This window comes from Sminthopsis crassicaudata, chromosome X (assembly GCF_048593235.1).
Source record: "Sminthopsis crassicaudata isolate SCR6 chromosome X, ASM4859323v1, whole genome shotgun sequence".
NCBI lineage: Eukaryota > Metazoa > Chordata > Mammalia > Dasyuromorphia > Dasyuridae > Sminthopsis > Sminthopsis crassicaudata.
The window spans coordinates 11,959,009-12,103,187 of record NC_133623.1 but is presented as its reverse complement, the minus strand read 5'-3'; the positions used below and the strand labels follow the sequence as shown (position 1 = coordinate 12,103,187).

Here is a 144,179-nt window from a genome sequence, read left to right as displayed (position 1 = left end):
CCTGATGTGGACCTCCCTGGATGTAGACCTTAGATGCAGACATCTAGATGTCAATCGCTACAAATGTGAAAATCTCCATATATATACCTCCCCAGATGTAGATTGCTATAGATAGAGACTTCCCCATATGTAGACCTCCTCAGATGCAGATATCCCCAAATGTGGATTGCACCAGATGTGAAACTCCTCATATATAGACCTCCCCAGATGTAGATTGCTCCAGATACAGCCCTCCCCATATGTAGACCTCCCTGGATGTAGACCTCCCCAGATGTAGATTGATCCAGATATAGATAAATCCAGATGTGGACCTCCCTAGATGTAGCCCTCCCCATACGTAGAACACTCCAGATGTGGACCTCCCTGGATGCAGACCTTAGATGCAGACATCTGCAGATGTAGATCGCTCCAAATGTGAAAATCCCTATAGACCTCCCCAGATGTAGATTGCTGCAGATACAGACTTCCCCATATGTAGACCTCCCCAGATGTAGACCTCCCCAGATGTGGACCTCCCCATATGTAGACCTCCTCAGATGCAGACATCCCCAGATGTGGATTGCACCAGATGTGAAACTCCTCATATGTAGACCTCCCCAGATGTAGATTGCTCCAGATACAGCACTCCCCATATGTAGACCTCTCTGGATGTAGACCTACCCAGATGTAGATTGTTCTAGATATAGATTTCCCCATATGTAGATCACTCCAGATGTGGACCTTCTCATATGTGGACCTCCGGACCTCCTCAGGTGCAAACATCCCCAGATGTGGATCGTGCCAGATGTGAAACTCCCCAGATGTAGATTGCTCCATATACAGACTTCCCCATATATAGATCTCTCCAGATGTGGACCTCCCTGGATGTAGATATCTCCATATGTAGATCGCACCAGATGTGAAAATCCCCATATGTAGATCACCCCAGGTTTAGATCGCCCCAGATATAGACCTCCCCATATGGAGACCTTTCCAGAAGTGGATCTCCCTAGATGTAGATCGCCCCATATGTAGACTTTCCCAGGTGTGGACCTCCCCATATGTAAATCACTTCAGATATAGACCTCCCCAGATGTAGATTGCTCCAGATACAGCCTTCCCAAAACCCACTGCAGCTGGGAATGGGCTGCCTTAGCATCTGCAGCCTGCTACTATGGGCAACTGGGCTTGGTACAAAACCTCGTTTCTGTCCTCTGATGTATATAAGGTGTCCAAGGCCACAGTGGTGTGTGCAGTGAAGCAAGAACAAGGCCACTCTCACCCCGAGTTGGGTGTTAGTATTTGGGATGGATAGCCTTGGCTGGTGGCAGAGGTCCTAGAAGTGCCCTCTGCTGCACCTTTGTGTTGGGAAAGCCCCCATAGTACACATGAGCTGGGGTGGCTTTGTGAGACCACATGTCATCAGGTAATCACGATTACCTTCCTGACTACTTGGACAAACACCATGGTCACCATACTGCCCTGTGGGCCCTGTGGGCACAAGGGGTGCACTTACCTGGTGGGACCCTGGAGAAGACGATGCACATGGGGATACCCTTATCTGCCTGGCCGTATACTGTTTTTGTGGGGTGCATGCAATGTATTGGGCACTGGTCATACAATGTAACTGAGTTGAGTGTGGATTCTTGAACAGGTGGAGAGTATAAGCCTCAAGGATCCTGGATACAGACCTCCCTGGATATATATTCTGAGTAATATAATCATAACTATAACGCTTATATAAGTATCTCCTTCCTGCTCAAGCACATAAAACTTATATAAGTGACCTTGCTTCTCCTGAGCAATGCTTTGGCAGGTGGCCACCCTTGACTATGCTCAATAAAGGTAGCCCACCTGGGGCGAGGGAGGGGACAACTGCAGTTAAGTAGAGCTGACTGGGCTGAAGCTGCCACAGCACTGCTGAAGCTGTTCTCGGTTCCTCAGTGCTGGCCACTGGTACGGAGTGGTTTTCCTCACCTCACTTTTTCTTGTGCCTTCCAGGATCAAAGGACAGTGACCAGAGGAGTTCCAGGTCTGGCACCCATATGTCAAAAATGGCAGCTGAAAGAGTGAACATTGTATTAATCACATGACTTCGAATATGTCAGTTGGTTTCTGCTGATGGCTTTCAACTTTGCATTGAAAACTAATGCATACATAATTTTAGAATTCCATCAATTACCACTTAAAACTATTTTGAGATGTTCTGAAGACTACATAAGAGAAATATTCCTTCAACTCTGGCTACAGATAAAAGTCTACATAATGGACCTTATTTTTTCCTTGACTCTTCTATCTCCCTATAAATTTAAGCAACCATTCTTCCAAAAAGAACTGATCCCATGATATAATAAAATCCTACTCAGAAACATAAAAAAGTATTTGTAACATTCATATCTAAGTAAAGGATCATTTATAATAAAATTCTGCCACAATTCTTGACATTAATTTATGATAAAAATCGATGACAATCCAGTTCTGAGGAGTAAGTAAAAAATATCCCAGCCCTGGGCATTTTAGTTGATTGTTCTTTCTGCTCCCAACTTCCTTCCTTCCTGCTTCTCATTTTACATGAAAAGTGATTTAGATATTCTTTTTTTTGGCACTTCACTTATCACTTGTTTGCCTAGATGTCTTCACATCCAAGAATAAACAAAATTACAAGGATAAGAAAAAAGGTAGAATTGTCCAGAGCACTAACTAGGAATTCAGTTGCAAACAAAAGGGAGTCTAACCATGGGTACAGCTGGGCCAGGAGTTTGGCTCCGAAGCCTTGGGCTAGCACTAACAGCTACAAAATGGCAGAGGAGATGGGTCCTTTTGTGGTGGCTCTAAGAATCAGGAAAGGCTGGCAGTCATAGGGGAAAAGCCAGAGTAAAGTGGTACCAATTCACTGACTACTTTGCCCATCATGGAGGCTCTGAGAAGTGATGTGGATGCTGAAGCTCCATTTCAGCCCTCTGAGCAATGCTCCTCCTTCGCTGTGGAGGAGAGATGGGTAGATAATGCAAGAGGATGGGGTACTCCTCTTATCTAACCTGGAGTCCCACAGTTCCAGAGACTGAAAGAGGTGGAGACCTTAAAGGTCATCTAGCTCAAACCTCTCATTTTATATATAAGGAAACTAAGGTCAAAGGGATGAAGTGACTTACTAAGGAAATCAAGGTAAGACCCAGGAGCCAGAATCAAGTTTGCTGATTCCCAATCCAACACTAGTTCATGGCATTACCACAGTACATTTGACAATTAAGAAAACATCATTAACTCTGGAGAGATGAGTTTCTACTGGAATTATGACAGTGGAAGCCAGATTGTAGAGAGTTTAGAAGAAATGAAGCAGAGGCTTGTTATCTAGAAAGCTGCTTCAAGGAGTTTGTTTACTTGAGAATATATAGGTATCCTGGAGAATACTGAGATATAGGACAAGTGCCATCAGATCTAGTAAATGAGGAATACAGGAAATAAGCATTTATTAAGCACCTACTAGGTGCCAGCTGCTGGGCTCAATGCTTTACAAATATTATTTCATTTAATCTTCATAACAACTGTGAGAGAGAGAGCTGTATCGTCATTTTAGTCACATCTTCTGTATCCCTATATTACAGTGGAGGAAAATGAGGCAGGATAAAGTTAAATGATTTGACCAGGATTTGAATAAATTTGAATGAATAAAAAGATTTGAACTCAAGTCCTCTTTAACTACAAACCTGGCACTATATCCATCACACCACCTAGATGACTCTAATGAGGGGTTTCCTTGTGTTTGGGGGAGAGTCTGACAAGTTTGTGGACATTGGGGAAGGAAATGGGATACGAAGATACTGAAGATGACAGGAGGGGGGATGCTAAAAAACGAAGGAAGGGAATGGGGTCAAAGCTATATGTGGTCCTTACCAAGTATGAGATGCCTCTCCTCATCAGGATCTGTACTGAAGGAAAAGGTTGAAATGGGAAGAAGGAACTTCGATTTTTTAGTACAATATGAGAAATCCTCAGCTGAGGTTCTAGAGAATTTGAACACAATGGGTGGGGGGGGGGACGGAGAGAGTTGAGGAAGGAAGTTTGAAAGAGCTGCAAATGGTTTAAGGAAGGGTACTAGGATTGCCTTGCTATAATGAAGGCCCAAATGAGGTTAAGTAGTAGAAATGTGTAGTTGACTCAGAAAGTGCTGGGTTTGGAATGAAGACAACTTAGGTCCAAATTTGACATTTATTCAGTGATCTCTGGACAAATCACTTTTCCAAGTGCCTTAGTTAATTTTTAAATTTGTCTACCAAGTCATAGATGGGCTACCATCTGCCTTGGTGAAGGCAGCTTCCTACCCTGGAAGTTTCCTGAAAAAAGAAAAACCACAGATCCTTGGAGAACTGACAGAAAAAATCACATCCCTAGCCATGTTACACAAAGACCAAACAAAGGAAAAATTAGTCACTACGTAAATGTAACATTTTAATACAAACAATAAGTGTTTCTAAAACGTGTATAAACTTTCACCAAATGCCCACTTCTACATAGTGCTTTCTATGGGGGGGTGTCCTTTGTTTCTAGATGGATAGGTACTAGAAATTCAAAATGGATATAAAATGTACCAATGAAAACAGGACAAAATTGTGACAATGATTCTATGCTAAGGGCTTGTGGGGGTGCTAAGATACACTATATCAATTATCGACTCTCATAGAATCTGTATATGTTGCCTGCACTGGGTACTTCAGAGATATAGTTGAAGAAAAACATTATAAATTTTTTTTAAAAAGTTTCTTCCATCTTTCTTTAGCTCATTACTCATGTTATTAATTGAGGTGTTATCATTATTTTTATGTGGTTTTTATGAACAAGCTATGCATTTCTTCTACACTATCCTAGCACTCCACAAACAGAGGGACTGTGTGCTCTTAACCTTAGCAAGTCACATTCGGAAAGATATTAAACATATGCATGTTGTCAACACAAAGAGTAGCTAGCAGCAATGGAGAAATAAGAAGCACCGAAATCAAAGAGAGACAATCCTAATTATCTTGAGCTCCTAAATCATTCCTTGGCCTAGAAATGCAATAGCTCAAACAAATCAGAGTAATTCAGAAAGGCTTGCCAGTTTACAATCAGTAATTTGGGGTTCTTTAGACTATTTTTCTACATCCCCAAACTAGCAATCTTATGCATTTCATCTCATTAGAATTCACTGAAGCCCATCTAAGGGTTTCATTATTCTTTAAGAGTACATTAGTGACCCCACCATATATACTTACATTTAAGACTTTGTAAATTAATTATTCTGTATGCTGCAAAGCCAACATATCAATCATATAATTAAAACCAGAAGAGCACAAATTAATATGTTTCAACAGTTGAACATGTATTAAACAACGTATGTTCCACTTAGAAAGTGTCACTGAACTCTCCTACTATAAGAAATGAGAGTGGCTATGGCATGGGGCTCATACAAGCATCTAATATGAACGTCCCAGTGGAAAGGATGGGTGTTTGCATGCTGAGAACTGTTATCGCTCCACTGTTCTCTCCACTAATATTCAGTCCAACAAAAACCCTCAGCTGGGTGGCTTCCATTTAAGAAAAGTAAGTCCGGTATGAGATCACAACTCAAGACTACCAGAATAATAGCAGCAATCTCTGTGACATTCGTTTTCCCCTTTCTGGATAACGAGCCACAGAAAATAATATGTGCAGACAAAGCATGTTGCTAACTTATTACTCTATGAAGTAACGTGCCAACCAGATTGCATCAGTTCCACATCCCTCCTCAGCTGAGCCTTCCCTGGTGGCTCAGATGGCCCTGGAGACATTATCCTCTATCTCTTCCATTTATATGGAGAAAGAGAAATGGTTTTGCCCTTAATAAATGTAGAGGACTAGATAAAAGAGCCCAAGACAACCTGCTTTTTACTCCCTTAAGCACCAAGACCTTTTTTAACCCTCCTCCTTTCCTCCCTCCTCTAATTTTGCAGAAACTATGCCATTAGCCAAATAAGATGATGAATTTTTGAGAGAGTCCAGTAAGGCTGAGATCGTGAGAGGACTATCATTAAATAGAGGCACTGTAGCCAAAAGGCAAGATCTAAACTTCTGAGGTGCCTGAAGCTACCATATTTTTTTAGTTTATTTCATTTTATTTTTTATTCATGGCAGCTTTGTCCCTCTGCTTCCTGTCAGTATATAGAGTTTGAAACCTACACTAAGACAATGAAATCACTTAATCAGTTGATAATTATCACCGATTGTCTTTTTTCCTACAAATTTATATCCATCACTGTGTTTATAGGTACCATTAAGAAGTTAATTAAAATTGGGGGATAACAATTTTGATATATTATTCCACAATAAAAGGTTATGTGAACTTAATATTAAAGATCATAATATAAAAGTAAGAAGAGAGACAAATAATAGATCTTTCAAAGCTATGGGTGTATACAAGACATATTCTTAACCAAACAAGGGATACAGTCAATTACAAAATATAAGGCATAATTTTGATTACATGAAACTGAAAAGCTTCTGCAAAAAAAAAAATCACTAAGGAGAAGGGCTGGAAGCAGTGGAATAGGAAAAAATCCTTTATTAAAAATTTCTCTGTGTGAACCACCACATAGCATTTCCAATTCCTCTGTTTTTGTCCTTTTGCATTTTTTATTTCCTTCTCAGGTTAATTTTACATTATTTCAAAGTCTGATTCTTCTTGTGCGGCAAAATAACTGTATGGATATGTATACATATATTGTATTTAACATATACTTCAACATATTTAACATGTATTGGTCTACCTGCCATGTGGGGGAGGGATTGGGGGGGAAAGAGGGGAAAAGTTGGAACAGAAGGTTTTGCAAGGGTCAATGCTGAAAAATTACCCATGCATATATCTTGTAAATAAAAAGCTATAATAAAAAAAATGTCTCTGATAAAGGCTTAGTAATGGCTTTTTTATGTGTGTTTATTTGTATATTTACACAAACGTATGTATGTATATACATATACTTATATACACACACATTTGTGTAAACACATACACATACATATGTGTGCATGTATATACACAACACTCTATGTATGTGTGTTTATAAAGTGTATAAAGATATGCATATGCATGTACATACACAGATACACAAAAGCCAGTAGGTCAAAGGATATAAAAAAATGTTTCTAAAAAGAAAATGGGTAAACTATGATCAATCATATGAAAGAAAGCTCCAATCACTAATAAGAAGAAAAATGCAAATCAAAACAGCCCTGAGATTTCACCTCAACATCCTGCAAATTGGCAAAGATGACAAAGGTTGGAAATAGTCCATGTTGGAGGGGGTTGTTGGGAAGATAAACATACTGTGAGAATGCACACTAATGCATTGTTGGTAGAGTTGTTAATGAGTACAATTTTGGAAAACCAATGGAATTATACAAATAAAGTGACTGATATATCTTTACCTTTTGACCCAGATTCTATTATTAAGTTTATATTCCTAGGAAACCAATAATAAAAAGCCAGACTCCATATATACTAAAATATTAATAGCAACATTTTCTTCAATATCAAAGAATAAGAAGAAAAATAAATGTCATTAACTAGGGAATTGCTAAATAAAATCATCGTACATGAATGTAATAGAATATTTGTCCAATTGTGCTTAAAGCTGAATTGGCCAAATGTAAAAGGAGAAATAATTCCTGAAAAATCAGAATGGGCCAAGTGGAAGATAATGATTCCATGAGACATCAAGAAACAATAAAAATAAAACCAAAAGAAGTAAAACCTGGAGGAAAATATAAACTCTGTCATAGGAAAAACAAATAACTTAGAGAATAGATCAAGGAGAAACTGCCCTGCTATCTTAGATCCAGAGGGTAAAGTGGAAGCTGAAAGAATCCACCAATCACCTCCTGAAGGAGATCGCAAAATGGAAATCTCACAGGAATATTAATAGCCAAATTCCAGAGCTCCAGGTCAAAGAGAAAATATCTCAAAAAGACAAAAAGAAATGATTCAAATAATGTGGAATCACAGTCAATATCACAAAAGATATAATAGCTTCCATGTTAAAGGAGCACAGGGCTTGAAATAAGATATTCCAGAAAGTCTCTAATATTACAACCAAGAATAACCCATCCAGTAAAACTGAGTGTAATCCTTCAGGGAAAAATGGATAGAAGACTTTCAAGCATACCAGATGAAAAGCCTAGAACCAAATGGAAATTTTGACATTCAAACAGACGAATGAAGAGAAGCAAAAAACAGTAAACATGAAATGGAACTCATTAAGGGTCTCAATAAAAGTTAAACTATTCACATTCTTTCCTGGAAAGATAATATAACTCCTAAGAACTTTATCATTTTTAAGACAGTTTAAAGAAGTTTCTATAGACAGAGGGCATAGGTATCAGTCAATTATGTTGGAATGATCTCCAGGAAAAAATTAAAAGGTGAGAAAGCAGATACACTTGGAGAAACAGGAACGACAAGTACAATGGGGATATTTTTTTTCCAGTGTAAAAGAGATGTGCAAAACTTTTACAACAGAAAGGAAAATGGAGTAGGAGGTATAGTGAGAAATGCTTGAACTTCATTTTCACCAGAATAGACTCAAAGAGGAAATAACATATACACATTCACACATACATAGATAGATACACATTCCATTGTATATAGAATTAACTTATCAAAAAGGGAAAGGGCTGGGGGGAAAGGGTATAAGAGAAAGGTGGAGGATGATAAAATGGAGGACAGAATAAGAGAGACAATGGTTAGATTTAAAATAGGCAAATTTTGTGGAACAGAGAAAGAGAGACAGAGACAGAGAAACTAGTTATAGAAGGGAAGGAAATAGGATGTATGTAACTGAAGGAGAATGGGATCAGCTCACCCACAAATTAGAAGAGGACAGTAGACAGTAGGATGGATTAGAAACTAAAATTCAACAATATAATACACTTGAAAAAGAAACACACACACAATTAAATTAAAAGGTTGGAACATAATCTAATATGGTTCAACTGAAGTTTAAAAAAGGCAAGGATAGCACAAACCATCTCAGAAAAGCCAAAGGAAATAGACCTAATTAAAAAATAATCAGGCAAACCATATTATTCTAAAAGGTACAATAGACCAGGATTATTAAACTTTTTCCACTTATGACTCCTTTTTATTTGAGAAATTTTATCTGAGCCTAGGTATATGGGTATATAAAATAGGTATGCAAATCAAATATTTACCAGGAATAAATCATAATTTCATAACCAACATATTCGGTTATGAATTTCAATATGGGACTAAGAACCATAGTTTAAGAGGCTGGGCCATAGACAGTGAAGTAACATTAAAATTTTTTTACAACAAGGTTCTCTGATGAAGGCCTCATTTCTCAAATAAATAGAACGGAGTCAAAATTAGACTAAATAAGTGAATTAATGAATAAATAAGAGCCATACCTCAAATGATAAATGGTCAATGGATATAAGCATGCAATCTAATAAATCAAAACTATTTAGTCACATGAAAATTAAAACAACTTTGATAAAAACACCTCATACCTATCAGAAACAACATATGCTGAAGGGGATGAGGAAAAAAATAGGTACATTAACCCTGTTGGTGGAGTAGCAAACAGGTCTAACCATTCCAGAAACAATTTAGAACTAGACCCAAAGGGCTATAAAACTATGCATACCTTTTAAACCAGTAATACCATCCAAAGAGATTTTTAAAAATGAAAATGATCTTTATGTACAAAAATACTCACAGCAATTTTTTTTGGTGGCAAAAAAATTAGAAATTGAGAAAATGCCCATCAACTAGAGAATAGCTCAAGAACTTGTGGTATATAATTATGATGGAGTACCACTGTATAAGAAATGATGAGGGGAATGGTTTTAGAAAAACATGGCAAGAACTACATGAACTAATGTAAAGGGAATTGAGAAAAACTGGGAGCAATATTGTTATCATGATCAACTGTGAAAGATTTGGTTACTGTGATCAATACAATGATCCAAGACAATTCCAAAGGACTCATAATGAAAAAAAAAATGTTCCACACCTCCAGAGAGAGAACTGATGAACTCTGAGTACAAACTGAAGCACATTTTTCTTACTTTCTTTATTTTTCTTATTTTGAGATATGGCTAATATGGAAATGTTTTGCATGGTTTCACATGTATAATTGATATCATAGTGCTTGTCTTCTCAGTGAATGTGGGAAAGATGGAGAAAACTTGGAATTCAAAATTTAAAAAGAAAAGAATGTTAAAAAATAAATGGAAATGCTTTTTTATAAAAGAGTGTCAAGAACTATAGGTGAAGTTTTTAAAATGTACTGTTTAAATAAGATCTTTAAATAAGATCTACAGGAGATAACGAGGGTGAGAGATACTGGGGCAAATTATGGCAATATATATTCTAAAAGACATTAATAAAATATATTTGAAAATATTTGAAAATAATAGTAAAAGTCAATTCTTGGGTTTCAAGATTTCTTCCTGTTTTTAAAAGATTATTGGTATTTGTTTTTATATCATCCTCATTTCTTTTATGCAAGTCAGACAACAAGCATTTATTAATTCCTGGCTGTATATCAATGTCATCCCTGTATTTTATGATAGGGAAACAAAGAAAGGCAAAAAACATGGTCTGATTCTGAGACAGCACACAAATAACCATGCAGATACAAAATATATGGAGAATAAATGGAAGGTAGTCATTGGAGGAAGGAACTACCACCAAGGAAACCAAGAAAAGTCTCTTGAAGAAAGTGGGATTTGAGTTGAAATTCGAATAAAGCCAGGAGAGTCAGGAAATAGAGGTCAAGAGGGAGATCATTTCCTTATAATCAAAATATGTGTATGTATCAAAAATGATAATCCAATCGACCATATTCACTGTATATATCATAGCCTAAGCAGTGGAACAAAAACATAGTTCCTGCCTTCAAAAGGTCACCTATCTCCTACTCTTATGGTGATACAAGTATCCTACACACGTTCTGCTACTCAACTGGTCAGAATTTGTTGGCACCCCTGGACCCCTGCTATCTTCTTCTTTGGTCTCTCAGATACTTAGAAATATATCAACTATTTTTGACCTAAACACATCATCCCAGAATGCTTTTGGAGTACTAAAAAAAAAAAAAGGTCAGCTGATAAGTATTCTCCTTGCTTTGCTTCCTAAATTTCTAACTTCCTTTTCTTTCCCATGCTATTCTGCATGGCTACTGAATCAATTGTTAACACAGTTAGTTTGTTCACTTTGGCCAAATTAATGGCTGATTTCTTTTAAATTGATTGTATTGATTGGGCAACAATTGAAATCAGTCATGGGGTGCTAAAAATTGGCTTTTAAGGTTGCTAAAATAACGGAAATCCTATGCCATAGCTGGATGATTTAGGTCACTCAGACATAGGTTATGGCTACTGAGTGTAAAAGGTTGCTGAGATTTGACTATTATTAATACTAAAAGGTAAAGTAGTTCATCAGGGATTAGAATCAGGAAACCTGAATTATCCAAATACTGTCTACACTAAGAAAATTGCTAAGTCCAAAATTTCACTTACTAAGCAATTTATATATGCATCATCTTACTTAAACCATACCACAACTCTGTGAGAGAGGTATTATAGATATTATTTCCATTTTCAGGTAAGGAAATTGAGATTCTGAGAATTCAGCTGATTTGCCCGTGACTATAAAGCTGCAAAGTTTCAAAAGTGAAATTGAAGTTCAGATCATGCTGTTTCCAAAGATTCAGAGTCCAGAATGATGGTCACTGGGCCATGCTGCCTAGAGTTGGGCTGATTGGTACTATTATTATAGAGTCCAATGGCTAGCAGCAAATATGGATATTGTTGATAGTAGATCAAGAAACAAAGAGAGACAAAGGGAACACTATATAGAAATTGACAAAATTATTCAGATGCATAGACTAGGAGAGCATCTTGCAATCCCAAAATGAGTAATCTGGAAACTGAGTGAGTATTCTAGTCTCCCTACTGGCACAAGAGTCGTGTCTATACATAGTTGCTGAGGTGGACTGTGGGAACACTTATGAAATGCTTCTGATAATCTTTACAATAGATACTAATGCCCACAGTAAAAATCATCTGCAGGCAGTTATAAACTGTTGAGTGATAGCAAAAAAAAAAAAAAATTACTGCATTCCAGAATCTGTTATTTTACCTGTGATGGCTACTACCTAACACCAAATTAATTGATATATAAATTTGCTATCTTTAAACTACTGAAATCAGTTACATCATGAGTAATGTTCAATTTCAATCAAAATGACTATGTATATCATCATCCAGACAAGTCATACCTTCAAACAAACAAAAAACCCCAGAAAAACCGGCAGCTTTGATTGAACTAGAAAACAGTCATCATTAATTCAGAACAAGATAGTCTCAGAAGGGAAAAACAACCATTTCAAGGGACAGAAAAGCTCTGTGTAGATATATACAGAACAACTTTGCATTGCTTAAGAAAAAAAATTGAGTAGATTCACATGGTGTTCAACTTAGCAATTTGGTTTCACACCTCACAAATGAGCTAATGTCGAAGCATTAAGAGACTTTTAGCTCCCTGAAAGAAAGAAACTGTGTGAATTCAAGGTATTACGACTAATTTAAAAATCAAGATGAAGTTAGTATGCACCATTATATTGAATTGGATACCAGAGAAGTAACCAAATTACCAGAGCACTTGCCTCTTAAATTTGCCTTTCCCCTCTCCCCAATGGGAGCTTAGCAATTATAACCTGTATCACTGTAGTACTTGCTAAAACTGAGAGGGCTTATTTTCAAATATTGCTGCATTTCATCTGGAATCACATTTTGGAATTTCTTTGAGGTTTGTTTCAGTAGCACCATCAAGCATAGTACTATGGGCCCTTCTGGATATTAAAAAATGTCATGGTCACTACTGCTCCTTACAGTGACAATACTGTTTTTTTAAAAGAATAGTAAACCTTAATTTCGAATGTACAGATGATTTTAGGGTCAATTTCATAGTATTTGTTAAGTGGTATGCCAATAGCTAATATACTAGGAGAAATAAAAATAGAGCTACTCATTAACATGGATTGATTTTCTTTTTTTTCTGTAAACAGAAAGTGTCACTAGCAAACCTGTTGAAAACTAAGCCTATACTTGAATAACTGAACCAAGAATTTTTTTTTCCACTGAACTTTGTCTCTGTCTCAGATGTGATGCACAGTACCTTGCAAAATAATCTATCTAATGCGATAAAAAGCACTTTCTTCTTAGAACCAATCATTATAAAAGTTATCTCCTGAGGTCTTTGATTTATGTGTATAGAGCTTCCATTTGTATCTAAAATATGAACAAAGAACAGCAAGATTAGTGTTTTTAAGAAAATAGATTTTTAAGGTGAGGTGAAGCCAAGATGTATAAGTAAAGACAGGAGCTCACCTGAGAATATGCAAACTCCCCACCAAACAATTATAAATTAATGCCCCTGTAGTGGCAGAACAAAGAAAAAAAGGACAGAGTGAAATAATTTTCCGTCTTAAAACAACTTCAAAAGTTAGCAGGAAAGGTTTTTTTCACGGGGATGAGAATGGAGCACAGTACAGCACATGTCACACTTCAGCAAGCCAGCAACAGGCCTTGGAGGCAGATGAATCTTTAGTCATGATCTCTGGAGCTCTCAGCCCACAAATGTGAAAAAGGTAGGACAACTGCTCAGAAAGAGATTACAAAGGATTCATTGATGATCCTGCATTGTTCTTTTGCATTGTTCATACTTACTCCCAGGATGTAGTCCAGGATAAGGACTGGAGCTTGTGACTGCAATGGAGCAGAGACTTGGATCACAGCTCCAGGGTAGAAAAGAATGTTTGTGGTTGCTTATGGAAAAGAGGATAGACCTGCAGAACAATGACCACACCACATCTTAAATCACAGCACTTTGGAAGAACCAAAACTTTAAAGATCTCCAGAACTAGTGCTGAAAACAGTATCATGAGAAACCTGAAGTTTCTAACAGGACCCCTCTACCTTTGGAGCAAAGCCAAATCAGTCAAAACACAGGCTTGAAAAATTAGCAAACAACAACCAAAAAAAAAAAAAACCCCAAATCTGACCATAGAAAGTTATTACAGGAAAAAGGAAGATTAAGACAAAATTGAGAATAAGAAAATGGCGTCAAAACAGATAAATGAAATGCCTCAGAGAAAATGTGAAATGGTCTCAGACTCCCAAAAAAATCCTAAAAGAGTTCAAAGAGAACTGTAAAATGAAATGAAGAAAGAGAAAAATTTGGAAAAGAAATGTTATATACAAAATAATTAAAAATAGAGTCAACAGTTGGTAAAGATGGCACAAAAATCCACTAAAGAAAACACCCTAAAAAGCAGAATTTCCCAAATGAAAAAGGTGGCACAAAAACTCAGAAAAAAATAAGAATTGGCTGAATAGAAGCTGATGACTCCATGAGATACCAAGAAACAGCAAAACAAAGTCAAAAGAATAAAAACATAGAAGAGGATATGAACTATCTCATTGGAAAAACAACTGAGCTGGAAAAAAGATCCAGGAAAGATAATTTTAAAAGTACTGGGTTAACTGAAAGCCATGATAAGAAAAAAAGAAATTATCAAGAAAAATTGCCCTGATATCTTAGAACCAGAGGATAAAACAGAAGTTGAAAACAATCCATCAATTACCTCCTAAAAAGGAAAGTCCCAAGAAAAGTAGAGCCAAATTCCAAAGCACCCAGGTCAAGGAGAAAATGCTTCAAGCAGCCAGAAAGAACCAATTCCAATATCATGGAGCCAGTCTGTATAACACAAGATTTAGCAGCTTCTATATTACAGAATAGGAAGGCTTCAAATTTGATATTCTGGAGGGCAAAGGACTTTAGTAGTTTAGGGTTACAACCAAGAATCACAAACCCAACAAAACCGAATTTAATCCTTCTGTGGGAAAATGGATATTTAATGAAATAGAAGACTTTCAATATTCCTAATGAAAATTCAAGAGCTGGATAGAAAATTTGACTTTCAAATACACAACTCAAGAGAAGTATAAAAACTATGAAAATGAAAGATTGTGTAAAATCAATTGTGTACATTCAGGAAAAGGACTTATATGTCTGAAAAATATTTACAGTAGCTTTTTTTCTGGGAGTAAAGAATTGGAAATTGAGGGATGCCCATTATTTTGGGGGGGATGGCTAAATAAATTATGGTATGTGATTATGATGGAATACTATTGAGCTATTAAAAGTGATGGACAGGATGCTCATCATTAGCTTAACTTCTATGAGCTAAGGCAAAGTGAAATGTATTATGTACAAAGTTAAAGAAATATTGTAATATAATCAGCTATAAATGACATAACTTCTCAGCAATACAATAATCCAAGACAAATTAGAGGAACTTTTGATGAAATATGTTTCCCAAACACAGAGAAAGAACTGATGGTGTCTGAATACAGAATGAAGCAGAATTTTTAAAAATTTCTTTATTTTTCTTGAGGGGTTTTTTAGTCTATGTTTTCTTATGTAACATGACTATTATGGAAATGTTTTGCATGACTACACATTTATAATCTGTATCATACTGCTTGCATTTTCAATGTAAGAGTGAGGTGTGGGGAAGGAAAGGAGAGACTCTGGAACTTAAACTTTTTTAAATGGATGCTGGAATTGTTTTTAAATATAACTGTAGAAAAAAATAATAAAATTTTCAAATATAAACTGTCCAGATTACCAGAAGAATAAATAGAATCCTTAAATAGCCCTCTCTTAGAAAAAGAAATTGAACAAATCATCAATGAGCTCCGTAAGAAAAGAAAAACACACCAAAATCATATAGATTTGCAAGTGAATTCTAACAAACATTTAAAGAACAATGAATTCCAGAATGATGTAATTTGAAAAAACGAAGAACTCCTATCAAATTCCTTTTACAACATGATACCTAAACCATGAAGAGCAAAAACAAAGAAATAAAACTACAGACCAACTTCCCTAATGAATACTGATGTAAATTTAGGAAAAAAAAATACTAGCAACGAGATTACAACAATGTATCACAAAGATCATCCACTATGACCATGTGGGATTTATACAGGAATGCAGGGCTGCTTCAAAATTAGAAAATCTAGCAGTATAATTGACCATGTGAATAATGAAACTGAAAAAAAAGCATATATCTAATGCTTTTTATCTTATAACCAGGGAAGCGTGGTGTTTAAGTAACTCAACTTAAATTAGGATGTCCAAGCACAAGAAACATTCTCATTAATGGGAAGTATTGTCACAGTCACAAGCAGTATTTCTCTTTAATCTAGCGTCACAAAATTTTGCCATATCCCAATAAATCTGACAATCTAACTGAAATGGATATTTACAAAACTGTAATTGCCCAGATTACCAGAAGAGGGAGAAGAAAAAAGAAATTGAACAAGCCATCAATGAGTTCCTTAAGAAAAATCCCCAGGACCATGTGGATTCACAAGTAAATCCTACCAAAGATTTGAAGCACAATTTCAATACTATTTGGAAATACAGACAAAGAAAGGGTCCTAGTAGATTCCTTTCACACCACATATACATGATGCTGATACCTAAAACAAGAACAGCAAAAACAGAGAAAGAAAACTATTGACCAACCTCCCTAATAAACATTGATGGAAATTTTAATATAAAATATTAGCAAGGAGATTATAGAAATATGTCACAAAGATCACACACTATGATTAGGTGGAATTTATACCAGGAATTCAGGGCTGGCTCAACATTAGGAAGTCTATCAGCATAACTGACCATATCAATAACAAAAATAAAAATTATGTGATTATCTCAATAGACAGAGAAAAAGCTTATGACAAAAACAACACTTATTCCTATAACAAACTCTAGAAAGTAGAGGAATAAATGCATCTTTTAAATAAGTAATATTTATCTAAAACAAATAGCAAATATTATCTGTAATGGGGATAAGCTAGAAACCTTTCCAATAAGATTAGAAGTGAAACAAGGATGTCCATTATCACTACTGTTATTCAATATTGCACTAGAAATGCTAGCTGTAACAATAAGAAAAGAAAAAGAAATTGAAGGAATTAGAATAAGCAATGAGGGAAAATGTCATTCTTTACAGATGATATTATAGTACATACATGGAGAATCAACTAAAAAAACTAGTTGAAATGATTAACAAATTTAGCAAATCTGCAGACTGTGCAATAAATCTACAAAATCTACATTCTATATATTCTATAGTCTAGTAGTCTAGTAGCATGAATCAGAAAGAGAAATTCCATTTAAAATAACTAGACAATATAAAATATTTGGGAATCTACCTTGCAGAAAAAAAAAATCTGAAATTATATGAACAAAATTATAAAACAGTTTTCACACACATAAAGTCAGATACAAATGGAAAAAGAAATATTAATTGTTTGAGGTGAGTTGAGAAAATATAATAAAAATACAGTCTTACATAAATTAATATACTTATTCAGTCCCAAAGCAATCAAACTATCAAAAATTCATTTTATGGAACTAGAAAAAATAATAGCAAAATTTATCTGGAAGAACAAAAGATGAAGAATATGAAGAGATTTAATGAAAAAAGAGGCGAAAGATGATAGCTGTACCAGATCTCAAACAGTATTACAAAGAGGTATCATTAAGACAATCTGGTACTGGCTACAAATAAGCGTGGTGGATCAGTAGGATAGATTAGGTACACCACACAAGGTATGAAATAACCACACTAATCTTGTGTTTGACAAATACAAAGATCTAGATTTTTAGGAGGAGAGCTCAGTATTTGACAAAAACTGCTGAGAAAACTAGAAAGCAGTTTGTCAAAAATCTAGATATAAACCAAAATCTCACACCATATTCCAAGATAAGGTCAAAATGGGTCAGTGATTTAAACATAAAGGATATTATAATAAGCAAATAAGGAGAGCCTGGAATAGGTTCCCTTTCAGATCTATTAATAAGGGAAGATTTTATTACTAAACTAGATAGAGAGTATTATAGAATATAAACGAATAATTTTAACTATAACTAAACTAAAAGGTTTTTGAACAACTGAAACCAATACTGCCAAGATTAGAAGGAAAGTGGAAAACTGGGGGGGGGGGAATTACAGCAAGTTTTTCTGATAAAGGCTTCATCTCTTAAATATATAGAGAACCAAATTACATTTATAGTAATACATGTCATTCCCCTATTGATAAATGTTCAAAGGATACAAACAAGTAGTTTTCACAGGAAAAAATCAAAGCTATCTATAATCTTATGAAAAATGCTCTGAAACAGAGCTGATTAGAGAAATGCAAATTAAAGCAACTCTGAGGTAACATCTCACACAGTTTGGATAATATGACAGAAAAGGAAAATGACAAATTTTGGAGAACATTGGGAAAACTGAGACATTTGTAATGTACTCTTGGTGGAGTTGTGAACTGATGCAATTATTCTGAAGGGCAATTTGGAACTATGCCTAAAGGACTATAAGACTGTATATATACCATTATATGAATGTATGTGTGTGTGTATACTCTTTGACCCAGGAATACTACTATTACATTTGATCTGTATCTTAAAGAAATTAAAGAAAAGTAAAATGACCTACATATACAATAATATTTATAGCAGCTACTTTTGTGGGAGCAAAGAATTGGAAATTGAGGAGATGCCTATCAGTCGGGGAATGGCTGAACAAGTTTTTTATGAGATTGTGGTAGAATATTATTGTGCTAGAATAAATGATGAGCAAGATGCTTCCAGGAAAACCTGGAAATACTTCAATGAACTCATGAAAAGTAAAATAAGTAGAACCAGGAGAAAACTGTACATAGTAACACCTGTATTGAATGACTTAGATATTCTGATGTAATTCAACAATCCAAGACAATTCCAAAGGACTTATGATGAAAAATATTATCCATCTCCAAAGGAAAAAAGGATGGAGTTTTTTTTTGTTTTGTTTTGTTTTTGCTTTGCTGAGGCAGTTGGGATCACATAGTGTCAAGTGTCTGAGGCCACATTTGAACTTAGGTCCTCTATGACTTTGGAACTGGTGATCTATCCAATGCGCCACCTAGCTGTACCTAAAAAAGGGAATATTTAAACAAAACATTGCTCAGGGCCACATTTATTGCTCAGGATCACATTCTTAGAGCAATCAAATCAAGCAGCAGTGCTTAGGTCCATTTGAAAATATATCAGTTTCAGAGCAAAGTGTTCTGTTTGAAGCTGAAGGCAAAGCCTATGTAGGGCAGAAGACAGGGCTATTAGCAGCACCCAGGCTATAGTAGGAGTTTAGAGAAACAGAATGGTCAATACATTTTATCAATTAGATAGGTCTCTGTAGCAGATGAATTGTAAACACTCTAATGGAGAAGAAGAAACAAGTGTATCCTTTCAGAACTCTACTGTCTCCAAGATTCCTATAGAAAGTGAAATACAACTGGGGTGGTTTTGTTATTTTGGTGAAGGAGACAGGGAAGGAGAGATATACTGGAAAGGAAATGAGGAGGAAAGGGAGAGAACTCATTAGCTCAGATGATAGGGATGCAAGAGATAGAGAGGAAGAGTAGGAGCAATAGGCATTCCATGAACCACATTTTCATCTGAACCAAATAAGAAAGGGAATGATAATGGAGAGTAGAGCTAGGCTTCTTCAACTTTTTCCAGTTTCCTTTTTACTAAAGAAAAATTTATATGACCTTGGGCATATAGGTACATAAAATAGATACGCAAATCAAACATTTACTGAGAACTAATCATAATTTCACACACCCCACATTCAGCTGTGAGACCCCTTATGGAGTTATGAACCACAGTTTAAGAAGCTGGGGAATAGAAGATTTAAACCTCATCATTTGTAACACAGGAAAATTGCTATCATGGGAAAATGCTTCTATCCTCATTACTATCCTCATGAACTAGTCTGGGTAGGGGCCAAGATTTGCATAGGTGGCAACCCAGAAATTGTTTAGAAGAGGGAACTCAAAGTTGGAATTTTAGAACTTTCATTCCATGAGGAGAACCAAGAGGATAAAGAAGGAATAAACAAAAATGTATTGAGATCATAAAACAAAGAATAAAAGTTTAGAATAGACAAAAAAGAAGAGAATCAATTGGAAACATATAAAGAAATCCTTCTTAGAAAAAGACACACAGGGGTAGGGGAAGAAGGCTATTAAGAATTAGATTAATTAACTAACAGATTGAAACTTGGAAAAGAATTGACAAATGAGATATGGGAGGGAGGACATTGTGAGAATAAGGGAGATTTAATAGATTAACCAAAACTAAACTAATCATAAAAATAAAATATTCCATCTCCTGAATCCAGGTATTTTCACTGCCTATGTCCCATGGTGGAATGGGAAATTTCTATCTCCTGACTTTTCTAGCATTCTTCAAGTCCCAGCAAAAATTCTATCTCTTACAAGAAGTCTTTTTCTTGACTCCCCTTAATTCTCCTGCCATCCCTCTGGTGATGAACTCCAATTTAATCAGGTTTTATAACTTGTTTGCATATAGTTGTTTGATGCTGCCTCCCCCATTAAACTCTGAGCTCAAGAACAGGACCTGTTTTTGTTTTGTTTTGTTTTTTTGTCTTTCTTCTTTGTATCTCCTGTCCTAAGCACAGTGTCTGGCACATAGTGGGTACTTAATAAATGTTTACTGACTGATGGAGTACAGCATAAGAGAAGAAGGGTAACAAACAAACAGAAAACCCCAGTTCCTAACTAATCCATCCAGTAAAATGAAAGAGAAGGAAAGACTGGATAAAAAAAACCCTCCAAACGATTATTTACAAGAAACACGAAAAAAAGGAAAAAATACACTGAGAATAATAATGACAGGCTAGAATAAAATATACTGTGCTTCAGGTGAATCCAAAGAGCAAGAATGGAAAACACAGTATCAGACAAAACAAAAAGTCTGAATATAAAGAGATAAACAAGAAAATTCAATAAACTAAAAGGAACTAGGGACAACAAATCAATATCAATATCAAAATTTTATGCTATAAATGTCATGGTATCTAAATTCATAAAGGAAGAATTAAATAAATCGCAAAAAGACATCACTAGTGACTCAATTATAGGAGGAAATTGAATATACTTCTCTCACAATTGAATGAATCCATCAGAAAAATAAACAAAAGAGAAATATAGAATTGAGTGAAATATAGGAAAAATTAGAGTTAAAAGACTTATGGTACATTCTGATGGACCCTCTATATAATACACATATTTCTCAGGTTCACATGATACTTTTTTTTATAAAAAGTGACCATGTATTAGGAGAGAAACATTGTTAATAAACATAAGACCAGAAATATTAAATTATCTTTTTAGAGGCCATAAAATAACCGAAATAATAGTCACTTATGGGAGAAAAAAACTTTAAAAAGACACATCTAAAAGGAGACATCATTATCATCAATAACATTTATATAGTGCCTACTATGTACCAGGCAGGCATTGTGGTAAGTGTGTTGTTATTATTATCTCATTTGACTCTGACAACAGCCCTGCAATGTTATCATTATCCTCGTTTTACATATGAGGAAACTAAGGCAAACTTATTATTTATGAAGTGACTTATTATCCCGGGTCCCATAGTTAATCAGGACTCCTGGTGAAGTTCTCTATCTACTGTGCTGCCTAGACTTAATAATGAAATCCTAAATAATGAATGGATCAGAGTAAAATAATTACTGGGTCAGAGAGAAATCACAGAAATTCCAGAATGAATAATTATGTGAAAGACAATAATGAAATTTTTTGAGATGCAGCTAAAACTGTCCAAAGAGGAAAAAAATCCCAATGATCCAAAATATCCCTAAAAAGAAATATTAGCAAAATAGAAAAGGAGGTGAATAGTAAACTGAATATGTATTTTACAAAATTAAACAGCTAACAACTAACTAGGCACAAATCATTAGAAATGGTAAAATTTTTAAAATTGGAGGAGGATAAATAAATTATAAATTATAAAAAAGGTTATGGATCTCATAAACCAAACCAAACTGCAAAACCCTTAGCCAGACTTACTAAGAAAGGAACAGACGATAAAATCAACTACATAAATGATTAACAAGGTGAGATCACAATAAAACCAGAAGAAACAACAAGAGTTATTGGAAGCTGCTATATGTTTGGTTATATCCCAACAAAATTAACACTCTAAAAGAAATGGATTAATTTTGAAAATATAAAATGCCAGCTTCAAGAAGAAATAGACAGCAAAATTATAATAGTGGGGGGGATCTCAACCTTGCTCTCGCAGAACTAGATAACTCAAACCACAAAATAAATAAGAAAGAAGTTAATGAGGTAAATAAAATTTTAGAAAAGTTAGATATGATAGTTCTTTGGAGAAAATTGAATGGAGACAGAATGGAGTACACTTTTTTTCTTGGTGGTTCATGGTACCTATACAAAAATTAACCATATATTAGAGCATAAAGACCTCAAAATCAAATGTAGAAAGGCAGAAATAGTAAATGCATTTTTTTCAGATCATGATGCAATAAAAATTACATTCAATAGAAGGCCAGGAGAAGAGAGACCAAAAATTAATTGGAAATTAAATAATCTAAATCTAAAGAATGAGGGGGTGAAACAACAAATTATAGACACGATCAATAATTCCATCCAAGAGAATGACAATAATGAGACAACATACCAAAATTTGTGGGATTCAGCCAAAGCAGTTATTAGGGGAAATTTTATATCTCTAGATGTTTAATTGCATAAAATAGAAAAAGAGATGATCAATGAATTGGGCAGGCAACAAAAAAGCTAGAAAAACAACAAATTAAAAACTTCTAATACCGAATTTGAAATTCTGAAAATAAAAGTGGAGATTGATAAAATTGAAAGTAAGAAAACTATTGAATTAATAAATAAAACCAAGAGTTGGTTTTATGGGAAAAAAAAAACAAGAGATAAACCTTTCATTAGTTTGATTAGAAAAGGGAAAGAGGAAAATCAAATTATAGGTCTCAAAAATGAAAAGGGAGAACTTTCCACCTTTTAAGAGAAAATTAGAGCAATAAGTAGAGGTTATTTTGCCCAACTATACATCAGTAAATTTGATAGTGTAAGTGAAATGGAGGAATACCTACAAAAATATGGATTAATAGAAGAGGAAATAAATTACTTAAATAGTCTGATTTTAGAAAAAGAAATAGAACAAGCTATTAATCAATTCCCTAAGGAAAAATCTCCAGGGTCAGATGGATTTACATGTGAATTCTACTAAATATTTAAAGAATAAGAAATTCCAATACTATGCAAACTATCTGAAAAAAATAGGGAAAGAAGGAGTCCTCCCAAATTCCTTTTATGACACAGATATGGTACTGAGACCTAATCCAGGTAGAGTGAAAAGAGAGAAAGAAAATTATAGGCTAATTTCCCTAACAAATATTGATGCAAAAATCTTAAATAAAACATTACCAAAGAGATTACATCCCCAGGAGGATACACCATGACCAAGTAGGATTTATACCAAGAAGGCAGAGCTGTTTCAATATTAGGAAAACTATTAGCATAATTCACTATATCGATAATCAAACTAAGAAAAATCATATGATTATCTCAAAAGATGCAGAAAAAGCATTTGATAAAATCCAACACTCATTCCTATTAAAAACACTAGAGAGTATAGGAATAAATGGAGTTTTCCTTAAAATAATCAGTAGCATATATTTAAAACCATCAGCAAGCATCATATGTGATGGGGACAAACTAGAAGCATTTCCAATAAGATCAGGGGGGAAACAAGGTGGCCCACTATCACCATTACTATCCAGTATTGCATTGGAAATGTTAGCTTTGGCAATAAGAAAAGAAAAAGAGATTAAAGGAAAATACAAAATGCCAAAATTAATAAAACACCTAACAAAATTTAAATACTAGAATTTCAGAAGAAGAAATAGAACTAATTGTAAACAAATAATTGAAGGTACCTTTCTGGATAGAGTTACAGAAGAAATCTGTGAAACTTTTTGAGATGAATGAATATTTAAACTATACAAATTATTCTCAAAAACTGAGAAAAAATCATTCTGCTAACGTCCTTTTATAAGGCAAATATAATCCTAATATCTATATTGGAGAAAAATAAACCAAAACAAGAGACTCACAAACCACTGTCATTAATAAATATCATATGAATTTCAAATAAAATTCAGTCCAAAAGTATTACAACATTCATTGAAGAAACAATTAACTATGACCAAGATCAATTCATACTAGTATACAAGGAAGGATGGTTCAACATTAGGAAGACTCAACCATAATGGAAGGTTAAAAACAAACACATCCCCAACCAAATGAATATCTGGAGATGTTAAAAAAAAAACCTTAGAAAATTTAACTCATATAATTTTTTAAAATCCTACAAAATATAGACTGAGAAGCATAGGAAAAAATATTCTGTCATAAATGTATAGATCTAAACCAAACCCCACTCTGTATCTTCCTCGATCTTCTCTATCTTTGCTCTTTACCTGTCCCAAGTTTCTTCCCAGTGCAGTCTGTCATCCACTTATTTACCAAAGTGATCCTTCTAAATAAATAGTCTGCATCACCCAGTCCCCCACTCAATAAAAAAGAGAATCTCTTTATTACTTCTAGGATCAAACAGAAAATTTTGTTTGACTTCATAACCTAACCCCTTCACTACCTTTCCAGTCTTCCTTCTACCCACTCCATAATCTGTTAAAAACAACCTTATTGTTCTTTATATGGTCTATTCTCTTAACTTCATGCATTTTCACAAGTTGCCATTCATGTCTGAAAGGCTGTTAACTTCTTTAACTCCACTTCCTGGCTTTCTACAAGATTTTCTCCTTAATGTATGTGTGTGTATGCATATACCCTCAATTAAAATATGAGCTCCTTGAAAGGCCTGCTTTTGCCTCTTTTTATAATCCCAGCTTTTAGCTGAGAGCCTGAAATATAAAACTTAATAAATTCTTGTTGAATAAATGACCAAAGGCAAGCAGCATATAAAATGGAAACACATCAGGAACACTGATGCCCTCCCCCTGTGATGCTTTTTGAGATAATAATAGAAATGCTAACATTCATAATAAGACAAGAAAAGTACATTAAAGACTAAATAGTGACAAAGATGAGGCAAAAGTATTCTTACTTACTAACAAGATAGTTTTGCTTCGAAAATACCAAGGACTCAACAACCAAAGTGAGAAAAGAATTGTGAGCCATAAAATAAATTCACAAAAATCAAAACAGTTTGTAAATAATAATTAACATGGGAATGTCAATCAAAACACTACAAAAATGTACAAAATATTTAGGACTCACTTTACCCAAGTCAATTTACATTTTAATACTATACCAATCAAAACGCCAACAAGATATTCTATGGTATTAAAATTATAACAAACTTCACTGGGAGGAGGGAAAACAGTTCTAGAATATCAAGGGAATAAAGAAAAAAGGTAGGAATGAAGGGGAAATAGCACATCAAGGTCTCAAATTACATTATAAAGTAGCCATCATCAAAACCATTTGGAACTGGTTTAAAAAAAAAAAAAAAGTAAGAGTAGCTAGGTAATGCAGTGGTTAGAGCACCAGCCCTAAAGTCAGGAGGACCTGAGTTCAGGAGGACCTGAGTTCAAATCTGGTCTCAGACACTTAACACTTCCTAGCTGTGTGACCCTGGGCAAGTCACTTAACCCCAATTGCCTCAGCCAAAAAAAAAAAAAATACAAAAAAAAAAAAAAAAGTAGATCAATAGAACAAAGAAGAATTAGAAACAATTGAACTGGATAATCCAGTGTTTGATAAACCATCAAACATAATTTGGAATGAAATCATTTTTACATCATACCTTCTAGAAAAATTGGAAAGCAGTCTGGCATAACATGTTTAGACCAGCCTCTTATGGACATATGACCTGAATATAAAGAACATATCATTAAAAAACTGGAGGTAAAGCTTATCATACACCTTTTACAACAACAGGTAGGGGATAAATTCTTAACCAAATAAGGGATATCTACATCGACAACTAACAAATATTTCAAACCAAAAATCATTCCCCAATGAAGAAGTGGTTGAAGAATATGAACAAACAGTTCTCAAAATGAGAATTGCAGACTATTAGTGATTACATGGATGAATGAGCCAAATCACTAAAAATAAAAGATAGGCAAATCAGAAGCATCCTTCCTGTTTCACCTCCCACCCAGCAAAGTTGTAGCCAAGATGACAAAAGAAGAGAACAGTTGATATTGGAGGGACTGAAGGAAGGCAATATTTTTGGAGCTCTGAATTAGGACAACTGTTCTGGAAAACAAATAAAGTGGCAGGAGATAGTGGCCAGGACCCTATAGATTCCACTCCAAAAAAAGACAGGCCCATAGCAACCAAAGTATTTTTGGCAGCACTTGCTGAAGCAGCAAATAAATTCCATTGATTATGGAATGAAATAGCATTGGGCTATGAAAAACAATGAACATGATGAATTTGGAGACTCGGGCTAACTTACATGAACTGATCAGAAGTGGAAGCCAACAGAGCTAGGAAAAAATGTGCACAATGACTATAACTATGTAGGTGGAAAAGAACAACTATGAAAACATCCACAATTAATGCTGCAAAATGATAAAGAACAAACTTAAGCTCCAAAAATACGAGATGAGAAGATACCTCCCCTTGCTGCTTTATAAAGAGAGGGGTCCGTGGATATGGAACATTGCAGATTTTGGCAAGACTGGGAGGATGTCTTGCTCACTCTGGCTGATTTCCTCCTCTTCTTCCTCTTTGAAGATCTCTTTTTAAAAATGCATTGTTCTAAGTGATAGCTCTCTGGGTGGGGAGAGATGAAAGGATACAAGGGGAAAGCGAGGTGATATAAAAACAAAATATATCTAAAAATCTATTTTCAAAAATGCAAATAGAAACAATTCTGAGAATTAATGGCACTCAGCAAATTGGCAAAAGGGTAGAAAAGTTGGCAATAATGAATAATGGACAGGTCCTTTGGTTCTATCCGGCTGGTAGAGCTAAGAACTGCCTCAACCATGCTGGAGAGCAATTTGGAATTAGGTTAATGAAAAAGCGACTGAAATGTCTGTATCTTTTTGTCCTGTTAGGCATATACTCCACTGAGGCCCAACGCAGAAATAAATGTCTCATATATATCCAAATTTTCATAGCAGCAGGTTTTGTGGTGACTAACAACTGGAAACAAGATAGAGGAACTTAATAAGAGAATAACTAAACAAACTGTGGTCAGTGAATGTAGCTGTATAATTATTACTTCACTGTAAATAAGGAATATTAAGAATCCAGAGAAACGTGGGAGGTTTTTTAGCATTCAGTGCAGCGAAATAAATAGAACCAGTAAAAGAATTCATACAGTGATTTCAAACAAACATGACAAAAAGAACTAGCCAAACTTTACCTGAAAGGAGAGCTGAGGAGATGCATCTTCTTGCCTTCTTTGCAGAGGTGAAGGGCTATGGCTGCAGAATATGGATTGATCTGTCAGAGATGGTTTATACATCTGCGGGTTTGGCTGAACCCCTTGGCAACCCACCCTACCCATCTTTAAATCTTGTTTTAATAGACGATTCACTACCTGAGGTGAGGGCTAGGGGAGGGAGAGAAAGCACACATTCAGAAATGAAGGCAATGTAAAAAGTTAGCCCCCGGGAGAAAAAATCCAAACACTTAACAGAAATTATAGCTCAGGCTAAAATTTTAGCATCAAGAGAGGCATATGCTCTAACAGGGTGGAGTCTTAGACTAAAACACAAGAGACCTTCATTTTGGGCCCAATGCCATTAACTCTGCAACTTGGTGATGCCATATTTTTGCCCTCCCCCCCACTGGCATTGCCACCTTCCAGTTATGGATGCAAATAACCTGCCTCAGTAGATGGAGTGGGAGTTAACTGCTGGAAAGTGTCCCCAAATTCCACATGCTGTTCAGATACCTTCCTCCTAGTGCGGCTGAGATCTCTTCTTCCCATATGGCTTAATGTCTGAATCCTGGCCATAGAAAATCTGGCCCTTCCTTCCACCATTTGAATTCTGTTACTCTTAATTTCCAACTTTATTCCTTTTCTCTCCTGTCCTCTAATGCCTTGCTGTGGCATCCTGTGACCTCATGCTCTCAGTAAAGGACCTAATTTTTTACATTACCAGGGAGATGTAGGGCATTTACCATGCACTCCATTTCCCCCCTTTTATTCATCTCATATCTCTTGAAATCAGTATTTACTATTTCCTCCACCTCTTTCTCCCAAGAGGAGAGGCTCCCTTCTTCCCAACAAGGCCAATCCTTCTACATGTAATCTTCATCACCTCCATTCCCTTCTCAATGTTTCTCTAATCCATCATTCACTTCCCCCCCCTGGCTAATTTCCCCGTCTTCTATGCCCTTAATTGTTTCTAAGGACAAAAGAAAAAATAAGCAACAACGAATAAAAAACAAATTGCAAAACAATTGTCAAGAAATACTTTATTTAAACTTTGAAGAGATATTGACTCAATAGTAAATTAGCAAAGCATTTCTTTCTTTTTGAAAGTATCTTTCTTACAGCAACTTTCAGTTTCAAAATCAAAACAAAATCCCAGGTCATATAGATGTTCACAGTACTTACATTTATCTAAACAACTTGCACATATGTTCAGTTCTAAGATGTTAACTGAATTTCTGGGACAAACATATTGCTTTTCTTTTTTAAATCAAAGACATTAGAGTTAATGCAGAATCCTAAAGATAATGTAGTAGTCACTAAGTTTTTCTTAAATCTTCACTTTAAATGCTGTTATTTCTAGCACAGTAAGCAGGCACAGTCTTTCATATGCTTAAAACTGAAATCTTTGGTTGCTACCCTGTCGGCTGGCTTGCACATTGAAGTCAACGATTTTAAGAATGTATACATTTACAACTTTGAAACATCAAGGAGGGTGAATACCCTAAGAGTGCACATTTCTGAGCATTTGCAATTATAACAACTGTAGTTGAAAACTTTATGCTATACTTCTGAAACAAGATCTCAAAACAGTACGGTTCAAAATAAAAAATATCAAAAAATTGTCATATGCACAATTTTCCACCATCTGTACGTCAAACATTTAGTTTACTTTTCACTAGAAAAAAAAATGCAATAGAAAACTAGAACCATGTTTCACTATCTTGATATTAACATTTATAGTTATTGTAATATTAACAATTAACAATGGCTAGTACTCATCACTAATGCTGACCAGTCAATTTCTGCTGAATTTAAGTAAATTTTAAACACATAAATGGTTGCTCACAACCGCTTGGCCAGTATATCTATCAACTAAGTGTTCTGGATGTGGAGAATCACTCATTTAATTCTGGGCCATCTTCTTCATCTCTTGCTGCCTGGCAGATCTTCTGGTCACTCTTCTTGGTCTGGTGTTTTTGGGTGCTGGAGGAGGAGGTGGCTGAGTCTTCTGACCTTGATCAGAAGAAGAGGCTGCCTGCTCCTGCTCTGCTTTCTGCTTTAACAGTGTCCAATCAAACATGAAGTCGTACTTGTAGTCTAGGCTTCTGAAGAGAATACGGAATAGCTGCCTGAGGTACAAGTAATCGGGTGCTTCTTCAAAGCGAAGGCCACGGCAATAATTAAGATACATGGCAAATTCTGACGGAAAGCCCTGACACAGAACATCAACAGGGATGGACATCTTCTTCTCAATGATTTTCTCATACTTTTGCTTTTTGGTTGCAGCCTTTATCCCCTGCCAGGGCAGGATACTCTTGTTGAAATACATCAGGACGTAACCGAGGGACTCCACATCATCCCGACGGCTCTGCTCAATGCCAAGGTGTGCATTGATGCTGGCATACCGGGCAGTGCCAGTGAAATTCTTATCTTCCCTGTAAGGTATATGTTGCTTGGTTCTGTTATCTCGGTACCGTTTAGCCAGACCAAAATCAATGAGATATAACTGGTTTAAACCTGAAAAAGATGGGTCCTGAGACCTATTAGCAACTGCTGCCCCACCTCTTTTTCTCTTTCCCCCTGAAGAACCACCCCTAGTATTACGAGGACGTGCAATACCCATCAAGAAATTATCTGGTTTAATATCTCTGTGTATAAAGCTCTTGGTGTGCACATATTCGATTCTGGTAATCATCTGGTCAGCCAACATCAGCACGGTTTTCAAAGTGAACTTCCGGGAACAGAAATTGAAGAGGTCTTCAAGACTGGGCCCAAGCAGATCCATGACAAGGATATTATATTCTTTCTCCTGACCATACCAACGGGTTCGGGGAATGCCCATCCCACCTTGCAGAAGCTTATAGAGCCGGCTCTCATACAGCAGCTGGGGGTGCCTGGCCTTCTGAGATTCTAGCTTCACGGCCAATTCTTCATTATTGGTGATGTTGATGGCCAGATAGATGTCGCCAAAGGACCCCGCCCCGATTTTCCGGATCAGCTTATATTTCCCTCCCACAATGAATTCAGAGCTAAGGATATTATTATTGCCACTGCTGCTACTACTCGCCATTCTGCGAGCCTGTGGAGAAGGAGAACCTCAGAGCTACTGAATAGGAGACAGAACAGGGCAAGACTCACGCACTAGGCCTGAGTTTACACAAACCAATGACAGACAGGGGCACTGAGCATCAAACAGGAATCAAGATAATACCAATGAGACCCGAAAACACCAATGCGTCCTGATAATTCTAACGAATCCCGGTAACACCTAAGAATCCCACCAACACCAGTGAGACTCGATAACACCAATGAGTCCCAAGACCCCTGGATACCCGGTGCGGCGTCCAACAGCAAGCTCCGGCTGCTCTCTGCTGCAGATCTGGGGTGGTTCAAGGTCCCACGGCTTCCACAACTTCGACCACGTTGCCAATTCAAAACGAGAGCCCCCGCTGCAAGATAAATAGAGAGTAGTAGGTGGCGCTGTAGTAAAACTTCCTCTCACCAACAGCTCCCACTGAATATATAAAAATCATTCCACCCACTCTACTGGCTTCCTATAGAAATTTCAAAACCCTACCCACCAGACTCTATAATCCTCACTAACTGTTGGCCTTTATATCCCCTTCTTTTCATGGGTACACTCCTTGAAAAATCTGTCTAATGCCTCTGATTTCCTCTCCTCTCCCTGACTCTACAATCTGGCTTCTGACTTCATTTCTAAAATTCAATTTTATTTTCAATTCTACATTTCCCCCCTTCACTTCCCTTCCCAATTTCCCCACCCATTGAGATGGCAGAAAATAATATGAAACCCATACAAACATATATGGTTATGCAAAACAAAATCCCTCATTAGCTCTGTAGAAAGAAAAAAAAAAGCAAGAAAAAGAAAATGTGTTTCAGTCTGCACTAGGAGTCCATCAATTTCTCTCTCTGGAGGTGCTTAATATGTATCATCATGAGTTCTTTGGAACTGTCACGGATCATTGTACTGATCAGTTAGTAAGTCTTTCACAGTTGGTTATCTTTGCTGTTCCTGTGGAAATTGTTCTCCTGATTCTACTCCCTTCACTCTGCATTAGTTCTTACAAGTCTTCCCAAGCTTTTTGAAAACCATTCCCTTCATCATTTCTCACCCTACAATAGGACTCCTATCACCATCTTATAGCACAACCTGGCCCAGCAGTTCCCAAATGATGACCATCACCTCAGTTTCCAATTCTTTGCTTCCGCACAAAGAGCTAGTAAAAATATTTTGGTATATATGGGTCCTTATTAAGCTTTTTCTTTAATCCCTTTGGGGTATAGACCTAGTAGTGGTAGCGCTGACTTCCAAATAGTTTTCCAGAACAATCAAGCCTGCTCTCAGCACCATCAATCATGTTATTAGTGTTCATATCTATCCACGGAGTGTTCCTATCTATCCTAACTGCCTGTTTTTGTTAATATCGGATAAATAAATGCTGTAATCCTTGCCCCACTGAATGTAAACATATAAACTAAATTTGAGCTCAACTTAATTGGATGTTTTTACATATTTAGTCACAGGAAGAATAGGACTGGACTGTCCATGGCATTAGGTAAGTGGATATAATAGTTTAACTGAGTATCTGAGACCCTAAATGGTTTGAAATCTATGCCTGACAATTTCCAGCTATTTATTATGGGTAGTGACTGATAAACTTCTTTGTTCTCTGCAACCCAGAAGGGTTGGATATGTTGGGCTTGTTTGAGTCACAAACATGAGAAAGCTTCTGATTCTCTGAAAACTTCCTGCAGAGGAATGTCTTAGTAATTCTAAGGACTTAGCATCTAGATGGTTGCTAATCAAAGCTGGAAATGGGGTATAAATACTACTACTAATAATAATGATAATAATAACTAATTTTAAATACAGTATTTCAAAGCTTGCAAAGTTTGTCATATAGACATTATTTCACTAGAGTTTCACAGCCCTGAGGGATAGGTAACGATAGGTATTATTATTCCCATGTTGTAGAAGACAGCTCAGAAAGAAGAAATTAACTGTCTAGTGTCACAGAGATAGTGAGTGTTAAAATTAGGATTTGAACCCAGTTCGTCCTGATGGCCAGTTCATCATTTTATATACTATGCCACACATAAAACCTTGAGCTCTCTCTGATGGCACTTAAAAATATTCTGAAGGCTCACTCCCTCATTCCCCTCTGTACCATAGGTCATAACCCTAGTCTCATTCGTACAGGCTTTTTAGGACCTGGTGATCTGAATCAGCAGAGGCCAGAAGCTTCTACAATCTTTTCTGCTATCCTCTTTTGGCTCTAGGGTCACTGAAATGAACACACACACATTACATATGTGCTGATATACACAGTCCCAGGTTCAATGAGATTAGCATATCTAAACACACAGAACTCATACATGGACACGCATGTCCATGCAAACACAGGGACAACAGGAAGTCATCAGATCCTGGCTGGAACTTCATGTGGGGACGCTTTAGAGGCTTGCTTCACATGCAAATTTTTTAGTAATCTGACTATTTCACTGACAGCATTCTGAAGCACTCCCTTCTAGATCTTCCTTTGACTTATAAAAAAGCCTCATTCTACATCTGATTGTATCACTAGGAAATAGAGAAACCATTCTCACAATCAATAAACCTGAGTAACACGCACAATATTTCATCACGTCAGATTTCCAGATTCAAACTTGAACACAAAGTAGGTGAGAATGAGCATGAGGGGCAACAGGGCAGAATTCAAACATGGCATACATCTAAAAAAAGAATGTACCTTTCCATATGCTTATGTTTACCTAAACCAAAGTAAGCTCAGTTTTGTGAATGTACCACTTGAAGTCCATGTTTTGAGATGTATATGGAGGAGTGATACAAGGGGAAATTATAAGTTTGTGCTTACATTCAGTTAAAGTATTTCTTTTTCTGCCTTCATGCAGTTTACACACTAATGTAGAAATCAAACGTTTCCAGCACAGCTATGTAAATGCCAGATCATTTGAAGAGGACAAAGATATTAACAGGGGTCAGGTAGAGAGAGGTAGAAAGGAAATTCAGAAAGTCTTTGCAGAAGGTCTGTGGCCTAGGCTGAAACTTAAAGGAAGATAAGGATTTTGACTTTGGACAAATTTAAGGAAGAAGAACATAGAATGCCAAGTTTGGAACACAGAAGGAAAATGTGCATAGAACAAAGAATTCAAAGACAGTAACGAGAGGAATTATCAACAACAATAATAGCAAATGTGGCTTAGATAGCGCCTTTTATGCGCAGGGCTTTTACAAATATTCTCTCGTTGGATCCCTATGACACCTCTAAAAGATAGACACTATTGTTATCTACATTTTACAGGTGAAGAAACTGAAGAAAATATAGACTGACATGCCTAACATCATACAGCTAATAAACGTCTAAGGCTGGATTTGAACAAGCATTCTGAGTCCAATATTATAACCATTGTGTCACCTAGAAAGGAAGGGGGCAGCCAGACCGTGGGGACCTTAAATGTGAACTGGAGAAGTTACAGTTTATCTTAGATGTAATATGGGGCCAGGGAAGATTGTGAGCAAAGAAGAGACATAATAGCATGAATAATAAGTGTTGCTCTTCAGTTGTTTTTCAGTCATATACAACTTTTTGTGATTCCATTTGGGATTTTCTTGGCAAAGGTATTGGGAGTGATTTATCATTTTCTTCTCCAATTCATTTTATAGATGAGAAAACTGAGGCAAACAGGATTAAATTACTTGTTCAGGGTCACAAAGCCAGTAAGTGTCTGACGCCAGATTCAAATTCACGAAGAGAAATTTTACTGACCCAACACTCTATCCACTGTGCCACCTAGCTGCAGTAACAATAAAAGTGATTTTACTTTTTAAAAAACACTTTAAATTGCATTTTATTTCATGAAGTTGTTGGGAAGATCAAATCATTGACTCAAGCCATAAATACCTCAATTATACAGAGAGAAAAACTAAGGATCACCGAGGCAAATTATGTATCTTAGTAGTCACCACATGATTAACTCCAAATTGAATACCTTCCTTTATGGTTGTGTCTTAAGAGTTTGGCTGATGTGTAGGATATAGGTTAGAAAATGTAAAGTCTGGAAGCATGAAGGCTAATTAGGAATACTATTACAATTCATCTGGCAGTAGCTCCCAGAGATATACTCAAGCAAGAAACTAAAAATGGCATCAGACTGAATGAATAATATTCAAGCAATCCAATGAGAACTTACAGTACCTTCATATATATATATATAAACTATACAAAAGAACTATACAAAAGGTCAGAAGCCAGAAGCCTAAGAGCAATAACAAGTGCCCAAACTAGCACATGTCCCCAAAATGTTATCATCCTGTGATGATTTGTGGTGGGCCGGAGTACATTTCTATAACTTGGAGAGAGTGACAACAGAGCGTTCTCCCAAGAAAGCACCAGGAGGAGTTGGAAACCAGTGCCAGGAAACAAATTTCAAGGAAACATTTGGAAGGTATAGAATGCTTTCGTGTTCTAGAAGTATTAAAGACAAATCCATGGATAATCTTGCTGAGAACAGGTCACTCCATGTCCGAAGGCTCCAAGGTCACTAAGCACTCAGTACTGAAACACCATTCAGGGCCAAAATACCGTGGTTTGAACCCCAAATATCCAGGAAAGACTAAACCTGGGAGATGGCGATCAGCCCGAGAACCATGTGACTCGGGTCAAGACCAAGCACACACAACTCAAAAGTACAGCCACAAAAAGGATCTAGGTCTAATATCAAGTTACAATTCAGAAAATTACCTTTAGGTTTCAGCTCACACTCAAAAAATTTCCAGAAACAAAAGATGGGAATATTAAGTGTTGGAGAGATCATGGGAAGACAGGCTTGAAGTAAATACACAAGTTAGCAATCCTAACAGTCAAATGTGAATGGGAAGAACTCATTAGTAGGGAAAACTTTGAATTAGGGAGACACTGAACAGATAGAATCACTTTATCCAATGGTTGATTCAGAAAAACACAGAATGACTTGGATTTATGAAGGAAGATACTATCTACCTTCAAATGAAAAGTAGAAATAAGCAGAGTATTGTCTTACATATATAGCTATATGTGTATGTTTATAGTTATCTATATGTATATTATGTTCATATACATATGTATTTTTGTTTAATTGTAGCATTCGTTAGAGTAGGAGGAGGGAGAATAAATAAAGCAAAAAGTGCACAGTGTAGAACAAAAGAAACCCTATAAGGAAACAAAGAAAAGTTAGATAGCTCTGAAAGCAAGGTGGAGTATTATAATATATAGATTTTCTTGAAATGGAAATTTATCATTTTATATTGAATTTTCTTATGTTCTGCTATATACATAGCACCTTTTTTTTCTTTTCTCATTTTGTATTTCAATTTAAAATAAATAAAATCACTCACCCTATGCATGTAATTGGGAAAGGTAAAGAAGAGAGCTGTCTTTTTGTTTAATCTTCAACTGTAGGATACTATACAGTATCTTAGGATTTGAAATTGTAAGAGTCTTTCCATCATCAGGCTTTCTTCCTAAGAGTTTATCAACTTTTCCTTATCTACTTTATTGTTGTTATTTAGTTGTTTCAATTATGACTGACTCTTCATGACCCCATCTGGGTTTTCTTGGCAAAGATACTAGACTAGTTTGCCATTTCCTTCTCTAGTTCATGTTACATATGAGGAAACTGAGGCAAACAGGGTGAAGTGACTTGCCCAGGCAAGCTAATTACAGCTAATAAATGGCTGAGTCCAGATTTAAACTCAGGAAGAGGATTCATCTTGACTATAGGTCCAGAGCTCCATCTGCTATTGTGCCACTTAGTTGTTCTAGCAGGGGTACATTTAATCCCAATGTTCTGAGGTATTCTACCCAAAAATAAACAAAGATAAAATGTTCTAAACTGGAAAAACTTTTTGAAAAAATTAAATCAAGAAAAATTCAACAAGTACAAGAAGTCAAAGTCAAAGCGAGAACTGTAGCATCAAGTATGCTTAGTGCCCTAAGCCTTTCCTTAATTTTATTTACTTATTTCTTTTTAGGATTAATTTTAAAAAATTTTGAATTCCAAGTTCTCTCCCTCGCTCTGGCTATACTCTCATCCTCAATTATACACGTCAAGTCATGTAAAATACTTTTTCATAATTTAACAGCTTTAAAAGAACCATGCTCATTTTGTACGCACCATCATAATGGGAGCTGTTGGTCTTGGGCACTTTGGGGCAAAAAAGAGAAATTAAAGAGATATTATCGTTGTCCAAAAAGACAAAAGATTTTATGTGCTTCTATGTGCTTGTACCCACAGAACAAGGCCATGAAAGTGGTGTCATTATAGGATAGTATGTTAATGTAACACATAGCGAACAGTGTAAATCAACTGAAAAAAAAAAAAGAATGTTTTAAAATTATAAAATACAAACTTGGCCTCAAAAAGCTCTAAGAAGATATCTATCTTCTACTACTGCTTTGCTGAGGTGGGAGGTCCACGGAGGTGAAAAATTGAATTTATTTTCAGATTTCATCAGTGTTTTGATCTGTTTTGATTTTTTTCTTCCACTTTTTTTTTCTTTTAAAATGTTTGTTATATGAAGTAGCTCTCTGGGAAGGGGAGGAGAGATAAAAAAAAGAAAATCTGAAGGATATAAATAGAAAAAAACATCATTACAAAATTATTTTTTAATTATTGTGGATCTTGAAGCCTTTCAAAAAAAGGGAACTTTATAATGAAGTCTAAGAAAAAAAATGTATTTTCCAGAATCATGATACGAATACCTAGAAAAAGTAAAGCAAAAGATACAAATTGAAATAAAAGTTCCAGATCCAAGTATTAAAAGAAAAATAACTAGCTTAGAACAGCAGTGGTAAACCTTACCCAAGCAATATAATCCCTGAAAACTATAACAGAAATCAAGGGCTTCGTGTGATAGCAACAAAAAGTAAAACAAAATCAAATATAAAAAATAGAAGAAAATAAAAGACATCTGCTGTCAAAAACAACAGACCTAGTTGGTTCTTGAAAACTATGGTAAAGAAAAAACCTGGACATTATATTTCTTTTGTTTTTAGAAGATATTTTTAGTCTGAGTGTAATACACATCAAAAAATGGGTATTTATATCATACACAAGAAAATAAAAAAAGAAGTTTCTATATGAACTGGCAAATCTCTATTGTATCTAGCTTGCTTTTCTTTTTTACGTCCATAATAAATTCAGCAGGTATCTTTCAAAGGTGCTAGACACTCTATTTCCAGAAGTCATCATTGAAAACTTCCCAGACCTGTTGAAATCAGAGAAGAAAGTGAATATAGAGAGCAGTTACACCTCCTGAAATACAAGAAGAAATCCAGTTTCCAAGTTCAGGGAAAAAATGCTATAAGCAGCCTGCCAGAACCCGCACAAGGAGCAAGAGTTTAGGACAGAATCTCAGTAGGCACCAGAGGTACTTCAGACAACTTGAGAGCAACTAGGATGAAGGGGAGGAACTCTTGGACAATAGATAATATTCCAAATGTCAAATGTAAAGGCTTGCAAGAAAGAATAACTTCCCCTGGAAAGCTGAGGAATGCCCTCCAAGATCACATCTGGGAAGGAACTTTGAAATGCAAGTAAAAGTCAACAGAAATGTAGAAACGTCAATTTATTTGAGCAAGGAAAAGGAGCTGATACGATGATGCATTGCTAGGATTCTAAGACAGGGAGAAGTAAGTGTCCCTTCAGAACCTTAATGTCTGCAAAGGGTATTGAGGGAACTAATTAAGGAAAACAGAGGATGTTGGTGAATCAATTCTGTTCTGAAGGTTTTAAGGGGAAAAGAAAAAGGGGAGTTAAAAGAAATATACCCAATCTAGAAGGAAGGAAGAAGGGGAGGAAACTTATTAGGGTGTGCATGGAAGAATATAAAATATGGAGGAAGGAATGGGGGAGAGATTAGATAAAACAAAGGAGGGTTGAACACACATACACACATATACACACACATTGCAATTTGGCGTAGAAATATATTAGATTTAACAGAAAACATGCAGGGATAGGAAGAGGAGTTATTTGAGGAATGATAATATCATGGAACGAAGAGTCTCAAGGAAAACAAACTTGCTGATTTTGAAACTGAAGAATAAGGAAGAAGAAAAGGCCCATCAATTGGGAAAAGCTGAGCAAATTGTACTTTATAAATGTAATGGAATATTACTGCATAATAATAAAAAACAAACTGAAAGATTCATATTATCTTCATATAGAAAGTAATCTAAACAGAACCAAAACACTGCCTTACACAATGACATCAACACTGTAAGGAAAAGGAACTCTGAAAATGCCTCCAGAGGACCTGCTGCAAAGTAGCTTACCCACCCTCTGACCCAGAATGGTACAAAAAGAGCCATTCATTTGAGCACAACTATGTCCCAAGAGCTCTCCTTTCTCCTATCTTCTCCATCTCAGATCCATTAGGACCGGCTCAGCACAGTGCTGGGCACGTGGGCATTTCACAAATATTACCGACCATCGCCTTCTTTACCCTTTTCTCAAACAAAGAGAATATTCTTCTTGGGACCAAAGTAAACCTCACCACAAGCACAAATGATCCCATTCGACCCCACCTTCTCTAGCAGATCACTCATCTAGGCACATGGGCCTTTCATAAATATTACTGACCATCACCTCCTTTACCCTTTTCTCAAACAAAGAGGATATCCTTCTCAGGGACCAAAGTAAACCTCACCACAAGCACAAATGATCCCATTCCACCTCACCTTCTCTAGCAGATCACTCACTAACTAGAAATGTATCCATGTCTCCCATCTTCAAAAAACTTTCCTTTGACCCTTCTACCTTTCTATGTCTCTCCTTTTCCAGCTAAATTCCTTGAGGAGTCAGTACACAATTGCTTTCCTCCACATCGTTTTCCCTAACTCTCTTCTTCATTCTCTGTAGACTGGCTTCTAACATTATTCAACCTATTGAAAGTGTTGATTACCATCATTTCCTTGTTAATTTCTTCTCTCTAGGTTTTGGTGGCCCTTCTCTGTCCTGGTTCCTCACCAGTTCTCTGCCCAACTTCTCCTTTTCAGTCCCAAATGCTGGATCTTCATGCATGTCCTACCTACTCACTATGAACACCCCTTAAGGCTCTGCCTCTAGAGTCTCTTCCTCCACATCTCTACCTTCTGGTTTCTTTGCCTTCCTGGCATTTTAGTTAAGTCACAACTTCAGCAAGATTTCCTCGCCCCCCACCCCTTTAATCTGAGAGCTTTCCCTCTGAGACAGGTTTAACCTGTACACACATCTGTTTGTCCCTGGCTGACTACAAGCTGTCTCCTTGTTTTGATTGTAAGCCTCTTGAGAGCAGCACTCTTTTCTTGGGTTTTTGCCTTGCTTTTTAAAAACTCCAATACTTAGCATGATATGTAGCACACAGTGTGCACTTCATAAATTCTCACTGATTAGACACAAGCACTGTGAATTTAGTCTGTTTGACAATGCTTATTTGCTGCAGGGGCTTTGTTTTTTCTCTTTTTAACTGGAGGGGGGAAAGGGAAGCATAGGAGGTTGAGATGGTGATAGTAATAATAATAAAATAATAATAATAAAGGAAACTGAAACATTTAAGTAAGTGCAAAGAAGAAGCACAAACGAGCAGGATAGTACTAAAAGAAACAGAATTTACATGCTTTAAAAATGTGAACAGAGTGGATAGCTACATGTGCTATTCTGTTAAAAAAAAAACAAATTTTTGTATTGGTTAAGCTCAGAATTTATATATAATATATATATTTTAACGCCATCTGCATCGAGAGAATTATGGAGACTGAATGTAGATCAAATCATAGTATTTTCTCCTTTTTTGTTGTTGTTTGTTTGCTTTTTTTCTTTTGATCGGATTTTTCTTGCACAACATGACAAATATGGAAATATGTTTAAGAGAATCGCACATATTTAAGCTATATCAGATTGCTTGCTGTCTTGGGGAAGGAGGGAAGTAAGGGAGGGAGGGGGAAAATTTTGGAACACAAAGTTACAAAAACGCATGCTGAAATTTATATATATATAATATGTATATACATATAAATATATATACATAAAATATAGAAAAGATGAAGTTAAGATCAGATAATAGAAAATGAATGTAGAAATGTAACATGGTCCTGTACAAATAGCACTGGGAATGCCGAAGCTCAGAATGAGCTGGGGGGGACAAGGCGGAGGGGGGGGGGGGGAGAGAAGCTAAACACAACAAACAATATTTTCCAGTTCTATTGGCAGGAACAGGATGATCTAAGAAGGGAGAGGATCTTTGCTGGGGCAGATAGACAAGAAAAGAGACAGACCTGTTTCATTTTTGGATTTTGCTTCTGGTACTGCAGTCAGTGAAGCCACTTCCAGGGATTATTATTTTTTTTAACCTTTATTTGAATCCTCAATGCTGAGCACAGTGTCTAGAACACAGCAGGCAGTTAATAAATGCTAATGGACTGACAGGAAGTAACAGAACCAAAATGGCTCTCAGACAGCTGATCTCCAAGATAAGGAAAGGCAATAGGAGAGCAGCAGGTCACCTGACCCAGATGAAAAATATCGATATGGCAGGTGTCGATTTAATAAGTGATGTATCAGGTGCTTAAGGACTAAGGATGCAAAGAAATGGCAAAAGCACAGGCTCTTCTCTGAGGGCGGTCACATTCCAAGGAGGGACACAACATTCAGGACCCTGAACCCAAGTGCCTTGGGAACATAGTGTTCTCTACCCCCACTCCAGACCTGCTTCTAGCTCAGCCGCCCCAGCCACTCCCAGGAAAAGCCAACCAATCACCACATGTAGGGCAGGCAATTCAGTCTGGTTGATGCAACAGGATGTGGTCAAGGGAAGACAGGAAGTGGCACGTGGCACATGGCAGACGAGTCCACCTCCCCCCACCATCACCTTGATGGAGACAAGGCAGGACCTTAACCAGCTAACAAATCCTCCCAACCTAATGCCTGTTGCCATTATCATGGGAAGCAGTATCTATGGGACTAGATCTCCTGCAAGTGCAAGTCACATGTTTTGAAGTCCCCAAAAGGAAGTTTGTTTTTTGTCTGTCACAGTCACTTCATGTGTGGGTTGTATTCGATGTTTCACGAGCTTCCTTCCAAGTTCTGTGAAGTCACATAAAGTTCAGCATCTTAGAAAGAGACTCACAAATATATCCCTGTTTTCCCTTACGGTCACAATAACCTCCAAAGATATATGATCCCTTTATGCATTCCCTATGTTAGCCTCAGGATTTCCTTGGAGACCCCTGAGCTGGATTCATGGGATTTGATTATGAGATCTGAATTTCTATTTCGGCCTGAGTGACCTGTTCCCAGGTGTTAGTGGGAGGAGCCCTTTTGAGGTGCTCTACTCTGAAGTGAGTGGAAAGTTACTTGAAGGACCTTGATCATTCCATCCCCCTCTCTAAAAACATTTTGAAATTTCAGTCTAAGCCTATGGAAGTTACACGTCCCTAAAATGGTCTCAAGGTTGTCAAGTCTCAGGGGCTGGCAGTGCCAGCACATCCCACAAAAAAAGGAAGAGAGAGACTTCTAGATTTACTACTCAGACGAGATCATTGCCTGGAAACACACTTTTAATTAGCAAATATGGAGGTGGAGCTGTGCATCATTCCATCTCTGGCGTGTGTGTGTCTAACCAAGAAAGGAAAGTGCTCCTTCCTGGGTGACTCTAAATAGCAACAGTACAACCAGGCACATCCCTTAGCCAGGCTAAGCCTCATCACTCAGGACTCTCTGTATTGAATGAATATATTATTTTGATTCATGAACTTCTCTAAGAATCCTGTATCTGGAAGAATAACTCTAGAACCAACTGTTATAGTCCATGCTGGTCAGTTACATTAAGGTTAATTGAAAGAAACCCAATAATGGTGTCATCCTTTCATTTGGAAAGCTTCACTTCAAGTCTCCTTCCCCTCTGCAGTGTGAGTGTCCTGACTTCAGTGTGACGGGAGACTGCTGGGCAAGGGGGACTGGTTCATTCCCTCCTCACTCGCATACTCAAAGCCTCTGAATAACTCTGCAATGGTGGCATTTAATGGGGACCTGACACGGACATATCAAGAGGGAAGCTGCTTGAGGGATGCTCCCGGTTTACCTTTCCCATGAAGCCATGCTCCAGAAGGAGGTGACACGAGTGCGTGCCCTCCAAGAGCATCCCAGTGAGCAAACGAGCGCACGATGATCAAGCTTGGCACATAAGAAGAGCTTAACAAGTATTTGTTTCTCTCCCTTTCTCCTTCCCAGGGGCCAAAATAGCAAAGGGAGTCCCAAAGACCCTGGACTGCCTTTTTCATTAAACGTCAAGGCTCCATTCAAACCTTGTTTTCTTCAGTCTTTTCTAACAATCCCAGTGACAATGGCTTCTCCTCTTATTACAACATGCTCTCTATTTGTGTCACATGTTAAACTTCTCTCCCCACGAAGCTTACTCTCTTTTAAAGGGTCTAAAGCATATTCTATTTCTCTCCTCCCTACCTCCTACTTCCCCTACCCCAAACATGCACAAACCATGCTAGGAAGGCCACAGTACTTATTAAATATTTGTTATTTGACTAATTTTTTATCTTGGGCAAATCACTCCAACTCCCTGACTGGAGCTGAGGGTTGTGCCGTGGAGACAGGAGCTTTTGGACTACATGGCATCTTGTACCAGCTTGGAAGCCCGTTATCCTACAGAATTCAAGCTGAATGCTCATGTGAGATATAGAGTGGATCTTATTTTGAAATGGTAATATTCTAAGTAAAATGCAATTTGGATTTTACCCATGGAGCATATTCCACTGTTCAGAGACACTGCTTCTTCTGGCTTGACAACTTGCTTCCTTTGGGAATAATGGATTTTCCTTAGGCTTCCCTAACTTCCCCACACTTGTATTTGCCATGAACTCCCCACACTTTGAGAAAGGAAACTTCCACTTTAACTCCATATGAAGGTACAGAGGAAAAGGGAAGGAGGACGGGGCAGAGACAGAGAGGGACATTCCTACCTATACACATATCATACACACATGTGCGTATACATACATAAATCGTGTGGGCATACACGTTTGTGTGTGTAACAGCGAGGAGGTACACTGACAGATAAAGCCAGGGGCTCTGGGATTAGGAAGACGAGTTTCCAATCTGGCCCCAGACACTAGCTGTATGACTTTGGTTGGACAAGTCACTTCATCTTTGTCCCTCAACTGTAAAATAAGAATAATAATAGCAGCTACCTCCCAGTTACTGTGGTGACCAAATGAGATAAGATCTGTAAGCTGCAAATCTTCGATCACCATAAAAATGCTGGATATTGTTGTCGGGGACAGCAAGATGGCACTAAGAGTGCACAGGGTACAGGGCCTGGAGTAGGAAAATTCAGCTTCCAGAGTTCAAATCTAGCCTCAGCCACCTCCTAGCTGTGTGAGCCTGGGCAAGTCACTTGACTCTGCCTCAATTTCCTCATCTGTAAAATGAGCCACAAGAGGAGATGGCAAACCACTGAAAAACCTCATGGGGTCACAAAGACTCAGATGTAAGTGAAACTAGTGAACAACAGCTATAATACTGCAAGATGGAGTGAGAGAGAGACAGAGAAAGGCAGACAGAGAAAGAGAGAAAAACCGAGACAGAGACAAAGAGACATAAGGAGAGCATTTCTATTATTAAATACTAACTGTGTCTGGCACTGTGTAACACGAAATAATGAGCTTGTATCCTAATGGAGAACTGGAAAATAGGGAGAGGGATAGCCTAAAGCAGTCATCGTTGAGGAGCAAGGTGAATGTAGCTGAGGCACTCCATGTGATGGTGGACCAGGCTACAATGTCACCAATCAAGAGAGTGGAGGTTTTACCAGGCTCAGAAGAGACCGTGAGCTGAGCGGTGGCCCTATGGGAGAGAGCTGTCCAGCCAGCCCGGACTATCGGGCTCCTGGTTAGATGCTGCTGCCATGAAGTTAACGCACACTGAATTCCATCTAGTTCAAGAGCTTCTACTCATGACCGGCTGGTGTTTAGAGGTCTAGTGCCAAGAAAGGCATCCAAAAATGACAAATGTAACTGGATCAGAGAGCATTTGGCTTTGACTCCCTGTCAATTAGAAACAAAATGATGAATTCCAGCTCTTCTTATGAATTGGTGCATGTATCAAATGTCTTCCCTTCCCCACCTTTGTCTCTGCAATGCAGCAGGAAGGGGCAGAGGGTTAAAAACTCATTAGGGATGGGGGAAAAAAACCCATTGCTTTTTTACCATGTGAATTTCCAAATGGTTCCAGTTTCTGGACTTTTCATTTCTAAACCTTAATGTTCTTCTCCTAATGGAAACAGATTATTGGGTGGAGAAAGGGAAATGTTGCATTTTAACAAGAATTTTAAAGACACAGAAGCAGCATTAAGAAGGCAACAGCAGGAGCACAGGAAACCATAGTATGAGCAATCATATCCAGGTCCATGTTTGCATCTACCCTCCAATCCTACTCTTTATGACACAAAGATATGACTAGCATATTCCTTATTTACCAGATGAAGGTCTTAGTACCAGACACTATGGAGGAAGAAAGAAGAATTAAAATGTCACATGTCCTTGAGGAGTCATAAAATCTAGACAAAGGGGCATCTAGATGGTGCAGTGGATAGAGGATCAGCCCTGAAAGTCAGGAGGACCTGAGGTCAAATGTGGTCTCAGACACTTAACACTTCCTAGCTGTTTGATCTTGGGCAAGTCACTTAACCCCAATTGCCTGAGCAAAAAAAATCTCGACAAAGGAAGCACATACAGGAAACAACCAAGAATGACATGTACAAAGTCACAGACTAATTCTAGAAGTTAAATACAGAATGGAATGTATCGAGGAAGGACATGTGGAGACATTCAGAATTTCTAAGTTTCTGAGATACCTTTCTTGCAACCTCTTCTTCTTATAAATGAAGAGATTGGGACCCATTGAGGTAACATGACCTACTCAAAGTCATCCAGCAAATCAGGGGTGGACTAAATGACCACTCAAGAAAGCTAAAACTTGGTTCATATCTTTGTTCTCCCCCGAGAGTAGCAAAGTATTCATGTATGATGCTATTTATTTCTTCTCTACAAGATTAATGTTTAAAATAAGATTCACAAGCATACAGTGATCAGGACTTAAAAATGATGAAATAAATTATGTCATAGGCTCTGGACCTACAATCCTAAACTCATTTTCATACTGGCAGGCCAGGTTTTCAGAACCAGGCTAGCTGTTTCTCCCCTCAGTGTTTTTGGGGTAACCCTCTGGGTCATTCTGCTGCTATTGCTCATGAGCCCACAACTGCCTATCAGTTGATATCAATCAGCCAAAAAGGCTCGATTAATTAGCTTTGTTACTAAGGTGCTACAGTAAGAACAATGAGTACAAAACATTCTCCAAACCTTGGTCTACTTGACTATGCATACATCTAGAGTCCAGGGTAAAGGAGGCTCAATTTTTGAGAACCCACGGAGTTAAGGGGGTAACTCAGAGATCCTGGTGGTCAGTTTCTCTCCATTACCAAACTGCCAAAGGTGTCCAGGATAAAAATTGCCACACACCACCACCACCACTATGGATTAATAAGAGGATGCTGGACAAGATGACTGCTTAAGTCCCTTTCAGATTTTGCATTCTATGGGTTCATAACAACCAACTTAACTTTGGAATGAGAAAGATCTAAGTACAATAACAACAGTCCCAAAGCCCACAGTCCTATATCTCACATGACAAGTTCTATGATATGACAGGGTTCTATCTATACTATAACAAACCATGAAGGTAGGTTCCGAAGTGGATGATGAAAAATATTAGAAAATAGAATTCGGGATAGACAAGAGATACTAATGCTTTATAGTCTCTTCTACGTATGGCAACAAAATTTTCTCCAGGAGTTGCCACATGCTAGATGTGGGGAGCAACACATATAAGCACACAGAAATCACAAAAATGAAATCAATCTATTTTAACAGATGAGGAAGGCCTACTGATGGATATGGGAGTCATTTCTGTATTGACTCTCTACAGGTAGATTGTCAACTAGAGAGATCAGCATTCCAACTGTCTCCACTTTGAGACTGACCATCCCTTCAGCAATTGCTGTGGTCACCAGGTCACTTTCCTTCCTAGTTCCTTGCTCTAAGCCTTCTTTTACAATTCTCCTCCTGCTCATATACTTGAAGTTTTCAATACGCATGCTGCGGTCTCTGCAAATATCCTGACCTTTGGGTTTATCAACTTCTGCCATGATGTTCACCATGTCTCCACCTGGACCATTCAAAGAAATGGTTATGGTTCAGGTCTCTATCAACCAAGACTGGGTTATGTCCCCAATTCAGCAACGAGGTTTCCCTTCCAGACCATGCTGTCTTAGTTTTATAACTTTCCCAGGGCTTCACTGTCCAGAACCCAGTATTTGTGTTCACCCCCATCACCTGACACTCCATCCTTTTATTCCAGAATCCTTGCTCTAGCTTTATTCTTCCTTCTTCGATGTCCCAGTCCTATGTCAACCAGCCCCACTATACACTGGCCTCTACTCTTGCTTCATCCCACCACTGTTTAAGCACAGCCACTCCTTAAGCCCAAGTCCCTCTTTAATTGGTCTTTGCAGCTGTTCTTGTGATGCTGAACACTTGAAGGAAGCCATTCATATGGCCAAACCAATTGTCAGTCAGCAACAAATTTATCTTATCAGAAGTTGATTAGGCCTTTATCACTGCATAAAAGTTCTTTTGTTCTCCCAGATTGGGTTTTATCAAAGAGAATCAGAATCACAGAACCTGAGAGTTGAAAGGGACCTCAAAAACACCAAGCAGTCTGAATCTTACCTGAAAGAAGTCCTCCCTATTATATACCTGTCAGGAGCTCTCGATGGAAGAGCCCCCCCCCCCATCTGGGAACAACTCCCCATCCACGCGCCATGCCTCTCCCCACCATGTGACAGTCCTCCCCTATTCAACTTCCTTTTCAGTACCAGTGTCTCTCAGTGGAATGTTAGCAAGGCAGTTTTAAGTATTACATTTACATTTCAATGATACTAGCACATTTTCAGCATCTCAGAAACAACCAAGTTTAGTCCCTAGTTAGTAAGCATGCTCTAACTGGAAGCTCTGAGATAATGTTCTCCTTTCATGAGACCACACTCCAGGGGAGCTACTTCAAGACCCTGTCCTCCCTCTAATGCAAAGCCCCCCTTTCATTAGCTTTGGATTGTCCTAGGGTTTCTCTACCCATAAGGTTACTACCCTAAGGCTTAGTCTTACATGGCCCTACGGCATATCATGTTACCAAGATAATATGACTATCTCAGGCTGCTTCCTCTGGGCATGTTCTAGCTTCTTTACCAAAGGCATCTGCATTGCTTTTCTTTTCTTTTTTTCTTTTCTTTTTTTTTTTTGAGGCTGGGGTTAAGTGACTTGCCCAGGGTCACACAGCTAGGAAGTGTTAAGTGTCTGAGACCGCATTTGAACTCTGGTCCTCCTTAATTCAGGGCTGGTGCTCTATCCACTGCGCCACCTAGCTGCCCCCCACATTGCTTTTCTGTACTACTTTGGACAGCAGCCAAACTGAACTTTTAACCAGTACTTAAACTTTGCATTTGATTTCCCACCTCCCGGTTTTTGTACAAGGCATTTTCTCTGCCTCTCAAAATCCCTATTCTGGGATTGTCAATACTCTTTCCCTCCTCACGTGTATCTTGTATCTCCCTATAGAGGGCACATCCTAACCTTCTGGGAGATCTCCTAAAGGGCGCAAACTGTCTTTTTGTTCTCTGTCTAGCCATCAAGTAAGCAGCTTAAGGAGTATTCCTGGGGAAATGTGATGGGACAAGGAAGTATGCTGGTGATGCAGCACAAGGGAGGGAAAACAGACTGAGGGTTTCAAGGTTTCAAAGCCTCCAGGAGGAAGGCCAACAAGCATGTTTGGCAGTGTGTGTGGGGGAGAAATCTACAGAGGAACCTCAATAAAGATGAAAATAGGTTGCAAGCAGCACTAAAGGAATGCCAACATATAATAATTTCCTTCTCTCCACTGACACAGGTACCACCTTAACTGAGGCCCGCGGGATCTCTCACCTGGACTACTGAAATCTTTCCTTACAGTTGCCAAAGGAATTTTTTAAAAGCCCAAGTCTGACCATGTCACCCTCCTCTTCAATAAACACTAGGGCTTTCCCGTTCCCAGCATCAAACATAACCTCTTCTATTTGACAGTTAAAGCTCTTCATCACACAGTCCTATCTTCACCTTTTGGTCTTATTACGCATTACTCTCCTTCATGGATTCTCATGGATGTTCACTGGCGTTGTTACAGTCTGGCCAAAAAAGGCCTTCTTACTGAGACTCCCAAACAGTCATTTCAGCTCCTTTGTTCTAGCATTTCCTTTCTGTCCAGAGTTTCTCTATCAGTACAATTTCTCATGTACAGAAAGTAATAGAAATCAATCTAAGAGAAATAAAGACCTTGGGTAGACTAGGTAGGACAATTTTTCATTCAAAATCTCCAACTTTTTTTTTTTTTCTTAAATAGGAGTCCCGATTTCACAAACTTGAAAATATCTGTAGAAATAATGGCCGCAGACATATATTGTATCTAGGATATACTATAACATATTTAACATGTATAAGACTGCCTGCCATCTAGGGGAGGGGGTTGAAGGAGGGAAGGGAAAAGTCGGAACAGAAGTGAGTGCAAGGGATAATGTTGTAAAAAATTACCCAGGCATATGTTCTGTCAATAAAAAGTTATAATTTAAAAAAAAAAAAAGAAAAAAAAAAAAGAAAGGCAGCTACAAACTGTTTTGTACACTCCTACCTGTAACTTCTAGATACCTGAGACAAGAAATATTGTCATGTGCACAGCAGAACATGAGAGGATTAAAAATATAAAGCAATAAATTTCCATTTCAAGAAAGCCTACATAATAAAAAATAAATACTACCAAAAAAAATAAGAAAGAAATAATGGCCACAAATATCTACTAGCCCAACTGAAGAGTATCTTATGAATGGCAACATTGAATAGACTCTCCATCCCATCTTAGCACCTGCAGATTGAAGGGAAAAGCTCACCACCTGGAATTATTAAATACAGAAAATATACTTTTTACTAGCTATTTCATCCCAACTCACAGGAGAATTTACCTCTGTGTCATGAAACACAGCAGGGAACATATGGAACTCTGAACTTTTGGTTGAGCTTTATACCCAATGGCCAGCCTGGTTTGAGTTGGCCTTATCTGCATTCTTTAAATTAAAATTTCTTTCAGCCAGAAGAGTGAGAAGCCTTTTAGAGATGAGCTGGTATAAAGAGTCTTATGAAGGGGAAAAATAGACATGTAGAAGTCTCAAATATCTGGAGATTTTTTGGTTTGTTTCTGTCTTGTTCTGTTTTTAGCATATGTCAGAAGGAGGCAGATCTAGGAATTCTGTTGGCCCAGGGTGTGACTGCCTTCTTAATAACCAGGCCTTTGAAGTTATTGGAGGTCCAGCTCTCTGGGAGGTAAACCCATATTTAGGCTACAGAAGCCCGATTCCTTCATGGAACCAAGCAACAGGCTCTTTCTCCAGGGTGGCCAAAGACACAAATGCTTTTTGTCAACTGTAGAGCTAGGGAACTGATTTGCATAATAGACTCGTACACATTCCCATTGTAAATCTAATCATAAATCTAATCATCTTACCAAATTAAAATAAAAGGATTGTGGGATGTTTTATCGGCCAAACTCTTCTCTTAGGCGTCACTCGAATGAGATCTGGCTCATCATTAGCACTGGGATAGAATTTAAATCAGTTGCCTTGACAAAGTTGAGAACAGATATTATAAACCCCAGCTTTCTTCTTCTGGTTCTGTAAGATACTATTCAATGTCCTCACCCCGTGCCATCCTCTTGGCCCTGTCTCCTGTTTTGTGGTTTTTGTACCTGAGACCTCCCCCCAAATAACAATTAAACTTGAATGTTGGCTTCATTTGAGCAATCATTGATCTTTATGTAGATAGCAGTCAACATTAACTTCCAACTCTACTATCTGACCTTTCAAAGATAAGTGACTCAGGGTAAGGTGTATCATTCCAGCCCTGGCGGGGATGCCCAGCAGGTAGGGCTAGATTGAAGAGCTCTTTTGTAGCTTGCATCAACACACTGATGCCAAGAAGCCAGGCTTCACACCTCTGAGGATGCTTCTTTTACTCTCCCTCTTCCTCTCCTTCTCCTTCCATCTTCCTCCCAACCTTAAGAGGACTTCCCCCTGGAGGTTTATGTAGGTTAGTGAATAAGGCTCATTAATGCTGGGATGCTGTATTTTACTTAGCATTTTCCACAAACTGGGCCAGAACCTGCTGGATTAGAAAGCTGCTACCAGGGTGATCGTGGAGGCACTTTAGGCCACTAAGGTAGCAGGATAGAATAAACCCAGAGCGAACTGCTGTGCTAAACGATACCCTACTGACTTGCATCTGATCCCCAACTTGTTAATCCTTCTTAAATATTTATGAAGCCATAGGTAGAATTAGCCTTTCTTCTGGAGCTAAGAAACCAAATTCACAGAGGATACTGTGCAAGATTTGCTTGGATCTCCCAGAAAAGTAGTGAGGACAGAATCTGAGGTTTGTGGCTAAGTTGGCCATTCTATACTCAGGTGGCTTAGGTATGAGTAGACAATTTCAGTAAGGAAAAAGGAAGAAGGGAGGAAGGGGGAAGAAGGGAGAAAAGGGAAGGAAGGAAGGAAGGAAGGAAGGAAGGAAGGAAGGAAGGAAGGAAGGAAGGAAGGAAGGAAGGAAGGAAGGAAGGAAGGAAGGAAGGAAGAGAGGGAAGGAAGGAAGAAAGAAAGAGAGGGAAGGAAGAGAGAGAAGGAAAGGGAAGGGAGGGAGGAAGACTGCTTTTTCCCACCTCTATACACCATGCTGTTTCTTGGACTTGGAGGCTAGCCTGTCCAACTCCTTCCTTTAACCACTTCACCTGCCTTAACTATTCTAACCCTGTATCTGGTACCACGTTCTGCAAAACAGAAGCTTCATCAATGTTTTTTGTCACCCCCCCCCCCCCCATTAATCATTTTCCCTCCAGTTAAGGCTGTCTCTATGCTGCCACCACATGGTCTAGGAAGGTACTTGGAGGAAACTGAATCCCAGAAAGGTTGTATGACTTGCAAAAAAGACCCTGCAGGTTTAAATGCCAGGGCCAGGACTTCTCTAGCACCTACTGACATAGTCACTGGCTCTTTCCCGATGAGAAAAAAGCCCTTTCTGAAACCAAGGAACTTTACCCTGCAGCCTCCATTGCCTCATCTGTACAATGGGTCTAAAGCTTCCTTCACAAGCCTGATCAGTGACCTTCAAATGAGTAAGTGTATAGGAAGAGCTTGGAAAACCTGAAAGCAGTAGATATATGTCAGAGAAAACCAAAAAAACCCATTTCCAATATCCTCAGAACAGCTAAGCAAACGGCCCATGTGTTCTTCAATCAAATAAATGGAAATGAGGGGGAATAAATAGTCCAATAGACAGAGTTGCCAACAAGAAAGAAAATATCCTTATCATCTGTGTAATTGAAGAACAGTACTCTGATCTTGAAGGCTATTCCAGGAATGGAGCTAGAGAATACTCCAGTAGGTTCTAACAACAAATGTCACTTGATTGTGAGTCTATCATAACTCACTGAAGCATAACTGAAAAACAATCGAGATATTCCATGTTTCAAATAAAATGTTTCCAATTAGCTATGAAACCTGAGCATTCAAAAAATTATTGATATAATTTTTACATCATTTTCATTTTCTAAATATCTCTATTCCTCCCTTTCCTATCGAGCCATTCTTTGGAATGTAAATAACTATATAAATAAGAAAGAGAAGGGAAAAAAAGCAGTTCAGTACAACTCATCAATACATCAACTGAGACTGACAATACATTCAATGTTTTATACTCATAGTCCCCTACCTCTTTAGTGAAGAGATGGAAGTGTATTTTTAATATATTCTTTGCAAAAAAAAAAAAAAGGTTATAATTACACAGTGTTCAGGATTTTATTGCCTGCAAGTTGCTGGCTGACCTCTTATGCATTTCTGGCATGGAAGACATCACATAACTTATTGTAGTTTGTCTTTGGATTACATGATCATTACTCAGTCTGGTGTGAACTTCAGAATTTGTTGGAGTAGTTGTGGAGAAGCTCGACAGCCTGCTTCACACTCAGAAAGTTCCATTAATTTTCGTTAAAAATTTTATCACTAAAAATGTGCAAAGTTGAAAATTTCTGAAATAACTGAAAATGGTTTATAAATATAACACTGTTATCCAAATGGCAAAGAATTTCATCTTAAACTCTCATCTTCATCATTCACTATTAGGCTTTTCATTAAATTTTGAGGGCTAAAAAGTCCCAAATACAATGCTCCTTGGTATGCACAAAACTCCATCTCAATTAAAGAATCCCTCTTAAGATCCACTCTAATGGAACCCAACTAGTATGCTCCCAAACTGGAGCAATTCACACTACATCCTTGACCCTTCTACCAAAGACTTCTACTGAGTTTGAAATATTTGGGTTTTCCAGCAATTTTCTTCACAACTACAAATATATTGGACCCCAATGTGTATTGCTGCTAATTTCTTTACATTTATCACTAGAAACATCACTTCTCCCTGGTTCTTTTTTATTAGAAGCTCTAATACTCAAACTACCTGCCACACTTAGCAATCAAGAGTCTTCAACATTCCTGTGTAGCATAGCAAAAGGCTCACTAATCTTTAGGACTGAAGAAAACTCTAAAACAGACCCTCTTAAAATTATCTTAGCATTTTTCTAATCCATAATTCAATCAATCAATCAATCAACATTTCTTAAGCACCTACTATGTTCCAGGCACTATGCTAAGGACCGTGTGACAAAGACAGGCAAAAGACAGTGCCTGTCCTCAAGGACCTCACAATCTGATGGGGAAGACAAGAAGCAAAGAAGTATGTACAAAGAAGCTATATACAAGATAAATAGTTAAGAGAGGAAAGACACTAAAATTAAAAAGGGGTTGAAATAAGTTCCCTATGGAAGATATAATCTTAGTTGGGACTTAAAGGAAGCCAGGGAAGTTAGTAGAGATGAAGAGGAAGAGCATTCTAGGCATAGGGAATAGCCAGAGAAAATGCTGGAGTCAAGCAATTTATTCATGAAAAAGCCAGGAGGCCAGAATCATCGGATCAAATAGTATGTGGTAGGAAGTAAGGTATAAGAAGGCTGAAAAGGAAGGAAGGTACTAGATTATGAAGGTTTGTGAATCCCACACAGCACATATATTTGATCCTGGAGGACCTCTTGGAATTTATTGAGAGTACATGGGGGTTAGGGAAAGGGGATTGATTTATACTTTAGGAAAATCACTTCGGTACCTTCAATTAAAATGGAGACAGACTTGAGGCAGGTGATCCACCAGTTAGTATGTAATAAAATGTGAATTACATAAAATATAACTTAAAATTAATTTGATTACATAAAATAAAAATAAAAACACTTTTTTTTTCTACAAGCAAGATCAATGCAGTTAGAATTAGAGAGAACCATTTAACTAGAGAAAATTTTTACAGGGAATGTTTCTGATAAGAGCCTAAAATCCAAGATATAAAGGGAATGGATATAAATATGAATGAAAAAAGCCACTCTTTAATGAATGAGTCATCAATGTTTATGAATGAACAGGTTGCAAAATAAAGAAATGTAAGATATCAACAAGTATATAAATGCATGCTCCAAAACACTTGGCATTGTAAGTAATTAATAAATCTTAGTTGACTGACTAATAAGATAAATGTAAATTAAAACAATTCTGAGGATCTGCTTTACAACTATTAAATTAACCAAAATGACAAAAAGAAAAATGGCAGTTCTTAGGCTATAAGAGGACTATTGGTGTAGCTATGAATTGGTTCTCCTCTTTTGGAGAACAATTTAGAATAATGCCCCCAAAAAGTCAACTAACTGTGCATATGCTTTGACTCCATAATTGACTATTAGGCAATACCCTGAAAGAGATCCCAAACAGAAGGAAAACACTTATGGAAAAAAAATTATAGCAGCACTTTTTGTGGTATCAAGAACTTGAAATAAAGTAACCATCAATTAGGGAATTGGAATAGATAAAATATTACTGTGTCAAAAGAAATTATGAATATAACTCAAGGAAACAAAAGACTTATATGAATTGACATTGAAGCAAAACCACAATTGACACCATGACTACAATAACATAAAAGGGGAAAAATACTTTGAAAAACTTCAGAAACTGGATCAACAGAGTGACCAATCTTGACTTCAAAAGACTGATGCTGTTAACATGACTCCTCCTCTCAGCAGAAAGATAAGGAATGAAATGTACAGAATAAGATATATTTTCAGATACAGTCAATATGTTGGTTTCTCTTGCTTGACAAAACTTATTTGTTACAAAAGATAGCTTCTATGGAGGTTGATAAGTTTATGAATGAATCATGAAAGAGATAAAAAAGGAGAATCAATAAAACATTAAAAATGCACACAATAAAAGGAAACGTTCAGAAGGGACAACAAAAGGGAAATGGTGTTATTATCTATATTTAAAATGCAATTTAAAAAACCCAAAGAGTTCACAGTTTCATATACAATGTTTTTGTGTTTTTTTAATATTAAAATGTATGTTTGTTTTAAAGTCCTTAATAAAAAATTAAAAATAAAATCATGACACTTGGACTAGTAGCTAAAAGAAGGACAAGGATTATACTAGGATATCATTTTTTTAACCTAGCTCCACCTCTCATCATTACATATAATGGAACACTAACTCTACAGTGACTGTTTACCTCTGACAGTATGCCAGGCCACCTGGGCAATCTAGTAAATTATGACTTCACTGCCTTTAATAATGTTTCAGTGGACTGAAACCAATCAATCAAACAACAAACATTTATTAACCACCTATTTTGCTCCAGACCTTATGGTAGCAATGGGAATAAAAATACAAACAAAAACAAAAACAGTCCCTGCCCTCAAAGAACTTACTTTCTACTGTGAGAGATGAATAGGTACATATATTAGTATATAAAAATAGATCCAAAATAAATAAATTCAAAAAAATAATGATAGGGAGTGGGAAAACACACTAACAGCTGGAGAAATCAAGAAAGACTCATGCAAAAGAAGGTGCTTGAAATCCAATACAGAGGCAAGAGGGCAGAAAAGGGAGCACTGGTTATGAGCAACAAACAGGAGCACCAGTCTGTCTGGACCATACTGTAGAGTGTGTCAATGGGAGGACAACTCAATAAGGCTAGAAAAGTAGGATGGGGTGAAGTAATTAAGAGTTTTAAATACCAAACAATGAATGTATATCTTATCTTAGAGGTAATAGGAAGTCATTAGAATTTATTGAGTAGGAGAGTATCATTGTCAGGCTTGAAATAATTCTGGCAAGCCTGTGGAGAATGAATTAGGGTAGAATGAAAGTCAGCATTGGGCTCATTGTAATTTCCATGCACTCAAGAAGTCATATACATGAAAGGATTGGGCAAATGACTGATTTAAGTTAAAATGAACTATTTTTTTAAAATTCAGTAAAAAATCATTATTCATTAAAACTTTCAAGTTCTTGTACTGCCTTGCTCAAAATGTAAGCATTTTCCCATCTGTTTTATAAAGCATATCATGTATAAATTTAGTATTGGTTTTGCCTATTATAATGAATTTGTGAGTTTTCTATTTGAAATGTGTGGGAACCTCAAACTCTCAACAGTATCACCAAGTCCAGAGAAAAAATATGCTCTATTTTCTGTCTTCCCTCTGCTTTAGAAAAGTAGAAAAGGGGCACAAGTGAATATCTTCTAAGAGTCTTTCTCTTTTTACTTTGCAAACATTTATTAAGTCATATTTTATAGAGAATTAGAATTACAGTCAGAAAATTTCATTTGGAACACAAACTCTACCATTACTACCTATGTAATTTTGAGTAATTAATCAATTATTAAGCATTTTTAAACACCTATTTAGAGCTAGGTGATGGGCTAAGTGCCAAGAATAAAGAGGCAAAACTCTTTGGCATCAAGGAATTTATGTTCTAATGTATATATAATCAATAAACATTTAACCTGCCATAAATTTAAGTAGACACCATGCTAAGATATAGGTACACAGATACACACACATACACACACGTGCACATACACAAACTATAAATGCAAATTTTTTTCCTTCACTCAACTCTTTTGCCTGTTCACTTTTGTCTTTATGTATATACACACATTATACATATGTGCATACAATATGTGTGTGTTTATATACATGAAGATACATATTAGGCATATATATGCACACAAAGATATCGTGTCTTGTACATACACACAGTTGCATATACCTGTGTGTGGCATTCCCTGGGGGGGCTATTACCTCAATATGTAGATACTGTACTGTTCTAGGTTTTTGTGGGTAGTTGCTACCAATAGATCCAAAATAAATATAACTATAGCTTATAAGCCCCCACTAATAAGCTTCGAAGGATTAGCTAAGAGATTCAATTAACTCTCAACAAAGGCATTTACTCAAATGAAATAGCACGAACAATAGCTGTAAAACATCCCATAAACCTGAGGTACAGTCACACAAATACACATCACTCATGAGCAGAATACATGTTTGTTGTTGTTTGGCCTTCCTTTTCAAAGAGGATCAATTACATCATCAATAATGCTTGTGAATTAGATTTAAATGAGACGGAATTGCACAAAATCATCAGCCTCACTCTCTCTTCAGAGTCATCAAAGTCAACCAGCAGGGCAAAAGCCAAGTTCTCATTTACCACTCTTAAGGGAGAAGTCTTCACATTTGGTGTAGACATTCCCTGTAACTCCTAACAGATTTGAAGTCTAATGCAGCTACTCCTTGGATGCAGTAGATCTGAGCCAGTTATCCAGCTGAATTCTCAAACTTCTTTAAAATTCTCCTATTCACAGTTTTACACTCTACTTTGCTGCCAGGGATCACCTTCCTTGGAGTTGTTTCCTTTGCTTTGAAGAAATCTAAGTTATCAACAATCTGAATAACTGTGTCTCTATATGTCTCTGCTCCCTGACAGCTGCAGTGTTCTCTACTGGTTTGGTAGTTTACCTTCAATCCAACATGACCAGTGAGCTTGATAATTTTTCCTAATGTCAGACTCTCTCAAACTTCCCAGCTATTAAGCATTTAACGTTCTAAGGAGCATGACTCGTTGGGGTGCTCAGTCAAGTTTATACTTCATAAAATGCTCAAGGCACAGATGCAGTTCTATACTTAATGTGATAACCTCATTAATCCCTTCAAATTAAATCCTGGCATTCCTATGATTCTGTTACCTGAGGAACACCTTACCTAATATAAACACACAGACACACAGACACACACATATTATGCAGAATAAATATAAGGAAGTTTGGAAGGGAGAACATTAACAGGTAGAGGGATCAGAACATGTAGAAAGCAGTAATTGAGCTCAGATGTGAAAAAACTGGAGATACTGAGATATGAAGGGTAAAAATGAAATGTAATCTGGATATAAAGAATGGGTAAAGGCATGGAGATAGAAGATAGAGAATCTTGAATGCAGAATTATATTGTTCCAAGTATTGCTGAAGTCATGATGCATGTCAGAAGGAAAGTAATGTGTAAGATTAAAAATGTACTTTTGAAGCTATTTAAAAGCCAAACCAATGAGTTTATATTTGATCTTAAAGGTTACAGAGAATTCTAAGACTCTTTTGCAGGTTATCAAACCGTGCATCCCTTTTGATCCGGCAGTGGTTTTATGGAGCCCATATCCCAAAGAGATCATAAAGGAGGGAAAGGGACCCATATGTGCAAAAATGGTTGTGGCAGCCCTTTTTATGGTGAAAACTGAGTGGATGCTCATCAGTTGGAGAATGAATAGTTGAACAAGTTGTGGTATACGAATGTTATGGAATATTACTGTAATATGAGAAAGGATCAGCAGGATGAATACAGAGAGGCTTGGAGAGACTTATAAGAACTGATGGTAAGTGAAATGAGCAGAACCAGGAGATCATTGTACATGGCAATAACAACATTATATGATGATAAATTCTGATGTATGTGGCTCTTTTCAACAATGATACCATTCAGACTAGTTCCAATGGTCTTGTGATGGACAGAGGCATCTGCACCCACAGAGAGAGGACAGTGGGAACTGAATGATGATTACAACATAGCATTTTCACTTCTTTTGTTGTTGCTTGCTTGATTTTTATTTTCTTTCTCATTCTTTTCCTTTTTGATCTGATTATTCTTGTGCAGCAAGATAACTGTAAAAATATGTATGCCAATATGGGATTTTACATATATGTTTTATGTGTGACTGATATTGGATTACTCGCCATCTAGGGGAGGGGGTGAGGAGAAGGGATAGGGAAATTGGAACACAAAGGTTTGCAGGGGTCAATGGTGAAAAATTATTCTTGCATATGTTGTGAAAATAAAAAGCTTCAATAAAAAAAAAACAAAAAAAGATGCTTTTTCTATGAATTTGCTGAACATAAGCATATAAATGTATAAAGAAGAACAATAAAGAGGATTTTATATGGAATTTGTCTTATTGCTTAAGTTATTTTAAGGATTATATTAAACTTAGATAGTACCAAAAATGGTTTCTCATTTGCGTTTCCTTCTCAACTTCCTTTATCTTTCTTCTATTTTCTAAAGTTTCATTAACATTGTTTTCTTCCCTTTCTGTATCATTGTCACTATTCACTAAGTACTCCCTCCCAATAGCTCTTTCTTACTCAATGGAAGTTCTCCCTCTTGCCATACAGTCCAGCAAAATAATGTACTTTGTTCATGTTTAAAAACGTATGTTCCATTCTGCTATGTTCTCTCTGCCATGAGATGGGAAACATCATCAGTCTTCTGAAGTTATGATAGGTCATTGCACTGATTAATTCATAATCTTAGGTCTTTCAAAGTCGTTTTCACTTGTATTATTATTTTACTTGTGTAAAAGATTCTCTTGGCTATGTTCATTTCATTCTGCATCAGTTCATAGATGCCTTCTAAAATGTTTGTTAATATAAAGCAATCAGTGGAGGCTTGTGAATTTAGAATTATGCAAAGAATATAGCTAAAATGCCATCTTTGGATCAGAAACTTGATTACTGGGGCTTTTATCTCAAAGAAACTATAAAGTCTCTATATAAAATAAATATTTATAGCAGCACTTTTTTTCTAATAACAAAGAACTAGAAACAAAGTAGATTGAGGAATAGCTAAACAAACTATAATGCATGAATATAATGGGATATTACTGTGCTGTAATAAATAATATATGTGATGAGTACAGAGAAGTACAGAAAATCTACAGGAACCAATGCAGTGAATTAAGCAGAACCAAGGAAACAACATACATAAAACTATAACAATGTAGATGGAAAGATCATACACTAAAAAACCAAAAGTTATCATAACAAAATTATAAAAACCAAGCATGACCTGGATAAAGATAAATGAGAAAATACTTCCAAGCCTGCCCCTTTGTGCATGTGGGAGGTCACAGGTGTTATACATTGAACATGTTTTTGGACTTCTTCAATGTATGGATTAGTTGTGCTGATTTTTTTTCTTTTAAAATGTACTAGTTGCTATATTGAAGGGGAGAAGGGAAAAGGTTATTGGAAATAACTGAAACAGAAGATGTAAGAAACAGAAGATAACAATAAAATCTTATTTTAAAAAATAGTACATCAGTGCGCCTGTCATTCCACTGCTTCTCCAATGATTTCCATTTTCATTTTTTGTCATCTGTGCTAATCTGTTGAGTAAGGAGTAGAAACTCATGGTTGTTTTAAACTGTATTTCACTGATTAATGATTCACTTTCTGTCAATTTTCTCAATAGCAGCCTTGACAACCAACTCACCCTTAGAGAAATTAACTTGTGTGTGTGTGTGTGTGTGTGTGTGTGTGTGTGTATGTATGTGTGTGTATATATATATATATATATGTGTGTGTGTGTATATATATATATATATATATATATATATATATATATATATATATATATGCATCACTTCTACATCCCTTGGATATCAATCTTTTATCAGAGATATTTGGGGGGAAATTATTTGGTTTTTTAATTATGATTCCCACAGTGCTTAGGATGGTTATGGCCTATAGTAGGCGCTTAATACATATCTCCTTCGTCATTTAATCTTCTAGAATATGTCTTAGTTTAAATGTTGATAGTTGCATTTGTTCATTTGAAAACTACCTTCCTTTGATTTATGAGAATTTGAAAATTTTATGTTTTTATGCTTGTACCACCTTGAATATCAAACTTTTATGAGATTGTTGTAAAAATTATAATTCTAACTGCATTTTGCTTAATAAAAAAACTACATTTTACATAACTGAAAACATCTATTTTATCTAATGTGATGCCCTTTATCCCTTAAAGATTCTTCCCTATCCATGGTTATGAAGAAGATCTCCTCTCCCTGTCAACTGACATGGCCTTTTGCCATCATGCCTCAAGCTGCCTTCTCAACCCTGCAACTTTCCTCATTGCTTAGGGCCTTTTCATCCTTGCCAATCCTCTTCTCCCATTGGTGAATTCCTTCCAGAGCTCCATTTTAAGGATGCTCCCAGACCAACCATGCTTCATTTCCCTCCTGATTGGGCTTTCAACTCTCCATCTTACTCCTTTGCAGATATTTTGTCCATCCCACTTCCTTTTCAACTTCATTTGATGTGCTTCATCTTCCATTTGAATGGATATTCCTTGAGGGCAAGGAATATCTTCCTCTTTGCTTGTATTTGTATCCCTAGTACTGAGTACAGTGCTGATACACAAAGTAAATGTATAAACAATGCTTCTTGCCAGCCTGCCCTTCTCCTCTTATCCATCTATGATATGAACTTTTACATCCATCTGGATATATGTCATGTATACCAGCTTACTGTGGTCTATGAAAGGAATGCTCATTTAACCAAGGATTTTTAACCTGAAAAACACTAACTTTAAAAAATAAATATTTTACATAAATCTTTTCTATATTTTATAATCTTATATATTTCATTTTATGCATTTAAAAACATAATTCTGAGATGAGGGCCACAGGTTTCACCAGACTAGTTGCCAGAGTGGCCCATGACACCAAAAAGATGAAGAACCTCAGTTACTTTCATGGCTTTCTAGTTTTCCCAGAATTATTTTTGTTAAATAGGAAACTCTTACTCAAGTCAGTAGTGTGCTTGTGTTTATCAAACACCATCCTACCCTGTTTGATAGCTTCTGGGTCTTATTTGCCAAATCCATTCAATTAATCAACTTTTCCATGTTTTAGCTAATCCCAAATAGTGAACCCCATTTTACAGAGGAGGAAATTGGGATGTGAAGAAATTAAATTACTTTCTCATAATCATCAGAGTAAAAAGCATAAAAAGTAGGAGTAAAACCAGGACTTCATGAATCTGAGTCCAGTACACTATCCATTATGCAACACCACCTCTTGGGGAAAGACATTTGCCCTTCTCTTCTAAAAGAAATACAATTTTCCTTTTCTTCCTGCCCACTCACGGATAGGATCACAGGAGCTGGATTGGCTTCCCAACAGCCAAGTGAAGAGCTAAGTATATACCAGTCATCTCTCTATATGTTACATGGCTGTTGGAATTGTAAAGGATGTAAAACAGAAGAAGAGAGCAAATAAAGGAATGCTCCTTGGGAGCCACAAGGAGCAACTGGAACTTGGGGGAAAAGGAATCTAGTTGCTGTCTTGTTGGGAGTATAAAGGGAAAGGCGCTTTCACTCGGCATGATCAGCATCCTCCACTATGTCTGTGGTGTTGCTGACATCTACTCTCTTCCTTGTCTCTTTCCAAGGAAAATGCCTATAGGAATCTGCTCAATAAACTGGGTTGCATGAAATTGTGCAAAAAGTATTTACTTAGTATTCACCATGCAAAACTAACTGCTAGAGCTGTCACCTTTGTCAGTGCCAGATCATTGTCATTTATTGTATTTCAAATGTAAAAGTGTCCCCCAATGGCTATAATTGTACCATCCTAAGAAGGTACCATTTCTATTCAATAAAGTAGCTAGTTGCCATTCACTGCTTTCCACCACACTATGAAAATTTTACCTTCTGAGATATTGTTCCTTCCTGTATAGTGCTATGTTTAAGTAGCATGTAGCTAATTAAGGGTATAACCACAAATATATCTCAGTTTCCTGAGCTTTTTTAATTTCTCCCAGCCACATGCATTGAATTTTATGTTTTGTTAGGCTGATTCTCGATGCGTATATTGCTCAAGAGTTGGTATATGCTGCATTTTTATTTAGCTTAAACCCAGTGCTTAGCAAATAGCAATTTGAGTAATATGAACAATGATAAAAAAAAATCATCAAGAACTTATGAGCTAGCAATTATTTTGCACGAAAAAAAAGTGAGCCAGAATACTCACGTGTTATCTGTTTTGTGCTATTGCAAGCAAACCTAGTTGGGCAAGTCCCACCTGCTAGAATATAGTTCTGCTGCTATCTTCTTTCTCAAGTTTTTTTCTGTCTTTGTATAATTATCTCAAAGTATTGCGTATTCTAGTTCTTTGCTCTTTCTTGCATGCAGAACATGTTTCCTACAATCTGTTCTCTTTTCCCAGAGTGTCTTTCTTAAAGAAATCAGTTTACACTGACACTGAGTAGACAGTAAAGAAGTCCTGCTGGGTGCCCTCACCGTAACCTGATTTCCTTCCTATTTGTTCCATGGGAAATGGTTACCTGCAGTGTTTAAACACCCTTTTAGAGTGCTGATTCTGAACTAAACAACTGAAAAAGCATACAAGAATGGGATTTGGAGGATCACTGGGAATGTTAGAACTCCTGCTCAAAGCATTTCTGAATGGCCTTCCAAGTTATTTTTATATATTGACTGTAAATTTTGAACATCAGAAATTAAAAACCTGTGCCCCAAGCATGAGAGGCCATGAAAAGCATGCCCCATCGTGGAGGCATATGCCCAATTTTTTAACTTCTTATTCAAATAAAAGTAATTCCTACAATTCTAAAACAATAGGACTCATCTCTAAAGGCCTGTCTTTTTCTGTACGCCAAGAAAGAGCAGAGAGATAAAATACATGACACATACGTCTAAAGAGTTCTTGAAATGCCACTGAGAAGCTTGGTGGTGTACCAGACCAAAAATTCTCAGAGAACTCTTCAGTTATCCACAAAAGGAAGACGGACGGAGTTGCCTTTTCTCACTTAACGTTCCTGAAGAAGAACTAATCACTGAATTGGTCTCCTCTCTATGCTAGGCTCAATGGAAAAGCCAAAAATTGAATGAATCAATGAACACAGAGTAACCTGGCAACAAGGTGAGCTCATATGGTGTTACCTTCCTCAGGATCTTTCTGAACAGTAAGTTTGCCTTGCACACGGGCTGTCAATCAATTGTCAATCAAACTATTTCACAATAGCAATAAGTCTACATATGCTGAAAAGACATTTGAGGAAGCAACTAAAAAAGGCATGGATTCTCTCCATCCCTTCTAGTTCCAGGTCTTTGATCTTCCCCAGCAGTCCAGCTGAGCTCACAAAGCTTTTCTCCTGTGACAGAGCCAATACTTTAGATAGACAAGATATCTAGCTATCTAAATGGGGCAATAAATATACAATAAAGGGCATTAATTGAACTACCTTTTCAGAAATGTATATATTTTATTGCCGAAAAAAATCAGCTCTTCAGCCATGTAGATTTAGCCATATAGATTTCTTTGGTTGAGTCAAATAAGATACAGAGGCCCAAACCTCCCCTGCTTACTAGAGCATGCTAAGGATTTGTACTACCTCTGAAGAGCATCCACCAAAGAAAGATTTCCTACCCGAAATTTTGAGAGACACGGCTTTCTGTCCCAATGGAACAGATACATTATCTATGAATGATACACATGTATGGCAAGTGGTGCCTTTGCACTAAACTAAATTGCCAGCAAAAGTGACAGAACCAGGGATACAATTGCACAATAATATCAATATTGCAAATATAAACAACTGTGAACTATTTAGTAAACTCAGATCAATTGCAATTACCCACCAAGAACTCATGATGAAAAATACTGTTCACATCCAGATAGGGAACTGATGGATTTAGAATGCAGCCTGAAAAGGTTTTTCTCTTTCTTTTTCTTGCTTTTGTGGGGAACATGGCTAAGGCAGAAATTTGTTTCAGGAGGTTCATAAAGGAACACAAACAATATTGATGATTTTCAAGTTCATGATAAAATATTTTTAAAAAACCACTGGATTTCCTGGAACCTATAACCAAACAAAAGCACTGGATATAATATTTCAAGAAATCATAAAAATAAATTTGTGCAGAACTATTAAATCTCCAGTATAAAGTGAAACTAGAAAAAAAATCCAGTGATAGCCTCTTTAAAAAAAATCTAAATTAAACATAACCAGAAAGGATCCAAAACTTCTAAGTCAAATAAAAAAGTACTGAAAGCAACCAAGAAGAAAGAGGTAAGTAACAAAGCACCCAAGTCAAGATCATACAAGATTTTGTATCAATTACTATAGCAGATAAGAAATCTTGAAATATAAGATACTCAAAAGAGAAAAAGTTTATAACTAAGAAAAATACACTGCAAAACTTAGTACTAATATTATAGGAAAAAGCAGATACTTTTAACCAAAGCCTTCTGTTGGGAAAAAAAAAACCAGCTAAGTAGAATTTTTGAAATGTAAATCCAAGATATGAAAAAGATTTTTAAAAATTAAATAAATTTTTAAAATGATCAAATGCTTACAGTCTAATAGGGGGAGAAAAGACCATTCAAACTTTTCAAGGGTCAAAGGCTAACTGAAAACCTAGGTGCAGTTTGGGGCTATTTTGTTTTAAGTAAATAAGGAAAATGGTGGAGAAAAGAAATATACAATGGTAAAAATGAAGAAGAAAAGGGAAAAATTTACTGTGTATCAAAAATGGGCTGCACCAAAAAAAAAAAAAAAAAAAAAAAGTCTATAAACATAAAGGTGAATATGGGAGTTACAGGCTTATCTGAATCTCACTCTTATCTGAACCAGATAAAGGAACATTAAATACAGCACACTTGCAATCACATTACCCACATACACACAGAATTTAGATTAAAAAGATATTGAAATTTAAGTCACTAAAAGAAATTCAGGGGATTGGATTAGGTAACCTCTAAGAGTCTTTCCAGCTCTGGATCCAATCATAATGCATTATTTCCAGACCATCTAGCCAAATAGCTACTTTCATCAAAATACTCAATTCTGTACACAACACAGATTTGACAATTTTATATACATCCCTCTTTTTTCTGTTTTTGTATATAGAAATGTTAAAGTGTGTAGATTTTTTCAAGTTAATAATAAAAATATATTTTTAAAAAATCATTAGATTTCCAAACAAAAGCATTGAGCCTGGAGTTAAGATGATCTCAGTTCAAATACTGTCTCGGACTCTTAGGACCTATGTAATCCCCCAAAATTACTTAGTCTCTGTCTGCCTCAGTTGCCTCAACTGGAAAATGTGAATAACAATAGCACCTACCCTATATCCTGTTATAAGGATCAAATGAAATAATATTAGTAAAGTGCTCAGCACATGTGGAACACATGGAACATATTTTCCTTTCCTCTTCACATATATGGCCAGGCTATACATTTTGATGGGTGCATGCCGAGGGGACACCTATTAAGACTGGTGCACTCAAATCAGTGAGTAACTTGGGCTTGGTGGACCCTATGTTCTGAACATATTGTGCAGTGTTCCCCACTGGTCTTACATGACAAATAGTCCTCTGCTTGTCTTGTGCTTGCCAAGAACTGGTTTTACAAGCATCACCTGGTTGCTAAGTGTGGCTCCAACAGGCATACAGATTTTGCTCTGCATTTCTTTACTAAGCTTGTGGATTCTGTTAGGCACTGTTCTGCTAGGCGTGTGACTGCAGAGCTTCTCTTCATTGTCAGCATCTGGATTGCAGCTGGAATTTCCACCTTATGCCTAATGTCTCCCCTAACCCCATAAGAAGAAGGGTGGCTTCTACCATGTCTCTCAGCTTAGAAACAAAAGGTTTAAGCTTCAACTATCTCAGTGAAAAAGGCAGGCACTCACATACTCTGATATCAACCAGTAAAAGCAGCAGGATATAATAAAAGGAATCTATTAGTCCGAAGTCTTAGTTGGGGCACTTTTCTTTCTAAACCTGTGGTCCTTGAACTTAAAAACACATTGAAAGCTGTATCCATGTGGTTTCTTTTTATAATCCAATATATTTTATTTGATATTTCAGCAACATTTTTATGAGCAGGCATCTACAGGCGTCACCAAATGATGGCAAAAAGAGATTGCAAAAAAGATTCAGAGCTCATAATCTAGAAAAATCTTCACCTCTAGAATTCCAGCCACTTAACTAAGCAGAACTTTAGTACAACTCTGAAACGCTGAACCTTCTTCTGGCTCATCAGGAATAATTCCTTCAGAGACAAAAGCCTAGGGACACAAAGTCCTCATGAATTTTACATATAAATACAACTATAAAATATATGTGCATATACATATGTATGTATGGGTACTTATATATACAAATGCATATGCACACAAAAGAATGCGAGTAAATGTGTACATATGTGTAATGTGTGTGCATGTATTGAAATGTGTACAAGTACACATCTGTTACATGTATGTATGAATATACAATTATGTATGCTCCTATACATCCATGCACAAGCATGAGATGTATAAGTCCTGCCTATAAATACATGTAATGTGTGCTTTCACACATATACATGTATATTGCATACAGATAATTTGTGTGGTATTTATATCTATATATGCATATATGTATATATGATGATACATATAAATAAATATGCAAAGAGGTATGTATGTGATGCATAAATATACATTTAGATGTGCATGCATTATATATCATGTCTACACATGATAAACAATGCACACACATATATGCATGCATACATATATGAATATAGAAAGAGTCTTGAGCTTGGACCTGTGGTAAAATGGGCAAACTTTTAAAATACTCTCATGGAGAAACCATTCTTGTCAATGAGTGTACTAGAGGCCTCCAGGGCAACTGCAGCACTTAGATGAATATTGACTTTCAAAAGTCCCATATTTAATATTGTTTCTACAGTAACCTGAGTAAGGAAGTCCAAGCTCAGTACAAAAATGAAGATAAAAATATATTAACAAAAAAAGATACTACTGTCTTTGGCACATTCTTCTCATTCCATTAACTACATGTCAGGTTTTTATGCTAATGGCATATTTGATTAATCATCATTACGGCTTTTTATGGTTTTGCCACATGGCTTCGACTGGACCACCTTCAGACTTAAACCAGATCCTTTCTTTTTTGCACTCATGAATGCACAAGCCATGTTTGAGTTTTATAAGCACACCCCCAGTTATTAACCACCCTCAAAGATAAGCATATCTATAGGATGAAAGTCCCAGTTTCAATTTTGAAAAGCTCTTTCAAGATAAATAATTCTCCCTCATGTCCAATAACTTCATGGGAAGAGTGAAGTCTGTAAGATAACAAAGGATAAATTGTCCGTATCTGGGTATTGCTTCTAGAAGCTAAGTTTTACAAAGAGAGGGCAAAGTTTTAATCATACCTTTTTTCTTCTTTCACCCTATTCTTTCCTTCCTCAAGAGTTTTTTTTTTGTTTGTTTTTTGCCTTCTCATTAAAGCTACAATTGAATTTTAAGTAGGGATCGTTTTAGGAGGCTCCCCTTCTTTATTAGCCTATTTCAAACACTGGAATTTTATTACTTAGATTTTCAAACGTTAAGTCAAGTTTAGAAAATTTAAAAACAATTATCTGGTCTGCCATTTCCTACTGATATATTAATGTACTGCCTATTTGGACTCAGATTCTCCAAAGATCCCCGATTTCATAAGAAAGTGGGTATTTTTTTCCATCAACCCATCAGAAGCCCAGTGGACCTCAGGAACAACAGAAATGCAACTAGGGAGAATTGTTTTTGGAGACACAATAACTGATACTTACCAGGTGTTTCAGCACAGGTGAGTCACTGTCTTACTGAGCCTCAGTATTCTCTTCTGTAAACTGTATTAAAAAAAAAGATGTTACAGGTTATTCTTGTGAAAAAAATCATTCTGTAAACATTTTTACAATACTTTAAGGACCTAAAATTTCATCATCAACAAAGACTTGCTTCATAGATACATATAATCACATTTCCCTGGAAAGTATAATGATCCTTGGGGCTAACTGTAGTAAGAAATTTAATCATTCTGAAATCAATGTATTAATTACTTTCTCTGAACTAAGAAAAACTTTGGAGGGTCTTATAAATATGAGTTATTATTACCAATGTCCAGTTCCTAGTAAATATTCCTGTACACCTATATAGCTATGATCTAATCAATGTGGAGACATTCTGCCACTGATGAACGTCAAAACTTGTCTAAAACCAACTCTAAGATACCACTATACACCTCTCAGATTGGCTAAGATGATAGGAAAAGATAATGATAAATGTTGGAAGGGACTTGGGAAAACTGGCACACCAATACATTGCTAGTGGAGTTGTAAAATAATCCAACCATTCTGGAGACCAAATTGGAACCATGACCAAAGGCTATCAAAGTGTGCATATCCTTTGATCCAGCTACTAGATCTGTCTCTACTAGATCTATATCCCAAAGAAATCATAAAAGAGGGGAAAAGATTTATGTGTGCAAAAAAGCATATAGTAGCCATTTTTGTAGTGGCAAGGAACTGGAAACTGAGTGGATGCCCATCTGTTGAGGAATTTCTATAAGAAAAGATCCACAGGATGATTTCAGAGAGGCCTGGAGAGACTTACAGGAACTGATTCTGACTGAAGTGAGTAGAATCAGGAAAACGTTGTACACAGCAACAAGATTACATGATGATCAATTCTGATAGACTCGGTTCTTTTCAAAAATGAGGTAATTCAGGCCAATTCCAATAAACTAGTGATGAAGAGAGTCATCTGCATCTAGAAAGAGTACTGTGGGGACTGAATGTGGATCATAACATAGTATTTTCATTTTTTGTTGTTCTTTGCTTGCTTTTTTTCCCCTTTATTTTTTCCTTTTTGATCTGATTTTTCTTGTTCAGCATGATAAATATGGAAATATGGATAGAAGAATTGTACAAGTTTAACATATATTATGGAAGGAGACAAATTTGGAAGGCTTTGCAAGAGTGAATGCTGAAAATTTATCTTTACATATATTTTGAAAATAAAAGCTATTTATAAAACATATTCATAAAACAAAAAAAAATTATCTAAACCCGAAGGCCAAGATTTGGGCTATATAGACTCAACTAAACACACAATACTAGATTTTCTGAGGACAGTAAAATCAAAAATGTGAAGAAGGAGAATACAAAGATGATTCTCCATTGATTTATTCAAACAAGTGATCCTATCCCATCTAAAATAAAGTATTATAAGATATTTTGCTACATTAATCAGGTAAAAAGAAGCGATCAATCTTGATCATATGCTTGAGACTAAATACAAAAAAAATACTTACAACTAAAGTTACATAGGGAAAAGGCTTGGCCAAGCCCTAGGGTCATCTATAAATTCTCAAAGTAAGAATGGAGTCATTCTAGAGTTTGGAGCAAGTGTGATAAATCTCTTGAGGAGGAATCTAGTTCAGACTCAGTCTTCTTCCCCTATTCTGCTTTGGCCAGAGAAAGTTATTTTGAACTCCAAAGGGTTGAGGGCCTAATGGATTTCTTATCAGTGTCTTAAGAACACATTAGGATTAACAGGTGGCAGTTAATGTATTGAAAATCAAAGGAAGACTAGATGCAGATTCATAGTAGTTCTATAAGGATTTTAACAAAGAAGCAATATCATGCCTGAACAGAATTTCTTGAGCATTCCATTAATGGGAGGAAATGACTTCCAGCAACCTGGACATTTCCCTTTTGAACAAGCTCCATCATAGCATGAGTCCACTTTCTCCCTGGCGCTCTGTACTTGTGGGGAAACATATCACAGGATTTGGGGAGGATATTTTGTACTAGCTGTCCTTAAACAAAATTAGTAAATACCCTGTTCTAAAAGCTACATCACTGAGAGAAATTATAGCTTTCCTTGCTCAGGAACCCAACTAATCTGTGAAAGGGGGATTCTAGATTAAGATATCCAGAAAGATAGATAGATAGATAGATAGATAGATAGATAGATAGATAGATAAATAGATAGATAGATAGATATGTAGATAGATAGGTAGATAGATAAATGCTAAAATGAAATAAGGGAGTTGGACTAAACTACATCTAAGATTCTTTCCAGTGCTGTGGTGATAGGATTTAGAGCTAGAAGGGACCTTAAAGGTCATTTAGTCCAATCTCCTTGTTTTTAAAAGGAAGATAATTAGGAGAGCACAGTCAAGATGGAAGAGAAAAAGCAGGAACTCGCCTGAGCTCTCTCCAATTCCCCAACAACTTTAAAATAACACCACAAAATGAATTCCAGAGCAGCAGAACCGACAAAAGGTCAGGGAAGGAAACTTTTTCAGCCCAAGACAATTTAGGAGGTCATCAGGAAAGATCTGTCTCATTGGTGATGGTCAGGCCTGGTGCTAGAGGATAAAACTGGAAAAAGAAATGAGAGTGATACAGGAAAATTATGAAATAAGAGTCAACATCATGGGAAAACACTGAAGAACATAAAAACTTAAACAAAATTGACCAAATGTAAAAGAGGCACAAAAATCCACTGAAGAGACAAACTTCTTAATAAGCAGAGTTGGCCAAATGGAAAAGGAAGCACAAAAATTCGCTGAAGAAAATCATTCCTGAAAAATTAAAATTGGACAAGTGAAAGCTAATGATTCTATGAGACATTGAGAAACAACAAAATGAAGTCAAAGACTGAAAAAAAAGAAAATGTGAAATATTGCATTGGAAAATAACTAGCCTGGAAAACAGATTCAGAAGAGACCACTTAAGAATTTTTAGTCTACCTCAAAACCGTGATCAAAAAGAGCTTAGATATATTTCAAGAAATTATCAAGGAAAACTGTTCTGATATTCTGTAATCAGAGAGTAAAATGGAAATTGAAAGATTCCACCAATCACCTCCATAAAGAGATCCCAAAATGAAAAGTCAAATTACAGAGCTCTCCAGTCAAAGAGAAAATATTATAAGCAGCCGTAAAGAAATATTTTAAATATTGTGAAGCCACTGTCAGTATAACAAAAGATTTAACAGCTTCTACATTAAAGGATCAGATATGATATTCAGGAGGGCAAAGAAACTAGGATTACAATAAAAAATTCACTTACCCAGAAAAACTGAGTATAATTCTTTGGGGAGGGGGGGGAGGGGGTTGAATGTTATTTAATAGAAAAAAGGACTTTCAATCAATCCTGATGAAAAGATCAGAGCTGAAAAGAAATTTTGACTTTCAAATACAATATTCAAGATAGGCATGAAAAGGTAAAGAGGGAAAAGAAATCATGAGGGATTCAATGAGTAAAATGTTTACATTCCTATAGGGAAGATGATACTTGTAGCTACTAAAAACTTTATCATTACTAGGGTGGTTAGGAGGAGTATACATAGATAGAGTATATGGGTATGAGTTGACAATAATGGCATGATTTAAAAAATAAAATGAAGGGGTGAAAAGAGTGATGAACCAGGAGAAAGGGTAAGGGAAGGGGAGAATGGGATAAATTACCTCACACAAAGGAGGCACAAAAAGAAGAGCTTTTATAGTGGAGAGAAAAATGGAAGGAATGGCAGGCAATATTTGAACTTAATTCTTATTGAAATTGGGTCAAAGAGGGAAAAAGACACACAGTTGAACATAAAAATCTATCTTAAACTTTAGAGAACTAGGAGGGCTAGTAGAAGGGAGGGAAGATTGGGGGAGGTAGTAGTCAGATGCAAAACAGACTTTTGAGGAAGGATAGGGTAAAAGGAGAGAAAGAGATAGATAAATAGGGGACAAGAAGGGAGGAAATAGTAATCATAACTGGGGAATATTAATGGATGAACACATCCATAAAACAGAAGTGAATAGAATAAGGGATTAAAAAAAAAAGAATCTAACAATATGTAGTGTACAACACACTTGAATAGAGACACACAGAGTAAAAATAAGGGGCTAGAGCAGAATCTATTATGCTTCAGCTGAATAAAACAAGCAGGAAAAGCAATCATGACCTCACATAAATGAAAAGCAAAAAGAGATCTAATTAAAAGAGATAAACAGGAAAACTACATTTTGCTAAAAGGTACCATAGACAATAAAGCAATATCAATACCAATCACAAATGAACCAGATGGTAAAGCATCCAAATTCTTAAGGAAAACTTAAGTGAGCTACAAGAGGAAATACAGTAAAACTATACTAATGAGGGAATCTTAACTTTTCCCTCTCAGAAATTGATAAATCTAACCACAAGAAAAAGATTAATGAAATTTTAGAAAAATTAGATACCTGACCATGTATTAGTGCATAAAAATCTGCATAAAGATCTCATAAACAAATGCAAAAAATCAGAAATATTAAATGTACACTTTTCAAATTATAATGCAATAAAATTACATTCAATAAAGAGCCATGGAAATATAGATTAAAGAAAACTATAGCCCAATTTTCCTAATGAATATTAATGCAAAAAATTTAAATAAAATACAAGCAAGGAGATTATAACAATATGTCACGAAGATCATATACTATGATTAAGTAGAATTTATAACAGGAATAAAAGGCTGTTTTAATATTAGGAAAAGTATTAGCATAATTAACCATAACAATAACAAAAACAACAAAAATTATATTATTATTTCAACAGATGCAGAAAAAGCTTTTGAGAAAATTAACATTCATTCCTTTAAAAACACAAGAGAGTACAGGAATAAATGGATCTTTTCTAAAAATTTTAAGTTATAACTAAAACCATCAGCAAGCATTATCTGTAATGGCTTAGATAAGCTAGAAGCCTTTCTGATAAGATCAGGGATGAAGCAAGGATGCCCGTTGTTACCACTAATAACAATAGTTATTCAATATTGTACTAGAAATGCTAGCTATAGCAATAACAGAAGAAAAAATACTGAAGGAATAGGAAAGGCAAGAAAGAAACAAAGCTATCACTCTTAACAGATTGATATGATGATATACTTAAAGAATCCAAAGTAATAAACTAAAAAGTGAATTAAAATAACTTAACAAATTTAGCAAAGTTGCAGGGTATAAAATAAGCCCACATAAATCATCATCATTTCATTACATTACCAATAAAGTTTAGTAGGAGATAGAAAGAACAATTTCATTTAAAATAACAATGATGAAGAGATATAAAAAGACAGTTTTTAGAAGAAATCAAAGCTATCTACTCATGTGAAAAATGCTCTAAATCATTACTGATTAGAGAAATGCAAATTAAAACAACTCTGGGGTACTACTTCACACTTAACAAATTGGCTAATATGACAAAAGAAAAATGACAATACCATTAACAGGTCTGTACCCCAAAGGGATCAAAAAAGAAAAATGACCTATATTTTAAAAAAATATATTTATAGCATCATTTTCTGTGATGGCAAAGAATTGTAAACTGAGGAGATGTCCATGAATTGGGGAATGGCTAAACAAGGTATAGTACATGATTGTGGTGAAATGCTATTGTGCTGTAAGAAATGACAAAAAGGATGCTTTCATAAAAACGTGGAAAGTCTTGTATGAAATGATGCAAAGTGAAATAAACAAAGCCATGAGAACAGTGTACACAATAATGGCAATATTTTTTGATGATCAACTATGAATGACTTAGATATTCTCAGCAATATAACGATCTAAGACACTTTCAAAGGACTTATAATGAAAAATGCTACTCATATCCAGAGAAAGAATTTCTGGAGTCTGAATGCAGATTGAAGTATAGTTTGCTCGTACTACATTTTTCATGTTGTTTTTGTCTGTGCTTTCTTTTACAAGAATAATATGGAAATATGGTTCACATGACTACACGTGTATAATCTATGTCAAACGGTGTGCCTTTTCAAAGAGGGGACAGAATAGAAAAAGAAAAGAATTAGAATTCAAAATTTTAAAAAATGTTAAAAACTGTTTTATATGTAATTGGAAAAATAAAGTATTATTATATGTAATTAGAAAAAATAAAATACCAAAAAATTTCCAAAAATATGAGGTCCTGTAAAATGAAATTGTTTAACCTAGGTCACTCAAGTAATAAGTAAAAGCTGGGATTTGAAATCAGGTCCTCTGACTCAAGATTCAGTGTCCTTTATATTGTCCTACTATATTGTGCTCATTTTCACCTCACTGATTCCAAACTTCTAGAGAGATTCTTGATAAGCTTGCTTTCATATTTTCAAATTGGCATGTAGAGAAGGGCACTGTAGGCAGCTAAGTCCACTAGACTTAAAATCAAGACTAATTCAAATCTTGCCTTCAATACATACTATTTGTAACATGCCTTCCTGGCAGTTACAACTACTAGCAATGTGATTCTGGGAAAGGCACTTAACATCACTCAGTCTCAGTTTTATCACCTGCAAAATGGGGATAATACTATTTACCTCAGGATTGTTGGAAGGCTCAAATAAGATATTTGTGATCCACCTGGCAACTGTTGAAATAATATACAAATGCTAAGAATCCTGGGTGGAAGGAAGAGCTTGAATAAATATAGAGGACGAGAAACACATTCCAGGAATGGTAAATGATGTGTTTTGGATAGAAAAGAGGGTTTGTAGTGAGGAGTCATGGAAAAAGGAATAGGAACTGGACATGTGATTTCCTTGTTAGAGATAACTTCCAAGTGAGGAAACTCCTCTTTCAGAAACTTAAGGCTGCAAAGAATTGCTTGGAATATGGCAAGGTTAAGTGAGATATCCAGGGACTGTGCTAATCTATAAAAGAGGTAGGACTTAAACTCAGGTCTTCCTAGTTTGGGAATTCATTTTCTATTAGTCATTTCAGTGCCCTTTTGTCCTGGTGAGGGAGCTGGAATCAAGTGACTAGTTCAGGGTCTCACAGCTAGTAAGTATTAAGTATTTGAATTAGGATTTGAAATCAGGTCCTCCTGACTCCAAGGCCAGTGCTCTATCCACTGTGCCATCTAGCTGCCCCTATGATGCCTTTCTTATGGAAGCAAAGGTTGGAAAATGTGTCTGGGGCTAGACTAGAGGCTTTGAATGACAAGCTAAGGGATTTGAGCTTGCTCCTGGATACAAAGAGTAGCCAGTAGAGATTTTTAAACAATGAGGTGTTCTAGTAGTTTTAGAGCAAGATCAACCTGGTCTCCATGCACAGGATAGGACTGGAAAGAATATTCAACTTGAAATGAGGAAGGGTGGAAAATATATTTCCTGCCTGGAAAATGTATTCCCTGGATGAATCTGGACAAATCAGATTAGCTCTCTCTAAGGGGAAACTGAGCTTCAGTTCCCTCTTTTGTAGAATTGGGATAATAATGGCATCTGCTTCCCAGAACTGCTATAGGGAGGCTCAAGTGAGACAGTACATAGAACGTGCTCAGCTAGCCATAATGCGCTTTCCAAATGGCTCTGCTGTATTAAGAAGGCCTGCCACTTGGGGAGCTATTGATGGTGACCTGAGGTAATTAAGTCTGAGTGGAAGGGTGGATGCAAGTGGTATTAAGCATAAAGAAAGAACCAGGCCTTGTGACTGTGTGGATGTGACAGCTGAGGGAGGGGAAGGGCTCAAGGATGCCTGAGCTTTCACATTTGGATGACTAGAAGAATCATTATGAAAAAAGGGCAAATTCTTCAGAGCTGGTTTGGGCTGAAAGTGGATGAACGTGGATCTAGACATGATGAGTTGGAGGGATCAGTGGTACATCCAGGCAAAGGTATCCAGCAGGTCATCAGAACTGGAGTTTGGGAGAGTGACTGGAGTTAGAGATGAAGGTTCAGGAGCCATCAGCTTAAAGAATCCATGCACTCCGGAGGACTGGGTGAAAAGCCAGGAAAAACAAAGGAAGAGAAGCTTGGGGGCTGTCAACAGACCTTTGCAGAGCTCACATGTAGATTCGTCTTGCTTGGTGCCAGAACTAGAACCAATTGCTGATAAGAGCCGAATTTTAGATTGATATAAAGGAAAGTCTTCTTAATGATGAGAGCTGCCCCCACATGGAAAGGATAGACTTTGGAGCAGGTCATGCATTTCCTCATTCATGGAGGTTGTCAAGAAGAGCCTGAATGCCTTGGGCAGAGGGGTGGTATAGAGAAGATTTTTGCTGTAAGATGAGGTAGAGCAGGTGGCTTCTGAGGCCTACAATTCAAACCCATGATCAGAGTATCTCCAAAGTGAGGAACAGTAGAGAAGTCAGACCTCAAGATAGCAGCTCGGCAGGAGGGGAGAAAGAATACTCTCTGTATGTGGAGTCACAAGACCTGGCTCCAAGCCCCAGCTCTGGCACTTCCTACTCAGATGTTCACTTCACCCCTCCTGGGTTGGTTTCCTTATCTAGAAAATGAAGGGACTGAACTAAATAACCCTGATGGTTCTGTACTGTGTCCATGGGAGTGAGGAGCAGGGAAGAGATGCAAAGGAGAGATGGGAGACTCTTCCCACACATCCCCTTTCCTAGGGAGCCACATATAGTCAGGACAGAACTGCAGCTCCCCGTGGAAATGACTTTGCCCCTATGCCAAAAGTATAAGCAGCATTGGTGGTGTAGAGGGATGAAGCCTAAAGGGACAGTACCGATGGCAGAGATGGAACAAAAGCCACAATGTCCTTACCTGTTACAAGCACTTGGCTTTTCATCTAAAGTTGCTTTTGAACATATGGTCCTTTTTTTAAAAACCAGTTTTGTAAACTGGCCACTGGACTCATTGCTAAGTTGTTTGACCCTGACAAGGAAAATTATTCTTTATCATCGCTGCTCCTGCTTACCTCATAGAAATCAAGAGCCGGGCAAATGTTATGTAGCAAATAAAAACGACTGCCATTTTAAACAGCAAGATAAGGTGTGACCTGTGCTCACAGGTTTTCAGGGAGATGGAGACAGGAGTCTAGCACGGGTGAAGCTCTCCCTAAGGAGGTGGGAGGGGAGCCACCAGTACAGGATAGGTATGGTGGGATGATAAGTACAATAACACCAACCAGTAGTAGCCATACAGAGGCTCCATGCAGCAGCGGGCAGAGATGCCCTGATGCATGCTGGCTGGGTGATCCTGCTTCAGGCAGCTAAGAGTATCAGAGAAAAAGCTGAGCAGTGATGGGACTTACTCAGCCAGAAGCCCTTCACAATAAAACAATGACAGATGGAGGCCCTCGGCCTATCGCCTGAGGCACTCGGTTCCAGCCAAACCAGACTTCTTGCTGTGCCGCAGCTACAAGATGCCATTTTGTCTCTGTCCTCCAAATGTGGAACAGTCCCCTTCCTCACTGCCTATTGGAATCACAAACTCCATTCAAGGCTCTGTTCAGCTGTTATCTCCTATACATTTTTTTTTTTATGATTCCTGCAGTTGTTAATGTATCCTTCTGTCAATCATCTGGTCTGCTGCTGCTATCTGCCCCACTCTCATTCTCTCATTGCCATTCTCCTCTCCTTAAAAGGCACTTAGTTAAGCTTTCAGGACAGTCTATTCACAATAATATAGATGTCTATTAACATCATACACAGTGCTTCTGCCATGAAGTTAAGATAAGGTCCTAAAGTCTTCACTAACTGAAACTTACTTGTACCCCCAAAACACTCTGAGGGGCACAACTGAAAAAGCATTTTGGAACTAAAACTTTTGGGCAAGTAATTTGGAATTCGATTTGGGAATCCAAAGGTCTGGGTTTGACCCCTGGCCCTGGCTCTCAGTCCTGGTATGCCACTGGCTCAGTGATATAACAAGCCTGGGCTGTGGGTTTTTTGTTGGTAACATGGAGAACGTGGGGCTACAGGAGTTTTAGATACTTTATTTATCTATGCATACAGTCTTCAGAGAACTCAAGTTCCTTGAGAAAAGGACCTTTCTGGTCTTTGTATCCTTAGTCAATAAATAAGCATTGATTAAGCACCTACTATATTTCAGCTACTATTCTAAGCAGTGAGGACACAAAGAAAGGCAAAAATTAGGCCTCTCAAGGAACTCACAATCTGATGGGGAAAACCAAATGCAAACACTTATGTTCAAACAGGCTATATAGAGAGAGACGGAAAGAAGAGGAAAAAGCACTGGGAAAAGGTTTTGGAATAATACTGGACTTTGAGACCTGAAGGAAACCAGGGAAGGAGAAGGTGATGAGGGGGAGAGGGAGAGGAAAAAGGGGAGAGAGAGGGGGGGAAGGAGAGAGAGAGAGAGGGAAGGAGAGAGAGAGAGAGAGAGAGAGAGAGAGAGAGAGAAGAGAGAGAGAGAGACAGACAGACAGACAATCCCAATGAAGTATTTTGTACTGGATCACAGAGTACATGGAGAGAAGTAAGGTACAAGAAGATTTGACAAGTAGAAAAGGGGCCAGATTATGAAAGGCTTAGAAAGCTAGAGGATTTTATCTTTCATCATGGAGATAATGGGCAGGGTTGGCGTGATCACACTTGAGCTTAAGGAAGAACAATTTGATAGCTGAGTTGAAGTTGGACTGAACTAGGGAAAGACTTCAGACAGAGAGGCAATGAGAAAGCTATCCCAATAGTCCAGAAATGAGGTAATGAGAGACAGCAGAATGGTAGCAGTGTCAGAGGACAGAAAGGGGTGGGTATATGTACATATATATATATATATATATATATGATGTCGTGAAGGAAAGAAGATAAGATTTGACAACAGATTGTACATGGGGAAAGAGAATGAGAAGCTGAGAACAAATGGGTTGTGAAGATGGTTGACTGGGAGGATGGTGGTACTCTTGACAGTAACAGGGAAATTAGGGGGAAAGAGAGGGTTTGGGTGGAAAGATAATGAGTTCAGTTTTAGCCACTTTAAGGTGGCTATGGGACATCCAGTTTGAGATTTCTAATAGGCAATTGGAGATATGAGACAGGAGGTCAAAAAAGAAGTCAGAGCTGGATAAAAAGATTTGAGAATTATCTATATAGTGATATTAATTGAATTCATAGCAGCTAAGAAGATAGTCAAGTGAAATAGAGGGCCCAGAGCAAAGCTTTGAGGGATACCCACAATTGGAAGATATGAGCTGGCTAATAATCCCATAAAGAAGACTGAGAGATGTCCAAGAAGAAAGAAGTGTCATGGAAATTTAGAAAGAAAGCCGTATCAGCAAAAAGAGAGTGATGGACAGTGTCAAGGGCTACAGAGAAGTCAAGATGAAAGAGGGTTCTCAGCACCTACTGGACACAAAGGAGGAATTTAAAGAAAAAAAATTATGGTGAGAGATTAGGGACAGAAACCATCAACTAGTGCATCAGGCTCTAACCATCCACCGTTTGCTTTAAAAATATTTTAATGAGGAGTTCACAAATTTCGAGTTAAAAGGGACTTATGAGTTCATCTAATCTACTTTAACACTCTTAATTCAACAAGTAAGGAAACTGAGGCCCATAGAGATGAAATGACTAGTTCTACGTTGTAGAAGCAGCCAGAGCCAGGAGTCACAGTCAGATCTACATATTCCAAAGCCAGTACGTTTTGCCAACTGAACATCTCTGAGAATGCTTTAGGGGTGCCACTTAAGATTTCAAAAATTCCTCTAGTTGAGATTTTGGGACTTAAGCCTAACTCCATGGCAAGAAGACTGTATGAAGTTAATAAACTTCAAATTATTTCAGTTTATTAATATTGAAGTTAATATTATTCAGGGGCAGCTAGGTGGCACAGTGGATAGAGCGCCAGCCTTGAATTCAGGAGGACCCTTAACACTTAGGAGGAGGAGGAGGAGGAGGAGGAGGAGGAGGAGGAGGAGGAGGAGGAGGAGGAGGAGGAGGAGGAGGAGGAGGAAGAAGAAGAAGAAGAAGAAGAAGAAGAAGAAGAAGAAGAAGAAGAAGAAGAAGAAGAAGAAGAAGAAGAAGAAGAAGAAGAAGAAGAAGAAGAAGAAGAAGAAGAAGAAGAAGAAGAAGAAGAAGAAGAAGAAGAAGAAGAAGAAGAAGAAGAAGAAGAAGAAGAAGAAGAAGAAGAAAGAAAAGTAGTAGTAGTAGTTAATATTATTCAGGGCATACTATCCTAAAAGCTTATCTGACAGCCCGCCAGAAAAGGAGAGAATGCATATGAGAACATGATGATGGGTCCAAATAGAGCTAAAGACTCACATTCCCAAAGTCTATAAAGACTTGTACTCTGTATAAGCTATACTAGTAGGTAAAAACAGAAATTGAACTCAGATTTCAGTCTTGTGGATATTCTTCTGAAAAATATAGGTGCTACATAACTATTGCCTGGGATCACACATGTGCATATAAAATCCCCCAAAAATTGAATCTAAAAAGAAATGAACACTAAAAATAGGCAAAACTACCTTCAAAATACGGCAGCTCCTACCCTAGAGGTACAAACAAGTATCTTGGGAGCTAACACATTTTGGCAACATATGGTGGGCCGTGTATAAAGAACCAACATTTACAACAAAATACAACTCTTTCAAAAATATGCTACACCAATTTCTCCCGGGAGACTTCCGTAGATTGTTACTGAATTTCCATGCTACATGATGATGTATTCAGATTGGGATGGGGGGAAAAAACAAGACTCAAGAAATGAAAATTTCAATTTGTCATTACTAATTTATATGAGCACAAAGAATGATTTTTTTTGATCTTCTTGCTTTTCAAACTCAGTGTAGCATTAGCACTTCAACAACTACATCTATTTCCTATGTCAGAGTGATATTTAGTTACAGAAACTCTGCATGTCATCCTATGACAACAAATGTCCCTCCCTCTCCAGAACTTTGATAATTCCTCCATTTTTTTCTCTGACCAATAGCATAATGTCTCTCCCCCTTTCCCTTATCTCCATGGCTGGTTGTATTGACAGGGCTGAAGAAGGCTGAAGTTATATCCAGCTTAAAGAAAAGAAAATTTAGGGACAAATTTATTTGGGGGCAAACCTAGAGTAACCGATAGAATTGGAAAGGCAGTTTTAGCCTGGTTATATAAAAACACACTTCCTAACTCTGACCACATCTGCAAATGGAATGGGCAGCTTCAGGAAATGGTGACTCCCCCCTCCCTTGAGCATTTCAAGCAAAGACTGTGACTACTTGTGGGGACTCTTGTGCAGGTGCAGGTTAGATCTGATAGCTATGAGATGACAGGATTCATTTTTCAGATCTGAAAGTTGTCAAATAATTCAGCTGAACACTTTGTGATGAGTAGTGAATCATGAAGGCTAGTATGTACCGTAGAAGGGAGGCACAGTGTACCACCTTGCCAGATTTGCTACTGCCAAGATCTGAAGGATCTGATGAAAAGTCATTACAGTGAGCAACCCTCCCTCCATGGCCTGCTAAGTCAATCTGGAAGGACTTGGAATTCTTATTGGCTAACTGAAGGGCACACACCCATGCCCACCCATTTCAAAATTCTATTTTGATGCTATAAATTGACATCACAGTGGGTAAGGGAGAGGACTCACTGAGTCCTCCTCGCAATTAGCTCACACTACAGCCTCCCTGGTTCAGGATATTCTCACTGAAGACAGTCTCGGAAAAGTTTCATTCAACCCTGTGGTTGATGGTAGATCATCTTTAGAGTTCACAACAGACTAGGCCCCATCTGGAGTTGCAGGGGCTGGCCCTCAACAGGTGCAGATCCTCAGGAATTCCCGACATACAGGCTATTTATCTCATGCTCACCATGGAAAATTCCATACTGGCATCCAGGGTGTGATTGGGTTGATGGGAACTGCTGTCCTCCACAGGCATATATTTGATGCTTATAATAGAAGGAGTTGGACATGTGTGAATGTGTGTGCGTGTTTGTCTGAAGCAAAGACTGCATGGTCTGCAGCCCTTCCCACAACACCTGTTACCCAGAAGTCACTGGCAAAGCCAGGATTCAAATCCAGCTTTTTCCAAAGGCCACACTCCTAGCAGGCAGAGAGGTGGGGTTCCAGATGCTGGCTGTGGTACTTTGCACAAAAATGACAATAAGAATGGAGATGAGACCTGGGATCTTCGGAGTGTTCCCCTTTATCTTCCTCCCTGAGGAACTGGGTATTAGTGTCACCTGAAAAACCTAGCCAATATCCAGAACTCTTGTCTGCAGATAAGTGGCGAAGGCATTGGTGGTTTACTGAGTAGGACATAGGAGAAAGAATTAATGGCAATAACAAAACAGTAATAATAATAAATTGTAAAAGCAATAATTGGGGGACATCAGGTGAAAGGGATTAGGCAGGATATGTTCTAGGTCAACATAAACTTTCTAGCTAAACCAATGGAAAATAATCCTGTGTGCTGGCTTTATGGGGGTGGGGGGAAGACAGGAAGGAATGACATCAATTTCAGTCAAGATGATATCAGCCCCTTCTCCAGCACCAAAAGGAAGATTGCTTTTGCCTAACTCTACTGGATTGACTATTTGGAACGTTGTGGCAGTTGGAGCCACAAGCTAAAGTAGGGCCTGGGAGAGATTCATGAAACCATGGATCTGGAGCCAGAAGGAACCTTCAAGGGAATTCAAGCATCTACTTCATCTGACAGATGAGGATACTGAGGCCCAGAGAGTGAAGATATTTGTTCAAGGTCACAGAGGAGACAAGATTTGAAACTGAGTCTCCCAAATCTAATACTTTTTCAACTGCACCCCACTTAGAAGAATTGATATTTCCATGGCCCTTTAAGGTTGGTGAATACTCTACAAGTTATCTCATTTGAATTTCCCAGCCATCCTACATGGCAAGTCCTATAAGCATTAGCCTTCTTTTTCAGAAGAAACGGAGACCCCCAGAAGTTACTTACCACACTTGTGGTCAGACAGCTGGGAAGCAGCAGGGAAGAATGGGAATGAAAACCTTCTGGATGCCATGTCCAAGACTCTTATCTACTCTACTGTACTGCCTCTCAAAAACAGCGTGGACACGAAAGCACTGCAGAAACCACGTGGAACAGCCTTGAAAGCAACAAATCACAACTTCTAGTACAACAGAGTATATATATAGTACACCAGTGAGCAATTAGGAGTCTGCCGGGCACCAGTGAGAAGTGGGATGAGGCCTGGGGGTGGAGGGGGGCGTGCCAAGGTATCAGGCACACCAGACGGGAGGAAAGATCGGAGGCAAAGCATTATCTTTCAAGGAGGGCTTCTTCAGAAGAAAAGGTCTGCAAGTATCTTTAGTTTTATTTTGCACCCCATGACCTTTAGGTGAGACACCATCTGATGCAGAAGCTCTGTTTCCATGACCTTCTTTGGCCCAGTCACCACGCCATCTTCAATGAAGACACAGTGTATACTTGTTTCAGGACTCTGGTCACCATAATGGAAAAGTATGAGAGATGGTTCAGATAATCCTAGGGAAGAACTATGAAAACAAGCTGCTGGGGAGCAATCTCGGCCCCAGAAATAGAACAAAAAGCAGTGGTGAGAACAAGAAGCCCATGTCACTGCCCCGGGCAGGACTACCTAGTCTAAAACACTGACAAGATCAGAAACAAATGGAGTGGTGAGCACATTGCCTTCATTGAACTCAGCTAAAAAAAAGGTGCCAAATGCTGCCAGGTGCCAGCAGCCTTCCTTACAAGCAACATAGAATTGCTATAAGGAGAGATGATATAACAAAGTACTCCATCTTCCTCTAAATAGCACTAAAAAAATATCCTTCACCCCTAGGGACCAGAAAATGTTTGATGTTGACTACATGGTATGATTGAGACAAGTGCAAGGATTTCCCTTTGACTTTTACCCATGGAAACCTACATAAGATTGACAAAAAGGCCAACACAGATACTAACTCCCAAGAGCCCATGATACTTCTTCTGTTCATGGTCTGGCTCTCTGGAAGTTTCCCTGTATGATCCAAATGGAGCAGGTGTTTTAGGACAGAGATGTCAACCACATGAAAACAGAATTGGGAGATATTTAACAAAATAAATAAAAACATAAGAGAACAAATAATGTTAAGATGCAGGTTTCAAAATCAATATATGCCCACGGAGATTCTTTTCAAAGCATTATTTTAGAGGCTATTTTAGGTCTGATCTTGGAAAGATGAAGCCAGACTTCTAGGTCAGAGGCCATATTTCTATTTCCAGTCCCATGAATTTATAGCTGTGGCTTACTGGTCCCCAGCTCTACAGAAGAGATCTTCTGAAGAGAAGATCAAGCTTCATCAATCTGCCTTTCACTTTCACTGCAGTGTTTAAAAGCCAAGAGCTCTGCTTCTAACTGTGCAACGCACTGGGCATTCCATATGTCCGTCTTATTGTGCCACATGGTGCCAAAGTGCCTCCATTCTCCATCTTTGCAGTACTCTTCCCCCAACTCAATCAAGATGTGAGGACTGAAAGTGTCTTAGTCCAGTTATGTTATGCCAACTTATGTCATATATGTCATATACTGGGTTCAAATGAGATGCTCGTAGTTCACTGAAGAGCCAATAAAAGGTTTACTTAATCCCTACCATAGCAAGGATATACAATAGCACTTAGGGGATCCTGACTCAGCCTTCCTCGTGTACAAATGGAACTGTGTCTCAGCAGCAGAATAGGGCATGGTCACTCTCATGATCTTCTGGCATCTACCCTATGTGGGCAAGAACTTTGCTGCCTCTTTGTGATGGACAAGCAGTGTCAACACAGGCCACCAGACCCTAAGCTGTGTCAAAGGAGGCACAATGAGGGAAAATCTAGCCTAAACCATGTGTGAGTAGGGAGGGAAAAGTAGGAGGGAACCCTGGTAGATAGTGAACTACAATCACAGAGTGATACACATTACAAAGAATTATAATGGAGGCCTGGTACAAAAGGTATCAACAAATAAATATATCAGCATGGACATGTGTTGAGAGGAAGGGATAATTTGTGAGGGAAGGAAATAAACATTTCTTCTGAGCCAGGCACTGCTCTGAGCACTTTATAAATATTGTCTCATTTAATCCTCATAACACCCAGAAAGTTAGGTGTTTTATTAACCCCATTTTACAGTTAAGGAAATTGAGGCAAACACAAGTTATTTTACTTTACAGTTAATCAGGGTCTGAAGCTATATTTCAACTCAGGTCTCCCTGATTCCAGGGCCAGTACTCCATCTACTGTGCCACCTACATGCCTCTCCAATTTATGTGCTCCAAAGTCAGTCTCATAATATCAATATAGAGTGAAGGTGGTCCTCAGCACATTGACTGGAATTATGATGGACTTATGGGGTTCTCTAGATCAATGTCACACAGGAGGGACAAACATGGATGGGTTTTGATCCAAATAATTGAAGAGAAGGTCCGTATGAATGAGATCACAGATCCATTTCAGTATTTGAAAGACATGTCTTCTGAATATTAAGTTTTCAATACGTTCTGGTTTGTGGAAAAGATGAGGTGATCTCAAGTTTTTATCTATATGTCAGCATGAGTCATTTGAGACCAGTGTAGTTGCCGGTCAAATTAGTACCACAACATGGCAATAGATGCTGGCCTTGAATCTAGAATTTTTTCAACAATAATTTCCTGGCCTAGTTATAATTTCCTCTTTAAGGATGAGGGGATCTGGCATATAAAATGTTGTAAGAAATCTAATGGAGAAATGGAAGTCAGTTCTCAAAAACAGTGACACTTGAAACAGGTTCCAAAATAGGTCCAGATACAGGTAATAAGGTATCTGATACGGACCTATTTTGACAACGTGGAAAAGGAACAGTTCAGGAAAGACATCTAAATTCATACTGCAAGACTTCAATCCCAAATCAAAAAGTGGTTATGAAAGCCTAGAAACTTAGCTAAGACTTGCATCTGTGACCGTGAGCCCATCTGGCATGGGCCAAGTGTACAGAGAGATGCGGCCAATAAACAGTTACTGAAAAATAAATTGAGAGATACTGTAACATTGGGATTGATCTGGAGAAAAAGCTATTTGTCAGAATGTTGAGGTAATTTCATGACTGGTGGTAAGATTCTTTCCTTTTTAATTTTTTTTTTTGGCACAAGTAATTGTGGTGTGAAAGAGGCTTAATAAATCAGGCCAAACCTGGAACTAAGAACAGTAACAACAATGAAAAGAAAAAAAAAAAGAAAGAAAGAAAAAAAAAAGGAAGCAACAATCTAGACAAAATGTACATTGTGGCTTCTGTAACTTTGGGACAAGGTTTACAGTCTTCACTCAAGAAAGATATTCCCCACCCATGGCCATCAGAACCCTTGCATGGCAATCTTTACTCATTCCCTCTTAATTTCTCACCATTCCCCACAGAAGCCTTCTATTTTCACCTTAATTTCCCAACAATATCCTTCCAGCTTCCCCAACATGTATCCATCCTTTCTTCCAATATTTCCTGTTCAAAACTTTAGTGGTCAAGAACCATAAGAGATTCAAGAAGTCATCTTGTCCATCCTACTTTAGTTCAAAGGGACTAAATGACTTACCTAGTGTCACACAGGTTATAACAGAAAAGGACTTCTGACTAGATCCAATGTTCTTTCCACTACACCATAAAGTTCTTACTCTTCCTTCTTCATTTTTCATGAATCTTCATAAATATGAAAGTCCTGTCAATTTTATATAAGTAGTGTTGCTCACATCCATTCCTTTCTCATATCCAATGGAAAATTCTCACCTGCCTGGACCCCTTCAATCAATCGCCTCAGATTAGGTCCCTCGGCCTCTCTGATCATCTCTAATTAAATAATGGACAGAATAGCCTTCCTTCAGCATTTATCTGTGAGGTCTCTCCTCAAATCAAAAAACCTGAATCACTCCCTAGTGCCCACTAAGTCAAGTACAAATGTGCAACTGTCTGGAATTGAAGACCCTCAAAAGCCCTGTCACCTCCCTCCATTTCTAGCCTTATTACTTACCTCCACATTATGCTCCAGTCAAATTGAACTACTGTTTTTTTTTTCTCAAATCCATCTCATTCTTTTATGGTCTCATCTCCATTTCTTAAGCCTGCCTAAGAAGCTTTCTTTGCCTACTGAATACTATCCATACACTTCAGATACTTGATTGTACAGTAAAGCTAGGCTCAAATGCCACTCCCTCCATGAGTTCCCTTAGAACTTCCATCAGTAGCAACCTCTCCCCCTAGATCATTCCATAATACTATATTTTTCACTTCTCTAATGAATTTGCCATGGATTATTTTGCATTATAGTTATTTCTGTATGTGCTGTATCCCCCTAACTAGTCTAAAAGCTCCATTAGGGTATGGATGGAGCCTTAAAGAAATGTCTCCCCCCGTCTCCTGTGGTGCTCTACACACAATAGGGATTTTAAAATGTTTTATTTAATGAACTAAAGTAACCTCCACCTTCTTCTCTATATTCACTTTACCCATAGCTTCCACAAGACTAAAGTGATCTCATGGTTCTCTCACCTCCTTTCTAGTACCCTTCACTAACACTACTCCCACCCTTGAATTGGAGATTGTTCATCTAAGGCTCTGTCCTTGATCTTCTTTTCACTTCTTTGAAATCACACACACTCCAAAACTTCAAACACCACCTATAAACAAATTACTTACACATTTAATCTGTACTCCTTTTTTCTTCCCAAAGATCTAGCCCTGCATTTTTAGTTGCTAGTGGATATTTTCATTTCTGTGTCTGGCCAGTACCCCAAACTCAGTCCAAAACTAAACACACATTCTTCCCACGTTTTTTCCCTTCTGCTGAACTTCTCAATTTCTACTGAGGGTACCACCACTCTCCTGGTTACCATTCTCCTATGAAACCATATAATCTTTGGTTCTTTCCTCTCCCCAATATTACTCTTTTAATGCCACATATCAAGTTGGAAAACCTCAATGCTTCAGCTGCTACATTAACTCTTATACTATTCCTTCCTTTCCTCCCTGTGGTACCTTTTAGGTCTCCATCCTCTCACTCAATCATATAATAAACAAATCAAAGAAGAGAGAGAGAGAGAGAGAGAGAGAGAGAGAGAGAGAGAGAGAGAGAGAGAGAGAGAGAGAGAGAGAGAGAGAGAGAGAGAGACCTTTCCTAATTATGAATGGGGGGGCAAAGTTCTTGCCCAAAGTAAAGAGAGGTGGTTCAAAGAAAATTAAGGTGAACAATTTTCACTGCCAAAAAATGAAAAGTTTTTTTAGAGACAAAGTCATTGCAAAGGAAATGAGAAAGCATTTACTTGCAAAAAATATTTGCAGCAAATTTTGCTGATAAAGATCTAATGCCCAAGACACAGAGAACTGATAAAAATAAAAGGGATAACGGCTATTTTGTAATATGTTAATAGTCAAAGAATATAAATAGGCAGTTTTCAAATAAAGAAATGCAGGCTACCAGAAACCACATAAAAATATTCCAAATCAATATTAAGAGAAATACAAATTTACTCCCTAGTTCTACCTCAAAACATTCAGACCGGCAAAGATGACAAAAAAGGAAAATGGCAATTGTTCAGAGAGGACACTAATATGTGGTTGATGAAGCTTTGAATTGATCCAGTCATTCAGTAAAGCTATTTGAAAATAAATCCCTAAATCACTAAACTACACTACCTTTTTATTCTATAATGCCTCTACTATACATATATCCCTCTGTCAAAAACAGAGGGAAGGATCTTTCTGCTAAAAAAAAAAATTAGAATGACAAAAAGTGCTGTAGGAAAGAACAAAAAATCTAAGCAGGTCTTTCAAATGGGCAACAGTCAAACAAATCACAGTATAGAAGTGAAATGGAATATTACTGTTTTATAAGACATGGCAAGCAGGATGAATTCAAAGAAACTGTAGAAAGCTGATGTCAATTGATGCAGAATAAAAACTACAACAATGTAAAGGAAAATAATTTAGAAAGACATAAGAACTCTGATCAATGAAATAATCAATCCTGACTTCAAAAGCTTGAAATTAAAGATGTTTCCCTCTCTTGAACAGAAGTGACAAAATACAAGCAGAGAATGAAACATAACTGTTTCAGATAACCAAAGTATGAATTTTTTTTGCATAACTAGACTTCTGTCTTGCAAGAGGGCTTGGTGAAAAGTCAGTGGGTAGTAACAAATATGCAAAGAAAAATTGAAGACAGTTAATAAACATTTAAAAAACACAGAGAACACTACATAAGGAAGTTCATAAGGGGATACAGAGAAGCAGGGCAGTTTTGTTTCTATCATGTTAAATTTGATAGATAACTTTAAGAGAAAAGTTGTAATTATTTGCAAAACATTTTCTTTTTTTTTCCTTTAGTGAAATGTTTATTAGGCTACACTAAGTGAGCCACAACTTCTAGGAAAAAGGAAGTTGTTGTCTACATAACTTATTGGAATTGGACAAAATGGTTTAAATATATGCATGTGGGATGTGTGTGTGTGTGTAGCATTTTTTTTTTCAGATAAAGGAGTGCACTATTTATCTAAAGCTAAAGATATAGATGCACAGCCTGAATATTTGTACAGTTGTCCATGCAAGATTAGAAGATCTACAGGAAAGGTTCTAGAATGTTGAATAGACCCCCTGTGGAACATTTTAAAATTGAATTTTATTTAACTTTTCAGGTCAATATTTTCTTCCCTACCTCCTTCCCTGCCTTCTATGGAAAAAATAACAAAAACAAAAACCATTACAAACTTGCATAGTCAAGCAAAACAAATTCACACATTAGTCTATGTTGGGGCATACTACACAAAGACAAATCCATCACCTCTCTATCTAGAATTGGATAATATACATCATCATCCGTCCTTTGAAATTGTGACATGACATTGTGTTGATCAGAGTTCCTAAGTCTTTGAAAGTTATTTGTCTTCATATATTGTTACTATTGTTTAAGTTATTCTCCTGGTGGTTCTCACTTCTTTTCAGGTTTCTCTGAAACCAATTCTTTCACCATTTTTATACCATAATAATCATATAACATAACTTTTTCAACCAGTCGTCAATTGGTGGACATCCCCTTGGTTTCCAATTCACTGTCACCATGAATAGTGATGCTATAAACAATTTTGTAATAGTTCCTTCACCACTTTTAAAATTTTATTGGGGGGTATAGACAAAGTAGTGGTATCCCTGAATAAAAGGGTATATAGAGTTTAATAGCTTTACAAGCATAGTTCCAAATTGCTTTCCATAATGGTTGGACCAGCTCAAAGCTCCACAACTAATTGCATTATTAGACCTATTTTTTCCACAACCCCTCAAGAATTTATCATTTAAGCTCTTTGAAGGATCAACTTTGCCAATCTGACAGGTATGAGGTGGTATCCAAAAGTCATTTTAATTTGCATTTCTCTAAATATTAGTTACTTAGAGCACTTTTCCTTATAATTATTGATAGCTTAGATTTTTCTCTAAAAACTGCCTATTTATTTGCATTGACTGTTTATCTTATAAATTTGTATCACTCCCCTATAAATCTCAGAAATAAGACTTTTATCAGAGAGAATCATAATTCAAAGATTTTCCCTCTAATTTCTTACTTCTAATTTTAGTTGAGTTGGTTTTGCATGTACATTTTAAGATTTTGTTTAATCAGAATTGCTCATTTTACCTAAGATAAGCTTCTCTTTCTCTTGTTTGTTCATAAATTATTCTCTTGCCCATAGATTGGCCGTGTATTTTTCCCATGCTCCATACATTCTACGGTGCCACCCTTTATATATGAGTTATATATACATATAGAGTTTGTCTTAGTATACAATATGAACATTAGGCTACTTTGCTCATTTGTTTTGGTACAGTATATATGTAATCTGTTGCACTGAGCAACCTTTTATTGTTTAGCTAATATGAAATTATTTTAATGATTACAGTTTTATGGTACGATTTGAGATCTGATATTGCTAGGTCTTCTTTCCCACTTTTTTTCATTCATATTCTCTTTAATATTCTTTACCGTCTTTAATATTCTTGACCGTCTCCTCCTCCAGATGAATAATTGTTGCTTTTCTTTCTTAGTCTATAAAGTAAACATTTATTAGTTTGTTGTGACATGGAAAAAGTATATTGATTTAAGTAGCATTGTCAAGTTTTATTATGTTGGCTCATCCTACCCATGAACAATTAATATTTTCCAGGTATTTAAGTCTGTCTTTATTTGTGTGAAATACTCAGTAACTGTGTCCATATATTTCCTGCATATATCTTGGTAAGGAGACCACCCTTGAGTATTTTATAGTGGTGTCTGTAGTTATAGTGGTGTCTGTAGTTAAAACTAACTGTAGTTAAAACAAATAGAATTTGTCTCTCTCTTCCTGATGGATTTTGTTGGTGATATGCCAAAAAAAAAAATACTGCTTTGTGAGGTTTTTATTTCCTGCAATTTTGCTGAAGTTGTCAATTGTTTTAATTAGTTTTTAGGTGATTTTCTAGTTTTTCTAAGTACACCATCATAAAATCTGCGAAAAGTGATAATTTTGTTACCTCTCTGCCAATGCTTACTCTCTCAATTTCTTTTTCTTATCTTATTGATACAACTAGCCCTTCTAGTACTATTTTGAACAGCAAGAGTGATGAGCATCCTTGCTTGATCCTATTTGAAAGTGTATCTTCATTTCAGACTTTACTTGACTTTAGATAGACACTACCTATGATTTTAAGAAAAGAGTTATTTATTCTTATGCTTTCTTGTGGGCTTTTTAAAAAATAGGAATGGATGTTATATCTTGTTAAAATGTTTTTCTGCATTTACTGATATAATCACGATTTGTTGTTTTTGTTTTTCATACAACTATGATTATAGTTTTACTAAAGTTGAACCAACTCTACATTCCTGATATGGATCCAACCTGGTCATCATGGTATGTAATTTTGGTTATATGTTACTTTAGTCTCCTTTCTAATATTTTATTTAAAATCAATACTCATTAAGAACACTAGTCTACAATTTTTTTCTTCTCTGTTCTGACTCTTCATGATTTAGGTATGAAGAAATTTGTGTAGCAGAAGAATTTAGTGGGAAGACTTCTTTTTCTTTTTTTTTTTTTCAAACAGATTCTATGACTTTTCATTTGAGGCTTGTTTAATTTCTTTTCTAATACAGGATTAAGTCCTCTCTTTCCTATTCTATTAATTTATATGTTCATAAATATTCATCATTTTCATTTAGATTGTCAGTTTTATTAGTATATAATTGGGTGAAATAGTTCCTAATAACTTCTTTTATTTTTACTTAATTGATTGTGAATTCATCTTTTCATTTTTGACACTAATAATTTGATTTTCTTCCTTTCTTTAAATCAAGTTAGCTAATGGCTTATCTACTTTATTGGTTTTAAAAACAGCTGAGTTTTATTTATAATCCAATGGAGTTTTTTGCTTTTAATTTTTATTCTCTTCTTTGAGAATTTCTATTTTGGTGTCTAATGTGGGGGGTTAATTTGTTGGTTTTATAGTTTTTTGGCTTTGTTTTTTTAGTTGAATGTCCAGTTCACTGATATTTTCCAAGATATAACTTTCTCCCTAAGTGCTGCTTTGGCTGGATCCCCAAAAAATGTTAATATAGTATCTCTTTGTTGTTATTAGCTTTACTTAAATTATTGGTTGTTTCTGTGCGTTATTCTTTGACCCTCTCGTTCTTTATAATTAAGTTATTTAATTCATAATTACTTTTTAGGAATCTAAATCTTTGCTTCAATAACTCTTTAGTGAATGTAATTTTATTATTGTTTGGAAAAGTTCATTTAGTATTTCTGGTTTTCTTTTATTTGCTTATGAGGCTAATATGGGAAATATAAACCTAATTTTAATGAAGGTGCCATGTACAAGTGAGAATTTTTCTTAAGAAGAATATATTATCTAACTTTCCCAAAATTCTTCCAGTTATGTCAATTCTTTCTGTTAGATTTAGCAGGTAATTTACTGTATTATTTTCCCCTATAACTTATTTAACTTTTCCTTTAAGAATTTAATATTATGTGATGAATATATACTTAGGTATTGCTACTAATTTATTGTCAATGATACCTTTCAGCAAAATGTAGTTCCTATATTTATCTCTTTTAATTAGATGTGGGTGTTTTGGGTTTTTTTAATTGATTGTGTTGTCTGAGATCACGATTGCTACTCCTGTCCTTTTTTATTTCAGGTGAAGCACAATAGATTACACTCCAGTCCTTTATTTTTCTATTCACCATCCTGTTTCAAATGTGTTTCTTATATATAATATATTGTTGAATTCTGGTTTTTAATACAATCCTGCTATCCTTCATAATCCGAATTATAATTGTCAAAAGTGTATTTTACTCCAACCTATTATTTTATACTTTTCCTTGTCTTTGATTGCTGTGCCACCCCCACCCTTTTCTGTTTGTTTGTTACTGACTGATCCTAATCTATCCTTTTCATCCTGTTTCTATGTTGGGTGAAACACAGGTCTGTACTAAATTCTCTCTCTCTCTCTCTCTCTCTCTCTCTCTCTCTCTCTCTCTCTCTCTCTCTCTCTCTCTCTTTCTCTCTCAGTCATCCCTCCTTTTTCCCTCCCTCTTTCTCACTGTGCATGTGTGTATATGTATGAACTCTTTTCGCCTTTGACCAATTCAGATGAAAGTTAGGTTCAAGTGTTACCTGTTCCCCTGCCCAATTCCTTCTTCCTGATTATAATGTCTTCTAATTGGCTAGTCAAGTATGAGAAAATTTCCCCCATTCTTCCTCTCCCTTCCTCCCTCCCATGTATTCTTCTTTCTCTCAATTTCCATTCTTCTTTAAAAATCATCAAAACATCACTGAAGCATTCCCAGATCCTCTAATAACTTGATATCCTTTGTGATCCCATAGGATAACAGGGTTTTGAGAGGATGCATATATAATTTCACCATATAAAAATGTAAACCATTTATCCTTGCTTACTACCTTATGACTTCTCAGTCATGTTTACCTTTTTATGCTTTTCTTGACAGGTTTGTATGCCAAATTTTCCACTCAGCTATGGTATTTTCATCATGAATGGTTGGAAATCCTCTATTTTCAGTAAAGATCCATTTTTCTCCTGCAGAATTATACTTGGTTGTGCTAAATAAGTTATTGACTACAAGCCTTTGCCTTCTGAAATATCATATTCCAAACTCTCTACACTCCATTATATAGTGACTGCTAAAATTTGCTCCTAATTGTAGTGTCTTAATACATTAAATCCTGTTTTTCTGGCTATTTTCAGTATTTTGTTCTTTGACTAAGAGGTCTGGATTTGGGCTACAATATTCCTGGGAGTTTTCATTTTGGAGTTTCTTTCTGGATATGACTGATAAAATCTTCCTCTTTCTACTTGAGCTCTGGTTTTAAAAGATTTGGGCAGTTTTCTTCCATGATTTCTAGAAATATTATATCTAATATCTTTTCTAACTATGGATTACAGATAATCCAATAATTCTTAAATTATCTCTCCTCAAGTGTTCAGGTTAGTTGTTTTTACTAGGAGATATCTTATAGTTTCTTCTTCCTTTCTTTTTTCTTTATTTTTTTAAACCATTTTTACTTTGTTTTACATTTCTTGGAATGTTATATGGAATCACAAATTCTTATTTTGTTAATTGTAATTTTCAGGGAATTTTTTTTCTTGGGGAAAGGTTTGTGCCTCTTGTTCCAAAGTTCTTAATTCTCTTTCCATAGTTTTCTTTTACTGCTCTCATTTCTTTTCCCCAGTTTTTTCTCTTATCATTTTCATTTAGGTTTTTTTTTTAATACCTTTCAACTCTTTAACAAAAACAAACAAAAAACCAAAATCTCATGCTTTATCTCTTCCAGGAATTCCAAATGGGCTTATGCCTTTCTGTCTTCCTCTGCTGACTTGAATTGGAAAAAAAAATGACTACATGAGTTTTTTCCCCTTTGATTTCCATTTAGAATTCGGCCTGGTTCATTTTTTAGATCTTTGTGGAGAAGATGGGGTAGAGGAGTGAGCTAAGCTGTAATTCTTCCTGTTACTTTATCATCTTGGCTCCACCTCCCAGCAGCACAATTTAGGAACATTTATTTGGTGGACAGTGTCCAGCGGAAAGCAACCAGGATAATGAAGGCCCTTGAATCCATGACACATGAGCATTGGTTGAAGGAACTGGGATATTTAGCCTGGAAAAGAGAAGACTGAGGGGGAACATGATAGTGTCTTCAAGTACTGTCAGTTCTGATATAATTCAACATTGTTATGAAAAATCATGCAATAAAAAACCACAGGGTTCATGGGGAAAATGGAATAGGGGCAAAACATTCAAAAACTGTCAGTGACGAAGAAAAGAGAACCTAATAAAAATGGTAGTACAGTCTTATACGTGTTAAATGTTTAAGGAATACATAAATATTGCAGTAACTGGTGGGGACCTCCTTGGCCTCAGGCTGAAGCTGGGGAAGGGGGGAAGGTGCAGTGTGTGGGCAGGACCCAGCCCTTTCAGAAACACATCTTTACAGCACCAGAATATGCACAATAAACATAGCACTTTACCTTGAAAAAACTGAAGTTGAAATTGGGAAATCAGATGAAGCTACAGGGATATGGGTATAACAAGAGAAGTCCCTTGTGATGGGATGTGGGTCATTGATAAGAGCAGCCCTGCTCCATGAGGGGTACAGGGGATCACACTAAGATTTCACTTGGCCCATTTCCAGTAAGGCACTTTGCCACTGACCATCTCTAGCCCAGCCTTTCCCTGGACAAGTGACTGAAATAGGCAGTACTCAAAGAGCCCAGGTCAGTAGCACCTTGGGTCTAGGATGTGGGAAGCCATTAGGGGCTCCCTGTCTTCTCCCTTCCACACCCATCTCTCCCTTCCCAGAGTGTTAGAATGCCGCAGCCACTCTGCTTCCCAAAAGCTTTTGTTGAACCCTGGGATAAAAACCCACAGAACTTTCCTCAGTCAGAGCCAAATGTGCCATCTTCTCCCAGCTCCACAAGGTGCTGGTGGTACCCTGCCCCCAACCCTTCCTTTGATGTTGCCATTCCCATGAATGCCCCACTACCATGGGGCAATTTCCCTCAACAATAGGTCATCAAAATTTGCATCATGCTCACAATGTTCTCAAAATTATCAATTATGTTAGAACAAATTTATTTTTGGAACAAAGATTATAGCAGAACTGACTGTATATGAAGGGCTGTCATGTGAAAAGAGATTGCCTTTTTCTCTTAGGTCCCTGAGGGCAGAACCGGGAACACATGGTGGCAGTTGCAAAGAGACCAAGTCAGGCTGGATGGCCTACCAAGGAAAACTGTCCCAGAATGGAAGGGGTTCCCTCGAGATGTAGCCAGTTCCTTGGAGACCTTAAAGCAAAGTTGATATGTCTACCTGCCGGGAATGTTATAGTAAGTATTTTTTTTCCCATATGGATTATACTAGACGTACACCAAAGGTCCCTTCTGCATTTCTGTGATTTGTGTTTGTTAATGTTTCTTAAGTTTACAAACAAAGTGAAAAGTGTAAAAAAAGTATGTGTGTGTATACATATACATCTTTCTTTGGCGATATTAGGGACTATTATACACATATTATATTCAATAATATACTTTTATTATGAATAATCTTTTTGTCCATTTTGATGAACTTTCCCCCTTCTTGGTTATCCTTTGTTATAAAGGAAGGGGAAAAAGTGACATACTGAAGAAATATAGGTGATATAAAAACAGAAGATATCAATCAAAATGTATTTTAAAAACAAAGAAATACCAATGAAGGTCTCAGAAAAGCAATTATGAAAAACGCCTCTTCTTCATGATGCAAAGTGGGAGGGAGAAAAGAAGCAGCATTACTAAGGTAGAGTTATCATATCTGTTGTCACATAGGAGCTTTAGATATTAGATATTTGTTTCATTTTTAATTGCTTTTGTCACGAGGAAGATTTTGTCTGAGGGACGTGGATCATTGTAATATAAAGACAAATGGTATCAATTAAAAAATTTAAATAAGTGTTTGTTGTAGTAAGAAAATTAATGTTTGGCTTTGGAATGTACCATGATGGAAAGATCATGGATTATTGATAGGAAAGGAGAAAACTTAAGATGGCCCTGATTGATATATTCTAATTTACAAAGGAGTTGGTAAAAACTCATCAGGCCCTCCTTTTTGCTCTATGCAGAAACACGAGAACCAAAATGTCAAGTGAAAATAATGGCAAGCAAATGTAGTCCCAATAAAAAAGGGAGAATTTTTTTTTTTTTTTTTGCCGTCCACAGAGCTTGTCTGTGGGGATTCTGCACAGCTGAAGGTCCCTAAGGGCTAATCCAGTAGCCAGTCCCTAGTAGGGGTGGGTCACTTTATGACTGCTAATAATATTTGCAGGTTTCATGTAAGCTAAGATAATGAGGAGGGCAGACAGAGCCTTTCCTAAGGGTCTAAAGTGGTCATCCTACATATGTGCAAAAAGGAGTTTATTTTCCTACCTCCCTAATTATTTATCAGTCCAGAACCTTGCCAGAGGAGTCAGATATGCAAAACATACCCATCTTTAGGGATTCTGCTGCCATGCATCACATAAGACAGTGCTCATGACCACAGCTTTACCAAATCTATCCTTGTTGAATTAATGAATAAATTAAGATTTACCAAAATGCTTACTGTGTGCCAGGCACTGTGTGCGATACCAGGGATCCCAAAACAAACAAGCAATACAAGTGCCTCCAAGGAATCTCTAAACTAAGACAAGGTAAAGGGGAGCTTAGCCAACACTTAGCCAATTGACATGCTTGAGAGATGGCCAGGAAGAGTTCTCAGCAAGATAAGGTGAAAACTCACCTCTCAGAGCTCAGGGTCCCAGGGATGGAGCATTATGTTGGGAGGAAGGAAAGAATGTTCTGCTGATAACAGAGTTTTCAGAGAAAAAAAATCAGTAGATCTCTAAGAGTATTTTAACTTTGAGTTGGACAAAATCATCCTGGGTACTCCTAGCCATCCCAAGGGGGAAAGAAGGAAAAGGAAGAGGGAAAAAGAGACAGAGACAGACAAGAACAGCTGCTGACCCTCATATCTGTGCTCCCTCCTCACCATACCACTGCTGTGATTCCTGACCTATGGTAAATGACAGGAATGAGGGGGACTGCCATAATCAACCTATTATGTCCCACCTCCAAGGGCTGTAAATCTTATGCCAAAGTCTCCATCATCCCATGTTCCTAGATACAACACTCACTGCTCATCTCTAGTCCTTCCTGGTTCTCGGCCAGACCAAGGGCTACCTAAGGCCAATAGGCCTGCATTAGCTACCAAAGCACTCCTTTCTGTTTCTATCTGAGGCCTCCAAGACCATTTATTGTCCTCTGTAACTATTACATCAAACTTTCTTTCAGCCTATCTCCAGTCCACGGACAGCTCTTGATGAAAACAATTTTAAACCACCAAAGGAAACAAAAGGCAAGGTCATGCCTTCATCTTCTCTCCTTCCTTCCCCCAACTAGAGATGAAATTCAAAATTTTATTGATATAAGTATATAATAAAATATTAGGAAAGGCATGCTCTTATAGCCTGTTTCTACTTGATTGGTGCCAATCAGAATGTATGATTCAGTTCTCATTTTTCCCACAATCACATCAGCATGTCCGCCTGCCCTAATGGGATTGGTCTCTTAATGTCCGTATCCATGCAGTGAAACTCCTGGCCAATTCATCGAACCTGCTCTCCGCCATCAGGAAGAAGATGGAGCAAATACTTTCTGTCAGCTATTGGGGATCTTTTCAGAAAAAAGAAAGAAGGCTGGATTGGAAAAAAAAGTGAGGTCTATTTTCATTCCCCTAGCTACTAGTGCACCAATGGGCATCTAAACCCAGGTATCCTCTGGCATCTATGCCTGAAGGGATAGCTGTGTGGACAGAGCACTGGGCCTGGAGTCACGAAGTTAAGACCTGAATTCAAATTTGACATCAGATACTTCCTACCTGTGTGACTGGACAAATCACTGATTGCCTCTGCTTCCTCAACTGTAAAGCAAGGTTAATAATAGAATCCACCTCCCAGAGTTGTTATGAGGATCAGTGAGATTTTTTCAGTAAAGTGCTTTGCAAACATTAAAGCACTAAATTAATGCTAGCTAGCTAGCTAGCTAGCTATGATGATCACATAGTAAGTGCTTCAAAATTACTTGTTCCCTTCTTTCCTTCTCTTCTTCCCAATAACACAATTAAAAGAGAAGTGAATTTGAAGTCAAAGGACCTGGGCTTGAACCCCAGACCTGCTTCTTAATGATCGTGTGGCCACAAAAACCACTTAGCCTCTGTGACCCTCAGTTTTATCACCTCTAAAGGGAGAGAACTGACTAAAAACCAAGTGGATGACACTGGTCCGGGCAAATGAGTGTGATAGAATATTAGTGTGCAGAAGAAATCATGATTGCGAGAAATTCCAAGAAATGTGGGGAGACTCCTAACTTGATATAGATCAAAGAAAGCAGAACCACAAGAAAAATATATACAATAACTACCATGAACTCAGATTAAAGACATTGACCACCATCGGTTCCAGGAAAATGACAAGAAAATTAATGACCTCTCTGCAGAGACACAGCCACTGTTTGGGTGGTTTCAGCAACCACTGAGCTCTAAACGGCAAGACGACTGTGAATATGCCCCTAAGATGCTAAAATGGGTCAAAGCATTGCTAAAGAGCCTAAGCAGAGTCAAATGTGACTCTCGTCTTATTGCTGTCCCTTCCCTCCCCATGTGATCACATTCTCTACCTGATGGCTTCGGCCAACACTGAACAAAAAAGAACCTGTAGAGAATAAAGCAAAGAACTGAGGTGTGGAAGGCTGCTGATAACAAGGTAAGGGCAGTCCTTCAAGCATTTGCCACTGGAGTGGCTGGGCTGATCTCCTTGGTTTATAATCCCACATATAGTCAAGGACACCCCCAATCTAAGATTCTCCACTGCCTTCCACTGCCAAGAGAATGCAGCGTTGTTCATCTGAGACAGCACACAGGCTCTCAATTGTACTTCTGGACTGCATCCATTTTTAATCAACCACCCTGTGCTTTCTACAACCAGGCTCAAGGCTGAGGCTCATACATAATACCTTTTGTGCAAGTGGGCTTGAAAAACAGGACAAAACAAAACCCAGCTAGTAAAAATGTTGCCAAATGTTTACAAACAGCATTCTCTTTTCAGAAACCACAGACAGGAGCATCCAGGGATGAAAATCAGTAGAAATGATTGGGAGGGGGTGAGGGGGAACAACTTTCTAATCTGCAGCAGCAGCTGGGGATGGGTATTAGAACTGAACACTATCCAGAAGTTGTAAACACTGATGAAAACGAATGAAACTCTGCAACTTAATGATGTGGAGAGACTGATTATACTCTTTGTTCAGGAGCAAATGCTTCGATAAACTGCTGAACGCACTTCAAGGTTGCTTTACTATTTTGTGTTTTGTAAACATCAATTATTTTTGGTTGGGTTATCAAAAAATGTGAGGATCAAACAATTTCAGAGGTTACTACATTTGCCAAGACCTCAAACAAGAGTTCCTCTTCATGGAAAGATCCAGGGCAAAGGTGGCATTCTCTAGAATAACAGCATAGTGCCAAGTGACTCGGTTTATAACGCAGAACATGGTCAGACACTTGACTTCATTTTTTGAAGTAAAGAATTCCCAAGAACCAAATTGTAAATAATATTTGCTTGCTTGATCCAGCCCCCCCCTATACAACAACTTTGCTCCTAAACATGCATGACATCCTTAAAATACTCTTGTATGTAACTAAAAGATCACCTTAAACTGATAGCCCTCTCTTTGACTGGCATGGTATTAGGCTACACAAAGCAAAGCAGAACAAAAAGTTTCCATATGGAGAAATCAACTGTTGAGAAGTCAAAGCTCTGCATGTGTCTTAGTATCATCAATGAATAAATAGGATGAGAGGGGGGTCAGTCCTTAGCAGCCCACAGCCATAGAGCTCCTGGGTCAGTCCCTAGAGGAAAAGTCTGAGAATGCTCGGCTTAGGGATGCCACAGACTAGAGACGCAGCTGTATAGCAATGACTAAACCGAATTGCAGACGTTTGTTTTAGCAAGGTCCCTGACTTAAATCTCCAGCAAAGGAATCAGCAACTGCAGGTCATTACCATTCCAAACTCCCTAGGGGCCATAGTAAAATGAGTCTGTCTCGTATTCTTAGTGAATGGTGTCAAATCTCTCAAAAAGCACCAATACAATTAGTCTTGAGAGGAAGCCTGCCCAGCAGCCTTAGAAATATGGCCAGTGCCCATCTTTTGAAGGAAACCAATAAATGTTGATCTCCTCTTACTGTAGAGGTAATCTCTTCAGAAGGAAGTTGGGACACAGTGGTGGTGTGCTATTGCCATTTAGGATGTAAACTAGGATCTCAATTCCTGTACATCCTACGTAATAAGTACAGTGCTGGCAATGAAAAAAAAATCCTATAAAAGCAATGTGGCCTAACAGATATTTTATGGATTCAACTCCTTAAACAGAGCTGCCAAAGTATCCCTTGCTGATTTTCTTTCTCAAAAAAAAAAAACCTATTTCAACTTCATACCAGCTAGGAGATGAAACTTCACTGAAATTCAAACTCTTAGAAAGTTAAGAGATATATGCCACTATTTACTCTCACAATTCCTCTAATAATTTCATTTTGTTAATCTGTAAAGAGGAGAGATTGTATCAGACGACCTTTTTCAACCTCAAAATCTGTGATCCTATGAAGAACACAGTGAGGTCAGCAGCACAAGGATTATTATCCCTGTTTACCAGATGACCCCTCCTCAAAAAATTGACTCTCCACACATCAACCAAATAACAAGCGCCCAATCTACAACTCTGCATTCCAAGCCCATTACTATTTCCACAGTGTGTTCCAATGCAAACCAGACTTTTTTTTTAAAGCATAATGTTTGCAAACAAGCTCAGGTGTATCATCTCTTAGGCGACCACCAACACCATTTGACATTTTATGGTCAAATCAGTGACTCTTCACACCATGAAGTCAGACAAGGGCCCAAAGCAGCCTAAATAGCAGCAACTATCTATTGATCTCCCCCCCAAAAAAACCCCACCATTTTTCTATGAAAATGGATAGCCTTTAACAAACTGTATTATTAGTGTATTCTATACACACCAGTGTCTATATCAAGCAACACTATTAGGTTATCAACATAGACTATCTAAGTTGTTGTTGCTTTTTGTTTGTTTGTTGTTTTTAATAAAGAGTCCCAAAAGCTCCCAGTGAACAAAGCTAATAGAGTAGATAGATGCACACCAAGTTAGGCAGAGCCCATTTAATTTCAGCTGCCATCCTCATGTACACTTTACTTTGCATTTCATACATTGGAGTAAGCGATAGATGCTTTTGACACTCTTGCTGCCCACATTAGCTTTAACAACTCAACTGTTGAAGTTATTTCATAGCCTGGGGGTCCTTAACTTCAACATGTTCATTCTCCTCTTAAATTTTTTTTTACAAGTTTAATGAAACACATTTTTAATTAGCAACACGCTAATGAATAAATATAAACAGATCGATGCCCCCAGTACACAACCCTGGTGAAGAAGCCTACCAGTGTGAATATGAAAATTTAGAACCTTTATACAAAAGGCAAATATTATGAATAAATAACAGCTAGCAAACACCCACTGAAGAAAAACATACTCAAAATAAGAGCAATCAACATTAATTTTTTAAGTGATCACGGAAGACAATGAATTGATTTTCACCAAACTTGATCATTCCATTAGCTGAAATGAACTTGGTTATTTTGATTGCATATGGGGACATATGAACAACACAGAATATCATGGATCGTTCTCAAGAAGAGTTCAAAGAGAATTACTGGGTTATCGGGGCCTGACATATGTTTAATCAATAACAGATTTCACTTGCTGCAGGGTTTTTAAAATTTTTCTTCTGATGCTTCCTTTCTCGTTACCATAAAGACAGGAAGCCAGGTCCACATCTAGTCCCCAAGTACTTATGGACTCAGAACACAGGCGGCATGTACTTCAGGATTAGGGGTCAGGTTTCCCTGAACATGCTCACTGAAATTACCCTGTGCTTTCTCTGCCCTTGCTATGATGGAATATCAATTTAGAACCTGATTGTGCCATGTGCCATATAAGGTAATTGTGGGTGGCCCCCCTGTAGGACCTGATTTCAGAACATCAACATGCATCACCCCACAATTGTTATTCAACAGAGACTCAGCTCCTCCCAACGCAGATACTTCTCTTCCTCTGGATCCTAATATTACCAGCTGTCCAGAGGCGTAACCTGGATACTTCTTTCTACCTGTTACTATGCAACCATCAGTAGCCTCAAAACCCAGAGAATCCTCACCACCCACCCCAACTTATTTCCATTTGCATATTTTTATTCCTTTTCTTTTAATGACCTTTAAAGGGGAGAACATTTCAGCAGGCTCTACTTTTTTATAAAAAAAAAGAAAAAAAATCCTTAATAAGTTCTCTTCTCGGGGCAGCTAGATGACATAGTGGCTAGAGCACCAGCCCTGAAGTCAGGAGGATCGGAGTTCAAATCTGGTCTCATACATTTAACACTTCCTAACTGTGTGAATCTGAGCAAGTCACTTAACCCAAATTTCCACAGCAAATAAATAAATTAAAAATTAAATTAAAAATAAATAAATAAATAAATAATTTCTCTTCTTTTCATAGAAACATGAGTTGAATGTCCTTGTAAGCAAATGTGAGACCACCCTCAGGATAGGCATGGGTGGGAACTTCTGGTGCATCCATGGATGCACACATAGAGAACTGCCCTTTGCCTGGCTTGTAATCCACGTACTCCCCGATGGCCCCATGCAACTCTTCTAAATCCCTGTATCCCAGGCCGTTCCTACCAGTCAAGCACACACCTTGAGAAGGACAGAGGACCAGAGAAAGGAACAAGATGGAAATGCTACTGAACTGGCCCCTGCCACCCCGAGGTGATGCAAGATGATTCCAAGTCCAGGACTGCCACAAAGAGCCCTGCAAATCAGGAGGTGGTTTACCCCTTTCACCTCCAACTTCAGAAGGCCCCCATCTGCAAGCTCCATCTAGCAGCTCCTAAAGGATTAAGGCAGATGGATCTGTTGACTGGCATGGAAAACAATGATGGGTCATTGGTCTATCTCATTCGCAAGCTACAAGCACTGTACCTCCATGTAAGGCAGGATAATGCAGCCTAGCTTTTCACTTGCTAATATTGCCAAACAACTTCAGTGAAACCTATATTTGTAGGTATTAAAGGGAGGCCCCACTAAGCTACCAAGTGGCCCTGTTTATGTGAAATGCCTAACAATACCCAGATAGTCAAGACTGAAGAAGGAAAAACAGCGATGGTGAAATTGTATTCTTCAATGGAACTCACGCCTATTTAGCTGCTTATCGTAAATGGAATAGCATTTCTCTCGGTCCCTATGCCTGCCCTCAGACTCAAGGACTGTGATACTCATTGTGCTGTGCCCTCGTAGAGCCTGGCTCCCAAGGGCACTGACTGACCTGATTGACTGCCCTTCATCTTAACCATCCTCACAGGCTCCCTTCTCTCCATATATCCCTCTGCTTTACTCTTTTTATCCCTCTTCTTTTCAGCCCCTCCACATCTGTCTTGTTCTCTCGGGCCATCACACTTTGTCCTCACTTTATTCAGCCGATGCCAACATTCATTAAGCATCTACCTGTGCCGAAGGATACAATGGCAAAAAGAAGAATCTCTTTGCTTTCAATGGCAAGGATGGAGGTAGGATACAATATGTAGAGAGAAAAGATTCTTTTAGATCATCTTTAGAGAAGAAATAAAGCAGCAATAAAGAGGAGCCCAAGAAAGGCTTCCTGGAGGAGGTGGTACCTGAGCTGAGCAAGTGCTGCCAAGGGAGCTGGCTGTTGTGAGGGAGGAGGCCCAGCCAAAGTACAAATGGATCTGAGTGCTCTCTACCAGCTGCCTCCATTTCCTCAGAGCTCATTCACACTCAAATTCCCAGTGATCTGGCCTCCTTCCTCAGAACTTAACTGAAATCATTCCATTAAAAGTCCCCAAACTCCAGGGCTTCCCCATAGCCTTGCTCTTGGCCTGAGCTACTACACAGTACAGTTTAGCATTCTCACCAGTCCATCGCAGTTCACCTGTTTTTTCGACGCTTCCTTTTGGTTGCTTCCCTGGCCCCTCTTACTCTTGCTTCCATAACAAAGCGTGGCCTCGGTCCACAGCCCTTCTCTCTATTAATTCTGTCTTTATGTTATAAATTTCTCTCCTTCAACAATTACCTCTATGGAAATGACTCTAAAATTTCTGCTTGATTCCTGATCAAGCAAACAAAAACAAAGGATCAGGCCTTGCTGTGGCTTTGAAGATATCTACATGAACATTGGGGTGACTGTTGACATCTCCTTAAAAAGGCATGGAGTGTGTTCTTGGCTTGGGTATTTGTTGACCAACTGATGAATTATGGATGAACTATTAAAGTTATAGTTTTTGTATATTCAAGGGGATGCTAGGTAATGCAATAGATACAGCATCCTACCTGGAATCAAGAGACTCATCTTTCTGTGTTTAAATCTGACCTCAAATACTTTGGAGCTATATGTACCTGGGCAAGTCACCTCATCCTGTCTGCCTCAGTTTCCTCCTCTGAAAAATGAATCAGAGAAGGAAATGGCCAACCATTCCAGGATCTCTGCCAAGAAAAACCCCAATGGGGCCATAGAGAGTCAGAATGACTGGAAAGGGACTGGACACTTATAGATCTTAGGTGTCCTTGCACAGGGGCCTAAAAAGAAGAGTAAAGCTCCAAGAGCTAGAGAAGTAAGCATAGACAGAGATCAGAGCTTGAACCTGGATCTATAAAACAAAAATGTGTCTAGCCAAAAGGGCTCTCCCGCGGGACATGACTGCACCCTAAAAGTGGTGGCACTCAGCACTTGCTCTTGCTGAAAAGGAAAGGCTTTAGAAAGAGAACAAGCAAGTGGAAAAGAAATGAGCTTTTCCTTCTCAGTTTCTTTATACCGTCTTGTCGATACCCTCATTTCATCCCTTTCTTTTTGTTCCAGCAATGCCAGGGGTTGAGGATTTTTCTTTCCCTTCCTCCCACTGACTTTTTCCAGAAAAGGCTAGAATTGGTAGCAGGTAATCAGTAGTAGGATTAAGTTGAAAAATAAGCTTTCAGCTCTCACTTCTGCCCACAACTGAGTACCAAGTCACCTCCCTCCTCTGCCTCTTCTTCTTAGCTTTTCCACTCTTCCCTTTTGTGGACACTAATGAATGCTATAATATACCATAATAGTAAAATAAAAATTAAAAAAAAAAAAACCTAGGGCAAGGTTAAGACAACCAAGTTGGCCACACTCCTCAGGCTCATGTTGCTGTTCTTGCTTGAGAGAGGATGCAGTGTTTGATCATTTTCTTTCCCCCTCCTTTTTTTCTCCTTCCTGTTACCAGTGTCCTGGGCTTCTGACCACTGGCGCCCGATGGGACTTAACAGGATATGCATTTCTCACCTACCTCTTTTCTCTAGGAGCAGAACTATAAATGCTCCCTAGGATATCTGAGAAGCCAACGGAAGGAGAGATTCAGAACAATCATCAACTATGAGAACCAGATTTTTCTTCAAGCACTTCTACTCTAAGGCAGGCACTGTACTAGGTGTTGGGGATTCAACAATAAAAATGAAAATCCTCACCCTCGGGGGGGTTTGATTTCTCAGGGGAGACAACATGCATGTAGATGATGTGAAGAAAGTGGACATGGGATGATGGGGTGTACATGGATCAGGATAGGCTTCTCAGAGAAGGTGCTCTGGACTTGAGCCATGAAGGAGACCAGGGACTTCAAGAATCCCAGGCGAAGAGGAGGCCAGCCCAGGTATGAGGGAAAGCCTGGGAGAAGGCAGAAATGGGAGATAAAAAGTTTCATGTGAGGAACAGTATAAATGATACTTTGGCTCAGACAGACAATATGTGAAGGGAAATAATATATGACAAGCCTAGGGAAATGTATACATATACATATATATACTGTATACAACTTTTATATATACTAAATATGATATAAATTATATCTATACTTTGATATTTAATTTAACTACATATTTGTAATATAGTTTCATATATGCATATATAGTAATATCTCATGTGTTACAATATAACTAGATACAATTATATATGGTTTTATATATAATTTAACTACACTTTTATATAATCTTTTATGTGTATTACAGTTATATATAAAATTTGTATATGACTATACACATATATGTATACATCTTTTATAAACTAAATATAGCTATATAATTATAAAATTATGTATATAATTTAACTATACATTTATATAAATATATGGATCATATCTATATTAATCTTTGTATATTACAAAGTTATATATAACTATATACATCTTTTATATATACTAAATTGATATGTAAAATTATAGAGTTTTATATCTAATTTAACTACACATTTATATAATATATAGTTCAATATATGCACATATATTTATCTTTTATATGTATGACAGTTATATATAACTATCTATAAAAATATACTTATGGCTACACATACTGGCTATATCTTTTATATACTAAATACAGCTATAAAACTATATAAAATTATATATACTTTACTATTTAATTTAAGTACACATTTATATAACATTTAGTTCAATATGTGGATATAAATCTTTTATGTGGATTACAAAGTTATATATAACTATATATAAAATATGGAGATGCCTACACATATACACATACCTATGTATATTATATACTTCTTTTATATGTACTAATTATTGCTATATAATTATATATAATTTTATGTATAATTTAAAATATAACATGTATATATAATTTATCACATTTATATAAGCTATAGTTCAATATATGCATATCTATTGATCTTTTGTGTATTACAAAGTTATATGTAACTATGCATAAAAATAATGTACATGCCTACACACAGACACACACACATACACACACACCTGAAAAGTTAAGTTCCAATGAATTTGTGAGCAGCTCTGAATGGCAAACAGATGTCTACACTGGAGCCTGGTGGAGCTTACTGAGCTGGGGAGTGACTTGGTCTTCAGGCTGGCACTTTGGCAGCTCCACAGGGGATGGGTTGGAGAGGAGAGAGGCTCCGGGAGGTGGGCCCAAGTAGAAGGTAATGAATCAGGTGAGAAGCGAGGGCCCAAGCTGAAGTTGTGGCTGCATGTACAGATAGACTGGACACTGGAGGGAGGGAAGATGTATTCATAAGACTTGACAATTCCTTTCCGTACGTGGGGAGAGGCAGAATGAAGAACTGAGAACATCACCATTAGAGTGAGCCTTTCTGACTCCGAGGATGGCAGTGTTCACAACAGAAAGAGAGAAGCTAGAAAGAGAAGTAGGTTTGGGAGGACAGAAAGCGAGTTCTGCTTTGGACATGTGAAGTTTGAGATATCTTGAAGATATTCCCTTTGAAATGCCCAATAGGCCAAGTGGTGATGAGAGGCCTAACTTCAGAAGAGTTGAGAGCTGAATACATAGGACAGGGCCCTTGGGATAAGCCCAGTTAGGGTGTGGTGATATAATACTTTACATCAAAGACTTAAAAAAAAAAAAAAAAAAAAAGCAGGACCACAGGGAGGAGGAACAAGAGAGAACAATGCCAAGAAAGCCCAGAGAAAGAGAGAATATCTAGGAGGGGAGAGGATTCAGAAAGCCAAACACAGCCAAGAGGCAACCAACCCCCTCAGACCTGGCAACTAAGAGATCATTAGCAACTTCAGATGAAGGGTGAGGTCAGAAATCAGACCACAAAGGGTGAAAGAGGAGTTAAGAAAAATGGAACTAGAAGAGATGATTTTGTAAAGGCAATTGGTAAATTTCAAGGGTGCTCCAAGACCTTCACATCCACCATAGCAGTCCTAGGACACCCACTGGCCAGGGGAGACATGGCCCTGACCCGTATCCCATTACTTGCCATTCCCCTTGCCCTCCCACACTCAATCCTTGCCAATACAGGAAGGAAGGGTTGTGTTTTGGGGGAACTCACTTCTTATTCTTATCATTATTATATATTCAGGATGATAAAGTGCAAAGAAAGATGGTCTCAGTCTGGAAGCCCGAGGTTCAAGTTCAGTCTCTTCTGTACAATTCAGCTCCACAACTCTTCTAGATTCTAAGCTCCAGGGGAGTTACAGGCCTGCATCAGAAGAGAAAGTTTCTCCCCATAAAGTGATACCAGTGTAATCAAAGATGTGCCCCCCAACCAAAATCTTTAGCTATTCTTCAATGTTTATTTGGATCACTGCCTTGCCCATTTGATTATGAAATTATCCTGCCTACTTCTTCAAAATGGCAACCCCTCCAGATAAATTCACAGGGACTATCAGCAAGATTTCATGCTTTCTTAAAAGACACTCAGAAAACCTTCAAGGAGAAAAACAAAATATGTGGTTGAGAATTACCCAGGGATGCAAAGTCATGGGTCTGACTGAGAAGAGGTTCTAGGTAGTCTTAGACCAGAGGTTCTTTACCTTTTTTGGTGTCATAGACTCCTATGGCAATCTGATAAACCTATGAATCCTTTCTCAGCATAGTTTCAATGCTTAATAAATGTCATTACAAAAGAAACCAATTATACTGAGATATGGTTATCAAAATATATTGTGTAAAAAAAAAAAAAAAAGTTCCTGGATTCCAAGTTAGGAACTCCCATCTGACCAAATTCCCTGGAACTTAGATGTCATAGTTGCAGCCAATGAGCCTCTTACTGTCCTGCTTTTCCCACTTACACTAAATGTAACGTTGGTCTTTATGACAAAAAGCGCCTTGCCCATTTCCTCTTCTCCCACTGCTTTGGGTGGCCCTTGCTTCATTTCCCTCAAGACCAACAAAGGATCCCACAGTTGGCCTCTTTAATAATATCCCACTGACTACTACCCTAGAAACTGTCATCCCCCCTATCCTCTGGAGCTGTGATCTGGGCCTGGCTTAATCCCTTCCCCCTTCTAGTTTCTTCACTCTTGCATCAGGAAAACAAAACAAAACAAAAACAAAAAACAGTTTAGTGGTTACAGAAAGTCTAAATGGCATCACTGAACTTGCTGCTCCCTGAGGGTCTTTTCTGGCCTGCCCTTATTGGCTGCCTATCTCAACTGTTTCCAACTTAGGGCTTTCCTCAAGAAGCTGCCTGATTCTATGCTGGCACCAGGTCAATAAGCCAACTGCTCCCATTGTCAACATGAGCCCTCTCTGGTCCAGCCTACCTTTCCAGTGTATTCCACACTGCTTCCTCTCACACACTCCTCATTCCAGCCACATGGACCTAGCTGGCAGCACCCAAGCTGTACAGTCCGCGTCCTACCTCTGGGCCTTTGTACGGGCCATGGCACAGTGGAGAGTGTGACGACCTGGAGTCGGGAAGACCCCAGTGTGCATCAAACTTCAGCATATGACCCTGGGCATTTTCAGAGTTGGAAGGAACCTCAGAAATCACCTATAGCTATACTCTATGTTCTGCTCTACGAAATATTTGACAAGTAGTCATGTAGCGTTTCCTTAGGGATCTCATGAGAGAGAATCCAGTGCTTCCCAAGGGAGCCCATTCCACTGTGGGACACCTCTAATTATGAGGAAATCTTCTTCCATAAAAGCCTCCATTTGCTTCTTTGCCACTTCTACCCATCTGCTCCTAGGTCTACCCTGTGGAGTCAAAAAAACTAAGCCCAGTCTCATCATGCCCACCAGGTAACTGAAAATAGCTATCATCTCCCTCCCTACTTCCTTCTCATTTTTCCCAGGTCCCAAATCGCCAGCAACTCAGACTGAGTTTCTGATCGGTAAAGATGGTTTCAAAATCTATGCAGAGAGTTTCCTTGCCTGCTTTCAACCAGCCACTTGTGCTGGCTCAGGACATGGGCCACTAAAAAGGAAGAATCAGGAGAACTTCAAAGGGAGCAATCCCGCCTCCATTGACTCATTCTCCTCTCAGATGGGGAGCCTACGAGCTATCTGGTAAGTAGAGAAGGAGGGTTCAATCAGACAAACCAGGCCACCAGGACTCAGACCGCCTATTCTGTTTAGTGTTGCTTTCAGAAGAGTCGACCAAAGATTGAGACGTATGTGTCCAAGGCTTGGAAGTAGCACTGTGAGCTCAAAATGTCTAGAGGGGTTTATCTGGTAGCACAGACTTCTAGCAGGAAAGTTGATGTATCCTAGAAGAAACCTCTGACTAGAGGGAAAGCACGAGCCCTGGCCTGGCCTTATTGAGCAGAAGGCCTGAATTCTGAGGGTAGAGGGCAGAGCGGAGGTGAAATCTAACAATGCCATGTCAACACTCCCACAAAATGCTCTGTTCTGATATGGTTTAAGATCTAACCTCACAGTAAAGGAAAATAAAAGTTATATGAGTTACTAAATTCTGTTTTAAATATTTCTATTAATATGTGCTTGTGTTTCATATTTAGCATTGTTGGGTATAGGAACCATATATGTGCCTGAGATGCATTTAACTATCTGTCCTTTGCATTCTTTCTTTTTTTTTTCCTCTGAGGCTGGGATTAAGTGACTTGCCCAAGGTCACACAGCTAGGAAGTGTTAAGTGTATGAGGTCACATTTGAACTCGGGTCCTCCTGAATTCAGGGCTGGTGCTCTATCCACCTAGCCACCTACCTGCCCCTGCATTCTTTCTTTAGGGAGACCTAGGTATGAACCAAAATCTCATCTTTAAGGAAATGATCCCTAAGCTGCTGAAGTAGAGAGTATGAGAAATAGAGTTTAGCCATACTTGTTAGAGGTCATGCTCCCCAAAGGATTGAACTCAGTCCAAACTATGTACAGAGGCCAGAGTGGATGGCCCCCACACATCTGGGTCCCGTTAGCAGTTGATTATTGTTATTGTCATTGTTTTAATATTCGACTCATATGATATGAAGAGGAGGCCATTTGCCATTCTCCTCTGGATAATCTCCAGTTTATGAATGCCCTTGCTAAAATATTGCATCCAGAATAAAACACTTTACTCTATATGTGGTCAAACAGGGGCAGAATAAAGCAGAACTATTGCCTTTTTGTTCTGGGAAGCTGTACCTCTTCTTAATATTAATCTCAAGTCAAACTAACTTTTTAAACTTACACTGAGCTTGTGGGCACCCCTCCCAAATTGTTCTGCAGACAAAATCTACCTTAATTATGCTTCCCACACATTATATTTTTCTGCTTGATTCTTTTACATCTTACTAGTTCTGACCCAGAGCTCTGGCCCTTCAAAATCTTTTTGACCCTTAACTCTATAATGTTATCTATCCCTCCTAGCTGTGTGTCATGTACATATTTGGCGCGTATCCCAGTCTCTGCTTTTCCTCAAAACCCTTTCTGCCAGAGCTTGCACTGGAAGGCAGAGCCTGAAAACTCTGATCACCTCCGTGAGGCCTCCAAAGGCCACCTCAGGAGAGGATAAGAAGAGCAACAGTGATGGCTCACCTTTGCATCCAGCATTTCTTCTCAAGGAGTCTGAGAGGTGACAGACAGCAAGTTCACGGAGTAAGTGTGCCAGAAATATTCCTAGAGTGATCGGAACACACACTGTGTGGGCAAACTCATCTTCTGTTTATTCAAGGTTTGTGTGAGATCAGCCAATGTCTACCCTGTTACTATCTATTCCCTATTTGGCTCCTAATAAACAAAGGTGAACTTCACTACAAAGCGGAGTGTGCTCCTAGTCACAAAAGGCCCCAACAGAAGGTAGTTTATAGTTCTATGTTCCTCTTGTGGTCAGTAAATAGTGCTGATGCACTGAAAAAGAGAGAAGGAAAAGCAAAACGGTTCCATTTTCATGAGGAAAAGTTTTAAGGTGTGTTAATGGAAGTCAGCCACGCATTGGAAAACTTCCCTAAGCTAGAAGTTTGGATAAATACTAGAATTCCCTGGAGTGTTTTCTAGTCTATGTTTAAAATAGAAGAAGATGACCAAAAAAAAAAAAAAGTTCTGTGGAGTGGAACCTTTAACCAATAGTCAAAAAAGAGACTTCTATCTGCTCACTACAACAACATGAGGAAGGAAACAGAGCAAGCTGGGACTCTGATCACAAAGAAATAAGGAAGGAGACCCCTAACTTCTCCATCCTTCGACACTCACAAGCTATATGCCCACCATTGATGACCTCCAATATCAGCTACCTAGCTTTCACATGTATACAGGTGGTCTCATGGGGAAGGGCAGGGAGAAGACAGAAGTGGCTGGATCATTAGCACCCAGAACAAAGAAAAGGGCAGGGGGAGAATGTTATTAGACAGTAGAATCCTAGTGATCTTCATGAAGAAAAGAACATAATAAATGAGCACTGCTGATGAAGCAACTGAATACTAAAAGTATATAGTACATTAGTTCAGGAAAAAAAAAAAGGATGAAAAATGCAGGACAAATTGGAATCAAAATTGCTTTGCTTTATAAGATAGCAAGTGATTCTGACCTCCTCCCACAGATACAGTGAATAAATTCCACCAGAACAATATATCTGGAAGTAACCAAATTATTACTGTACCAAAATTGAACTCACAGATTGCAAAACTGATGCCCTGGCTTGATCCTCTCAGAATTAACATTATGTAGGAGGCTGAGTAAACCATTCCCTCAAAAGGAAAGATAGTCTTTAACTGGGGAAAAGTCAAAGAACACCTAAAAAGAGTGGGTTTCAGTCCCATTTGATGTCCCGAGGGCTGAGGCAGGCAAGTGAGCTTGGTCAGACATCACCAGATTTGGATGGGATCTTTCTGGCAATCTCTTCACCTCACTCTAACTAACCTGAATAATCTAATTTAGTTGAACTCTCATAAATTTCCCATTTACATTTATTTGAATTTTGAGGAAATGAGAATGTGGATAAAGAGCCTTGGACTCAGCAGGCTAAGGACCAAGTCTGATGCATAGTAACTCTGTGTCCTTAGGAAGTGCCCTCGGGAAACTCTTAAGACTGTAGGTTAAACATGTATTGATCAACCTGCCATCTGGGTAGGGAGGAGATGGAAGGGGAAAATTGGAACAAAAGGTTTGAGAATTGCCAATACTGTAAAATTACCCATGCATATATCTGGTAAATAAAAACTATAATTAATAATAAAAAAAGACCATAGGTTAAAGAGGAATCAAACATCTGCACTGACAGAGGGAATCTTCAGACAGAATTGCCTATCCCTAGGAAATCACAGGTCTGAGCCAGAAATAACCAAAAGAAAAACCATTTAAATTCCTGAACAGATCAATGATGCAAAAAGAAAAAATAATAATAATTTAAAAAATAAACCAAACCTAGCCAAAGAATCATCATGGATGATGGTAGTAGAAAAAGGCTTCCGAAATCCCAGCTTTGCTAATTACTACTTGTGCAACCTTGTGTGACTTTGGGAAAATCACTTCACCACTCAATGGATCAGCCATTTGTTTCATTTGACCTCACAAACACAAGACTCCACAGCCATTGCCCGCAATGCCCCCTGCCACAGTATCTCCCCCTAAGCTCGATTCCAACATTCTGCTGATCCACTGTGGCCTGACCTGGAGAGGACTCGGGGCCCACTCGATAAAGGCTGGGTCTCTGCCTGGAACCTCCATGTGTGCAGAATGCAAAGGCTCATTCTTTCCTCGGTTACCTGCTTACCCTCCACACTGGCCACACCTGCAGCCAGAGCCCCTGGAAACAATGAGAACCTGCTTTCCTTTAGTCACACCCTCCATCGCAAAGATCCTAACCCCCTCGCCCGTTTTTCACGGTGCAAACCCCATTCTACACCCCCCGGATCCACTCTGGGAAGCTTAGCCCCCTTAACTCAAGCCTTCCTCTCCACTTCCCAGTCCAGAGCTTTGCCCATCATCCACTGGGCCGTCTGGCATTCCAATTCTAAGGCAGCAAACTGGCTGGTTCTGGCCCTTCCTCACTCTTTCATATGTTTCTATCCACTGAGACCTAGTCCTCGGTGCCGGCCCTGTGTGCCAGGTCTCCTGCTTCCAGGACTGCTTCCACTTTCCCTCATATAAGGCAGCCCCCACCCCCAAGTGGTCACGGTGCCATCAGCAGCGGGCTCCTTGTGTCCCCGCTGCCACCGTCAGGCTGGTCCTTACTTCTCAGCCCTGGAGCTGCCTTCATTCCCCACTTGTTTGGCACCCAATTAAGATGCTGATAGGTTGGCGGCCCACTTTCAGGCCCCTCTTTGCTTCCTCAAGGAATTCAGCCCCTGGCTCCCAGCACTTCCCTCCTCCCCAATGCCAGCCTCCCCCTCCAGGGCTCCACCATCCTCCACGGGGCCTTCCTTGTCCCCTGGCCTCCTCCTCCCACCCACCAAGCTACACCCAGATGGTCATACCCTGGATCTCGCCGGCCCCTCCAAAAGTTCATGATCTCCCCAACTCCTGTATCTGCTCATAATCTTTTGTCATTCCACCTCGCCTTGGGCCTTATAATCTCGAGCCGGCTCTCCCTCTCGCCCAGACCTCTAATTCCTCCAGCTCTCAGCACTTTCTAGGCCGCCCAGTCCCACCCCCAGCCCAGAACTGGCCGTCCTCTCCTCCCTTTTCCAGCCTGATTCCTTGAGAAACAATTCCAGCAGCCCTTATCTCCTGCTCTCCGGTTCCTTGCTCCCTCTTCCCAGTTGCTGTTCTTGCCCTGCAAAGCTCTGGATCACTCCCACCATCTATGGCCTTCGCTCCTATTCAAGCAATGCTGATAAAACAGTGGAGAAAGCCATGCGCCCACGGTGCCCCGGTCCACTGCGGATGTATGTCGATGGAGCAATCTTTCCTGGCAGGCCTTTTACACACACCCGAGGGATTCCCTCTCCTGCTCTCCCGCTTTCCCGCTCTCCACCGTGCTGATTCCGAACCTTTCCAGCCCTCCTCTCCAACTTCTCATGGCTCTTCTCCCCCCACCAGCTGAGAAGGTTCCTCGAATTTCACTCCCCCCAAATAGGCCATTCATGGAGAGCTCCCTTCTCCCTCCTCCTCTGCCTTTGGCATCTCTTCCCCCCCCCCTCCTTCAGCCCCCGTCTCTCCTAGGTGGCCATTCTCCTTCCCACCGTAAATCCCAAGGCAGCACTAGTGAGGCAGGTCAAAAGGCAAACCACACCTTTCACTTACCTTCGGTCTTACCCTGTCTACTGGCTGCTTCCTCGCTCTCCACAAACACGCCAGTGTCTCCCCCATGCTCACAAAGGGAAAAAACACCCCGAACCCGAACCCGAACCCAAACGCCTCACTCGCTTGGGGCATCTCCACTAGCTACTGCCCTTCTCGACCTCTCCTCTCTTACAACTCAACTCTGAGAAACCTTTCTACCACAAGCGCCTCCACCTCCCTTTCTCTCGCTTCCTGACAGTCCTGGCTCTGGCCTCTCCCAAACTGCCAAAGGTAAAGAGATCCACTGGCCAAAGGGAAGGACGGACCATTTCTGCAGTCTTACCTTTCTGACCTCGAGTCTTTTCACACTGTTGAGCAGGTTCTTCTGCAGGAAATTCTCGGTCTCCAGATGACCCTGCTCTCTCCCAGCTCCCTTCCTAAAGGTCGGCCAGCCCCTTCTCAGCCTCTTTTACTGGCTCTTCATCCAGCCTTTACTTGCTAATGGGAAGCATACCCCCCAGGCTGGGTCCTGAGCCCTCTTCCGGGTCTCCACTACACTATTTTAGAACTCCTCAGCTTCCAAAGTTTCAATTAACATCTCTAAGCAGATGATTCTCCAATTTATTTCCTCAGCCTTAACCTCTCAGCTGACCTCCGATTTTACATCTCTAATAGCTCATTGGACTACTAGAACTAGATGTTCTATAGTTATCTTAAATTCAACAAGCCCCAAACTGCAACACATTAGCTTTTCCCCAAACTCTGCCCTCTTAATTCAGATGTATCATTGTCAAGGACTCAAAAGTCCAACCTAGGGGTCATCCCTAACTTCAACTCTTCTTCCATCCCCCATATTCAACTTCTTGCCAAGTTTTGCTTATTTTCCCTTTGCTACAAAGCCTTTCTCACTTCTGATACATTCCCCATTCCATCACCCCCTAGAACAAGCCTCTCCCCATTCCAGTCCATTCTCCACTCAGCTTCCCTAAAGTGCACACATCCTGCCCTTCAAGTCAGGAAACTCCAAGGGTTCCCTATTACTTCCAGCCAAATAGAAAATACTCTGACTTCTACACCTCCACCATAATACTAAGTCCCGAATCAGGGCATTTTGATTGGCTCTGCCTGACATGCCTTCCCAACTCACCTTGCTTTCTGGATTCCCTGACTTCCTTCAGGTGTGATCTAATATCTCATATTCCCCCACATTTCCTTCCCAGTTTCCCTTAATACTAATGCCTTTCTCCTGAGATTATCTCTGTTTTACTGTGTGTGTGTGTGTGTGTGTGTTTATGTATGAATGTGTGTATTCATACACACATACACATTTTGTGTATAGTCCTTTTTATGTTACCCTCCTTATAGAAGCTCTCTGAGGTCAGGGGCTGTTTCTGGCTTTCTTTACATCCCCAATGCTTAATATTGTGCCTGGCACACAATAAGTACTCCATAAATCCTTGCTGATTGATTTCCCAAGATTGCCATTGTTCTAAAGTGGAGAAATGTGTTACATAAATGATAATAGACTGCCCAATCTTGTCCTGTTTGGAAGGGGGCGATGAAAGTGAACATGGAGGTTTATTTCAGAGAAATCCCTGCATTTCCCCTTAAATGGATAACTGCTGGTCTAGCTGCAGCAGTTTGGGCAATGGAAAGGCCAGCAGAGTTATCTGTGCCACACCAGGCAAGCTACTGAACCTCCAGACTGCAGTTTCCTCCTCTTTGAAAAAGTTGACAAGGCATTGTCAAGGAAAGTCCCGAGTAAACTTAAGATGGTATCGAAATTTGAATTACTAGGACTTCCACCCCCAAAAAGATCCACCGTGAGAAAGGAGGGTACTCCACAAAAAGCAAAGTGATTTGCTAAAGAAACTGCAGTTTCAAGAGGAAAATCCTCCATAGTATTCCAAGTAAGGGACATTTGCATTTGTTAAGTGATCTAATGCATGAAAAAAACCAACATTTCAAGGAAAAGACCTTTTCCCAAGGACTGTATTTTATGTATTTTTAATCACATTTTAAATATTCGGTAAATGAGTGATTTGAGCCAAAGATAAGCTTTGTAGGACCCTGGTAACTAAATTTATCCGGCTAAACACATTCACAGCTATTAAGATGAAATGTGTATATACACAAATACACATATTTCTCTATGCAGGTGACAGATGACCTTCATTATCATTCTAAATGATTAACTTGCTTAAATAAATGAACAAACTCGTCAGTAACATAGCCATTCACTCTGGCTAACAGCTGCAGCACTGTCTCCTCTGGGTATTGAACTGGAAGGCCTGCTCCTCCTTGTACCTCATCTGGAGGAGTCCACAATTCAAGACACAGGCTGCCATGTATTCATCTGTCCAGATGCCACCACTCCCAGATCCACTTCTTCACCCCACTCAGGCATGACTGGCCACCTGAATCTCTGAAATATGCTGTTGTCACCTCAAGTTCAACCTGAATGAACTTGGAGTCAACAGCTTTCTTTCCTCTATTGCTAGATGGAGAATTCAGTCTCTCTACAAACATCAATTAAGGCAGGAGAGAAAATTCACCAGAGTCTCTTCATATAATTAATTAATTATGCTTTTTATTCAACCAGCAGCTAATTTTTGATTGGCTGCTATGTAGATAGACCCAATAGAATACAGTGTCATAGACAGCAAAGGAAGACAGAATTTCCAATCAGAGAAAAGAGTCACCACTAGTCAAAGGTCATAAAGAGAGCAAAAGCTGCAAAATGTAAGCTGTGAATGACAACAGAACATCCGATTTGAAAATTTAAGGACTACCAGTGACCTTGAAGGGAAGTGTTCCGGTGATGTGGTGGAGGTCTTATGGGCTTGATGACAAAGAGTTGAGAAGTGAGTGAAAATCTAGCTGTTCTTTTTCAGTCATGGTGTCATCGTCCCTACTTTTTTTTTTTTTTTAGCTTAGGCAATTGGGGTTCCGTGACTTGCCCTAAATCACACTGCTAGGAAGTGTTAAGTGCTTGAGGTTACATTTGAACTCAGGTCCTCCTGACTTCAGGGCTGGTGCTCTAGCCACTGTGCCACCTAGTTGCTCCCATTGTCTCTATTCTTTACAGACTAAAGATGATCTCCAAAGCCTGTCCTGGGTACTCTTCTGTTGTCTATATATATATCATCTCTTTCAGGATTATCATCAGGTCTTATGATTCCCAGATCTAGCTATCCAGACCTATTCTTTCCTGAGCTCCAATGCAGCATTAACCCTGCCCATTGGATATTTAGAACTTTTCATCTCATGGGCATCTCAAAGTCACTGTCTAAAACAAAAGTCAGTCTCTATCCCTTGCCCCTGCATCTCCCTCCCCTGGGCAGACCTATTCCTCCTTTAAATCTCTTTTGAGGACACTGACTCTTCTCGGCAACAGAATATCATCTTTGACATTTTCTTTTCCCTGAGAACCCTTTCCCCCTAGCTAATCAATTTCCCGGTCTCATCAAATCTTTTTCTAAGACACATCTCCCATCTGTCCCCTTTTCTCAGCTCCAAAAGCTCTTAATTAAGTTCTCCTCACTGTTTCTCCTCAAGACTATTGAAAAGTCTTCTAACTAGACTCCCAGTTTACCGTCTATCTCCTCTAAGCCACGATCTGCACCGTTGCCAAAATACTCCTAAAGCCCAAATCCTAACGCTATGACTCTGGCTACTCTAGAATCTCCGACTTCCCTCAAGAACCTTTTGTGATTCTCTTGCCTCTAGAGCAAAACATAAAGTCCAAAGATTAACCAGAGTTCTTCAAAACCTGACTCCAGAATACCTTTCTTATGTTCCTTTATATGTGTTCTCCTCATATGCTCTAGATTCCCGTCAAACTGGCCCACTTGACAATTCCCCAAACTATACATTCTATGCAGAATATAAACAGTCCGTGATTTTGCATGGAGATGTGCAGTTGATATTGGAATGTGCAATGGAAGTGGAAACATAAATGTTCACCATTGTTTCTAGCTTGAAGTGAAAGGGAAGAAAGAAAAGACAGGGGTAGATTCATGGATTTACTGAGGTTTGGTCTGGTTTGGGGTTGTTTGGGGGATTGAGGAGCCTGTGTTTCCACACAGAGGGGAAGAATTCTCCAGGTGTTACTCTAGATATTAACTGGCCTGAGTCACAGGCAAATAAATAGCCAAGGAGGCAGGCCCGGATCCTTCCCTTTACCCTCTCTTTCCACTCAATGGAATGGACTCCAGCAGACTAACTTTCTATTATTGTGTTGAAGGTCATGCTTCCCACGAGGAAGCCCACAAAGTTCCTGTTCCCAGAAAAAGGAACCTTTCTCTTTGAATTGCAGAGCTGAAGTGAGTGAATGAATGATCACCGCTCAGGTAACCAGGTGAACTTCCCATCCTCTGTAGTATCGTGCTCAGGTGTGCTAGGACCATCATGAAGAATAACTTTGTAAAATCCTGTTACTGCTAAAGTTGCCCACCAGCCTAACTAGTACTGCAAAGTTGAGGATGCTCTTCCTCGTGTGTCCTGTCACTGCTTTTTTTTTTTGCGGGGGGGGTGGGGGTGGGGGTCCTGCATTTCGTTTTGATTTGGGGAACTCTACTACAAGTCTACAATATTAAAAAAAATTAAACTCTATAGCAGTAATGTGCTGAGATACTGTGGGGGATCACAAGAGTTATTGCAAAGCATTCAAGAATCCATATGCCACCAAGGACTGTCATGTGCATCCTTAGGTTCCATAGCATATTCAATACCTATCTCCCAGAGACTGAACAAAAAAAAAAAAAAAAAAAAAAAAACCTTACACATATGTATTTTTTAACAAATGTCTATAGATGCTGTTGTGATAAATAAAATGAAAATTTATTTCAAAGCATTACTGAATTTTCAATAGCTTTTCTGTCACCATGTATTTTTGCAATCATTAATAATACAGCTATAGTGGAAGTCCATGAAATGTTTAACCATAAAAAAAAATCTTCATATTTAAAAGTTTGTTAACCATAAATACACACCATTTCCACCAGCAATAAAGAATCAATTCCCCACATTCAAATACAATTATTCAAGAAGAAAACAAAACAAACAAAAAAACAATCTCGGAAGAGGAGGAACACAGCATAATGGGATGTGTGACTAGGACTTTGGAGATCCTAATGTGCACTGAGATTAAGCACTCACTGAAACTGCTTCCCCTAGACTAGTCAAGATTTGACCACAAACCAGACACAAAATTTAAGGAAAAAACACTTATGGATAATCTGATCCCAAGTGATTATGAAAATGAGGTTTTTTTTTGGGAGGGGGATCTTGCAAAGAGTCTTTGTGTTTTGGAGGAGGAAGGGGAAGGGGCAAAAGAAAAATGATGAGAAAGAACAAATTTGTAGGGTCCCTCTAGATATTACAAACCAGAGGTGTCAAACATGCTGCCTGAAGAATCATCCCAAAACACTCTTCATTGTAGTAAAAAAAAAAAAAAATAATAATTAAAAATACTTAACAAAATAAATAAAATATAATACAACATAGATAATTTTAAGACAGGGTTTTCTAATATGCTGCCCACATGTACAATGAAGTGGACCTCCTTTCTATTTAAGTTTGACACCACTGGTATAGACTATGCCAAGTAAAGCGTGCTTAGAAATTACAAGTGCTGGTCAGGATTAAGAAAATAATCTGGGTTTAAATAGGGGCTTTGAAAAAAAGAATAAAAGTGGGCATGGGATCCTTTCAACCACAACGCCAAACCCTGTGAAGGAAGGGCAATTCTTCCTCATCCATCAGGGGTTCCAAGGTGTTCCAGGGGTATCCTAGCTCTCAGCAGAACTTGGAATGATGGAAGTGGAAATGTCAAGATCTGGGTTTGGAGTAACATCAACATTTTTCTTGGGTTACTAAACTGTAACATCGGGGAATGTTGCAAGTACAATTTGCCTAGATTTCAGCAAAACCTTATTTTTTAATTGATTTTAATTTTTTTGACTGATGACTTTTATTGATGAGACAGATATGGGATAGCCACATGGTTAGACCCCAAGAACAGCAATTTGTGGTCTGATGTCCTTTTGGAAGGGACCCATACTTGATTTTGTGCTATTTAATATTGTTGTGGTTCTTGTTCTTTTTTTTTTTTTTTTTTTTTTTAATAACTTTGATAAAGGCATAGTTGTCGTGCTTATCAAACTTGCACAACACAAAGCCGGGAGGGATGGCTACCACATGGAGTGATAGAATCTTGGACCTAATCTCAAAAAATGAAACTTAATGGGATTAAATGTAAAATATTCTATGTGGGCTCCAAGTCAGCTTCTCAAGTACAACATGGGAGAAACCATGATTAGAAGCTGTTTGAAAAAGAACTGGAGGTTTTGATGGGCTTCAACCCGAATCAACAGTGCAAAAGAAAACCTTTGGCTATATTAAGAGAGGCACAGTGACCAGGACTCGGGGAGTGGGAGGGAGGGATGTGGGGATGTTTAGCCAGTACAAGAGAAAATGAGAGCTAAGGGACAATAATTATCTTCAAGTACTGGGAAAATGATAATGGGGAAGAGGGATCAGGTCTTGAAGCAAAGGGATACATGATTCGAAGGTTTCTTCTAACTCAAACTGTTCTATTATTCTCGACTCCGGCCGAGCCCATCACCACTCAGTTCCCAACTAAACTCTGATGCCCCTTAGGAACCAAGACTGACAACAGAGGGGCCCCCAAAGGGGACAGCTGGTTTTTTCCCTTTGGGCCGCTACATGTGGCTGTAACTTTGTGACTTGCTGGCATAGATAAGTGCTATTTAGATTAAGGTTGGTCTCCATAGAACCACCGAATCAAACATCTCCCAGAAAACAAACCAGCCAGTCATTTGAAATGGGGCAAGTCACATACAGAACAGCAGCAAAAAGAACTTCAATTGTCTAGTCCCATCTCCCCAGGCTTAGAATTATCAGGGAGAGGGAAAGTATAGCTAGGAATATATTTCAGATGACTAAATACAGCAATTATCACAAGTACAGGAAATCTTCAGCTTATGAATGGGTTGTGTTCCAAATATTTATTTGTAAAGCAACTGAAACTCAGAATGCATTTTCCCATAGAAACAATGGTAAAAATGATGGCAAGATCCTCCTCAGGCTAGACCCAAAAGGCTGTTTAACTCATATATAGCTGAACCTTCACTAAAGTCCTACTCCAATGTCTCATCACAATGTGGGGTTGATCCTGGGTTCTCAATGACCATGACTGTCAAATGCAAATTTTTTTTAAGTTCTACCAAGCTGGTTAGGGCTTGAATATGGTCCCAGTAATAGACTATAGGTCTATCACCAAAAAACAAAAAAACAAAAAACAAAAACCAAAAAACAAAAACAAAAACAAAAAAAACCCAGTTTAGGTAAGTTCAGAGACGCTCACTAACACCAGGTTGGATACAGGCTGATGAATTTTTTTGACTAGAAAAAGTCTCAAACACCATTAATTAAATTGTAGAGAGGATGCAATCAGTGTTGGTGAAGGGAAGGCTCACAACGACAAAAATCACAGTTCTTTGAAGTGTTGAAGTAAGCAGATGAGCTATAGTACTAATAGTACTAGCCAGAGTTCTGAGTCTTAGGAGCAAAGGATGGAGGAGGAAGGGTTTCCTCCCCATTTCCTGGGCCTAGAGCCAGCTGTAAGCAAAAATCTTAAAACGGGCAAAGTTTCTCTTTGGCATCCTCCCAACTCCTCTTCTGTAATTCTCCTGCTATCTCTTAATACCTCTCTCCCCCAGGCCTCCAAAGGCCCAATGGCCCTCAGGCCTCCCTCAAGTCCCCACTGTGGCACCCATCTGGCCCCAAGCAGTCAAGCCTAAGCCTGACGTGGGGCACAGAAATACATTTGGGGGTACACCTTTTTATAGTTACAGAATCAAAGAAGTCAGAACAAGACCAGATCTTCTAATACAACCCCCTCTTTTTACAAATCAGGAAACTGAGGCCACAAGAAGTGACTTGGCTAAAGTCACATAAATAATAAGGGTAGTAAGGAGCAGATCTAGGCTTGAACCCAGCTCTCCTAACTCCCAAGTTCCAACACTCTGTCCAATACTCCATGCTGCCAATGATTGGTTGTGAGGATCATAAGATCATGAATTTAGAGCTGGAAAGGACCTTAAAGGTCATCTATTCCAACCCTTTTTTTTTTTTTTTTAAATTCTTAAAGTTTTTTTAAGGTTTTTTTTTTCCCCAAGTTTTTTTGGGTTTTGTTTGTTTTTTTTGGGGGGAGGGAGTTTGGGGGTTTTTGTTTTGTTTTTTGTTTTTTTTTTGCTTTTGTTTTTTTGGGGGGTTCTTTTTTTTTGGTTTTTGGTTTTTTTTTTTTTTAAACAGGGAAACTGTATTTGGACAGTGTCAAGCTGCAGGGGGTAAGGACAGACATGTAGGAGGTTTCTGGAAATTCAACAGCACCAGTGTGATTTGCAGGTTCTAGTCTTAATCTGGCCCATGCCACCCATCTGCAGAGCTGGGAAGGATATGATGGAGCAGAGACACTCACTGAACACCCCAGGAACAGTCTAACTATTGAAACAGGGCTACTTTCTATGTAGCAGCCCAACCTGCTTACTTTCCCAGTACTCAGGCCCAAGCCCTGCTGAGAGATGGGGAAAGGGGTGGCCTAGGTAGGTGTGGGGGGATTCTATAGAGATTAAGTTGGCACAGCACCCCCAAACTATGAGCTTGGTCTCCAAGTGGGCACCTCCTGTGATTTTCCCCCCTTTTTCATTAAAGGGAGGGAAGGAAGGAGGAAGGGAATGAGGAAGAGAAGGGAGCAGGCAGGTCATCCTTGTGCTCAGAGTAGGACATAATAGCAGGAATACCCTCACTACCCCAATCCTGCTATAGTGGGAGGGGACAGGGATGGAAAGGTAGAGGGAGTGTGATGCTGGCCTTGAAGCCCATGCAGAATAGGGGAAGGAAGCTCTCCTCTGTGGGGGAGCAGGGAAAAGGATTTGTTTCCTTTTCAGTCTGTGATTGGATGAGTTTTAGCTGATCTTCTGGATCAATTTCTCATCAGACAGGCAGTAGAGGTTGTTGATGGACAGGTCTGAGATGAAATGCTCACACGCCTTCCGGGTGATCTGCTTGCAGCCTCGAAGGTCAATCAAGGTGACATTAGAGATGCGTCGTAGATACAATAAAGACTGGTCTGTCAACTTATTGCAACCTGCCATATTGATTTCTGTGAGGGAATTGCGAGTGGACGAGCCAACAGCTGTTAGTAGATTTGGTGACTGATCTGTAAGGTAGCTGCAGTGACTGAGGTCCAACCGAGACAGAAGGGGCATGTGGCGGATGATGAGTCGGAGCGTGGCATCAGTGATGTCTAGGCCGGCCAGCCGAAAATCTGTCATGTTCCGGAGCTTGCTGCGATTGTCGTGTCCAGGCTTATCAGTTGGCGGGCTCAACAAGTCTCGAATCTGAGGGTCCTTGATTCCTACTGCCCACCGAAGGTCAAGGGTCCTGAGAAGGGGGCAGCTGGAAGTGCTGAGAGCAGAGACTGCAGACCAAGAGCAGCCTGCTAGAAGGAGGTCTTTCAAGCCCGGAAGCCTATTGACAAGCCACGTCAGCTGTTTTTTGGAGATGTTGGTCCAACTGAGGTCAAGGCTCACTGGCTGTCTCTTGATAATACCACTCAGTGCCTGGGGGACAATGGCCTTACACCTGCTCAGATCAATCTTTGTCCAGAGTCTCTTGTCACAGCACCATTTATACCAAGTCTTACACACCCGCATACATTCACAGAGTTCTCTGCGGTTGAGATAGCGGAAGACAGACAGCCAGATCTCCCTTTGCATCCAGCTTTCCTCCTCATCTTGGGCAAAGCTGTCCTGGTGGTTCACGGCAGCTGCCTCACCCTCCTCCGTGCTCTCCTCCTCCTCCTCAGCAGCACTCTCCTCCTCGGGGCTGTCCTCCTCCTCGTCCTCCTCATCCTCGTCGTCATCATCCTCCTCGTACAAGTCCTGCCCTCTGCCCAGGTCGTCTTCGTCCCTCAGCTGAGGCGTCAGAGCTGGACAGTGTTGCACCAGTACCCGGGGAGAATGATGGAAGTTGGCAGAGGAAGCCGTGATGGCCTGCAGCTTGGGCACAATGGAAGTTCCCTGAAGCTCTTTACTGGGCCTCTGTGGTGTGACCATCAGATATGTCCCCCGAATTCTGACCTTCTCTATTTCAGACAGTTCTTTCTTGCCACTGGGATTGTTCTCTTTTTCTCTCTGCGTGGCCTGGAGCCGCAGTTGTCTTCTTTTGAAACGGTCATCCCTGCCGGCACTGTGGTGGTCGCTGGGGCCGGCTCCGGGGGACGATCGGGTCACCATACTGTGGGGGGGCCCCGGATCGTGGATGAGCTGCAGCATGGTGGTGGTGGTGGACGAGTGAGGAGGCTGCTGAATGAGCGGCTCGTCGTGGCTGCGAAGAGGCCGGAGAACTTTGGCTTGGACCACGCCCTCGTCGCCATCGTCCATTTTCCTCCTCTGCACTTTCTCCGAGTTGTCCGGCTGGAAGCACTTTGGGCACTCCCAGCAATTGGGCAGTTCATCATTAAGCAGTCCTTCCCCATCCATCTGCAGGCAACCGGGATGAACAACCTCATTGCAGATACAACACTCCATCAGCTTCTTCTCAAAGTCCTGGGTCTCCTCGTTCTGATCGACCTCGCCACAGAGGGAACAAGTGACGGAGTAGGGCAGCCGGGGGGCCATACACTGGCGGAGGACACAAGACTGCTTCATGCGGCCGGGCCCCCCAAACTTCTTCATGTCCCGGCAGTATCGGCACACACCACACTCTCCCTGTACGCAGGCATCACACTTGCGGCATCGAACCCGCCTCCTACGGGCTCCTGAGACTGGGGGCGAGGGAGTGGGCCTCACGGGCGGTGGCAGCCTAGGGGAGCGCTTCATGGCAGGAGGGAGGCTTGGCGGGAGCAGCTGGGGCCTGGTGGGAAAGCTAAGCCGGTCCCTCGGGAGCCCCTGAGCTAAGGACCCTGGTGGGGGCCAACTGGGGGGGGGGAAGCACTGCTTGCAAGCCCTTCCACCAGTATCTGAAAGGCTCTGCCCACTCTGCCTGGACCTCGGGCTGCTGGTCCCTCCCGGGCTGCGGGGGCTCTTGGTTCAAGTGTCCCCGGAGCCTCTGTTTGCTTGGGGGAGGGGGGCTGGAAGTTAGGCTGGGCAAGTTGGATCTCCTACCTCTCCGTAACTTCGAATGTACTGAAACAAGCGTGGACGTCCCCCAAGGCGCCTCGGCCAGGCCACGCAAAGCTGCTCCGGAGGCCCAAGGCGCGCCTGAGAAGAGCAACGGGCGGCGGGCGGGCGGCAGGCGGCGGGTGGGCGGCCGGCCGGCCGGCCGGGCTGGCAGGCAGGCAGGCAGGGCAGGGGCGGGCCCGGGGCGGCCCCGGAGGCAGGGCCGGGCGGCCGGGCGGCCGAGCGGCCGGGAGGCAGGCCGGGCGGCCGGGAGGCCGGGCGGCCGGGCGGGCAGTAAGCGCGCTCCTTCCCGGGGGCCCTTCCCTCCCGTGCTGATGAGAGCCGAGCGAGCAAACGGTATTGCTCTAGTGCCGCGGCTGCTGCTGCTGCGGCTGCGGCGGCTGCTACTGCTGCGGCTGCTGCTGCTGCTGCTGCTGCTGCTGGGGTTGTTGCTGCTGCTGCTGCTGCTGCGTCACCCACATGCGGCTCCCAGAAATGCTTTGCGCGTGCGCCCGAGAGAGGGCGAGAGCGGAGGGTGGGGGGAGCCGGAGCGGCGCCCGAGCGGGAGGGGGAGGGAGAGCGAGAGAGGGGGCTGGGTAGAGGCGGAGGGAGGGAGTCGGACGAAAGGAAGGGGCGGGAGGCGCGAGGGGGAGGGGAGTGGGGGAAGAGCCCGACACGGGGAGTCCCGAGGGGGCCCGGGCCGGGAGAAAGAAAGAGCGAGTGCGGGGTAGGAGGGGTCGGGAAAGAGAGGGAGCCCAAAGGGGGTCGGAGGGGCCGCAGGAGAGCCTCGGGGGGGCCGGCCTGGGAAGGGGAAGAAAACGATCTAAGGGAAGGGAGCGGGGGAACGCGGCAGGGAGGGCACCAGCGGGCTGGGGGAGGCGGCCGAGGGTCGAGTTGGAAAAATGGGGCGCACGAGCTAACAGACTCGGCCAAGGTCACTCGGAGAGGCCGAGCGGCGAGCCGAACCTGAAAATCCTCCGGCCCCTCCCCCATAAGCCAGCGGGCCCAGCCGAAGTGCAGAGGGTGGGGGCGGGGCGCTCTCGGGGCTTAATTCCTCCTGGAAGCTTTATCCCCTACAAATGTTCAGACGCCACAGGATGGCTTCTCTCTGGCCCAGTTGGGGTGGGCTCCCCTTTCTCAAGAGAGCATGTGAAGAGCTGAGGTAGTAGCTAGAGTCAGGCTGCAGGAATTAGGTAGCTGGCTGTTTTGGGGGGGGGGGTGGAGGGGAGGGAGGGACAGAGATGGGAAGGAGTTTTGGAGACTCAGAATGAAGGATAGAGATGATTAAAATGAAATAATTCAAGAAAGTAGATATTCTGGATAGAACTTGAGTGTAGCTGATTGGATTATATTCCTATGCGGAATGGGATTTTAGCCATGGTTTTTCCGGTGCTCCATTTATGCACATTTTGGAAATTAAATCAAATACTTAACTGTGAACTTTGCTAAATGGGGAGGAGTCTGTCTTCTGAGGTTAGGGCCGCATGGAACTTCAGCTGGGAAATGATAATGCAGTGTAGCAGTCAGTCCCCAAGCAGCTGGCTTTGTCCAAACTGTTGCCTTTCTCACATCTGAAATCCATATAGCTGAGCTTTATTCTTTAAGCATCAGTAGCTGCCTTTTGATCTATGGTTTTGTAGCACTGGAGGGATCGCTTGGAAGAGGATTGATATACTGGCTATTGGGTTTGGGTTTTGTTTTTGCATTCCCTTGGAAAGGGAGACAAGACTATAAAAGAAAACTAGTATACAATTAAGATCTTAGGAAACTTGATGAATATGCAAGGAGAGAGAAGAACGTGACCTGTACCCCCATGCCCATTTTCCTTGCCTTATCTATGAGATCAGAAAAATTCCAATGGGTACAAGGCAGTAGCTTCAGTACCCCGATGTTGCTCATTACAGATAATTCTTTTGGCTCGAGGTCTATCATCACATGAGGAGAAATTCCCCTGAATGTGTCAATAAATAGCTGAAATGCACAGCATGGGCAGATTGTAGGCCACACCATTCCCTCAACCCCACTGCTAAATCTAATGATCTTTTCTCAAACTTCATTCTTCTCTGACCTCCCCATAGCATTTGACACTTCCTGGGTTTCAATGACTCTGCTCCCGGGTCCTGTTACCCTTGCAGGATCATTATCCATGCCTCATCCTCTCTCCCTGTGTGTAGCTCAAAGTTCAGTCCTAGAACCCTCTTCTCCCTATGTCCCTTTTCCTCCTTCCCCCCACTTTCCTTCTTTTCACAGACTGTGCCTATGCCTGGAATATTATCCCTTCCTCACTTTTACTTTCCCTTCCCTTGGAGGCTTAGCTCCATCATGTTCCAGATTGGGGGGAGGCTGGCCAAATTTTCTGACCTACTAGTGCTCTACCCTACAATTATAATTACGTCCATAGTTCCCCCCCAAACAGAATGGAAACTCCATGTGGACAAAGATTTCTTTTTTTCTAGCATCAGCACCAAGTACATTTGCTAGCCTATAAATAAGTGCTTGATAAACACTTGTAATATGAATTGCTGTTGAAATCTTGTCAGCCAATAAGCAAGTATTAAGCAATTACCCTATGCCGGGCACTGATACAAATAAAGGCAAAAGTCACTATCCCTGCTATTGATATCACCTTCTAAAAGTAGAGAAATCTCCAGGTACATACAAGATATATACAATATCAATGCAAGGTAATCTCAGAAATTAAGCATTAAAGGAGTGTGTGGGGGTTCACTACAGAAGGAGGGATTTCAGCTGTCTTTTTAAAATGACTTAATAGTTTGTTTTTTCCCCCAATTACATGCAAAAACAATTTTAAACATTATTTTTTTATTTTGAGTTCCAAATTCTCTTCATTGTGAAAGCAAGCAATTTAATGTTTTATGTGTGCAGTCATGCAAAACATAATTTACATATTAGTCATACTGTGAAAGAAAACACAGACAAAACCCCAGGAAAATAAAGAAAGTAAAGAAAAGCATACTTTCATTCACAGTTGATCACTGTACAATATTGCTTTTACTGTGTATCACATTTTCCTGGTTCTACTCATTTCACTTTTCATCAGTTCATGTAATTCTTCCCAGGTTTTTCTTAAAGCACAATAGCATTCCATTACAATCATACCCAACTTATTTAGCCATTCCTCAAGCGATGGTCATCCCCTCATTTCCAATTCTTTGCCACCATTAAAAGAAATGCTATAAAAATTTTATGCATATAGGTCCTCTCTCTCTCTTTCTCCCCCCCCCCCCCATTCAAGATGGGAGAAAACAATGAGATGTTTCTCAGACACTCATGAGAATGTCCTCCTGAAGAACATCTAATCTCCTAAGACTCTGATAGTTCAAATGACTAGACTGAAATGCAGTGGCTGACCATGGTCATATAGCTTTTGTCAGAAGAGGATGGCAAACCTGAGTTTCATCCAATTCAACTTCACTGGTTTTTTTCCACTACATCATAGTTATTTTAAGTATAAACCCTTCAAATGGACATTTGAAAGAAGAAAGAAATTCTAATTGCTAGTAAGCTCATAAGTACCAGTAGGCCCCTTGCATTTTAGGATGTTTCTGGGGAAAAAAAAAAAAAAGAAAAGCAGAAAGCGGGGGAGGGGGAAGGCTCTCTGGAACTCAGCTTGCCTTCTCAGCACATTTTCTAGCTGAGAGGCAAAAGATGATTGGATTAGGAAAGACCCTCCTCTTTATCCTCAGAGTTGCTAGAGAAGTTTCCTTTCTCATCTATCTCACTTTATCTCCCTCAGTGGTCTGACTTGCTCTGATATTGGGATATCGATTCCTTCTTCCCTACTTCATATGCAAAGAAGTAAAAATCTATGCTTAGTTGTTTTATTATAAGATTGAAGTTCCTGCCATTTACAACCCTTCTAGCTTACCCTATTAACCTGATTCTTTTATTCCTTTTTGTTGGTTAGTGGGTAGTTTGAAAATGATGAACATATATTATCCTTAATCATTAAAAAAAACCTTAAGAAATTATTCAGAGGTGGATGTCCACCAAAATTATTATCCTTCTCAAACCCATTCAAACCTCGAAAAACAATTAGAATAATGAGCTAGTTAATTGTGTTCACCTTGGGGAGGAGTCCACTGCCCAGAGCAGAGAGACCATGCTTTCCACACTATTGCCAATGTCTGTTCATTTTAGCCTCAGAACGTCTCTCCAATAATCTCCTTTATTCTTCCTACAGTATCATCACCTTTATCTACACTGTTGCAGGAGACTGTTAGGGCACCTGCTGCTACTAGTCTCTCCCCATTCCAGGCCATATCCCATCTCCCTAAAGAACTGATAGAGTTTCTTAACGTATGGAGTGAAACATTTTAACCACTTTCTCAGGTATGCATAAAATAAAATACATAGGAATCAAAGGAAATCAATTACATTGAAGTAATTATGTATTTTTTTTCCCTCAGCCATGTTCACAGATGTACCTCCTCCCCCAATCTATCTTCAAAGAGTGAATCCTAGGTTTAAAACTCCTGCCCTGTATGATTGGTCAACTTCCCTTTCCTGTCATCTACTTTATTTATATTGAAGTTAAGACTGGTATGATTCAGAACTGCTAATAGTATTCATTGGAAAGAACCACCCTCTGGCCCCTCTCTGTGCCGCCATCATCCAAGAAGTAGAGGAGATCCCACAGAAATGAGAGCTATTTAATTTTTTTTGTTTTGTTTTTGATTTCTGTAGCCCCTAAGGATGAGCCTCTCTGTTGTCACCTCAGATAGCCTTAGAAAGCAGAAACTCTCCTGTCTGGGCCATACTTGAAACCTGTCCCCATGGGGTACTTGTGAACTTGATAGAACCTGCCAGAAATTGCACCCAGAGAGTGTTCAAGGGGTCAGGGTTACCTACACAACCCAATGAGGCAGTTACACTGCTTTGAGACATCTAACTGTGGTGCAAGGGGGAAAGGCCAGACATGCAGTCCCAGGAGCCAGGTTCAAGTCTCTACTTCTAGGTGGCCTTGAACAAAACAGTTAGCCACAGTGAAGAGCAGTTTCTTCACCATCTTTAAAATAAAGGGGTAGGACTGAAGCATCCCTTCAGTTCCAAAGAGCTGATTCTCAGTTATGATCTGCCATGAAATACTGCATCTGTGATTCTGGATCAATGGAACATTCTACAAGTTCAAATTACATTTCTGTCAACTTGACATCCTTGAATTTACTGCAAATACCAGAATCACAGATAATATTGGAATATGGAAACAGGACAAAGAGCACCGAAGCAGCCTGAGAAAGCCAGGCAGAGTGGAGGCAAAGAAATGCACCAAACTGAGGGAATCCTTGAAAGTGGGCCATAAAAGTAGCATGAGGCCTACAAAAAAGGACAAGGCAGCAAAAGCAAAATCCAGACTAGCAATCCAGATGGCAGGAGACTGGAATCTAAGTAAGGATCGTGGGGCTAAAAACTCAGGGATGTAGTGCCTGCAACAAACAGCAACCACCATAGAACCAAGATTCCTCATTTACAACATGCTCAACAAGTGTTCATTTGAAATCTTTTGAGACTTCTACTTTTAGATAGTTCTAATTGTTCTTTCCCCCCTTAAATCAAGAAGAAATCTGCCTGTCTTTAACTTCCATGCATTTCTCCTTTTCTCAGTCCTCTTAAGCTACAATAAAAAAAACAAGTCTAATAATAAGCCTTCCAAGGATCAGCACATATATGTGCTGTGGAAAGTATTCAAGGCAGTGTATAAACAACAAGGGCTGAGTTTAAATCCAACCTCAGACACCCAGTAGTAGTGAGACTAACTAACCTATTTGCCTAATTCACTGGAGAAGAACACAGCAAAGCCCATATGAGGTCACCAAGAGTCAGACATGACAATAAAACCAGCAAGGTTTTAGAGCAGTTTCACAGCAGGCATTTGCATGCAAGTAAGAAGGTGACTAAACATGATCCTGTTCTGGTTATCAAAGTGGGTTTTGTTGTTTTTTTTTTTTTAACTTGGCAATCTTTTGTTGCTTAATTTTTCTGTTTGCAATGAAATTGATTATGTCAATAGTCAGAAAATGCCTTTGATAAAAAATGGTATTCCTTTATGTAAATAAACAAAAAACCCCCAAAAAAACCAATAGCAACAACCCTAATATAAGTAAGGAAAAGCCCTCTATAATAAGTTTAAAAATAGATATCTGAACCCAGAGGTTTATTGGTACTATTTGCAAGGAGAAATGCTGAAACTTTTCACAATAGAAATAAGAGGAAAGCAAAGAGGTTCCCCTTTCCCACTACTATTTTATGTAATAGCAGCAGAAATACTAGCTAAGGGGAAAAAAACCAGATTGATAAATTGAAAATATAAATATTTGCAAAGAGGAGATTAATTATTGCTTTCCATAGAAACCCCATGAGAATTAATGAAGAAACTGATTAAGACAGTAACAGGATATAAAATGAATCTAGAAAGAGCATCAAAATTTCTATATGAGGCTAACAAATACCAGCAGTAACTAATGGAAATAACTGTAAAATGAAAAAATTTCACCTGCCAATACCATTCAGGACTTAGAGAAGTATAGCAATTCTTTATAAAAATAAAAACAAATAGTTGGAGAGGTAGACATAGTTCGTCATTAAGTGATGCTAAAAAAAATGAATATGATAATATCATAGAAATTAATTTATAGATCTAGCACAATGCCAAACTCTCAAGGGGGTACCTCATAGAGCTAGAGAAAATAATAACAAAATTCACAAAGAGGAACCAAATATTGAGAACCTCAAAGGAAATAACAATAGAAAAGAATAATGAGAGGGACCTATTGTGACCAGATCTCAAACAATATAATAAGGCAATAACAATCAAACCTACTTGATACTTGTTAAAAACAAAAACAAAAAAAGTAGATCAGTGGACCTGACTATATAAGCAATTCCCAAGATCAACAGAACACAGCAGTCCAATGGTAGATGAGTAATAAAACCAAAAACACTAGGGGAAAAACTTCTTATCCAACAAGAAATGCTGATAAAACTGGAAAGTAGTTGGAAAGAAAATAGATTTAGCCCAGCATGTTATAACATCTACCAGTCTCCAAATGAATATTCAAATACTGGAAAAGGGCTGCTTCTATGTTTACATTCAATTCTGTCCTATGTGCCCTGCAGGGATGGAATACCATGGATATATGTAATTAAATCACAGGACTCCAAGTATTTGCCTCTATACCCCTTGTACCTCCTTAAGTAGTCCACTTCCCCTTCCTAGGCCTCAGTTCCCTCACCTGTACAATGAGAGAGCTGGACAAGAAGACCTCTGAGATCTCTTTCACCGCTAAAACAATGGCCCTTATGCTATAGGCATCCCCTCCATCTATTATGATCATTTGGAGATATTAATTAATCATTCTTAATATAAAAAATAATAATTATAATAATTAAGAGTCTGTGTGACTTTTATCCATGTATTTCTATAAGTATAACACAAAGAGCCTACCTCATATGCTGTGAGCCTTCCTCACTTTCTCCTGTCATTGCAAAGCTATTAGAGGGCTGTTTAATTATTATATGTTGCACAGATTATGTGATGATCAAATATGACAGACTTAGCTCTTCTCAGCAATTTGGTGATCCAAAACAATTTCAATAAACTTGGAATGGAAAATGCCATCCGCATACAAAGATACAACTATAGAGACTGAATGTGGATCAAAGAATAGTATTTTCCGCTTTTTGTTTGCTTTTTCTTTCTTGTGTATTTTCCTTTTTCAAAGGACTTTTTTTTTTTTTTTTTTTTTACAACATGACATGGAATTATGTTTAAAAGAACTATACATGTTTAACCTGTATCAAATTGCTTTTTGTCTTGTCAGGGGGAAGAAAAAATTTGGAAATTGAAATCTTCCAAAAATGAATGTTGAAAACTATATACATAATTGGAAAAATAAAATATTAATGAATTTTTAAAAAATAAAAGTACTTAAAAACAACAAATTATTATATGTTACAACCTGTTCACACCTGGTTAGTTCCCCATTATTCTCTATGTGATATTTATTTTTAATTCTTCAGAGACTGTAGTATTCTAGGAATCACAACTATACAACAGCCTGTTAGAATATTGCTATTAAAATGAGAGGTCTTTTTTTCTAGTTAGAGTTTGGGGTCATTAAAAAAGTTTTGCAATTTCCTGAAAACAGTCTAGCAATTCTGACTCCTGTTTAATTCTAAGTCAATCTTACTGTTCATTTGTATTGCATGTGTAAGATTAATAAAAATAATAACTAACATTAATAATAGCATATATAAAGTACTTTAAGGTTTGATATATATATATATGTATGTATGTATGTATATTTCTCATTTGATTCCCATAATAACCCTAGGAGGTAGGTGCTATTATCATCTCCATTTTTCAGGTGAGGAAACAGAAAGACAGAGCTTAAATGACTTACCAGGGGTCACATAATTAAGAAATATTTAAGTCTGAAATCACTTCTTACTGACTCCCAGATACAATGCTCTAGCCATTAGGTCAAGTTTTGCAAAGTGTTTGCAAAGGTTATTTTCCAAATGACCCTGTGGGGTAAATGCTATGAATATTCCTATTTTACAGATCAGGAAACCGAAGTACAAAAAAGGTTGACTTGTTCATGACTGGAATGCAAATTCATTTCTTCCAGACTCCAAAGCCACTCTATCCATTAATACCCAGATGTAGAGTAGCTCTAACTATAGATATACTACATAATAAAACTATGTGTATATAACAACATATACATATATAGTTATATGGAACTATATACTATATATAGTTTAAATGTTTAAATATACATATATCTAGTCATATCAAGTGTGTGTGTGTGTGTGTGTGTGTGTGTTTCTATGAAATGTGGGAAGATAAGATAGTGCTAGACAAGTGTCCAGACTGTCCATTTAATTGCAGATTATATTCTACATAGTCTTACAATGAAAATATAAAAGATTCTATCAGATTAAGAAATAGTAAAGTGAAAGAATTATTTTTAGGAAGGCTGGCTATGGGTAAGATTCTCTTTTTATTATTATTAAATTTTATTTTTAATTTGGGGGATAAAACAAGCATTTCCATAACGTAGTACAATTAAAAAAATAATAATTGCATACAAAACTGCTAATCGCCTATGTACAATTTGCTATTCCTTTCAAATATACAACAAAATTATCATGTAAATTTCTTTTTTTCTTCCCTCCACCAAGAGATGGCTGCTGGTAGATATAAATATGTGTGTATGTATGTAAAATTATCCTATACAAGATTCTTAATCAAATAAGGAACAGAAGTAATAATAAAAGGTTGAGTACCTAATTCCAAAGACATGATATTTTAAAATTTTGCATGAAAAACCAATATATTTAGAATAAGAAGAGATACTATTTTTAAATAACTAAGTGGTCTTCAAATAAGTCTTCAAAAATGTCAACAATCAATAAACATGAAAAAACTCCAAATTATCAATAATAAAAGAAATGCAAATTATAACAACTTTAAAGTTTCACCTGACACCCATAAAAAGTGTCAAAAATGATTAAAGACAGAAACAATGACAGCTTTAGGGATACATGTGGCGAAACAAGCACATTAAAATAATGCTGGTGAAGTTGTAAACTGGTCCAACTATTCTGGAAAACCATTTGAAATCACCTAGCAAAGGAGTATACCACTTGAGCCAGTGTTCCCACTGTGAGGCATATATACCAGAGGCAAGTCAAAGTCTTACAGAAGAATCCAATATTTACCATAATATTTATTACAATACTCTGGGGAAGCAAAAATGTGTCAAGAAAATGGGTCACCATCAATTGGGGAAGCATCGAACAAACTGTGTTATATTAGTGTATTGTATCATAATAAACAATATAAAGAAGTCAGAGAAACATGGGAAGACATCTTTGAATGAATGCAGAGGAAGCTAAACAGAACAAGAAAATATCATTCACATATGTTTCAACAGAAGGAGAAAGAGCAGTACAAGTCAGCTGAACTCTGTTTAATTTTAATGACCAATTTTGGTCCCAGAAAACCGATGTTAAAACCGGCCACTCAGGAGACAGCTTTGGAATTTAGATACACAACTTTACAAATATTGCCAGGCATAGCCCCCAGTTCTGTTGGTTTTGCTAGACTTTCTTCTTTCTTACCAGGGGTTATTCAGTGGGGAAAAGGGGCATAGCAGGAAATGACTGTGGTGTAAAAACAAAGATAAAAGCAAAACTATGGAAACAAAAAGGAAAGTCATGAGCCCATATTTTCATTTAAAATATTCTGTAATTAAGTTTTGGGGAATTTTCCCCAACTAATTTGGAGTATCGATTATTACAACCTTCAACCGCTACAACTACCAAAGAGATCTGAATTAGTAAACTCTCAAGTGAGTTTTATTTCTTGATGGCAAGTATTAGGTTTTGGCCTCTTATCCACACTGATATTCCAAACTCATACATACTTTTTAAAATGTTGGAGGGCCCCATTCTTGAACAGCAGACATATTCATCCCTCCATCCATTCATCCATCCATACATACATAATCGCCAGGCAATTTTGCAAAGCTTTCCAGAGAGCTTACTAGCTTCCACTTACTCTTTATCAACCCCAAAAAACTCATATCCTGTCACTCTTGCATAGTGAAGTCAAATATGTGTGAACATGCCACATGAAAAAAAGAAACTGATCGATTTATTACAGGTCAATTTTATTACCTATCAAATAGCAAAGGATTCAAGTCCTCCCTCTGACACACTGAGTTTGGGTGCTACTTCCCTAGGTAAGTTACTCCACCTTTTAATGCTCTGGGCAATTTTCTAAAACTAAGTTTCCTAGAAGGTGCAGACCTGTATTAATAGAGGATCTTTCCTCACCTGAGAGTTCCCTATACCCATAAAATCAAAAGTTCAGTGCCTATCCTTCAAAAGATAACCACAAGAAAGGAAAGGGAAAAGTCAGTTGACAGCAAAATCCACAAAGTAAAATTAAAAAAAAAAAATCTGGATCTCATCGACATCTTTTCCTCTAGAGCTAACTTTCCTGCACCTCAGATGAAGCCAAGGTGGGCCATTAGCCTGCTGTCTGGGCAGATTGTCTTTAATAAGACAGGAGAGAAAAACAACTTGCCGTTTCCATGTAAGTGCTTTCTCTCCCCAATCCCTTCAAGATGGCCTCGTCACAGGCATGAGGAATGATAGTTAAGTGCTATACCTACCAATTATTTGCCTCTTTCTTGGGAACTGAAGCTAAGTCTTCAGTACTGCCAGGAGGATATATGTGGGAAAGTGGATTTCAGTTGAATAGATGGGAGAATTTTTGAGCATTTGTTCCCATTCTGAAATCATCTTCTAGACATTTACAAAGAATCATTAAGAGCACTAGAAAATTCCAGGCATTAAAAGTGTACAAAATTGCACAAAATACTGATGTGGCAGTTTCCTATCATTAAGGCTATGGTCTGAAGTCATTGTGAAACAGTTTCTCTCCTTTGAGAGGACAATAGTCTTCTTACCTTCTTATCCCCTTTCTAGCTCTGTGGCCCCTCCACACTCCCCAACACACTCACTTGAACTTTGGTTTCCTGATCCTTTTTGGAGGTTACTTTGTAGTGACACTAGCCCTCACTATTCCACTTTTATACATGCAAAAGTAGCCCTTCAAGAGAATGGCTTCCATTAGCTGATCAACACACTCTACATTTGAGCTTAGCAAAAGCTTTTTAAAAGCATAATTTTGGTTGGTAATGTGTTGTCTTTTCTCCCCTGGAATTTACTCTGAGTAAAGAGCTAATCCAGGCAAATGGTCCCACACCTCCTTTTCTCCCCCTTTTGTGTGACAGGGTTGAGGATCCCCACCCCCAGGAGTGTGTGCTGCAGTGGGAGAGGGAGGGAAACCAGAGGCAAGTGAATAATACAGGGGAAAGACTGAAAGACTGACAATTCAAGACACCAAGACAACACAAAAACTTCCCTTAAAAGGTGATAAAATGTCACAGAGAATCACAAAGGAGGGAGAATGAGTAAATCCTCAACCAATGTCCACAACATGATAAAAAATATATACTCTTTGTGGAAATGTGTAGAAGAATTGCCCATGCTTAACATACATGGGATCATTTGCCATCAAAGGGGTGTGGGGGGAAGGGAGAGAAAAAATTAGAACACAAGGTTTTATAAGGGTGAATGCTGAAAATTATCCATGTATATATTTTGAAAATAAAAAGCTTTAACTTAAAAAAATCATACTATGAAACAAAAGGAACCCAAATCACCAAAGCACAATCTTAGAGACTTCCCAGAGATCATGGAACAATTGCAAAAATCTCTAGAATCTCCAAATACATGCAAAGATAGTTTTCAATATTCACCATTACAAAACCTCATGTTCCAAATTTTTCTCCCTCTCCTCCCCCTTCCCCTTCCCCCTTCCTCAGACAGCTAGTAATCCACTATATATTAAACTTGTGTAATTCTTCTAAACATATTTCTACATTTATCATGCCGTACAAGAACAATCAGATCAAAAAGGGAGAAAAACACAAGAAAGAAAAAAACAAGCAAGCAACAACAAAAAGGTGAAAATGCTATGTTGTGATCAACATTCACTCCCCACAGTCCTCTCTCTGGGTACAGATGGCTCTCTCCATCACAAGGTCATTGGAACTGGCCTAAATCATCTCATTGTTGAAAAAAACCCACATCCATCAGAATTGATCATCCTGTAATCTTAGTGTTGCCATTTACAATTTTTTTTTTGGTTCTCTGAAATCCTCCTGCTAATTGTTTTTTTATAGAACAATGATATTCCACTACATTCATATACCATAACTTATTCAGCCATTCACCAACTGATAGTTATCCATTCTGTAGTGTCCAATTCCTTGCCACTACAAAAAGGGCTGCTATAAACATTTTTGAACAAGTGGGTCCCTTTCCCTCCTTTAAGATCTCTTTGGGATACAAGCCCAATAGAAACACTGCTGGGTCAAAGGATATGCATGGTTTGATAGCCTTTTGAACATAATTCCAATTTGCTCTCCAGAATGGTTAGATTAGTTCACAACTCCACCAACAATGCATTAGTATCCCAGTTTTCTCACCCCCCCCCCGACATTTATCATTATCTTTTCCTGTCATTTTAGCCAATCTGAGGGGTAGGAAGTGGTACTTCAGAATTGTCTTAATTTGCAATTCTCTGATCAATAGTGATTTAGAACATTTTTTCATATGACTAAAAATGGTTTTAATTTCTCTGTCTGAAAATTGTATGTTCAAATCCTTTGGCCATTTATCAATTGGGGAACAGCTTGTATTCATATAAATTTGAGTGAATTTTCTATATGTTGTAGAAACGAGGCCTTTATCAGAAACACTAGATGTAAGAAAATTTCCCATTTTCTGCTTTTCCTCTCTAATCTTGACTGTATTGGTTTTGTTTGTGCAATTAAAAAAAAATTTATATAATCAAAATTATCCATTTTGCATTTCATCATGTTTTCTAGGTCGTTGGTCAGAACTTCATACTTTCTCCACAGATCTGAGATAGACTATCCGTTGATTTCCTAATTTGCTTATAATATCACTCTTTTTGTCTAAAATATGAACTCATTTCAACCTACTCTTGGTATAGAGTGTTAGGTATTGATCAATGCTTACTTTCTGAAACACTATTTTCTAGTTTTCTCAGCAATTTTTGTCAAATAGTGAGTTCTTATCCCAGAAGCTGAAGTCTTGGGGTTTATCCAATACTAGGTTACTATAGTCATTGACTATTGTGTCTTGTGAACCTAACCTATTTCACTGATCCACTATTCTATTTCTTAGCCAGTACCAAATGGTTTTGATGACCGCTGTTTTATAATATAGTTTTAGGTCTGGTACAGCTAGGCCACATTCCTTTGCATTTTTTTTCATTAATTCCCTTGAAATTCTTGACCTTTTGTTCTTGCAGATGAAATTTTTTATTATGTTTTCCAGGTCTATAAAGTAATTTCTTGGCAGTATGATGGAATGGCACTGAATAAGTAGATTAATTTAGGTAGATTTGTCATTTTTATTGCATTAACTCCAGAATAGTTTTAAAGATAAATAAAATGGTTAGAAGAAAATATTAGGACCATAATTAATTTGGAACTCAAAGCTCTCAATGTAGGATTAAAAAAGCAGAAACAGCAGAGTTCTAGGAAATATTGGAGATTCTCTACAAAGAAGTAGAAATTTTGAGGGAACATATTTGGAACACAAAAACAATAAAGTGTGTGTATGTGTGTGTGTTGGGGGGGAATTGGTAGAAGCAGAAGTGAACAATATTAGAGGAACAAGCTAAAGTTCTTGAAGTTGTAATGTGCAGAAACAATATAAGAATCATAAGTCAACAAGAAGAAAATAAAAACTCAAAAATTCTAAATATCATACTGAGGAAAATATCCCCAAATTGTCTAGAATTTTGGAATATAGACTACAAAGCACTGATAGACTGTTGCCATAAAAATAAATCAATGAATGAATGAATACATGACTAAATAATTAAACAAATAAATAAAACAAAAAAGATCATACACCAAATTCCATAAAATGTTGAAATGACATTCTGAAATTTCAGTAACAATAGATTTGGCAAACATTTAAAGAGAACCATTAGATATGAATCCTTCTAGGTTATTCAAATGGACTTTTTTCATATCTAAAGGTTCTCTTTAAATGTTTGCCAAATCTATTGTTACTGAAATTAGTTCTCATGATGTTCTTTTTGGTTGAGAACTCATGAGAACTCATAAGGGCTAATCCCTAGATATCCTATCTTTTAATCTCATTCCTTTCTTTCTTTTTTTTTTTTTCCCTTAGGCAACTGGGGTTATGCTGAGACCAGATTTGAATTCATATCCTCTGGACTTCAGGGCTGGTGCTCTATCCACTGTTCCACCTAGCTGCCTTTCTAATCCTTAAATCATTCCTTTCTAATCCTTAAAGAATGATCCCACTATCATTCCCACCCTATCTTCAATCTTTTCCTATGTATGAGTGCCTTTCCTAATGCCTACAAACACACCCTCTCATCTTTAAAAAACAAACAAAAAAACCCTTACTACATCCTATCAACTTTGCCAACTCTGTGTGTGTGTGTGTGTGTGTGTGTGTGTGTGTGTGTGTATGTTTACACACACACTCACACATACTTATATGGTACATGGATGCATGTATATATTTTTACTAAGCCAAACTTCTTGGGAAAAATAAAAACAAAAATCTATCTCTACTTAGTTCCTTCCATTCTTCTCATTTCTAAACCCTTTGCTATATGGTTTCTGAGTTGAATTTTCAGTTGCAACTGCTCTTCCCTACGCTACCAAAGAGCCCTTAATTTTCAATTCTAATGGCCTTTTATCTGTGGTCATCCTTCTTGAACTCTGCATCTGACACGGTTCCCTGACCTTTTTTCCTGCATAGGAATCCCTCCCTCAATTTTCAGAGCACTTTTTCCTATTTCTCTTTCATTTTGGGTTTTTGTTTTTGTTTTTTTTGCTCAATTTTCATCCATGTTATACTCTCTAAGTGTAAGGATGCCCAAAGGCTCTCTGGTGGGCCCTTTCACTTGGTGACCTCATCAGGTCCCAAGTGTTCAATTATAATTTCTCTGGAGATGGCTTCAAGATCAATATATTAAGCCCTGATCTTTGCCTCAAGATATAGTCCCATATTACCAACTGCCTATTGGATATTTCAAATTGTATGTCCTACATACAACTCAAATTCAACACATATAGAACAGAAGTCATCATCTTTACCCCCAAACCCACCCCTCATCTTTAGCATCCTATTTCTGTCAAGTACACTCCATCTTTCAGTCACCCAGCTTTACAATATCAATATCATCCTTGAATCCTCATTCTTATTTATTCTACACATCTATTTGTAATACCCTCTCATAGACTACTCTCCCAATCTACACTTGCACCAGTACAGTGGAGTCCCTGAAAAAGTCCCTTGGATTCTAGGGGTAACTCTGAGGGATCATTATGAATCCCCATCAATGCCTTTCCCATTAACAATCAGCCAATAAATTGAAAAGCATTTGCTATGATGGTATAGTAGGAACAGTTGTATAAAACATTGCCCTCTTAAAACCTGGAACACACTCTCTTAGAGACACTGTTCTATGGAAAGAGGGAGACCAAACTTAATATACAGTGACAGTGGAGCACACATGTAGAAAACACATGAGGCAATGGGGCACCTCACAACTACTAGTATTGGAAATTCTTGCTCCCATTATAAAGGCCTAATAAAGTTCTTTTGGGGTGAACCTCTCTGATAGTATACATACTATCTCTGATAGAGAATACATATCCAACATTTCTGTCAACCATGAAGAATCATTGAAACACTCTCTCTTCACAATGTCTGTAATAGAACTCTTTCTTC

At 38.5% G+C, this 144,179-nt stretch overlaps 2 pseudogenes; both read right to left on the bottom strand.

The window, feature by feature from the left end:
* Positions 1-28,473: 28,473 nt before the first annotated feature.
* LOC141549263 (casein kinase I pseudogene) lies at positions 28,474-127,939 on the bottom strand (annotated as a pseudogene).
* On the bottom strand, positions 121,204-127,778 carry LOC141549262 (lysine-specific demethylase 2A pseudogene; annotated as a pseudogene).
* Positions 127,940-144,179: the final 16,240 nt, after the last annotated feature.